Below are 126119 nucleotides of genomic sequence, written 5' to 3' on the forward strand. Positions count from 1 at the left end.
AACTTGACTGATAATCAAGTCTCACACCTTACACATACTAGGTGTATAACTCTCAAAAAATCACCGAACCTCTTTATGTTCATTACAGGTACAATTTTTAAAAACAGCTATATATATATACATGAGTAGAAGAAAAGAGGCATAGCAAATATATTTATTTTCCCAGTATATTTGCAAGTCAAGACATAAAAAAAAAAGCGAATGTTGAAATCTATTTTTACATGTAATCAGAAAAATTGGAAATTAGAAAAATTGGGAAAAAATATTATTAAATACTAATCTAAATTCCAGATAAAAGATGGTATTTTATCAGCCTAGAAGCAAGTATAGAAGTAGAGAGGGCTTAAGGGAACTAAATAAAGGAAAATGTCACTTCTCAGGAAAAAAAGGGAGAAGGTATTTACTAAGGTGATTCAGTCAGAAAGCTGATCCAAAACATCTTCTTCTAGAAAACTTAGAGAATACGTACAACATAGGGGTAACTCCCAGTTCCTGGTTGCTGATGTCCTTTTCTCCCATGTAGGGAACACTTAAGAAGTTCCCCTTAGAACTGGCATAATTACTTTCCTGAGTTCCTCAAGGAGCCATGAATCTGTGTCCAGGCTGTCCTTGGCTCCCAATCTAGTCCACCCTCTCCTATCTGGTTAATTCTGGGTCTGACTCTGCCATCTGTAATATCTATCTAAGATATAGACAAGCTCTAGCCAGAGGTTCTTAACCCAAGATCTGTGAACCTGTTTTTTAAATTTAAGATAATTGAGAAATTGATTCATGATGTACCTGAAAGATGGAAATATACCAAAGAAGTGTAAAAAACACAGTTCTCACTGATATAAAATATTATATATTATGCCAAATATATTGATAACTATATTTCTATATGATTGATGTCCTTTGTCATTCTGTGTATTTCATCTTACGCATTAAAAAAACATCATTCTGACACTAAACTTCACCAGCCTGCCACAGGAGTCCATGGAGTCCATGACACACAAAAAAGGAAGACCTCTTGTTCTAGAGGCTGCTTATCTAATTGCATGGCATAATCAGGACAATAGACTACTATTTATATGCATTTGGTTTTTCCTATATGAGTGCTTAGGAGCAGCTAGGTGGCACAGTGGCTAGAGTGCCAGACCTGAAATTATAAACACATCTTCTTGAGTTCAAATCTGGCTTAGTAGCTGTGTGACCCTGGGCAACTCACTTAGCCCTGTTTGTGTGTTTCTTCATCTGTAAAATGAGCTGGAGAAGGAAATGGCAAACCACTCCAAGATCTTTGCCAAGAAAACCCCAAATGGGATGAAAAAGGGTTAGACCTTTCTGAAATGACTGAACAACAACAACATGGATGCTTAAACCAAACATCTTTGAGTGGTTGTAGATCTGTTCTAGGACAGTCTAGAGTATTCTGGGGCTTGACACAAGCATCACAGCATAATCTACCAATAAGAAGACCTGGAGGACTTCACTATTCCCATAGAAATCCTATTCTAATTGAACTAGATTCTATTCCTATTCAAATCTACACTAGAGCTCCAGCATGATAATGGTTAAACCCTTGGACCTGAAAGGTCTCTGTTTTTTCCCTTGCCTAATAGTTACAATCTGCAGGTCATGGATCAAAGTTGTCCCTCTCTAACCCTGTCTCCATCAAGGAATCTTTTCTGATTTTGTAATGTACGTGAGTGATATCTTGTCAGAGAACAACCTAAAATAATATCCTTTTGCTTACCCAAGTCAGATGCTATGTTTTAAAAATTAATATGCCCAGTGAGATCTTAAATTTTTCTATTTTTTCAGCAAATTTTGTGATGGGAAAGTTGTGATATTGCTCAAAAAACTCTGCCTTTTCCCTATAATAACTTTATCAAGGGTGCCCTCATTGCCTCTAAGTTGTTTCTCATAAAATTTTTTAATACATGAAAAAATAAGAATAAAAGTTGGTATTTATGATGTCTTGGCCACCTATTTTTGTTATTAACAAGGTCTGTGATTTTTAAAAAATAATACATCTTTGGTATATTCCCCTTTTGGGTACATTGTGAATCAGTTTTTCAATTACTTTACAATATGTCACCCCTAATTCATATCTCTTCTAGTTATACTTTGATTAATTTCACTGACTTTCCCATAATTATTCCCTTTAGTGTCATTTTTTCCTCTTCTACTATATAAGAACTTCTGTGATTGTTATATTGGAGTCCAGGCATGGTAATTCTATTGTCCTCAATGGTGAAAAAAGTTTGCTGCCAAGGTCTTTGCAGATCTTTTCCATTTTACTTCTGTTTGCTTTCCTCCTTCCATTTTCATTTCCAAATAACCATAGGATGACTTTGCTTAACTAGGACTCTCTCCAAGCTTTTTCAAAGTAGTTTTGCCATCAACTGCTTATCTCTGATTTATGAGGTAGTATTTTTCATATTCTTCTATCATCCTTAGGTCAGACACCAAACTAATCAAATTTAACCACTGGATACTTAAGTATGAAACTGGAAGGATAATAAGGAGAAGAAAGATAAAAAAACATTTGCAAAGATTTTTGTAACCTATGACCCAGGGTGTCAAATACTTGTATCCGTATGAAGGATGTCCAAACCTGGAGGCTGAGTTCAAAGAGGTATTTTCTTCCTTTTGGCAAGTGGCGACTACCAGAAAGCCAACTATATCTTAGGTGTAAATCAGGTCTAGGCCTCCCCTAACATGGCCAGTTTCCATAGAAGTACAAAAGAAAATGGATGCAAACCAACTATGGTATAGCCTTTATTTCAACCCACAAAAATTTCAGAAGACAATAATGCCTCCCCAGAGATCATAAAGAGACAGAGAAAACACATGCAGCTTTCAAATACCTTAGAAGGATAAAATATTTGGACCTACTGAACAAAGAAATATAACTGGACCTGTAGTGTTTGAGTTACTTGCTATAAATACAGAGTGACAACGTCCACGTCTCTCACTTTTCCAAAGTCTCTTTCCCAGCTCCCCATGCTGCCCAGGAAATCTTATGCTTTGGGACTATCTGGCTGTCTATCTACACGTGTGTGTGTGTGTGTGTGTGTGTGTGTGTGTGTGTCTTCAGGAGCTCTGCTCTCAAGCCACATAGATGAGCACATGCCATATCCCTCTACAAGTCTCCACAGCAATTCTTGTTTCCTGGGCTGCCACAGTCTCTTAGGCTGGGAAAGTCTGTTTCTCAGAACTTTCCCTCTGGGCTACATGCAGAGCTGACCAACTGGAGTCTTCATAGGCTTCTTCAAGTATCCTGTCATTGCTCTAACTACTGCTGCCAGTTCTTTGTTTTGCTTCTTTTATATAATTAATTTTTTCAATGAACAGAAATCTATTTTCTAAAATCTCTTCTCTGTCTCCTACCCCTCCCCTCCAAAACTGGAAGAAAAAAGTGGGGGAGGGAGAAAGAAACCCTTCTAACAAATATATAGGGTCAAACAAAACAAATGCCATATTGACCATATGACCCCAAAATCTATGTCTAATTCTGCACTCTGAATCTATCATCCCTCTGTCAGGACGCAGGTAGCATGTAGTTCATTATTGGCTCTCTTGAATCATTGCTGGTCATTGCACTGATCAAAGTTCTTGGTCTTCAAAACTGTTTGTCTTTCCCATGGAATTGTTATTGTATAAATTGTTCTTCTGGTTCTTCTTAGTTCATACAACACTTCCCAGGTTTCACTAAAACTATCCCCCTTCCCCATTTCTTACAGTGCAATAGTATTTCATCCCATTTGTATGCCATCATCTGTTTAGCCATTCCCCAGTGATGGGAACCTTCATAGATTCCTGTTCTTTGCCTCCAAAAAAGAAATGCTATAAATATTTTTGTTGAAATGGATCCTTTTCTTATTTATATAATGTCTTTGGGATATAGGCCTAGTAAAAGCATCACTGGGTCAAAGAATATACACAGTTGAGGAAATTTGGAGGTCTGAAATCTGAAGGCAGATTGAAGCATACTGTTTTAGCTTTCTCTGTGTTGTTCATGGTTCTTTTGCCCCTTTTCTTCTATTTTGTCTTTTACAGCATGACTAATATGGAAATACATTTTACGTGACTGCACATATATAACTATATCAAATTACTTACTGTCTTAGAGAAGGGGGATGGGAGAGAGGAAGGGAGAAAAATTTGGAACTCAACACATTATAAAATTAAAACTGTCTTTACATGTAATTGGAAAAAAAATATTTACAATAAAACAAAACACATGCTTAACACAGGTGAGCCCCAGACTAGATCTCAAGTCTCTGTCTCTTCTGCTTTACATAAATGTGCTCTTCTGACCTGAGTCTAGGTCACTGAACCTGGATCTTGAGGGATGCTTCCAGTTCTGATAGCAACCCCTTGAGTTTGAAAGGAAGACAGGACCTAACTTGATGCCTCAGACATATCACTTCGGCCATGGGCAAGTCACAATCTCTTTGTTTCAATAACTTATAGACTACTTGTCCATTTACATCAAGGGGAAGGAGTGTTTTCATGCCAAAAGTTTCCCATCAATGAAATAATGGATCAGTTTTCCAGCAAGAAAGGAACTCAGAGGTTAACCAGTCTAATACCCACATTTTATACATAAAGAAACTGAGGTCCAGGGAGGTTAAGTGGCTTGCACAGGGTGATACAGGTAGTCAGCATAAGGGGTTGGATTTAAATTCAGGTAATAATTATAATAACAGCATTTCTGTAGTGTTTTCAGGTTTGTAAAACACTTCACATATATTAATTATGTCATTTGACCCCCACAATGGCCCTGGGAGGTAGGTGTTATCATTGTCCCTGTTTTTACAGATGGGGAAAACTGAGGCAGAGAGAAGTTAAGTGACTTGCCCACAATCAGATAGCTATTAAGTATCTAAGGCCAGATGTGAACTGAAGACTTTATGACTTCAAGTCTGGTGCTCTCTCTAACTTACCACCTACCTGTCACTAGGAGTTCCTACAACTCCAGAGCCAATGCATCCTCTTCCTACTGCATGAATGGGAACTGTGTGAATCCAAAGAGAAGAAAAAGGAAACTAGACCTCCATTCTCTGCCAAATGAACCTAGGATCTGGGGTGACTTTGTCTATGTTCTTTGCCAGTAGACTACAGGCTTTGATAACTCCTACCAAGATAAAAAGACATTGAACATGATACTGCAATGAGCTGTATGCCTTATTCAACCTACCTAATTCAAAGGATTGGAATCCTCACTAGAGAACTGATAACCAGGTAATAAATGTTTTTGGTTCTAGTTAGGTCCCAATTATTATGAATGTGTGTTGGGAAGTGGTCCCTGTATCTAAATCCATGCTATTTGAAATTATAATTATGAAAATATGGTAACTGGGCAGGTAGGCAGTGGATGGAGTATGGGGTCTGGAGTCAAGAAGATTCCTTTTCTTGAGTTCAAATCTGATTTCAGATACTTAATAGCTGTGTGATCCTGGGCAAGTCACTTAACTCTGTTTGCCTCAGTTTCCTCATCTGTAAAATGAGCTAAAGAAGGAAATGGCAAACCACTCAAGTACCTTTGCCAAGAAAACTCCAAATGGGGTCACAAAGAGTTGGACACAACTGAAAAAGGACAGAAAAACATTAACAAAATGGTTGTTGGTTCCAGCCCCAAAGAAATGTTTATATAATATGCTTATATAATACTGTAATAGTAATTTAAATGGAAAGATCTTTCTCATTAACTAATAAGCCCATATGATCTGCTTAAATCGCCTGGAAGGCTGCATCACCTGTGGTGGGAGGAGCTTGCTGAGGAGGCAGAACTGGAAGGGTAGAGTGGAACCAGCAGGAAGTGAATGAGTGGGGTCAGGTCAGAGGGGATAGAGCTGACACAGTCCACCTGACACAGCCTGACAGTTGATAGTGAGAAGGCCCTGGCTGGGGGAGGGGAGGTTTGAGAGTGGCTTTGACCTCTGCTGTGATCCTGTTTTTTAACTTCTTGGTCACCATGACCGATTTGGCTTTCTGGTGTTTACATAAATGACTTTCTTCTGCCTTCTATATGGAGAGTCTTCTATGCTTTGTGATGGAGAACTATGCTGGCATATACATAGTCACCACCAGTGCTGTGAATATTGCTTTGGTGATACAAATACTATAACTTGAATAAAGCTACTACTTTGAAGGATTCATTATTGAAATATTAAAAATGAATAGCCCAGTACACAGGTAGATTTTCCATTTCAATTACTACTTCTTAGAGACCTGATTTCCACAGTATCCATCCCATTAAACTGAGAATTCTTCAAGGTCTGGGATTGTGATTTTGTCTTTCTTTGTGTTAGAAGAGAGCCCATCTAACAAGCCCCCAACAGTGAGAAACATGCTCACCTTCAACAAAGAACAATACCTCTTGTGAAATCAGGAAAGCCTTTATTAATCTTTACATTCATTCCCCCTGAATGGACGGGTAACCTCCCCAGTGAGGTTACAGGAAGACTAGAACACGTGCAGAAAGATGGGGTTTCTTATGTAGTTTTTCTAACTTGGGATCTCCTGCAATATCATCCCCTGGCCATGTGACTCCATGTTCCCCTCAATGATAGTCCCTTTCCCACACAGCTCCTTGGGCCTGCACATCAGTTTCTGACCTGTAACCTGTTCATGCTAGGTCACAACCCTTATCACCTATGAATGTGGACAACAGAACTTTCTTACTTCCCACAAAATTCCCCCTTTTTTCTTTATTAAAATTTCTGTTTCCACAGCTGAATCCAATAAATACCTCTACACAATCTTTGCCCTAGGAATTTTTCCCTTCATCTGTCTCTCCTTTATATGAATTTGTGAACAGAGCAAGGTTGACCAACGCATTGATAAATTACAAGGGAGCAGTCCTCTTTCATAAGTACAGATACAGAGATTCAAAATACAAAGGTAAATCAATGAATTGTGCACTCAGAGCGTCCATTTCATATAGCAGTCTGGGGAGGAATATCATCTGACGCAGTTTTCTGGTCTGCATGGTCATTCAAGCTGTCTTCAGCACAGCATCTCAGCATCTTCTTCCCTTTATCTTCTTGTAGAAATCCAGTAGTCCACTCTCCTACAAAACTGACCTTAACGCCATTTTAGATGACCATTCCTATGCTTTATACACTTTTCACTCTTACAAGACCAAAATTGGAACTTTGGCCACTTGTCGTATTTAAGAAATTCACATTGGAACCCAGTTTTTGCTTTTTACATTAATTAACTATTCATTTCCCCCATCAGGAGGATGAGATTTCACTAAGGAGTCAACAACAGGGTCCAGTATTTACATAAATACAATACATAATCATTTTTAAGATAGTACATATCACATCATAAAACAATTCTACCTTCTGGTCATGTGAGGCTTCTTTTAAAGCATTTACAATACAGACCACAGACCATTCTTGTTTTAACATTAACCAATTGAGACAAAATAATAACTATGTATGCTAACCTCACAAGCCCTTGACATGATTGTCTCTAAACTAATACTAAGAATTAAAGGACCCTAACTTATTGTTGCTAAGTCTGAAATACTAAACCTAATAACTTAATTTTTGACTTAACCTCAGATGTTCCCCTACCAACAATGTATTATTTAATAGATCTGCTATTATGCTTAGAAAACTTTTGATTATAGAAAATTGCCACTAAGAGTAGGGACATTGCTGGGAAACAACACCTCCCTAACTTCATGTCAGTTCCAGAAAGGAGTTGATTGTCAACTGGCGTTCAGCCAGGCTTAAAATCTACCAGGTGTCAATGGGGAAATTGAGTCAGGAGAATCCTACCTCAGCCCAGGCTGAACCGCTGCTCTCCCAAACTTTGCATGAGATCACCTTTTTTGCAGTTCATACTAGCATCTCATAGGCTCACTGGCATCATGGATCAATGGCTCAGACTGCCTTTCTTGCTATCCATACCTGGAGTTCGACTCAGAAGAACAGTCAGTTAATAGTCCTATAAAATCTTAAAATAGCAAGCTCCAGTAATCAACTTTCAGATATGACTATAATTTCACACTGACTAAGGAAAATCTTTTCAAGCAAGTCTTAAGTAGCTTACATGCCTATCTATACTTTTTCTGGTTCCCCATTAAATAACAATCATAAAATCAAATTTACCATTAAAACCATATGTCATTGCTGTAATAGATTTACATCTGTTTCCCAAACTATCCTATCCCTTTCTAACCATACTCAACCTAAAAGAATGAGCTACACATATGATAAGTTCAAACACTAACTACAATTTATGTTCGTGAAATGAATTTATATCACAACAGAAACCTTTAACTTTTCCATCAATGGCAAATATTACCAGGGGTTACCTACCTTAAGAATATTAGACTGAAATTCTTTTCCCCAAACTAAAAGTTCTTCAATGTAGTCTCAGTAATGAATTCAGTCAATTGTTTTTACCTAGTTGGTCTTTGTAACATGGAAAGGTTTTATTCCAAGTTGAGATTTTTGTCCATTACCCCAAAAGAGTTTTAGTCCCATTTGTCTAAAAGGCTCCTGGAAAACCTCACCTTGTCTCACATGAACTGGCTCTCTAGAGGCCCAGAGAGGCATATCACTATTCTGTATTCCTTCAGGACAGATTTTGACTTGAGTCATATCAAATCTGGATATATAATCGCTAATAAGAAATATTTTAGCTCTTTTTTTTAAAAAATCAAATACTTTTGCTGTTTAAAAGAAAACTTTATTTACAGCTTCCCATAATCTCTCTTTACTCTACTTCCTGAAAGAGTTGAAGAGCTGAAACACAATCTTCCAGCTCCCCTTCCCCCTCCAAGGTCCAGGAGACTATGAGATTTCCCAGTCTCATTCCAACATTTAAATCATATTGGGGGGGTGGGTAACCTTGCCCTTGTCCACATGGTCTGAGCACATGGACACAGTTAATGCTTCTAAAAGAAGTCACTGAAATTCTAAAGTGAATTCTCAATTTTAAAAAAATTGTCTTCTTGTATCAGATATATTTACTTAATTTAAACATAAAGTACAGATTTTAGCATTGAGACCTCATTAAATCAAAACTCAGCTTTTCACTGCAGACTGCCAGGCTTTTACTCTGCTAATTTCCATTACAAAAGAGATCCATTGTTTTAGCTGTGTTCCTGAGTTCATAAGAATTCCAAGCAGTCCCAGAGAAGTTAGCAGTCAGAAGAGGGGAAACATGTCTGTGGGTATTTGGGGCACTGAAAAAAATTAATGGGTGTGCTCCCATCCCCCACAAGCAAGATTCCGTCCTAACCTTTCTGATGCTCAAGATCCCAAGACAAGCCCCCAGGAGCTGTTAGAAGTGAGCCTGTCTAACAAGCCCCCAACAGGGAGAAACATGCTCACCTTAAACAAAGAACAATGCCTGTGGTGAAATCAGGAAAGCCTTTATTAATCTTTACGTCCATTCCCCCATAATGGACAGGTAGCCTCCCCAGTAAGGTTACAGGATGACTACAATATATGCAGAAAGATGGGGTTTCTTATACTGTTTTCCAAACTTTGGATCTTCTGTGATACCATCCCCTGGCCATGTGACTCCATGTTGTCCTCTCTGATAGGCCCTTCCTCACACAGCTCCTTGGGCCTGTGCATTAGTTTCTGACCTCTAACCTTTCCATGCCAGGTCACAACCCTTGTCACCTAGGAATGTGGACAATGGAACTTTCTTACTTCCCACATTTATATTTCCTGGGGCTTACTCAGCACAGTGCCTCCCACAGAGTAGGTGCTTAATAAATGCTTGTCGATGGCTTGATTTTATTGAGGCCATGTCAAAGATCTGATAATTAAGTTCCCACCATTCCCCCATATTGGTAACAAAATCATAATCTTTCATTCATAAAGATGATGCTACTATCCTTATGATAAGTAGGACTCATCCTGGATATTGTTCTTGTAAGAGGGATGTTTCTATTGTCCAGTTAACATCCTATCCCCCCATCCTCCTTTTGACAAATAACAGTTGGTCAATAGTTACTTCAAAGAATGACCAGATTAGATTAGAGGTATGGCCTCTGGGTATATGAATAGAGAGGAATCATAACCAGTGCAGGGTGAGCAGAGCTTTGTCTGGTAGAGATAGGCCTCTTTCCTGGGCCATCACTATAGCTACACTCTCACTGAGTCCACCTCTGTTATTTCCCTCTTCCTCACGGCCCCACTGACACCTTTCCCCTCTCTACTCCTACCTTGAGGTTAGGGAGTCAAAAACTGTCAGACACACTACAAGGGTATGGCCTGAACTCTAGACAATCAGTCAATTTCTTCTCCATGAGACTGTCACCCCCTCTCCCTCCTACATGGACCCCCTCTTCTCTTGGGATCTGGGGTAGCTGGAAAGAAAAACATTAACACAATCGAAGTTGCTGGCACTGGGGAAAGGGGATGGCCCTCAGATCCCAGGAGCAAGAGCTTGAGCTTGCTTACTGTTCATGTTAGAGTCTAGTTTCTCCTACATAATTTGATTTATTCACAAATTAATTTAGTCCTGGCACAAGAATCTTTAGTTATGACTCTAACTGACCCATTCATCTTTTCCTTGGATGTTTATTGTTTCCTTAATATTTATTAACAAAGATACCCAGACCAGTCTTAGAGAGCTGAGGGAGTCCATCACCATGCAGAAGCTGGCACCAACCTCTCCCCCTTTGGCTATGTGCCAGGGCCTCTGAAACATCCCTCAGGAGATATATCTGTATTCCATCAAACCGTTCCCATAGGGAGATGAACAGAGTGAATGATTATGTCTGGCAAGGAAGTGAGTGTGGTAGTTCACTCTGACAAAGTCCCTGGGGTAGATGAGCTTGAGCAACCTGGAGAGGTGTTTTAAAGAACCTGCCTATCAGCACCAAGAGACAGGTGGCTGCCAGCTCACAGGGCCCAATCTGCTCCTGGAGGTGGGGAGAGAAGAAACCCAAACTTTATTTCTTTATGGGACACATGGACACAGACAGACCCTGCCTTACATGGTGACATAGAGGAACTAACCAGAAAGTACTTGCCTTACACTACAGTCTGAGCCAGGTTTGGTGTACCAAGATGGCAGTCTCAGACCAGCAAGGACAACCCAACTACAATTGGACAGTCTCTACCCCCAACTGGAAACTAATAAAAGGCCATTAAGGAAACAAACACATTCAGACTATAAGCCCAGAACTACTGTGTTCCTTGGGAATCTTGGGCCTGAGGAGCTTGGCCTTGGAGGCCTTGGTGGCCTCTGCTGGAGCCTTGATGACTTTGGGGTTGTTGGACTGCATCTTCTGCAGCCCCTTCTTGTTGTGTTTCTTGGCATAACGCATGTTTTTCAGATACTTGGGGTCAACCCCTTTCAGAGAGTTGTATCCCTGTGTGGTAGGATTCTTGATGCCGTTTCTGTGTCATTTTCGTGATTGGTTGTGGGTGCTATGGTTCTTAGACAACCATCTTGACACCACAGCCTGCGCCAACAGGCGCACCCCCGACTCCCTGAGGCCGAAGCGCTGACAGGGGGACTGACGCATTCACCCACAGATTAGACCACGCTCGGGGAGGGGAGCCAGCTCGGTGCCCCGCCCTCTTCCTTACCCACCCCAAGGCGCTAGAAATTTGCTCTGCATTCTGAACCGTTCGGCCCAACGATCCTCAGTGATCCGGTAGGGCTGGGACGGTGGAGGAGAGAGCAGGTGCTAGGATTGCTAGAAGGGGACGAAACACAAATGCTGCAAAGACTCACAAACTTTGTTAATTAGCAGGACACGCTGGCACAGCTTAGGGTACTGGAGGCGGACCAGCGCCGGGCTAGCCCCGGGAGAGCGGAGAGCCCAGGGTTTGGAGGAGTGGACGTGGGAGCTGCAGCCCAGCCCTGGAGGAGGCGGCTCCTGAAAGCCGGGGAGGTTCCAGAGTGAAAGGGCACGGAGTGGGTCCGCGCGGCAGCTGAGAGGGAGGCGGACACCGGTGTCGCGCTGCAGCTTTTAGGGACCTGGACAGTGGTCTCGCGCGGCACTTGATAGGAACGCGGACAGCGGTCTCTTGGGGAGGAAGGTGAAGCAGGGGCGGTCGGTTTCCCCGTCGCCTTTCTCTGCCTACCCAGTTCCGTGCCCTTGGCCTCCAACGCGTCGTTGGTTGTCAGGCAGCGGCCGAGTGGGAGGCAACCAGAGCTGGAGGGAGTGACGGACGCTTGTGGGGTGCGGGCTTGAGTCCTCCGAGCCTTGGCCAGCATGTTCAAGGACCAACAGGTCACCGTGAGTCCGAGCGCCCAGTCTCGTTTAATAATCGTCCCCTTTCCCTTCCATATCTGTAACCCCCAACTCCTCAACCCATCCCTGGAGACAGGCCCTCACCCACACACCTCCTCACAATTTCTTCAACTCCCCTTCCCCCCGCTCCCCCCAGAACACAGCCCACACACATTCACATTCGGTCCTCCTAGAACTCTCAAACTCTTCCGCCAGAGCAAAGCCCCTTCACTCTTTACTTATCCCAACTCAGCTCACCAGTGCCTAAGAGACCTCCTTACGCTGTCATCTATCAAATTCGTGAACCTACTCTAGCTAAAATATACACCTATCTCCACACTCTCCCTCAGCTTCCCCAAATTCCCTGTCCAGAAGCCCTCCAACAATTTGCCCCTATCCACTTCCATACAAACACACACTACTGTATGCACATTACAGTGATAGGTCTCTCTCTCATAGGGGAAACAAAAGGATGGGGTGATGGGGCTGCCAGTCTCTCTGGTTTCTGTGAAGTTTATTGTTTTGGCTCAATCTTTCTGCCCTAAGGTGGGTCCGACTTCATCATAGGCATGGATTCTTTAAGGCAGGCGAGGTGTGGGGGTATAGAGGGTGACTCAAGGGAATCTAATTGTTCCACCCGCCTTCGATAAGAGAACAGGGTTCCTTTGGGTGGCAGAACAAAACTCACAATCATACAATGCCTTAAGGTTTGACCAGTCCTTATCTGCAACCCACTTTGTGAGTGCAAGGATTATTAACTCTGTTTTACAAATGAGGAAACCAAAACTCAGAGAAGTTAAATGATTGGTTCTGGGTCACATAGCTAGTGATGACAGAACTGAGATCGGAACCCAGACTGTCTGACTCCAAATCCGATGCTCTTTCCACTACCCTATTTTGCCTCCTCTCATTGACTGGATCCTTAATTGGCTCTATTGATGTCATCATATAGAAGCAGCAAGGTGGCACAATGTTGAGTCTAGAGCTAGGAAGACTTGAGTTTGAATCTTGCCTTGGGCAAATCACTTAACCTCTGTCTGCCTCAGTTTCCTCATCTGTAAAAAGGAGATAATAATAGCATGTATCTTCTAGGATGATGGTGATTGAGGCAACATGTAAAGGTAAAGCTATATAAATGCTAGCTATTATTGATATGATAACCATTATTATAAAGGAGACCCGGGGATTTTCATTGCTGCTAACCTCATGGGTATTTTAAGCCCATCCCAGATTTGTACCTTTGCACTGGTCTGACTCCATGGACCTAGAAAGTCTAGCCAATGACAAAATGGCATAACCTTTGGGGGAAGTGAGACAGAGGGAGAAGTGATGACTTCCCCATCTCCATCTCTCTCTCTCCTCTTTCTATCACCCTCTCCTCACTCTTTCTCTCTATTACTCTCTCTCCCCCACTTTTCCTCCCACTCCTCTCCCTCTCTTTCTTCTCACTCCCTTTCTCTCTTCTCTCTCCCCTTCCCTCTCTGTGTCCTTCTCTCTCTCTCTCTCTCTCTCTCTCTCTCTCTCTCTCTCTCTCTCTCTCTCTCTCTCTCTCTCTCTCTCTCTCTCTCTCTCCTCTTTACATATTCTCTGTTCCAATAAAGCTGACCTGCAAGCTGTTTCTCCTATATGACATCCTATCCCTTACCCCTTGTTCTTTGCACAAGTGATCCCAAATGCCTGGAATGTGCTCCTTTCTCACCTCTACCTTTTAGAATCTATAGATTCATTCAAAGCACGGCATGGGTACCACTTCCATCACAAAACCTTTGAGGTTCCTCCCCTGTTTTTTTAGCATTATCTCTCTTGAAATCACTTGGTATCGCTTTCCATTCTACTCACTTGCATGCATATTATATCCTGCCAGTCGAATGTGTAAGTTCCTTGAAATCAAGGACTGCTTTGTCTCTCAAGCGCCTAGTTCAGGTACTCAATCAATGTATGTTAACTTACATTGAATCAGACAACTGTATGCTGTTGGATAGAGAGCTGAAAGAAGGGTGGGGGGAGAACGAGGGGAGTGCCCAGGACAAGCAGGGCCAACCTAACCCTCCCTCTCAGGCCATGAGCTAATAAATGATCCTCTCTAAGCCTTTGGGTTCTTTTGGATGTGGGACTCATTATCCCTCAACCCTAGCTTCATTGAACCTAATAGGAAATCTTTCTTTATGTGGCACCAAGGATGCGACCCATTAACGCCACAGAGGTGGAAGAAGGAACCACACTGATTGCCCATAAAGTGAATGAACAAGTAAGTAAAGACCCAGTCCAGAAGGGGTCAGGGAGGTGGGCTGATCCTGAGAACTGGATACACATGATGTTTGGGCTGACCAGGAAAATACAGTCACCCAAGGCTTAATAACACCACCACTACCACCACCATTTGCAACAACAATAATAAATCATATTTAGTGTTATTGTCTAGCTGTTTTTCAGTCATGTCTACCTCTTCCTGACCCCACTGGGATTTTCTTGACAAGGATCCTGAAGCGGTTTATCATTTCCTTCTCCAACTCGTTTTATAGGTGAGGAAACTGAAATAAACAGGAAACTGAAATAAATAAGTTAATTGCCCAGGGTAACCCAGCTATTAAGTGTCTGAAACCAGATTTTAACTCAGGAAGATGAGTTTTCCTGATTCCAGGGCTGGAACTCTATCCACTGCGCCAAGTAGCTGCCCACATTATAATTTTAGAGAGCTTTAAATTTCAGGAAGCATTTTGATCACAACAACTCGGTGAGGTAGACAGTATATTTCACCCATCTTACAGATGAGGAAACTGAAGTTCAGGGTAGTAAGAAGCAGACATGGAACTCAGTCCTTTGACTTTAGATTCAGTGACTCCATTGCTTCCCAAAGCTTTCTGTTGCTCCAAATGACTATATCTTCCTAGTTACCAGCAGGGCAGCTAGATGATACAGTGGATAGAGTGCTGGGCTTGGAATGAGGAAGATGAGTCTTCCTGACTTCAAATCTGACCATAGATACTGGCTAACTATGTGACCCTGGGCAAGTTACTTAATCATGTGTGCCTCAGTTTCCTCATTTGTAAAATGATCTGGAAAAGGAAGTGGCACATCACTCCAGTGTCTTTCCTAAGCAACCCCTAATGAGATCCCAGAAGAGCTAGACTTGACTGAAATGGCTGGACATCAATCACTTAGGTGGCAGGAGGCAGTGGATAGAGCGTTAGCCTTGGAGTCCGAAAGACCTGAGTTCTAAATCTGGCCTTAAACACTAGCTATGTGACCCTAAGCAAGTCATTTAATCACTGTTTGTCTCAGTTTCCTCAACTGTAAATAGAAAATAATAGCACCTTCCTCCCAGGCTTGTTGTAAGGATTGAATGTGTAAAGAGCTTAGCTCAATGACTGGCATATGGTAAGCTTTTAATAAACCCTTGTTTTGTTCCTAGGTTAACAACAATGGTAATGATGATAATAGTGATGGTAATGATGGTAATAGTGATGATAATGATGATAAATGAAATTTCCATAGTGCCTTAAAGTCTGCAAAGTGATTTCTTTACACAGGTCATCTCCACTGGCCCCCACAAGCAGCCTGGGAGGTAAGTGCTGCCTCCAAATATTATCTCCATTTCACAGATGAGAAAACCGATTATGATTGAGAGAAGTTAGTGACTTGTCTGTAGTCACAGAGCTGGGGCCTGAGATAGTATTGAGATCCATCTTCCTCACTCTAGGCTCTATGCTACCAACACTTCTCATTTTTCATTCTTTCCTCTTCCTCGTTCATCCATTCAAACAGCTGCAAGGTCTTGTCAATTCTGCCTTCACAATATTTCCTACATCCATCCCCTTCTCCTCAAGTATATAGCCACCACTTGCTTCAGTCCTCATCACCTCTCACTTGAAGTAGCTTCCTATTTGGCCTTCCTACTTTCAGCCTTACCCCTCCTTAATTCGTCCTCCACCCAGCTGTCAACATAGTCACCCTAAGGAACAGACCTATATTCATTCCCTTGCTCACAAATCTTGAGTAAAGCCTAGGTGGCTTTGTTTATATAAGGATAAAGTACATACTCCTTAGTTTGGCATCTAAATGTCTCTATCATGGCTCCTACCTAACTTTCTAGTATTATTTTTGTATTACATCCCTTCCCCTTCTCTCCCTCCCAGCCCAGCATTCCATCCTTTGCCTCCATGCCTTTGCCAGGTAGTCCCCCAAGGCAAGATGCGCTCCCTCCTCATTTCCCCCTCTCAGAATCCTTTCCTTGTTGTTGTTCAGTCATTTCAGTCATGATCCCATTTGGGGTTTTCTTGCTAGAGATGCTGGAATGACTTGCCATTTCCTTTTCCAGTTGTACCACCTAGCTACCCCTTCAGAATCTTTATCTTCCTTCAACACTCAATTCAGGTAGCATCTCTTATGCAAGACCTTCTCTGATCCCCCAAGTTGTTAATGCTTTGTCCTTTCTCAGATTGCCTTGAGTGTTATTTATCTGTTTACATGGTGTGTCATTCCCCCCCAGCTCAGATGTGTTAGTTTCATGAGCCTTGTTAACAACCATTACATATGGCACACAATAAACAGATGCTAATTAAATACAATTGTATCACCTATTGGACTCTCAATTGGAACCATTCATCATTTAATTGGTCAATCAACAAGCATTCCCCATGCTTGGCACTGTCCTAGGTGCTAAGGATACAAATACAAAAAGAAATAGTACCAACCCTCAAGGAGACAACGTGTACTAAGTATGTATAACAGAAATCCAAGGTAAATGTTGAAGGTAAAGGCACAAGCAGGTGGGATGCTCAGGAAATATTTCATGTAGAAGGACTCCTTGAGCTTAGTTCTAAAGAGAATAAGGGATGCTAAGAGGCAGAAGTGAGCTTGGAGTGCATTACAATCAAGGGGCCCAGTCAATGCTACAAAGAGACGGGAGATGGAGTGTAACTTGTGAAGAAGAGTGTGAATAGCAGTTTAGTTGGACTGTAGGGTACAGGAAGGGGAGTAATGTACAAGGAAGTTGGAAAGGTAGGTTAGGACCAGATTATGAAGAGCTTTAAACAGAGGAGGTTATATTTGATCCTAGATACAATAGGGACTCACTGGAATTAACTGAGTAGGAGACTAAAATAGGCAGACTTGTACTGGGGAAAAGCAATTTGAAAGCTGTGTTCAGGTGAATTAAGGAGAAGAGAGACCTGAAACAAAGAATCCCATTAGGACAGTGTTCCAGATGAGAAATGATGATAGTTTAAGCCACAGTAATAGAAAGTAGAGTAGAAAGGAGTGTGAGAAATATGGTGGAGGAAGAAACAATGAGATCTGGCAGCTGATATGGAAACATAACATCAGGGAGAGAGAGGAGTCAAGGATAGCACTAAAGTTGTATCAGGAAACCTCAGAAGATGGTAGCACCCTGAACAGAAAAAGGGAAATTCATAAGTGAGGAGGGGGAAAGGGTTTTCTGAGGAAAGAGAATGCATGAGAAAGAAAATGAGGTTGAAGGATGTCATGATAATGAGACCCCCTGGGAATCTACCATCTCCCCACCTTTTGCCATCTTGGTGCTGCCTAGAAGTCCCTCCTCTGAGTGGTGGGGTCCCATCAAAACAGGGTAGTAACTTATCCCAGGGCTTCTTTTATCTGAATCCACAAAAAAAGAGGAGAATATTGATGATGACAACAATGACTAGAAGGTGGTTCCCTCCCACCCACCATAAAGATGATGATAATGATGGTGATAACACCACCACCAACTCAAACTAGCCTGCAAGAATGATGTTTTCTAGGCAGCTTGCTTTCTTAAAACTGGGAATGAGAGAAAAGCTGAGGACAGAAAATCCCTAGTAACTGATTTGGAGCACTAGGTGGAACCTAATGAGGAGGAAGGGAGGGGAAAGCAAGCTGACGTTGGTGTAAGAGAATTGGGAGCTAGGTGGGGAAGGGGATAGAGCAGGGATGGGGAATTGATTTCCAGGTTGCAGGCTCCCCACCCCTGGTCTAGACTGAAGAAAGTGATGGGAAAATATGAAAAATGCAGATTAAATTTAAATGTGTCTTTTCCTTTTGAGAGCCAGTTGTTAAACATTCACACCCCTGGATTCCCCCCACCTATTCCCCCCACCCCTTACAATAAGCTTTCTTCAGGGCCTACCTTTCCCAAGACCCTGTGGAGGAGGCTGCCCTCTTCTCCCACAGCTCTCCCCTCCCTGATCATCTAAGATGCTTCTCTCCCATCATCCAAGCAACTCTAGAAATTTTACTTCCTCCAGGAAGCTTCTACTCCCACCCTGTCCAACATGACCCTCTAACAATTCCCTGTCCTCCTCTGTGCTCTTTCTGGCATTGTCTACAATGCCAACACTTTACTCCTCAGGCATGGTCTAGATTCCCTCTGTGTTTACCTACATCAGGTGGTCTGCCCTAAGGCTTTAAGTGTCTTAACAACCTTTGGGCCTAGGTCTAAGTAGCTTCCTGTATGTGTCAGTGGAGAAAAGTTTAAGCTTTCTGATAAATGACCATGATGGTGAGTGAAGTGAAACATATTATTAATCATCCTTTATGCCAGTTAGGTCCAAACTGGAGCCTCCTTCCAGGAGAGTGGCTTTTTTTTTTTTTTTTTTGTCGAGGCCATGGACAGCCATTGCTCTCACTCTCCCCATTCACTTGTCCCTCCCCCTGTTCATCTCCTCACCTGGGATGCCCTCTCTGAGCCAGCCAGGTTGATCATGAAGAGGCGGCCTACCCGCACTTCTTGCATGGCATCCTTGATCCAGCTCTTTTGGTGCACAGCCACTTGGAGTATGGCATGGGACTGGGAAGATGTCTGGTTGGCAGCTGTAGGCTCCTGGGTCCTCTGCTTGTTTCCTTTCATAAACAGCTGCATGATCTGGGGATGAAGGGAGATGGGGGATTGGGAGAGAGAAAACCCTCTGGCAAACCCTCCAAGGCAGGGAAAGCTGCCCTAACTCAACCTCACCTCCCATCTCTTAGGCCAGGGTTGGGGAACCTGAACCCTTGAGACTATATGTGGCCCTCTAGGTCCTCAAGTACTGCAATGTTCTTCACCCATGTCTTAGGCCCTTGATGTATAGAAGACACTGTGCTGGGACATTGAAGCTGATACAAGATTAGGGATCAATCTCTGTCCCTATCGACCTTGTTAAGGATTCATAGACTAGCAGCAGGGACAGAGGACATGTATGGTGTTAGTGGAAAATGTGCTGAATTTGTGGTCAGAGATGCTGGGTTCAAATCCAAGCTCTGCCACTTGTTAACTATGTGACTTCTAGCAAGTTAGCCTCTCTGAGTCACTCACTCTCTGACACTCTGAAAAAAAGCTGTTGGACTATATGGCCTCTAGAATTCATCTCAGCAACACTAGAACTACTACTACTTCTACTACTACTACTAGTACTACTACTACTTCTACTACTGCTACTACTACTACTACTGCTATTTCTGCTACTACTACCACTACTACTACTATTACTACTATTATTATTACTACTACCACTACTTCTACTACTACTACTACTGTTACTACTGCTAGTAGTGCTAGCACTACTACTACTATTGTTACTACTACTACTACTACCAGTACTATTACTACTACCACCAGTACTACTGTTACTACTACTTTTACTATCACTACTATTACCACTACTACTATTATTACTACTACTACTACCACTGTTACAACTACTACTACTAATGATGATTACGATGATTATCATGATGACGACGATGATGTTGATAATAAGGTTAATATAGCAACTATATAGTGCTTTAAGTTTGCAAAGTATGATGCAATTCTATTTTCTATGTTTATCTCTGTTAGCTCATTTGATCCTTACAACAACCCTGTGAAGTAGATGCTATCTTATAGATGAGGAAACTGAGGCTTCAAGAGGTATTATAACAATAACAATAAGCTGTAAGGTTTGCAAAGTGTTTATAAATTTTATCTCATTTTTCACAACAACCCTAGGAGGTTGGTGCTACAATTATCTCCATTTTACAAAAGAGGAAATTGAGCCAGAGGAGGTTAAGTGACTTGCCCAGGGCCACACAGCTAGGAAGCATATGAGGCAGACCTATGAATTCATGATTTATGATCTCATGAGCCCAAAGGAGACATTCACCCCAAAGCTTAGTGGAGAGCCAGCATGGGAGCAAATGCTTATATATGTGAAATGCTCTCAAGGGTCCCTCTTCCTGTACTGAATCTTAGGATCCTATGAAGACCCCACAGGCGTGCAGAACTCCAAAGGGAACCTCCAGGATGGAGAGAGAACCAATAAGAATAGAGAAGAAGAGATAAAGCAACTGGTATTTCTCAGGCCAAAGAAGAGAAGCTGACAAATATATACAAGGACTGAAATAATGTAAATGGAAAGAACGATAAATAGACTGAATGCTATGGGATTATAATGTCAAAGCTTAGCCCAGAAAAGAGTTGAGAACATGCCCCTTTCTCCCTTTACTGCAAGGATGGTGGACTCCTGCATGTATTGTCAGTCAAGGGCAGCTGATGTGTTGCTTGGCTTTGGTCGACTGTCTTTCTTCTCTCTTTTAAACCTTTTTGTTACAAGGGCTGGCTCCCTGGGAAGGGGACAAAGTGCTGTGATAGCTTTGGACATCAAGGTTCCAAGAGCTAAAGGCTGATTGAGCTAGAGCTAGTCTAACCCCCTCACTTTACAGATGGGGAAACTGAGTCCAGAGAGATGAAATGACTATCTGAAAATCACACAGGAAGCAAGAGTCAGGATTGGAATTTACATCCTTTGAATTCAAATCCAGCATCCTATTCATAGCACCATGATGTCTCTTAGCAAAAAGTACTAATTTGTCAGGGGCTATGAAAAGAAAGAAATTTAAGGGGACACTCAAACAGTCTGGAAGGAGGTGAAATGGGAAAGGTCCCTGGCCTGAGAAAGAGGAAGCTTTATTACAGTTCTGAATTTTTACTGATAATCTGTATAATTTTAGGCCATCAACAGCCCAAAGGCTTATTTTATTTTTGGGGGAGGAGGCAGTTGGGGTTAAGTGACTTGCTCAGGGTCACACAGCTAGTAAGTGAGGCTGGAATTGAGCTCAGGCCCTGGTGACTACCAGGGACAGTACTCTATCCACTGTGCCACCTTGCTGTTCCAGCTTTGTTTTTTTTCTTAAGAACATCTATTTCTAACTTGGGAAAACTATTTGCTGTTTTGCCTTCTTTCTGGGGATCCCTTGGAGGCTTGAATCAGACAAGAGATGTAGATACCCCAAACCTGGTTAAGTTTCCTCATGGCTGCTTCAAGCATCAGAGACCAGATCATCCTACCAGGCAGCAACTTTGCAGGACCCCTGGACCTGAGAGAGCCTTCCTTTTCTCTCTGCCAAAAACTTACCTCTTTGGCATTGGTGGTGGAAACCTCAGTGATCCCTGCCACCTGGATCACCCCCTTGGAGTCCTCTCTTAACTCTAGATACCCCATAGAAGGGTTCAGTAGATCCCTAATCATTTTGTTGTAGATCTGATAGGAATAAGGAGAGAATATTGGAAGACTTTAGGTATACTACAAAGGTAGGCGCTCATTACCCATTAGACCAGAGAGAAAATCACCTGAGTTGGAATCACTAAATCAATAAGCACTTATTAAGCACCTATTATATTCATTGTGCTAGGTGATGGAGATGCAAGTACCAAGAATGGAAGGAACAGATTTCCAAAGGAGCTTTATGGATCCTTGGTATTCCAAGGAAGTCAAGAAGGAGATAAGGGAATCAGTAGGTTGAGAATAGGGTACAGATGGTAATGTGGGGATGCCCTTCCCAGAGCTGGCTGGGCACATCCCCAGGAGACTGGATCACTGGGCAAGATATAGACACTGGTCTATACTGGTGTAGACACTAGTCTAGGCCATAGCTACCCTCTTCTTTCTGGGAAAATATGAACGGCATCTGTTTCTACCCAGATCCCTGGGTATCTGTTCAATGGGGAGAAGTCCTCTGTCACCTCTAGCAAAAGTGATCTAATGAGAAAAGACCCTGCCAAGGAATTAGGGCACCCAAGGGCAGATCTAGCAGCCCACTGCTACGTTGCTGGGTTATTCTTTGCCTCCCCCTCCTGCTGCTCTCATTCTCTCATTCTGTGAGCATACACTGTACTAGCCAGTGTACAAAGGGGACAGCTCTAGCTCGCTGTCCTTCCATCCTGCCCTGCCTCTTATATAATAATAATAGCTTACAGTCACATAGTGTTGACAATGTGCCTGGCACTGTGCTAGGCACTTTATAACGATTTTCTCATTAGATCCTCACAACAATCCTGGGGAGATGGTGCTATCATCATCCCTGTTTACAGATGAGGAAACTGAGGCAGACAGAGGTTAAGTGACTTGACCATGGTCACACAGCTAATGGTCTTCCTCACTCCAAGCCCAGCACTAGATGCCTCATATAAATCACCTAATAAAGAAAGAACCAGGACTATATTAGAGGTGCTGGGAAACCAGGTAAGTAGAGCTGTCACTAGCAATTTTTGCACCTGGTGCCAGGAAAACAAAACATGCCCAGGACAAATGACATGAAACATGTCCTCAAATCAACTATTTAAGAGCAAGTCAGTTGTCAGGAGTGACAGAGCTCCCAAGATGAGGACAAGCTGAGAGGAGCTCACTTGGGGTGCTATTGCCAAGTGGAAGAAGATTCCATCTGATTGCTTCCTATTTTAATAATTCTTACTAACTAGGTACTAAGCTCAGTTTGTTTCTAAGCTGATGTCAGTGTCCTCTAAATTTTGGAAACCTGTGTCAAAGCCCCCACTGCCATTCCTTAGTTACAACTGTCCTTAGTTACAGTTCTAGAGAGTAGTCACAACTCACCTGTTCTCAGCAATGACTTCTCATATTCCTCTTTGGACACATCACCCCACTCTATTAATCCTATCACCATATGCCCACACTAGGGGAAGCTGCTGCCCGGTATGCCAGGCATATGGACACACACCCACACGTGTATGCTATTGCTATACATAGACATTCTTGGGCAAATGGCCCACATTTAACTAGACACCCAAAGTAAGTCATAACTAGTTTCTGGTGAGAAACATGATATGTTCATTAAAAGACAAGGAGTGCTTCCAATTCAGTAGATATATTAGATATCAGAGTAACCTGGTAATTTCCATGATTATTTAAAAAGCCACCATATTTGCAGAAGTTTACATTCATTCTAGGTGAATGTAAAGGGGGAAATGGAAGGGGGAAAGGAATGGATAACAGGGAAATTGGGAACTACTGATGTTCAGCTCAGCATCGTCCAGGGCAATGGGGCATGTCCCTAGGGGCTATATACTTCATACTTGCCATGTTTCTATCCTTTCAAAGGGAGAGCTTGTCAAAATGAACAGAGAAGTAGGAACAGTTGTTGTCTGTACCCCTGGACACTCTGCACTGGGACTTAGGCTGAACTGCTTTCAAGGGATTTTCCTATCCTTCTTATGAAACAGTCAGTGCTTTACTCTTATAATTCCAAGTATAGCCCAACCAGGATGACCTACCTCTAGGTAAGACATGGATACTTCATATTCCATATCATTACTGGTGTCCTCAATGGCACAGAATAGGTCATTGAGGATCTGAACATAGATGCTGGGATCATTATCAGTACCCAGCATGGTGTAAGTTTTTCCACAGCCTAGGGGCAGGAAAGAACAGTAGGCAAGCAGGGGGGGTTATAGGACATGTGTCATTGCTGGAGAGGGCTGCACCTGGAAGACTTCTTCCTTTCTCTGAAGGCTCTATGTGGGGGGCAAGCACCCTGTCTGTTCTTGAGGAGGGGTCTTGAGAGGCTAGTGAAAGGCAAGGCTCTTAGATCCATTTGAGTATAAGAAGGAGGGGGTCTTCTGGGATAGGGTGAAGATGGGGGTGGGACATGGAACTCATGATGACTAAGGCTTACATTTGGCCAAGTCATTCCTGGGATAATGAAGTGGGGTTGTCCTATAAACCTCCTGCATGTGGAAGTTGGCCATCTTCCATGTTGGGGGGTCAGATAAGCAGAGAAGGGAGACTCTTTGGGTTCTGGACAGGACCAGGGAGGTAGGTGCTGAGCCAGCCAGCTCACCAGTGGGGTCATAGGCAAAGACAGTGGCATTGTAACCAGAGATGACACCTGCAATGAGGTTCTTCATGGTGACTTCATAAACCATCTCCTGCTAAGACATTGAATTTGGGGGTGTGTAGAACATGCCCCACTGTAGAAAGCAGTTTCTTCTTCTGAGTTCTGCCTAGTCTGAGAACATTTAAACCCTGTAGAGGCAACACCGAGGAGGTAAGGAAAGCATCTCTTTACCTTCAGTGCATTAGGGATGCCAGCTTGGAACAGAAGTCAGGATACCAGCTGGCTCCTCCAGCTTTTTCCTGGCCCCCTGCCCAGCTGCTGCTTTATGACAGATACCAGGGATATCCTGAAGTGATCCAGGTGGGGGTATCCTCAGGAGATCATCAACTTTCTCAGGTCCATCCTACTATCTGGTTAATCTAGTGGGGTCTTAGACTTCTCAAGCTCAGAAGAGAACCAAATATGGGGTCCACAGTGCTTACTGACATTAATGGTTGCTGAGTGGAGGTATGTGTATGTATGTACATGCATATATGCATGCATGCATCTGTGTGTGAATGAGCATGTTACATAGAAATATGTACAAACATGCACATGTTCATGAATGTAGGAAGTCACACCTTCTCTAAATAAGAACTGAAAGAGTTTCGAATCATTGTATGCAAAGATCCAAGCCTGGATGATGGTCTCTTTGGGACAAATAATAGACTCTTTGTTTATTTTGGTCCTATGTTAGTCTCTCCCATCCCTGACCCCTCACCTGAGTAGAAGTGAAGTCAAAGGCCACATCAAATAAGTAGGACTTCTCCCAGGATCTATGGGCTTGGAGAATGTCATCTGGATCTTCCATTGGATCCATCAGAACCACCACATGAAAAAGCCCCAGAAGTTGTCTGGGAGGAGCCACCGAGAAATAGTGGGGGTCCTGTGGCCAGTGTGTCAGAAATTGCACCTCCTTATTTCTGGGACAGGTTAGGGAATCACTGGGTAGCTAGGTGACACAGAGAATGGAATGTTGAGCCTAGAGTCAGAAAGACCTGAGTTCCAGTTGGGCTTTAGACACTATCTGTGTGACCTTGGGTAACCCTGATTGCCTCCAAAAAACAAAAGGAAGGCAGGAAAGAAGGAGGGAGGAAGGGAACCATACTAGGGTTAAATGTTCTCCTTTTAAAATGCTATGTTTTATATGAAATGTTCTTGACATAATTGTGATGATTGGAGTATTTTAAATTAAAAACAATTTTCCATGTGAACATCAAATGCTCTAGTGTTCTGACTGTTCTTGAATCTGGTCTATGTATTTCCACATCATGGATTAATCTTTCCTGTGGTACTGAGACAAAGGCTCTGCATTCATTGGCAAAGGTGGTATAAAAGTAGCTGTGTTTTCAGGCACTTTATTAAATGATAATAAGTTGTACTTTGTGCCCTGGGACTTTGGGGCATATATTATTATGATTGTTAATAGTAACTTGTCATTAATAATCTTGATAATGGGAATCCATGTGAACTTAGCCAACAATATGGCAACAGAAGAACGTTGAACAAATGGCTGTCATACGGATTTGTTTATGGAAACAGATGAGAGGGTGCGGTGGATAGAGAGCTCTGAGCCTAGAGTCAGGAAGACCCTAGTTCAAATGTGGTCTCAGATACTTAGTACCTGTGTGACCCTGGGCAAGTCACTTCATCATGTTTGCCTCCATTTCCTCATTTGTAAAAATGAGCTGGAGAAGGAAATGGGAAACCATTCCAGTATCTTCACCAAAAAAAAAAACAAAATGGGGTCACAAAGAGTCAGACATGACTGAAATGACTGAACACCAGCAATCCAGTCTCTCTCCTGTGTCACCAATCATCCATATAGCTAACAAATTAATTTATAGTACTAAAGCACAGATATCACTCCCCTGCCTGAGAAGCGCCAGTGACTTCCCTTTGTCCTTAGGATAAAGTGCAATATCCTTCTATAAGACATTTAAAGCCTTTGCATGGTATAGCTCCAACCCATCTTTCCAGGTAGATTTCCCATCACTCCCTGTCAGCCATTCTATACCCAAGCCAGACTGGCCTGTGTGCTGTTCCCTGGACACCCCCTCTGCCCCCATCTCACCCCTCAGACCTCTGGCGTGAATCTCCACATTTCTTGTGACCCAACTATCCTATGTACTTTTATGTATGCCCTCATACCCTGTATCTCCCTGGGGGGGCTGTTCTGGGGCAGCTGGGAGCAGGAGAAGTCTCGCCGCATCCTCAAGTGGCAGGAGGAACAACCAAAGGAATCCTATAGCAAGGATGACAATGAGAAGGATACAGACACTGTTGATGATCAACCCAATATCTTGGAGCCTCCAGAGGTGACCTCAGCCCGAGAGAGCATTGCTACCCTAGTCATGGAGCAGAAGAAACTCCGAAAGCAGAAGGTGGTCAGAGGCTTGGGGAAATGAGGGAGGAACTCTGAAGGCAGTTTCTCTGGGGCACAGCCAATACAGGGGTCAGTTCCAGGCCTTACTATGTGAGATTGGCAGAAATATCCCCCCAAGTAACCTATAGGATTGGTCCCTAGGACAGGTCGGATATTACTGGCCTAAAGGATATATGGCCTGGAGGATTCTGGTAGGGTAGTCCTTGAAAGGCTAGCCCTGCTCCTAGCCCTAAAATCCTAAGGTACCCCAAATGGAGCACAGGATGAGTACCCAAAGAGCTCGCTTATTAAGGATTGAAATAGAGGGATGGGTCCCTTCAGGACAGTTCTTTTCCTCTTTGACACCACTCTTCCCTCACTCCTGGTCCTGGGTTCCTTAGGTGTTGGGGCCTTTAACTGTTCTCCTGAATCCTTTCCTAAATGTTCACCCTATGGATTCACCCCAGGAAAGTAGACCCATCACCTTATCCCCCAACAGCAGTGAGAACTTCCCAGAGATCCCTGTGTCCCACAAAGGTGATTTAAAACCCCACTCACTTACACCCACCAATCACCAAAGATTCTTTAGGCCCCTTTTTCTCACCAAGTTCACAGCTCTTCACTCACCTCCAATCACATCAGAGCAAAGATTCTTAACCTGGGGACCATGGACCCCAAGGAGTTTGTGGATAGGGAAACTGGGAATTTGTTTTCTTAATATTTTAACAACTTGTTTTCATTATAATTAGTATCCATTGTAGATACATTCCACCTCACCCAAGGACATATGTTCAGATTCCTGGAATGGGGGCAGAGCTTTGGTAGTCTCTGGGGAAAGGATCATGAACTCCATGAGAAGTAGTCTGAACAGAATTGTTAGTAGGGAAGGGCATTCTGAGCTTTCCCCCTCTTCCCTGCATGACTACCAGGTCCTCCCTGTTCCTTTCCCTAGTATCCCAAGGTCTCTGTCTCCCCACTCCCACCACTAGGGGGTGGTATCCTAAGGTCTTTTACTCCACAGGGCCTTGTATTATGAAGTCAGTGCAATAATATAGGGAGAGCTCCCTCACTGCAGAACTACAGTGAGATCAGACAGAAAGGCATCCATCTTTGGAACTCTGCCTCATGGGAATGTCTTTGCTCTGCTAAGCAGAAGTTGGCCAATGCTGAATAAGGCGGGTTGACCAACACCTAAGAATCTTGACTTCTTCTCAATTCTTCCTCTTATGATTCATTTTTCCCCCATGCTTTCCCCTTAGATACTAAGCAGAATCTCCCATTAACCCATGTGTAACCCTCAACTTGAAAATAGGGTTCCCATGCTATCCATCTCCTGGCAGAGGAAGGATAGACTCAAAGTTCAGACTGAGACATTTCGAGGCATTGCTGAAATGGGAATATGTTCTGTTTGGTTATGCATATTTGTAACAGAGCTTTATTTTTCTTTTTTCCCTCAAAATTGAGGTAGGGAGAAGTAGGAAGAAGAGAAAATACATTTTTGTAAAATTGAAAAAAAAAATTAAAAAATAAGAAAGTGAAGTTCCCATGCATTTTTGTCCACCTACCTAATCCCACATTTCCATTCTGTCTCTCCACTCAGCTTTCCCATCCTAAGAGTCATTCTCTGCACCCCCTTCCCCTGGAGAAAACCTCAGACCACAGAATACCCATCTCTGGTAACCCAGTACCCAGTATGCGGCACCTGAGTAAGGTTGTACCTCCCCGCCCCAAAGTCAGGCTTCCTCTGAACCAGACCACAGGTCAGTGTCTCCTTTGGGAAAAGGAATAGGGTGAAGGGTCAGCAGTAGGGTCCTTGTCAAGGCAGCTTTAATGATGAGCCTTTGTCAGCCCATCAAGAGAGTGCTCTCAGGTGCCCTTAACAGGTTGAGGTCACCAGCTCTGATAAAGCACTTTGCTGTGGAGATCCTGAAAATCCTGACTGTTGTCTCTTGGGTGGGCCTCTGCAGAGATCAGTAACACTGGCTGGGGGGGAGAGACTTGGCTGAACTATTTATAGACATCCTCACTGCAGATGCTGGGGAACCATTGCCCCACACCATGCCAGCTGCTTCCAGACAAGCTACCTATGGTCCATATCAGCCCCAGGGCAAGGATGGATGTTTCCGACCCAAATGAAGACCTCTGAAGTTTGGAATCAACCTGCCCCCAAGAACAAAGAGGAGAGAGATGGGAAGACACAAAGACCCAGGATGGAGGGGAGGACAATCGGAGGTAACTTGGGCAGGAGAGCAGGACATGTCCAGATACCTGGCACCCCCTATGTCCTGGAGGTGCTGGAAGGAGAAAGGTAATTTCCCTTCTGCTTCAGTGACATCAGTGCAGTCTGGGGTAGGGTAGCGGAGGACTTCCTGGGGAAAGGAGATGATCCCAAGAAGGGATGCCCAGAATGGCCTGGAGGAAATCTAACCCCTTGTGGGCTCCCTCTACGACACTGTACAGAAGTGTGTTGCCAAAGCTCTTCACCTACCACCAGGCTTCAATGTGATCAGCAGGACCTATTGGTCTGAGCCCCTACAGAAGGGTGGTGCAAAGACAATGGGGTCCTGATGCCAAATATAGAACAGGGGTGTTAGAGCTGTCAGATTTGGGGAAAGAGGAACCCAGGAGACATCCTGGCACTGACACTAGAGTCCAGGCTATGTATTGGAGGAGGGGTCTGAGGGTGGTGGTTTGGTTTTTATCACATCACAGTAGATTTTCCCCTTGCTTTTTCAACAATAAAAATACTATTTGGAGTTGGATGTTCTTGTTTGAGACCAGAAGTGTAAGATTTGGGGCAACTATGTGGTACAATGGATAGAGTACTGGCCCTGGAGTCAGGAGGTCCTAAGTTCAAATCAGCCTCAGATACTTACTAAGTGTGTAACCCTGGGCAAGTCACTTAACCCTGATTGCCTCCCCCCACCAAAATAAAAAAGGGTAGGAACTATCATTTTATCAGGGCACAGAAGAGTGTGAGCTGAGAAAACGAAAAATGTGAGTCCCCGTCTCCGTGTCCATTTCTGCCAAACTCCTTTGTGTGGCAACCATAGAGACCCTGGAGGACAGTTTGTTCCCAAGATCATAGACCGTGAGGACTGGAAGGGCATTCTAACCTAATTCCCCTCATTTTGCAAATGGGGAAATGAAGACCCAGGGAAATGAAGTGATTGATTCAGGTAAGTAACAGAGTCAGGATTGGAACCCAGGTCTGCCCATTCTACATTACCATCTCCTATACTACACTGTCTGCTTCACTTGCCTGGGAAGGAGAAAGTGTGTCAAGGCCCTAACAAAGTCTGTTTGCCCTCCTCCAGTCATCTCCTCACCTGCCTCACTTACCTGGCCTGTCTTCCTCTATACTCTGATCTCCCCCCATCAAACGTAACCAGGAGCCAAGCAGAGCAGTTCAGCCCACTGGAGTCCCTGAACCTACATGGGGGTTGGGTATGCCACAAATATCAGGGCTGGAGCATTAAAACCTGACCTGGGACACTATTCCCACCCAAACACCACTGTGCTATTCTCTCCTGGAAGGGCACCATGAATAGAGTGAATAGAGGGTTAGACCAGGAGTCTAAAGAGACCTGGCTTCAGATCTTGCCTCCAATATTTACTAGGTCTGTGACCATTGTACCATGTCACTTAATCTCTCTGAAATTCCATTTCCTTATCTATAAAATGGGTGTAATAATAAAAAATTTCATATTTACTTTCCAGAGTTGTTGTGAGGATCAAATGAGATTATATATTTGGTAAAGCCCTTTGCAAACCTTAAAGTATTATATGATAGTAATCACAGTAGCTAACGTTTAAGTAGTGCTTACTATGTGCCAGATACTGTGCTAAGCACTTTACAACCATGATTTCATTTGATCCTTACAACAACCCTTGGATGTAGGTGCTATCATTATCCCCATTTTAATAGATGAGGAAATTAGGACAAAAGGGGTTAAATGACTTGCTCAAGGTCACACGACTAGTGTATCTGAGGTCAGATTTAAATCCAAGTCTTCCTGACTCCAGCACTAGAGGGCTTGTAGGTGGTGATGATGATGGTGGTGGTGGTGGTGATGATGGTAATGATGATGATGATGGTGATTGATGATGATTACCCTATTCTGTCCCCCCACACACACCTAGCAGTCATGGAACATGTTGGACAGTAAGCAGAGCCTCCCTCTACTCCAAGACCAAAAGAATAGACTCGGCTCTCTTGGCCATATGTCTAGCCACCATTCCAAGTTCAACTGTTCATGTCCACTGTCATTTATGATTGTGTCATCCTGGGGAGTCCTTTCCTTTTTCCTTCCCTCAATCCCTCTCTCCCTCCTTCTGCTACTAGTGGGTCTGAATGAGGCTGTGGTATATGGGCTTGATGATAAGATGCAGGTGAAGGGCATTCTCCACCAGGTACTCAGATTTTTACATCTATACTCAGAAACATTGGTCTATAATTTTCTTTCTCTGTTTTTCTCTTTCTGGTTTAAGTATCAAAACCATATTTGTATCATAAAAAGAATTTGGAAGTACTCCTTCTTCCCCAATTTTCCCAAATAGTCTATATATTATTGGAATTAAAGAATTAACATTCTTTAAATGCTGGATAGAATACACTTGTAAATCCATCTGGCCCTGGATATTTTTTCCTAGGGTATTCATTAATGACTTGTTCAATTTCTTTTTCTAAGGTGGGGCTGTTTAAGTATTCAGCTTCCTCTTCTGTTAATCTGGGCAATTTATATCTTTTAAAATACTCATTAGATTGCCAAATTTATGGGCATAAAGTTGGGCAAAGTAATTTCTAATTATTGTTTTAATTTCCTCCTTGTTGGAGGTGAGTTCACCTCTTTCATTTTTGGTATTGGTATTTTGGTTTTCTTCTTTATTTTTTTAATCAAATTGACCAAAAGTTTATCAATTTCATTAGTTTTTTCATAAAACCAACTATTAGCTTTATGTATTAGTTCAATAATTTTCTTAATTTCAATTTTATTGATCTCTCCTTTGTATTTGTAATTTGGTATCTATTTGGGGATTTTCAATTTGTTCTTTTTCTAGATTTTTCAGCTGCATGCCCAACTTATTGATCTCCTCTTTCTCTATTTTATTCATGTAGGCATTCAAAGACATAAAACTTCCCCTAAGAACTGCTTTTGCAGTATCCCATAAGATTTGGTAGGTTGTCTCATTATTGTCATTCTCTTGAGTGAAGTTGTTGATTGTTTCTATGATTTGCTGTTTAACCCACTCCTTCTTCAGAATTAGATTATTTAGTATCCAATTAATTTTTGGTTTATCTTCCCATGGCCTTTTATTACATATAATTTATATTCCATTATGATCTGAGAAGGATGCATTGACCATCTCTACCTTTCTGCACTGGATTGTGAGGTTTTTATGCCCTAGAACATGGTCAGTTTTTGGATACGTGCCATGTATCACTGAGAAAAAGGTATATTCATTTCTATACCCATTCAGTTTTCTCCAGAGATCTAGTTCTGTCCCTGCAGATAATAGGAAGCAACTGAAGTTTATTGAGTAGGGCAGGGTGACATTATCAGACTTTTACTTAAAAAAAAATAAATTTGATGTCTAAATGGATGATGAATTGGAGTAGGGAGACACTTGAAGCAGGTAGACCCAGCAAAAGGCTATTGCAATAGTCCAGGTGTGAGGGTCTGCACCAGAGTGGTGGCAGTATTAGAAGAAAGAAGAGACATTTTTGAGAGATTTTTAAAATTGTATTTATTTATTTATTTTTTGATTTCAAAATTCATTTCCACAAAATTTTGAGTTTCACTTTTTCTCCCCATCTCTTCCCTCCTCCCACCCCATAATACCTTGCATTCTGATTATCCCTTCCCTCAATGAGCCCACCCTTCTGTCACACCCCAGCCTTCCCTTATCCCCATCTTCTCTCTTTTCATGTAGGGCAAGATTGATTTCTATGCCCCATTACCTGTGTTTCTTATTTCCCAGTCATATGCAATAATTCTCAACATTAGTTTCTAATACTTTGAATTTCAACTTCTCTCCCTTCCTCCCTCTCTACCTCCTCATCCCCACTGAGAAGGCAAGCAATTCAATACAAGCCATATATATGTCGTTCTGCAAAAGACTTCCATAATAATCATGTTGTGTAATACTAATTCTATTGTCTTCTATCCTACCCTATACCTCCCCCTTTCTTATTCTCTCATTTGACCTTGTCCCTTTCCAAAACTGTTTACTTCTAGTTACTCCTTTCTCTCATTTGCCCTCCCTTCTATCATCCCCCTCACCCCACTTGTCCCCTCCTCCCCTACTTTCCTGTAATGAAAGATGGATTTTCATACCAAATTTTGTGAGCCTGTTATTCCCTCCTTAAGCCATATGTGAAAAGGGTAAGCTTCACTTTTCCCCTCTCACCTTCTTCCTTTCCTCCTCCATTGAACAAGATTTTTCTTATCTCTTTTATGAGTTATGGCCTGCTCCATTCCATTTCTCCCTTTCTCCTCCCAGCATTTTCCTCCCTCACCCCTTAATTTTTATTTTATTTTATTTTTATGGACATCATCTCTTCTGATTCAACTCAACCTGTACTCTTTGTCTACATATATGTGTGTGTGTGTATAATTCCTCAACCTACCCAAATGCTGAGAAAAGTCTCAAGAGTTACAAATATTATCTTCATATAGGAATGTAAACCTTTTCATGCTTCTCTTGATTTTTGTGTTTGAAAGTCAAATTTTCTATTCAGTTCTGGTCTTTTCATCATGAATTCCTGAAAGTCCTCTATATTATTAAATGACCATTTATTCCCTTGATGTATTATACTCAGTTTTGCTGGGTAGGTTATTCTTTGTTTTAATCTAAGTTCCTTTGACTTCTGGAATATCCTATTCCAAACCCTTCAGTCCCTTAAGGTAGAAGCTGCCAGATCCTTGTTATTCTGATTGTATTTCCACAATACTTGAATTGTTTCTTTCTAGCTGCTTGCTTTCTCCTTGACCTGGGAACTCTGAAATTTGACCACAATATTCCTAGGAGTTTCTCTTTTTGGGTCTCTTTCAGGAGGTGATCAGTGGATTCTTTCAATACTTATTTTGCCCTCTGGTTCTGGAATATCAGGACAATTTTCCTTCATAATTTCATGGGAGATAATGTCTAGGCTCTTTTTTTGATCACAGCTTTCAGGTAGTCCCATAATTTTTAAATTGTCTCTCCTGGATCTATTTTCCAGGTCAGTTGTTTTTTCCAATGAGATGTTTCACATTATTTCCTATTTTTTCAAACTTTTGGATTTTTTTCTAACTTCTTGGTTTATCACATAGTCATTAGCTTCCCTGAACTCAATTCTCTCTTTTAAAGAACTATTTTGTTTAGTGAGCTTTTGAACCTTCTTTCCCATTTGGCTAATTCTGCTTTTTAATGCCTCCTTCTCCTCATTGACTTTTTGGACCTCTTTTTTCCAGTGGAGTTAGCCTCTTTTTAAAGGTGTTATTTTCATCAGTACTTTTTTAGTTCTCCTTTAGCAGGCTACTGACATGCTTTGCAGCCTCTTCTATGACCTGAGCCCATTTCATATTCATTTTGGAGGTACTGGAGGCAGAGGCCTTGACTTTCTCTGACAGTATGCCTTGTTCTTCCTCATACAAAAAGATGGAAAAAGACACCTGTTCACCAAGAAAGTAACCTTCTATGGTTTATTTTTTTTCCTTTTTTGGGCATTTTCCCAGCCAGTTACTTGACTTCTGAAGCCTTTGTCAGAGGAGGGCCCTAATGCTCCTGCTCTCCTCAGTACCATGCTCAAGGATGAGATTCAGATCAGCTGCTAAATCCAGAGGCTTTAAGCTGAGCTGTCTGGACAATGGACCCAGGTTGCTTCCATGTAGCTGCCTGCCACCTGCTGCTGCTGCTGCCACCACCACCGCCTGGGGCCAGTGCTGTGGGAACCCCATTCTCCTCTCTCCCAGCTGGGAAAGCCCTCCCACACTGACCTTTGGAGCTTTCTTTGTCACTTGTGAGTTGAGGGATCTGGAACCCTTCCTGCTGGGAATTCTGCCCTGGATGTCTGTTCAGGTCCTGTTCCTCACAGTGCTGTGCATCCAGGGCTGGGCTCCACTCTGCTCAGCATCTCATGAGACAGACCTTTCCTGTCAGCTTTCCAGGTTACCTTTGGCTGGAAACCTCTTTCACTCTGTTGTTTTGTGGCTTCAGCTGCTCTAGAATTTGTTGAGAGTCATTTTTACAGGTATTTTTTGCACTGTGGGAGAAACAAAATTCTCAGTAGGAGAAAATGGCGGATGGGGAGAAGTAGCCATAGGAGGTATGAGGAGGGATGAAAAGGCTTAAAAGAGTCATTGTGGAAAGTAAGATAATGAGTTAATAAATGATTGCATAGTAGGATTGCCAAGCAATAGTGAGGGCTCATTTGGGGTTATATAATGTAGATTTGTAGTAGACTCAGTCAGAAAATAGTTGTGTGATTTTCTCCACCTTCATTTAGCAAAAGGTGTATATGAGTGAAGGTGACAAAATGATGGAAGTAATCCAAGGCTGAAGATTTGACAGGGCAAAACTGGTGATATGATAAGGGGTCCAGGGATTCAAGAAAGGAAAAAAATATAGAGTTGAAATGGTTCACCAAGGGGTGAATATGGGAAGAAGAGGAGAGAGTGACTAGTGCAGAAGAGATGGCTTGGGAGAGACCTGAGGAGTCAAGGGATTGGAGGTCATGGTGCAGATGAAGAACAGGCCCCTCTTAATTCCTTTGCCTTCCCTCCGTTACTTATTTCCTATTTCTCCTGTATATAGTTGACATTGTATTTATTTGTTTGCCTGTTGCTTCCCCCATCATATTATAAATTATAATTTATTATAATTTATAACTTACAATCCCCCTGAGGGCAGGAACTATCTTTTGCCTCTTTTTCTATTTCCATCACTTAGCACAGGGCCTAACACGTAGTAGCATTCAACAAATGTTTATCGATTGATTGTTGAATTGATTCCCTGTGTCAAGAGAATTTCTGACAACTTCTGCTGAAAGTGAATTTTGGGGAGAACATAACTGGTTCCATTTTGTTCTTTATCCTCCATTTTCCATGGATAAGAAACTATGTGGCACAGTGGATAGAGTGCCAGGCTTTAAATTAGAAACATGTCTTCTTGAGTTCAAATCTGGTTTACTAGTTGTGTGACCCTGAGCAACTCACTTAACCCTGTTTGTGTCAGTTTCTTCATCTGTAAAATGAGCTGGAGAAGAAAATGGCAAACCACTCCAGGATCTTTGCCAAGAAAACCCCAAATGAGATGAAAAAAAAAAAAGAGTTAGACATTTCTGAAATGACTGAACAACAACAACGCGGACTCTTAAACAAATATCTTTGAGTGGTTGTAGATCTCTTCTAGGACAATCTACAATATTCTGGGGCTTGCCACAATGGTCACAACATAATCTACCAATAAGAATATCTGAAGGACTTCACTATTCCCATAGAAATTCTATTCAAATTGAACTAGTTTCTATTCCTATTCAAATCTATACTAGAGCTCCAGCATGATAATAGTGAAACTCTTGGGCTTGAAAGGTCTCTGTTTTTTCGCTTGCATAATAGTTAAAATCTGCAGGTCATAGAAGAAGGTTGTCCTTCTCTAACCCTGTCTCCATCAAGGAATCTTTTCTGATTTTGTAATGTGCATGAGTGATGTCTTGCCAGAAAACAACTTTAAAAAAAAAAGGCCTTTTGCTTTCCCAAGTCAGGTGATATTAAAATTATTTTTTAAAAAAATAATATGCTCAGTGAGATCTTGAATTTTTCTATGTTTTTTTCACCTAATTATGTGATGGCAAAGATGTGATATTACTCAAAAAAATCTGCATTTTCCCTGTAATAACTTAATCAAGGGTTCTCTTACTGCCTCTAAGTAGTTTCTCATAAAATTTTTTTAAAAGATGAAAAAGTAAAAATATAGGTTGGTATTTATGATGTCCTGGCCACCTCTTTTTGTTATTAAAATGTCTGTGATTTTTTAAATATAATATATCTTTGGTATACTCCCCATTTGGGTACATTGTGAATCAATTTCTCAATTACCTAACAATATGTCACCCCCAATTCAAATCTCTTCTAGTTCTATTTTGATTAATTTAACTGAATTTCTCATGATTATTCCCTTTAGTTCATTTCTTCCTCTTCTACTATATAAGCACTTCTGTGATTGTTATATTGGAGTCCAGGCATGGTAATTCTATTTTCCTCAATGGTGAAAAAAGTTTGCTGCCAAGGTCTTTGTAGATCTTTTCCATTTTACTTCTGTTTGCTTTCCTCCTTCCATTTTCATCTCCAAATAGCCATAGGATGACTTTGCTTAAATAAGACCCTCACCACACTTTTTTTAAAGTAGGTTTACCATTGACTGCTTATCTGTGATTTTTAAGGTAATATTTCTCCTATTCTTCTATCATCCTTTGGTCAGTTACCCAACTAATCAAATTTAATCAATGGACACTTAAGTATGAAAACTGGAAGGATAATCAGCAAATGAAAAACATTTGTAGAGATTTTTGTAACATATGATCCAGGGTGCCAAATCCCTTTATTTGTATGAACAAAGTCCAAACCTGGAGGCTGAGTTCAAAGAGGTATTTTCTTCCTTTTGACTAGTGACCACTACCAGGAAGCCAACTATAGCTTAGGTGTAAATCAGGTCCAGGCCTCCCCCAATATGGCCAGTTTCCATAGAAGTACAAAAGAAAATGGTTGCAAACCAACTATGGTATAGCCGTTATTTCAACTCACAAAAAATTCTGAAGAGGAAAATGATTCCCAAGAGTTCATAAACAGATGGAGAAAACACATGCAGCATTCAAAAAGCCTTAGAAGGCTAAAACATTTGAGGCTACTGAACAAAGAAACACACCATGCAATTGGACCTGTAGAGTTTGAGTTACTTGCTGTAAATGCTGACTGACAAAGCCCATGTCTCTTGATTTTCCAAAGTCTCTTTCTCAGATCCCCATGCTGCCCAGGACATCTTATTCTTTGGGACTGTCTGTCTATTTACACATATGTGTGTGTGTCTTCAGGAGTTCTGCTCTCAAGTCACATAGATAAGCACATGCCAGATTCTTCTACATGCCTCCACAGTAACTATCATTTCCTGGGCTTCCATATTCTCTTAGGCTGAGAAGATCTGTTTCTCAGGACTTTTCCTCTGGGCTACATGCATGGGTGACCAGCTGGAGTCTCCATATGGTTCTTCAGGAATCCTATCATTGCTCTAACTGCTGATGCCAATTCTTTTTTTTCTTCTTTTATATAATTAATTTTTTTCAATGAACAGAAATCTATTTTCACGGGCAGAGCCAAGATGGCCAAGTAGAAAGATGCACATGCTATAGCTCTTCCCACAACAGCCCATAAAATACCTATAAAAAATGACTCTAAACAAATTCTAAAGCAACAGAAGCCACAAAACAACAGAGTGAAAGAGATTTCCAGCCCAAGGTAGCCTGGAAGGCCAACAGGAAAAGACTGTCTCATAAAGTGTGGAACAGAGTGCAGCCCACAGAGTCTAGCCCAGCCTTGGCCATGCAGCACAACAGGGACAGAACCAAACGAGGCCTCTGGGGCAGGATCCTCAGTAGCAGCAGTGGTTCTCAGATCCTTCTACCCACAAAAGTCAAAGACACTTCAAAGGTCAGTGAAAAGGCTTTTTCTGCTGGCTGAGAAGGGAGCAGAGTCCTCTCCTAGCTTTGGCCATAGGTGGTGGCGGTGGCAGCAGCAGCAGCATCCATTTTTGGAGCCCTCAACTTAAATCCCCTGGGGGAATCGAGCCTCTGATCAGGGTCTCAGTTCTGAATGGTGGTCCAGGGGTGAGGAAGAGTGCTGGTTGTGGTGATGGAGCTGGTGGAGGCTCTGGAAAGGAAATTCTACTTGCAGATCCTAGGCAGAAAAGCTTTGGTAGCTCCAAGACCAGAGTGCAGGCCAGGAGAGGAGTAAACTCCTTTCCCTTGATTGAGCCATCTTGGAGGAACTGAGAATTTACAGGTCCCCAGAATATATCCCACTCTTGACCAAGGACTCAAAAGTCAAGTAACTGGTTGAGAAAATGCCCAAGAAAGGGAACAAAATAAGACTATAGAAGGTTACTTTCTTGGTGAAGAGATATTTTCTTTCATCCTTTCAGATGAGGAAGAACAATACTTACCATAAGAGGCCTCCAAAATAAACATGCAATGGTCTCAGGCCATGGATAAGCTCAAAAAGGATTTTGAAAATCAAATAAGAGATGTGTTGGAAATTTTGGGAAGAGAAATGAGAGAGATGCAAGAAAATCATAAAAAGCAAGTCAACAGCTTGCTAAAGAAGACCCCAAAAAATGTTGAAGAAAATAACACTTTTAAAAATAGGCTAACTTAATTGGCAAAAGAGGTCCAAAAACCCAATGAAGAGAAAAATTCTTTAAAAAGCAGAATCAGCCAAATGGAAAAGGAGATCCAAAAGCTCACTGAAAAAAATACTTCTTTAAAAATTAAAATGGAGCAAATTGAAGCTAATGACTTTATGCAAAACCAAAAAATTACAAAACAAAACCAAAAGAATAAAAACATGGAAGATAATGTGAAATATCTCACTGGAAAAACAACTGAACTGGAAAATAGATCCAGAAGAGACTATTTAAAAATTATGGGACTACCTGAAAGCCATGACCAAAAAAAGACCCTACAAATAATCTTTCATGAAATTATCAAGGAAAACTTCCCTGATATTCTAGAAACAGAGGGTAAAAATAAATATTGAAAAAAATCTTTCTATCACCTCCTGAAAGAAACCTGAAAAGAGGAATTCCTAGGAATATTTTAGCCAAATTTCAGAGTTCCAGGTCAAGGAGAAAATATTGCAAGCAGCTAGAAAGAAACAATTCAAGTATTGTGGAAATAGAATCAGGATAACCCAATATCTGGCAGTTTCTACATTAAGGGATTGAATGGCATGGAATATGATATTCCAGAAGTCAGAGGAACTGGTATTAAAACCAAGAACCACCTATCCAGCAAAACTGAGTATAATATTTCAGGGGAAAAAATGGTCATTCAATGATAGATAGGACTTTAAAGCATTCTTGATGAAGAGACCAGAGCTGAATAGAAAATTTGACTTTCAAGCACAAGAATCAAGAGAAGCATGAAAAGATAAACAGGTTCAGTTCCAAAGCTGAACTGGTTACATTCCTACATGGAAAGATAATATTTGTAACTCTTGAGACTTTTCTCAGTATTTGGGTAGTTGGAGGGATTATACACACACACAAATATATATATATATACATACATATATACATATATATATATATATATATATATATATATATATATATATATATATATATATATACTCAGAGAGCACAGGTTGAGTTGAACAAGAAGAGATGATATCTAAAAAATAAAATTAAGGGGTGAGAGAGAAATATATTGGGAGGAGAAAGAGAGAAATGGAATGGGGCAAATTATCACTCATAAAAGAGGGAAGAAAAAGCTTTTTCAATGGAGGAGAAAAGGGAGGAGGTGAGAGGGAAAAAGTGAAGCTTGTTCTCTTCATTTTTGGCTTAAGGAGGAAATAACATGCTCACTCAATTTGGTATGAAAATCTATCTTACACTACAGGAAAGTAGGGGAGAAGGGGACAGGTGGGGTGAGGGGGATGATAGAAGGGAGGGCAAATGGGAGAAGAGTGTAATTAGAAGTAAACACTTTTGGGGAGGGACAAGGTGAAAAGAGAGAATAGAATAAATGGGGGTAGGATAGGATGGAGGGAAATATAGGTAGTCTTACATAACATGACTATTCTGGAAGTCTTTTGCAAAATGACACATCTATAGCCTGTATTGAATTCCTTGCCTTCTCAGTGGGGATGAGTGGGGAGAGAAGAAGCGAGAAAAGTTGGAATTTAAAGCATTAGAAAGGAATATTGAGACTTGTTTTTGCATATAACTGGGAAATAATAAATACAGGTAATGGGGTATAGAAATCTATCTTGCCCTACAGGAAAAGAGAGAAGATGGGGATAAGGGAAGGGAGATATGTGACAGAAGGGAGAGCATATTGAGGGAAGGGGTAATCAGAATGCAATGTGTTATGGGGTAGGAGGAGGGGAGAGATGGGGACAATATTTGGAACTCAAAATTTTGTGGAAATGAATGTTGAAAACTAAAAATGAATAAATAAACATTAAAAAAAAATCTATTTTCTAAAATCTATTCTTTGTCTCCTACCTGCTTCCCTCCACAACTGAATGAAAAAAGTGGGAAAGGGAAAATGAAACCCTTCTAACAAATATGTAGGGTCAAACAAAACAAATGCCATATTGACCATATGACTCCAATGACCCCTTATCATATCACCAATTATGCCCTGTCAAGCCTCAGCCTTGGATTACTTCCACCATTTTGTCACCTTCACTCCTATACACCTTTTGCTAAATGAAGATGGAGAAAATCACACAACCATTTTCTGACTGGGTCCACTACAAATTTATGTTATATAATCACAACTGAGCCCTCACTGCTGCTTGGCATTCCTACTATGCAATCCCTTATCAACTCACTATCTTACTCTCCACAATGACTCTTTTAAGCCTTTTCATCCTTCCTCATACCTCCTGTGGCTACTTCTCTCCATCCTCCATTCTCTCCACTGAAAATCTTGCATCTTAATTTACAGAAAAATATTGAGGCTGTTCACTGTGAACTCCCTCTTCTCTTCTCTTTTATCACTCAGGTGCCTTCTGCAGCTATCTCCTCCTTCACTTGCCTCACATGATGAAGTGGCCTAACTCTTTACCAAGGCTACTCCCTCTACTTCTTGAAGTGATCCCATCTTAACCTGTCTTCTCCAGTTGCCCCCTCTGTCATTCCTACGATTTCACATATTTTCAATCTTACTCTCTTTACTGGTTTATTTCCTATTGTCTACAAACCTGGCTTTCTCTACTCTATCCTGAAAAAAACCCAAACACTCATTTGATCCTTCCATCCTTGATACTATAGTCCTTTACCTCTTCTGTCTTTTGTAGCTAAAATCCTTGAAAAGGTCATTTATAATGGGTACTTCTACTTTCTGTTTTCTCACTTTCTTCTTAACCTTTCATCATATCATATCATTCCACCAAAACTGTTCTCTCTCTCCAAAGTTCCTAATGACCTTTTAGTTGCCCAATCCAGTGGTCTTTTCTCAATCCTCATTCTCCTTGACCTCTCTCTAGCCTTTGACACTGTAGATTACTCTCTCTTCCCTGATACTCTCTTTTCTTTAGATTTTCAGGATACTATTCTCTGCTAGTTCTCCTCTTATCTATGTGACTGATCTTCTTCTGCCTCCTTTACTGGATTCTCCTCCAGATAAGGCCCTCTAACCATAAGTGTCCATCAGTGTGCTCTTTCCTGGAACCTCTTCTTTCCTCCCTCCATACTACTTCACTTGGTGATCTCATCAACTCTCAGGAATTTAATCACCATCTTTATGCTAATAATTCTCAAATCTACCTACCCTGTCCCAAACTCTACTGACCTCCAATCTTGCATTTCCAAATACTCTTCATGCTTCTTGAATTGGATATTCAGTAGACATCTCAAACTCAATGTATCCAAAACTAAACTATCTTTCCTCCTAAACCCTCTCTCTCTCCTTCCTTTCCTATTACTGTAGAGGACATCACCATTCTCCCAGCCCCTCAGGCTTACAATCTAGGAATCATCTTGGACTCCTCACTATATGTCATCTCTACAGTCAAGCTATTATCAAGGCCTGTAGATTTCCCCTTTGCAAAATCTCTCAAATATGTCTCTTCTTTCCTCTAATACTGCCATCACTCTGGTGCAGACCCTCACACCTGGATTATTGCAATAGCCTGTTGCTGGGTCTACCTGCTTCAAGTTTCTCCCTACTCCAATCCATCATCCATTTAGACATAGACATCAAATTTATTTTTTTAAAGTAAAGGTCTGACTATGTCACCCTGCCCTACTCAATAAGCTTCAATTACTTCCTATTATCTCCGGGAGCAAAAACAAAATGCTCTGTTTGTAATTCAAAGTCTTTCATAACTCAAGCCCCTCCTACCTTTCCAGTCTTCTTACATGTTACTCCTCAACATGCACTTTTTGTTGCAGTGACATTGGTCTGGCTCCTGGAATGCTCTCCCCGCTTCAATGAGTTAAGGCTATGCATTGAGAATGTATAATACAAAAAGCAGTCCCTATCTTCAACAAGCTTCTAGTTGAAATTTTGAAGTATACATTTCCCAGGTTTCAAAGGCTAGCAGGAAAAATCATATCTGTTCCTCAAATGGTATGTTTAAATAAAATTTAAACCATCCTTGCAAAGATAGGTAGCATAAGAAACTTTATTAAGTTTAAAACCACTTGGTCAAGCATGTCCTTCTTGAAACTATGTTTTCTCTTTCTATGCTATTCTTTGAGGGTAGTGACTGTTTGGTTTGGAAGGGTTAATTTTTTTTGCCTTTGTTTCCCCATATCTAGCATGAAGCCTTGCATACTGTATTATTTCTAAATCTGTAGATTCTCTTTTTTCCTTGAAAATAAGCCATAGAAAATGTACTCTTATGGCTTGAAGCATGTAAAAAGTAAAAGACAAAGGGAGGTAGATGTTAGGTGATTATTAGAAAGAGACAGGAGGGGCAACTAGGTGGTGCAGTGAATGGAATGAGGAAGTCCTGAGTTCAAGTGTGGTCTCAGACACTTGACACTTACTAGCTTTGTGACTTTGGGCAAGTCACTTGACCCCAATTGCCTTGCCTTCCTTGCTACCCCCACTTCCCCCTCACAACAAAGAGAAAGATACAGAATTAGAGTTCTGCGTCTACTGATCTCTGAACCATGTAAGTCAGACCCGTTCCTGGGACCAAGAAAGGTCAGCGGCCCATATGAAGGTATCTGCCTTAGAATTCAGGGTTCAGGGGAGTTTTAGTAAAGAGTGTAAGATAATGTCCATCAACTAGAGAATGGTGACACAAAATGTGGTATTCTATTCCATCATAAGTATGATGAATTTGGAGAAGAAACTTGTGTAAGAGTTCTAAAAGGACGCAGAGTCAGGGAAACAATATTCACAATGACAACAACATTATTAATGGAAAGAATGATCAAAGAAAACTGAACCCTATGTACTTAGAATGAGGAAGCTTGCTCCCTCTCCTCCCCAGAGAGATAAGAAAATGGAACTCTCACCTTCCTTTAGAGGGGGTGAAGTATTACGGGTGGGGGTGCTACAGATGCTGTCTGACTGTACAGTGTTTGAGTTTAACTATTTTTGTTGAACACATAAATAAATGTGACGCTGGTACAGGTTATGTGTATACTTGGTGGTTATCCCAGGTGATTTGAGATTCTGTGATAATCTCCCATGAGGCTACAGAGAGACACTCAATCATAATCCAACACAGTTAAACCAGCGTCTCTAAAAAGCTGAGCACAAAAACTCCCTTGCAGATAGGGTTCTGAATTTATGAGAGGGCAGGAGTTCTTAATTATTTTTGTGTCACAGCAGTCTGGGGAAGGTTATGGGGCCTTTCTCAGAAGAGTGTTTTTAAATGCTTAAAATAAAACACATAAGATTACAAAGGAAATAAATTACAATGAAATGTAACTCTCAAAATATATATTTTTTTGATAGATCCCTGTCCCTAAATTAAGAAGAATCATTGTGCTAGAAGAGGAAAAAAATTATCACTCCAGACTATTGAGGAAAGAAACTCAATGATGCCAGTTATTTTCCTTCTTGGGAATTTCCTGCCCTCGTCCGTACACCCCATTCATAAGACTCAGACAAACAGTTTATTAATGCATTGGCCTTGGTTTATTTAACCTAATGAAAATGCAAAGAAAAAGATTCCCTGGGTCTACCTGAACCTGTCCACCTGAGCTTATCCCTGTACTTGGAGTCCAGAATCCAAGTCGCGGCCCTAGACTGGAACAGGGAAAACAAGGGAGAAAAGTGGGTGTTGTACGAGGTACTCCCCAGTAGCTCTGACTTCACCTGGGAGCAGGAGAGTGTGTCCATTTACCACATAGTGAAGAAAATGGGGAAAAAATTGAATTTTGGGGGCAATAGGAGGAAAGAGAGAGACTCAAACATGACATACCTGTAAGCAGATCTATCATTTCTCTGAGCTGTTCTCATGTGGCTGCCTGGTGGGACTGTGCTTTCTCCTGGAACTCCCAGGGTGCTCTGGGGGCAATCATAAGTCTCCCTATGATCGATAGGGTATGTCAGAAACAGCAATTATCAGGGAGATTTCACTGTCCTTCCCTCTTTTCCCAACAACCATGACCTCAGTCATGTTTGGGAGGAGGGCAAATAATAAAAGTAATGGCTAACATGTATATAGCTCTTACTTACAGTGCCAGGTACTGTACAGTGATTATCTTATTTGATCCCTCCCAATGACTCTGGGAGGTAGGAACTATTATCACTATTTTACAGAAGAATAAACTGAGGCAGAGAGAGGTTATATGACCTGCCTAGGGTCACACAGTTAGTAAGTGTCTGAGATTGGATGTGAACTCATGTAATAAGAATAATGATAATGTTTGCCAGCATCTACATGGCACTTACAATGTGCCTGGTACTGCACAGCCTTCCCTCACTCAAAACAAAGTCAACCAAGTCATGTCATCATTTCTCTGGTGGCATGATCTTCTTTGGCAATGAAGGACAAATACAACAACAATGACTGTGCTAAGTACTTTGCAGTTCTTATCTCATTTGCTCTTCATAATGACCCTGGGAGGGAGGTGCTATTATTATCCCCCTTTTATAGAGAGAAAACTGAGGGCAAAAAGAGATTAAGTGACTTGTCCAAGGTCACACAGCTACTGAGATCCACTTTGAACTCAAGTGTTCATGATTGCAGGCCCAGCACTCTATGAATTGCTCTACCTCACTGCCCAAATGACAGCCCAGAGCAGATAAAGAAGTCTAGCTTGGGCACCCTTAATATGGACCCTAGACATGGACACATAAGCCTCATGTAGTTGGAGTGGAGAGAAAGCGCTAAGAAGTTGTTGCATTAGAAAAAGCTTCCTGTGAGAGGTGGCATCAAAACTGAACCTTGAAGGAAGCTAAGAATCTCAAAAGGCAGAGGTAAGGAAGGAGGACAGGATGACAAAAAGGTACAGAGACCAGAGAGGGAATGCCAGGTTTGGGGAAATAACAAGAAGGCAAGGCTAGCTAGAACAGAGAGTGGGTGAAAGAAGTGACAGCAAAAAGTATGGAAAGAGAGTGTGGAGCTAGTCTACCAAAGGCTTTAAATGCCAAGTGGAGTTTGTGCTTCATCTTAAGGCCAGTAAGAAGCTATTGAGTGTTGTTGATCAGGGAGTGACATGATCAGATATGTGCATTATGAAGTTGTTTTGGCAAGTGCATGAAAGATGTTTTGGAGAAGGGGGAATATTGGAAAATGAGAGTTAAAAATTCTATAGAGAGGCAGTATGATGGGCATAGGGCACTGGACTTGGAGTCTAGAGGACCAGAGTTCCAAAACCAGCTCAGACATTTCTTAGTTGTATGATCCTAGGAAGGCACTTAACTTTTCTCTGTCTCAGTCTTCATCTGCAGAATGAAAGGATTAGATTCAATGGTTCCAAAAGTCGCAGCTCTATATCTGGGGTCCTATGAAAGTCAAAAGGGCAGTTAGTTGGCATCATAGTGCATAGGGTGCTAGGCCTGGAGTCAGGAAGACTCACCTTCCTGAATTAAAATCTAACCTTAGATAGTTAGTAACTCTGTGACCCTGGACAAGTCACTTAACCCTCTTTGCCTCAGTTTCCTCATCTGTCAAATGAGCTGGAGAAGGAAATGGCAGACCACTCCAGTATCTTTTCTAAGAAAACCCCAAATATGATCACAAAGAGACATGACTGAAAAAAAAAGACCAATAATAGTCAAATTAGGAAAATTTTTCAATAATAAAAGTGAGAGGTGATGAGGACCTGAACTAGGACATTACATGTTGGCAGCATGGCTGGAAAAGAGGAGACAGATGTGAAGGAAATGTGATGGTGATAGAAACGATAAGATGGAAATTGGTTGGATTGAGGGGATAGAAAGAAGGAAAAATTGGACCTGAGTGACTGGAGGGATGGTGCTATCTTCAACAAATACAGGGAAGTTTGGAGCAAGTATGTTAGGGTTCAGTCATTTTCAATTATTTGAGACTCTGTGTGATCCTGTTTGGGGTTTTCTTAGCAGAGATACTGGGGTGGTTTGACATTTCCTTCTCCAGTTCATTTGACAGATGAGGAAACTGAGGCAAACAGAGTTAAAGGACTTGCTCAGGGTCACACAGCTAGTAAGTTTCTGAGGTCAGATTTGAACTCTGGAAGAGGAGTCTTTCTGACTCCAGGCCAAGCACTCTATCCACTGTACCCCTCAGTTACCCCAATAATAATATTAAATATGACATTATACATAATAGTTGTTTTTGTTCACTTGTTTCAATCTCTTTGTGACCTCTGTTTGGGGTTTTCTTGGCAGAGATACAGGAATGGTTTGTCATTTCTTTCAGTGAAATACCTTGTCCTAGGGTCGTTTATAAGTGGTATCTGAGACCAGATTTGAACTCAGGAAGATGAGTCTTCCTGATTCCAAGTCCAGTGGTTTATCCACTGCACCACCTAGCTGCCTAAGCTACTTGACTTGATTCTTTCTTATATCAGTGGCAAACTGGAGGGGGGGTGGGGGAAGTGAGGGTGGGCAGGGGTTGTATTGAAGTATGTCATCTCTAAGGTCTCTTCCAGCTCCAAAGCTATGATACTATGAATAGGTTGGGGAAAGTGGGGCAGAAGACCCTTTTCAAATGAAATCACCATCCGTAAAATCCTACTCCCTGGATAGAGGTGGTATGAGATCCCAAGGGGCAGCCACAACATTTTTAGTCTTTAACTTTGTGGTGTTCGTGGGAGGAAGGTCCCACCTGCTGGCTGGATTAGGAATAGCTACCTGCTTCCTTCCCCTTTGCAGAGTTAGAGAAGGAATGCAGACATCTGGGAAACTGGAAACAGGAGACTACCTGTGTCAATAAAAGGAATTACTGTCCTTCCATGGGGAACAGTTAAACAAACATCCCATTACTAAGCTGATCGCAGTGCCTGGCCCCATAGCAATAACTCCTTGTTAACCATTACTGTGCCTTAAGAAATCACGAATATGAAGAATTCATTTGTGAATGGTTAAACAAATAGTAGCCCATGAATAAAAGGGGATAGTATGCTCCCATAAGGAAATTATGAACATGAAGAATTCAGAGAAGTATGGGGAGACTTAGATGACATGATGCAGAGTGAAGTTAAGCAGAACCAGGAACACTGCACACAGTGACTATAATAATGTAAATGGAAAGAACAGAAAATAGACTGAAATGTGTCATTATGAGCAGAGGGAAGAAAATATATCATGTGCCCTTCTGTGCAGGTGGAAGATTGCTGGTGCGGAGTACAGCATGCCCTGTCAGACGTGGTTGTGGCGTTGGGTGGTTTTCCTGAATAGGTGTTTTTCTCTTTCTTTTTTGTTCTGTGTTACATAGGATGACTTGCTGGGTAAGTATAAGGGGTGAGAGAAGGGAGACAAAGTCAGAGTGTTTTGGGAAATGCTTCACAACCAGCGGTCTCACTGTTCAATCCAATCTACATTATTAGATTTACTCCATCATGCCCTTAAATCTGAAATCAATAAAACAATAAATTGAGCCCTGATTTGTAGCATTTGCTGATTTCTAAGGAGTAAATGCTCTCATTGGGAATTTAACAACCTACTTTTCTATGAGGCTTTGAGCTGGCATCCCTGGATAAAAGTGATATAAACACAAAAAGGTATTGATAAAAATCAGATTTTTTTAGAAAGTAATTTGGTCTTGCTAGTTCAAAAAGAACATTTAGGGAGTTCGAGGCTAGATGACACAGTGGATAGTGTGCAAGACTTGGAATCAATAAGACCCTAGTTCAAAACCTTCAGAAAATGTGTCTCTTTCCTTTCTTTGGTGAAGGGGTTGCATATCATCGGACACTTACTAGCTATGTGGCCCTGGGAAATCTCTTGTCTCTCTGCATCCTGGTTTTGTCATCTGTAAAATGGAAATAATATCATTTACCTCCCAGGGTTATAGTGAGGATCAGATGACTTAGCATACGTAAAGTGTTTTGTGTCAGTCGTGTCCAAGTGTTTGTGACCCCTTTTGGGGTTTTCTTGACAAAGATACTGGAGTGTTTGCTATTTCCTTTTCCAGTTCATTTAACAGATGAGGAAACTGAGGCAAACAAGGTAAGTGACTTGCCTATAGTCACACAGCTAGTAAGTATCTGAGGCTAAATTTGATCTCAGAAAGATGAGTCTTTCAGATTTCAAGGCCACTGCATCACCTATACTAGCTATCATTACTCTAATTAATATAAAATGCCCGTTTTTAGCTCAGCTTGATGAGTCCAGGGAATCACAGAAAAGATAAAAGAGAGAACATATGGTTTGTTTCTAGATCTGGGAAGGATCTTAGACACCATCTAGCCTAAACCTCTCATTTCACTAATGAGAAAGATGAGGCCCAGAGTAGGAAAGTGACTTGTCCTGGTTACATAATTAATTAGTGGTTAAGCCCTGATGAGAACCCAGGTGTCCTCACGGGACAATGGCCTGGTGCACTTTCCACTGGAATACCCTGCCTCAATTACTCAGTATTTTGAGGATTACTACCTCACATAGGGTCAGGTGTACATGAGGGTCAATCACTCTGAGTTTCCGGGCTGCCTTCAGGCCACAATGGCACCAGAGGAACCCTGGACTCCTGTTACAGTAAATCGAACATTCGCTCTCTGGAGTTGGGTCTCTCCCCTTTTTTGACTCTTATCTTGGACTCACATGAGCTGCCAAATTTGAGCTTATTCAGGATTTAGCTATTTAAAACCACACAAAAGCGACTACATATTCTTTTTCCTTGTCCAATGAGGTATCTCCTTTTAATTTCATAAGAAAAAGATATTTACATTTGGTAAAGGGATTATATATTAGCACTTGATTATCTTTATGATCTACTTTTTGACTTCTGTGACAGTAGCAAGTCTATGTGAGAGTTCCTGGGCTAGTAGAGGGAAAGAATTCACCTTTACTTCCAAAGGATAAAAAAGGATGCTTATTTCTTCTCAAGGCCATCAATGCTATGGTATATGTGGGGGTTGGATCTAGGGATGTCAGAGACTCTACTGGTCTCTAATTTCACATCTCCAATTGCCTTTCAGATGTCTTGAACTGGATGTCCAGTCGACATCTTGAGCTCCTTAGGTTCAAAACTGAACTCATTAGCTTTCCTCCTAAACCTCTTCCCTCCCCTCCTATCTTCCTTTTTGCTATAGAGGGCGACACCATGTTCTGAGTCCCCTCAGGCTAGAGTCATCCTGGACTGGAGTCCAGTCATCTAGCTGGAGTCATCCTAGACTTCTCACTATCTCTCATCTCTCTTTCCAAACTGTTGTCAAAGCTTATTGAGTTCACCTTTGTAACATTTTTAGAACATGTCCCCTTCTCTCCTCTGACATTCTGACACTGTCACACCATGGTAGGCTCTCATCTCCCTCATGTCTACAGTAGCTAACTGGTGGATCTGCCTGCCTAAAGTCTCCCCCTTTCTCCAATTCATTTAGTCACTAAATTGATTTTCCTAAAATGCACATCTGATCATATCACTCCCCTACTCAATAAACTCCCAGTTGTCTCCCTCTTGCCTCTGTTTCACATTCAAAGCCCTTCATAACCAGCTCCCTCCTACATTTCCAGTCTTCTTATACCTTAGTCTGCAACATGTAATCTTTTTTTTTTTTTTTGGAGGCAAACAGAATTAAGTGACTTGCCCAGGGTCACCTGGCTAGTAAGTATCTGAGGGCACATTTGAACTCAGGTCCTCCTGACTCCAGGGTCAGAGCTCTATCCATTGAGCCACCTGGCTGCTCCCACACATACTCTTTGATCCTGACTAATTCATGAACAAGACACTCTCATGTCTCGGATCTGGGCATTTTCTCTCCCTGCCTCCCGTGGCTGGAACTTTCTCCAGCCTCTACTCCAGCTGCTGACCTCCCTGCTCCCTTCTTTATTGTTGTTCAGGCAGTTTGCTTGTTTTGCGTGATTTCACATTTGTAAGTGATGCATTGCTTGCCTTCTCAAGGAGGGGTGGGAGGGAGAGAATTTGGAACTCAATCTTTTTAAAAAAATTTTTAAATGTTTAAAATTTTTTTGATGTAATTGGGAAATATTTAGTGAAATAAATTAAAAAAACACTTTAAAAAAGATACAAAATGGACCTGGACCTCAACAGCTTTGACCAGCCTGTTTGTAAAATAAAGTAAGGAGGAGAATTGAAATGAAAAGAGAACCCCAGGTGGGGCCAGCCTAGACCTTTGCAAGCCAATCTTTTTCTGTTTTCTCACAGTGGAGTAACCCTGTTTAGGATCTAGCTAGAGTTTCTTAATGACTTTAATTGTGACTTAAATTAAATTAATTTAAATTTAATATGATAAATTAATTTAAATTTAATTTCTATTGACTTTATGGCTAATTATGACTCTAATTCATCAAGAACCCTAAGCCTATGGGGATACTTCACAAAAACTGTTTTCAGTATTCAGTCTATGGTCTCCAAAAATGATTAACCACTAGTATGGCCTCACCCCTTAACAGCCTACTCTATACACAAGAACAGCTAGGTGATACCATACTGCACAGAGCTCTTGGCTAGGAGTCAGGAAGCCTCATTTTCCTGGGTTTGAATCTGACCTCAGAGGCTTAGTGCCTGTTTGACCCTGGGCAAGTCATTTGGCTCTGTTTGGCTCAGTTTTCTGATTTGTAAAATGAGCTGGAGAAGAAAATGACAAACCACTCCAGTATCTTCGCTAAGAAAATCCCAAATGGGTCATGAAGAGTTGGATGGGACTGAAATAACTCAGTTATTTATAATAACTGAAATAACACCATACCCATGACAATTGAGCTCTTTCTGCTGGCTGTGTCCCATGCCTGGAATGCTCTCCTTCCTCATTCTCACCTCCAGTCAGTGAAAATCCCACCTTTACCAGGAGACTTTTCCTGGTTCCCCCCTACACACACACGTGGCAGTCATGCCTTCCTTCTGAGATCATCTTCCATACATATACATTATTGTGTACCTTACCTCTTGTACATATAATTTTTTTGTACATTGTCTCCTATATTAGAAAGAGGGTTCTGCAAGGTCAGGGACCATTGCATACAATGCTTAGCACATAGTAGGTGCCTTTTGACTGACTGCTTAATCAAAATGAAAATGAGGTAGACATATACATATGTCTGACTAAGTAGATGACATTCTGTATACACCCGTATCCTCCTACCTCATTATAATAACGCAGCATTCAGCTTCATTTTAGTGTTTGTTTCATTTTCATTGTTGTGGTCATCCCATATATTATGTAATGTGTGGGCATGCTGCCAAGCACGTGCACGTTTTCCACAGGGAGGATGCCAATGCCCACATGGCCCTGTCCAGATGTGGTTCAAAGGAAGCCTGAATGTGTCTCTCCAGAGTTACCTCTGCTCACCCTTCTCCCGAGGGAGCTTTGACCTCCTGCTTACAATTGCTTTTCCGGTTCTGCTGACTTCACTCTGCATTGTGCCATAACGTCTTCCCATATTTCTCTGACTTTGGTCAATCATTTTTTTTTTACCAACTACATTATTGATGGATAATATTGCTGTAGCTGCCTCAGAGCTGGTGGCAAGGGAGCGAGTTGGGTCCCTTGAGTCCCTGGGCTGGGGAGAGTCAGGCTCTAGGACATACTGGCTGCCTGCCAGATTGGGGGCAGGGATCAAACAAGATGAGGGGAACCAGGCATGAAAGTCACAGGGCTTTCCAGTGACTGGGTGGTTTGATGCCAGCACTGTCAGAGTAGAAGCCAGATTCAATACCACTCAGTCTGGGCCCCAGGGAAGGGGGCAGGTCTGGCAGAATGAGAGAGTCATGCACTGATCTGATCATTGGGCTTCTGGGTGGGAGAGAGCAGAACTACTGACCCATGCATGCCCTTTCCATGGACCTTGCCCAAGGAGGAAAGCTGGGTGGAACAGGTGCCTTCGGGTGCCAAGGGGGAGCTAACGGAGAGGAACTGTGCCTTGTGGGCATCTAGGCATTTGGGCTAGAAAAGATTCCCTGCTGAGCTGAGGTCAGGGTCCAGTCCCCAGAACTCAAGGGTCTCAGTCCCCCAGTCCTCCCTCTTCCTATCCCAAAACCTTTGCCTTGAAAAGCAACTGGACCCACTCCACTCCATTTGTCACCTCACCCCTTTACAGAGGGGAGAGGTCCACAAGTATTGCACATTGCACACATTTCAGACTTTTTCCAATTATTGGTCATCCAAGTTCTCCCAGCAGTGTGACCCTGTCCAGCTCTGCCTCAGTTTGCCCATCTGAGGAATGGGACTTTTGCAGCTGCTGGGAAAAGAAATGTGCCAGATGGCAGTTTGTAGTTTAAAGTAATGAGAAGCCTTGTTAGAGTCTTAGCCCAGCGCACTGAGCCTGCTTAGGGAAGAGGAATTAAGGAGGATGCAGTATTACATGCAAAAAAGATCAACCAGCATCAGAGGGAAAGGTTACTTACATTAACTTCAACCTTCCAGGGTTGCTTTGTATGGGTAGAGGGTAGTGGAGCTTAGTTCAAGAGTTAACAGGTTAAGTGCCTAGAGTCCTTTAGGAACTCTTAGCCATGTTTATGTGTTTCCAAAAGAAGGAAGGAACTACTGGATAGTCTGCTCAGTGGACTGGCCACAGTGGTATGTGTTCACCCTGCCCTGATGAGGACTTCCCTGAAAGTCTGTGCCTCCTGAGGGAGGCCTATCCTGGAGAAGCAGGCACTGGAGTTGGAACAGTCTGGGACCCACAAACAGGCAAACCCACCCAGCCTCCTTCCTCTTCTCTCTCCTGCCCTTCTCTGCAACCAGCTCACCATAGCTCTCTTGAGCATGTCTGCCAAAGAGCTGTCGAGTTTTCTCCATGCTGGGGCACCAGGCTGGGTCATGGGAGTAGAGGAGGCATATTTGACTAGGGACTGGCAGAGGCCTGAGAAACTCCCACCTTTTCTGGTTTGCTTGCTTTCCAGGGGGCTTGCATCATCCCTGGGAAGGCAAGAAGGGAAAAGCAGATTCTGGGAGCAGGTGGGAAAGCCTAAAGATTGCAGAGGGTCCACGTCCCACCCCCCCTCCCCCGGGCCTAGCTGGTGAGGACAGTAGTCCCAGGCTGTCATACTGAAGCTGAAGTGGTTATCTGGGCAACAGTTGAGCCCAGTTTCCACCAATGTATCGCAAAGATAGGTTAGGGAAGGGAGGCGGGGAGGAAGGAGGGGAACTTGCTCCCCTCCAAAGGCCAGCATCCTATATAAAGAATCAGAGCAGTGGGGGAATGACCTCCTCTTGGGATTGGGAGTGAGAAATCAAAGATGCCTGGGACTCATCACTCCAAACTTGGGCCCTGGGGCAACTTCTGGGCCACCATGACCTTACTGGGCCTAGTTGTGCATGCAGGTAAGGACTGGGCACAGAACCAGGAGACAAGAAGTCCTTTTCCTTTTGGGGTGGGAGGTTAGGAGGTGGGAGAGATTAGCATCTGGTGAGGGAAAGGTGATGGAGCCTGAAAAAGGTGTGGAATTCAGCCTGACATTTCCAAGGGCAATGAGAACTGTTGAAAGGGGACTTGGTTGGGGAGGGGTTCCTTGGGAGGGGCTGGCTATATTGTCTCTCTACTCTCTCATCCCAGAACTATGGAAGGATCGTTGGTGGAGTGAAGCTGATTCTGAGTTGTCCTGGATAGGGAGGTTCTCAGTGATCAACTGTCCCCCTCTCAGACCCATAGAGTGTTAAAGTTGGAAGGGACTTTAAAGATCTTTTCATTCATCCCTCCCCCCTCCATATCCTTACCAAGAGAGGAGAGAAACCTTCCCCTTCCCCTCCTTTACTTAGTCAGCTTAGGGACAGAAAAGAAGCCATTGGCATCGGGACAGGGGAAAACAGACTGAAGCTTTGCTTTCCTTCTGCTCTCCCTGTCCCCCTAAAAGTCGACTTGGGGCATCCTGGGAGCTCTGTCTGAATTGACTTGTTTTTGCTTTCATCTCCTTCCCGTGTCTTTACTTTCTCATTCCCTCTCCCTGTGCTACCCTCCCTCACTAGACTTGGAGTCATTACAATAAAAATAATGATAGTGGCTAACATTTATATAGCATTATTTTTTAAGGTTTGCAAAGCACTTAGCATATGTTACCTCTGAATATTCACAACAACCTTGGGAGGTAGATGTTATTATTATCCCCATTTTCAGATGGGAAAATGGAGTCTGAGAGAAGTTATTTGCTCAGGGTCTAATAGGTAGTAAGTGTCTGAGAATAGATTTGAAATCGGGTCGATGAAACCTCCTTTATAGGATCATAGATTTAGAGCTGGAAGGACATCTGAAGTCATCTGGTAAAATTCCCACATTTTACAAATGAGGAAACTGAGAAAGAAAAGGTGAAGTGATTTGCTAATGGTCCCAGAGGTAGTGAATGGCATTGTACCCCTTTGTGGTTGCAGATGCTTTCATATCCCATTTGAGGCTTCCAGTAGGCTAGTGAGATGAATAGGTGTTATTTACCAGGGAAGGACAGCTCAGAGAATGTATTGACAGGTTTTGTTTTGTGTTTTTGAGGAAAGAAGCACCTCAGAGGAGTTCAGTGCCTTTTTCACAAAATCATTCAGTTCCTTGTTGCAGACCTGGACCCTGAACGCAGGGCTTGTGTCCAATATTCTGATTTCTGGGTGGTGCAGTGGATAGAGTGCTGGGCCTGAAGGCAGGAAGAGATGAGTTCAAATCCAGCCTGAGACCCTAACTAGTTGTGTGACTTTGGACAAGTCACTTGGTCTCTGTCTATGTCAGTTTTCTCAGTTATAAGATAGGAATAATAAAAATAAATATCTGCCTCAGATGAGATATTTGTAAAACATTTAGGACACCTACTAGCACATAGTAGGAGCTTAATAGAGTCTCATTTACCTTCCCTTCCACTACCACTTCCCCCTTCTTGTTACACTGCTCCTCTGATACCATGCCAACATCCTGGTGCTATATCCTGCCTCATGGAGAGAGTCCTTTGTGCTTAGAAACCAATCCCAGGACACTTGCCCAGGCAGACCCTTCTGTCCAAGCAGCCTAGCCTGCCCTCTGTCGGTGCACCATCATGTCCCTAGAGATGTCTGAAGACCCATGCCCATGAGCCAACATTTGATTTAGGAAATTTAGTAAGACATGGATTCACATATTGAATCTCCTGTTTTATTTGCTGTGTGATCTTGGATACTTGATCTACACATACCTCGTAGTAGCTCCCTGAGGCTTATCAATAATAATAATAATAATAATAGCTGACATTTATATAGCGCTTACTTACTTACTGGAGACAGAAAGGCAAAAACAGTCCCTGCTTTCCAGGATTATACATTCTTTTCTTTTCTTTCTTAAAAATGTTAGCACAAATTTATTTAGCCCTTCAAATGGTCATTTATTTAGATTGCTTCCAGCTTTTTATTCTTTTAAAAATTTTTCCCCAAATTTCATATAGAGACAATTTTTAACTTTCATTTTTATAAGATTTTGAGTTCCCAAATTTCTCTCTTCCTCCCCTCTTCCTAAAATGACAGACAATTTGATGTAGGTTATGAACATGTAACCACATAAAACATATTTCCATATTAGTTACAGTTGTGAAAGAAGAAACAGATCAAAAGAAAAAAACATGAAAAAGAATAAAGTAAGTGAAAAAGTATGCTTTGATCTGCATTCAGAGTCCATTAGCCCATGCACATCTGGATGTGGATACTATTTTCCATTATGAGTCCTTTGTACTTGTCTTGGATAAATGTGTTTCTGAAAAAGGCTGAGTCATTCGTAGTAGATCATCACACAATGTTACTGATATTGTATACAATGTTTTTGTGGTTCTGCTCATTTCACTTTGCATCAGTTCATACATATCTTTCCATGTTTTTCTGAAGTCTGCCTGTTCATCATTTCTTATAGCACAATAGTATTCCATGACATTTATATAAAACTTGTTCTGTCAATCCCCAATTGATGGGCATCCTTTTAATTTCCAATATTTCTCCACCATGGAAAGGGTTGCTATAAATACTTATGCACTTGTAGGCTCTTTTCCCTTAGAGGGCACATTCTAATGGGAGAAAAGCTCCCCTCTACCCCCCATTTCATGTGTATATATATATATATATATATATATATATATATATATATATATATGAAGTTACTGCCTTTGTTCAGTTGTTAAGTCATGTTCAACTCTTCATGACCTAGTGGACCATACTGTCCCTGAGGTTTTCCTCTTAAAGATGTTGGAGTAGTTTGACCTTTTCTTCGCCAGTGGATTAACACAACCAGAAGTTAATTGACTTGCCCAGGGTCATAAAGCTAGTGAGTGTCTGAGAATGGATTTGAACTCAGATCTTCTTGACTATGGGTCCAATCTGAGACATCTAGCTGCCTATATATGGCATAGATGAAGGCGGATCTGAGAGGCAGAGGCACTAATTGTGGAGGGAATGAAACAAGACTTCTTGCAGAAGATGGGACTTCAGTTGAGTCTTGAGGAAGGCCAAGGAAACCAAGAAGTAAAGGTGAAGGGACAGAGCATCCCAGGCATGGGGAACAAGCCATTCCAAGGACATAAGAAGATGGAGTGTTGCGTGTGAAGAGCTACAGGCAGCCAGTGAAGTTGATTAATCATAGAAGAATGAGAATATTACTCATGGGAGAGTTCTCACATTGGGAGCTTCCCATGCAAATTCTTCTCATATTCCCAGATGCACTTAAAAGGATCTGCAGCTGTCAACCTCACCCTACTTAGTCCTCCATTGAACCACATAGTGAGTTTCTTAAAGCATAGGTCTGAGGAGAATTTGAAACACAAAATTTAAAAAGAAAAGAATATTAAAAATAAAAGACAAATTTTTAACAATTACAAAAAAAAAAAACTGTAAGTCTAATCATGTCACTCCTCTCCCCCTTACTCCATAAACTTCAGTGGCTTCCTGTTACCTCCAAGATCAACTACAAAGTCCTCTGCTTGTTACTGAAAGTTCTTTATAGCCTGGCTCATCTCTACCTTGCCAGTCTTCTTAGGTTTTACTCCCTTCCACCAAGTCCAAGGTTCAGCTACACTGGCCCATTTGTTTTTTCCTTGTAGGTGAGACTTCATTTCCTGAGATTTTCATGAGATTTCATTTCACTTTGCATTTTTTTTTTTTTGCACTTTCTCTTATGGCTGGAATGCTTTCCTACATCATATCTGCCTCTTCATTTGAAGTCTCAGTTTATTTTTCTTTTTTCATTTTTCCAGTGGTTGGGGGGGGCAGTGTTAAAATGTTAAATGTGGGAGAGGGCAAGGAATAGTCAGCAAAAAAAAAAAAGGAAAAAGAACATCATTGAGGCATTTTTTAAAAATGCATGGAAGCAAACAGAAGGAATTTCAGAAAGAAACAGACAAGCAGGACGGCTTTGAAAGCTACAAGTTAAATTTAGTATACTTGAAAGGAAAAGCAAGCTGTACATGGTAGAGATTTGTAGTTTCCTGTATAATCTCTTTTTTCTCTTCTAGCACATATATAGAAAGATTTGCTGGATTTTGCATTTATTTTTTGTTTATTAATTATTAAATATTTTTTCTAACAATAGGTAAAAACAATTTTAACATGTTTTTAAAAATTTTGAGTTTCAACTTATGTCCCTTTCTCACTTTCCCTCTCCTTGAGAATGCAAGTATTTTGATATACATTATACATGTGTAGCCATGCAAAACATTTCCATATGAGGGATTTGGCATTTGTTAAGTTCAGAAAGAAAATAAATAAATTTCTCAAACGTCACCTTCTTCAGGAGGCCTTTCCCAGCCCCTTAGCTACTGTAGCCTTCCCTCTGAGAAGAGAATTTTAATTTAAAATTCCAATCAATTTTGTATCTATCTTATTATTTAAAAATTGTCTTCTCCATTAGAATGTGCTCCTTGAGGGCAGAGAGTTTTTTGGGTTTTTTTGGTATCAGCAGTGCTTTGCATGATTCCTGGAACATGCTAAGCACTTAATAAATGCTCATTGATGGAAAAAATGCTTTTTTGACTTCATGGGTGAGTGGCTGCTATGGGGGGGCCGTCATTGCCCTCCTCATGTGGACCTTACAAGACCTCCAGGCCTGCTCCAGTGTTTCCCTTCGGTGTGTGTTCTTCCCTCCTCAGCCCAGAAAGCACATGGTGAAAGTGAAGCAGCAGATGCCTCTATTAATCACTCCTTGATGATGCTCCAGCGCTTGCGGGAGTTACAACAGGTGGGCAATGAGAGTGACACAGTGTTGTGGGTGCAAACAGAAGGTACAGATGAAGTTCACATCTTCCACACTCACTGGCTGCCCCTGGGCCTGCAGAGTGATGAATTCCAGGGACTGCTGTACAACCAAAGTGAGGTGACATTTCAGGAGCCCAGGGACTGTGCCATGGTCTTTGACAAATTTATCAGGTAGAGTCAAGTTAATCAGGATCCTTTAGTTGGGGTGTTTGGGATACAGGTTCCTTCAGTTGGGGCTTTGGGGAGTCAAGCTCATCAGGCTCTTTCTGTTGGTGACTTTAGGGAATCAAATTCATCAGGGTCTTTCTGCTGGGGTCTTTGAGGAGTTAGGTTCATTAAGGTTCTTCAGTTCGGGTCTTTGGGGTCAGAGACTGAGGGCGGAGGAATGAAGTTTTGCCATGAAGGATATATCCTATTCCCTTTCTAAGTTCCATAAATCTTCTCCCTGGTGATTCATAGATGCTCAGGGGGTTCCCCAAGTGATCATGTCCCAACAGGAGGACAAAATGGCATCTATTCAGCCTAGACAGATGTGGACCAGTCCTGTTTGCAAATGTGACAGTCTCCTTTCACTTTATTGTCTATTGTTAAGTGACTGAAAGGATCAAAGGTATTCTTATCCAGAGGTATAATTGGCATGGGGGTATTAGAGCTTTGCTCCAGGACCTTGACTTTGCGGGGGTGCTTCTTGTGGGGGTCTGCACCCCACAACATCACAGTGCCATGGTACTTTTCTCCAAAAGCCCATTTGCTTCCCCAGTTCCCATGTGGCACAGGTCTAACTATCTAAGTCATACCACTTTATTCATGTAAACCTATGGTTTAGTGACAGGCCTTTCCACCCCCAATGAATATGCACATACATTCCCAGTTAGTGTTGTATTCCTACTACCTAGCACAACGCAAATCTACTTTCTCCTTTTGGGTCTTTCATGGGTTGTAGACCACTTGTTCTCTGTCCATAAGACAGACAATCCAAGTTCTTCTTCTACCTTCCCATCTCTGCATAGACTGACCTGCACCTTATATCCCATTGGGGGATTGGCAGGAAACATCTGTTGAAAGAGACAGCAAGAGAGACAGAGGCAACAAAAGACAGAAGGGTGGCAATCTTGAATACCTTGTGAGAGAGAAAGAGAGAGAAAGGGAGACAGAGAAAGGAAGAGGGAGGGAGGGAGAGACAGAGAAAGAGAAGAGAAAAAGAGAGAGAGAGAGAAAAGAGAGCAAGAGAGAGAAAGAAAGAGCGTCTGCTTATAATAAAAAAAAAATACAAAAAAACGTGAAAAACCAACTTCTACATCCAGTGATTAGGAAATGGCTGATTAAATGACAGTATGCTAATACAATGCTATTGTTCCATAAAGGTAACAGACAGGAAGAATATGAGGGTGTATAGAAAGATTCATATATGGTGATGCAAGCCCAGGTCAGCAGAATAAGAGTGACATACACATTGACAACCCCCCAAAAAAGTAAATAAAAAGTAATAAAATGATTAAAAGTAATAATAATAAAAAAGAATTGTAAAAGGAATAGAGGTCATAAAAGTTTATACACACAGAAATATGATTTGGAAAGGAGACATGGGACTGATGAATTGGTATTCTTCTTGTGTGAAAAAAAGTTGACTTTTTCCAACCCAAATATAAATATTTCTACTTTAAACATTTTCATTAAAGATGAATTCCATATTTTATATTTATTCATTTGTATTTCTTGAGCATTTGTATTGTTAATAATGAGCATATAATCACCCTCCAACTAAAGATAGATACAGAGATAATAGAACGAGATAGCTGGATAGAGGTAGATAGATGAATATAAATGGAAGAAAATATGCATTTATTAAGCATCTGCTATGTGCCAGGCATTGGGCTAAGTGCTTTGCAAATACCATCTCATTTGTTCCTTACAAAAGCCCTGTGAGAAATGTACTATTATTATCTCTATTTCACAGTTGAGAAAACTGAGGCATACAAAGGTAAATCAACTTTTCCAGGGTCATATAGCTAATAAATATCCAAGACCAGATTTGAACTCAGGTCTTCCTGACTCCAGGAGCAGCACTCGATCTACTGCACCACCTACCTGCTGAAATAGAGATAGAGACAGATGTAGACAGAGAGGTGGATGAATAGAAATAGATTGATAGATAAATATATAGATAAAGTAGGGACAGATTGACATAAATAGATGACAGGTAGATAGATTGAGAGAGGAGGGAGCGTGAGACAGAGATAAGAGAGAAAAGGAGAGAAAGAGACAAAGAGTGCACAAAGAAAGAAAAGAGACAGACAGAGAGAAAGACAGGAGACACACACAGAGACAGAGAGAAAAGAGAAAAAGTCAGAAAAAGAGACAGAGAGACAGACAGAGACAGAAAGAGATACACAGAGAGACAGAGACAGAGAAGTGACAGTAGAGACATAGAAGAGAGAGAAAAGAGACAGAGACAGAAGAGAAAAAAGACACACACAGAGAGAGACAGAGAAAGACACAGACAGATACAGAGACAGACAGAGAGAGTCCTTGGAAGGCAATGAAAGGTAAAGAGAGGAAAACTGTAAGGCACAAAGATTAATGAAGCAACAAGAGAAACAAACAGGAGGAAAACAAGGAGAACAGCAAAAGAACAAGACACTGATATGAGATAGACAAGAATTCTTGACCAATAGAATGTTGGAGCTAGAAGGTATATTAGAGATCCTTTAGTCCAACCCCCTCATTTTACAGAGGCAAAAAAGTGGTCATCCAGAGAAAGGCACTGACAGAGATGAGACAGTGGAAAAGGTGGGACAAGTTTGCAGGACAGTGAAAGAGACAGTAAGGAAGATTGGTGAGGGAGGATGAGACAGGGTGGTGGTGGTGGGGAGACATTAATCAGAAGAAGATGTGGCATGCTGGAAAGGAAAGCTCTAGATTTGAAGAACAGGGTTCAGATCTGACCTTTGACAAGTTCCTTGATCTCTCTGACCCTCAACATAAAATGAGGGGGTGGACTAGGTGATCTCTAAGGCCCCAGCTCTAAGTCTGTAATGCTAATGAAGGGAGATGGTCTACTCTGAACTGGTACCTAAATCCCTGGAGAGTTCTCCACCACACTTGGCCTCGATCTTGTCCTTCCCTTGCTGGGGCATAGGAAAGCAGACAGTGAAGCTGTCTGAGTGAGGGTAGGCTCCATAGTATAGCCCCCATCATCTCTTTTTTCCTCCACTTCTAGGCATCTGTACTATGGGGAGCTGTCCCTCCTGATGTCTCAGGCCATCCCCCTGCACAGACTGGCCAACAAATATGGTGTGGCTTCCTTACAGCAGGGCATAGCTCAGTACATGAAGTCACACCTTGCAGGACAGATGGAGGGTCCTGGCTCAGCTGTGGGTTGGTACCACTATGCAGCACGGACAGGCAATGAAGACCTCAGGGAGAGCTGCCTCTAGTTCCTGGCTTGGAACCTGTCAGCAGTGGTGGGGAGCTCTGAGTGGGCAGAAGTGACCCCAGAGCTCTTGGCCCAACTGCTGGACCATTCTGACCTGGTGCTCCAGGATGAATTAGAGCTCTTCCAGGCCCTGGATGTGTGGCTGGACCAGGCCTGCCCTCCCACACCTGTGGCTGAATAGACCCTGAGGGCCATTCCCTACCCCATGATCCCTCCTGTCCAGCTGTTCCAGCTGCAGGCTCTGTCACCAGCCCTATCCCGAAATGGAGAGGCTGTGGGGGATCTCCTCCTGCAGGTCTACCAGTTTCATTCAGCCTCTCCCCTGTACTATGCCAAATTCTTTAATGTCAATGGCAGTGCCTTGTTGCCTCCCAACTACCTCTCTTCACCTTGGGGGGGCCCTGTGGGTCATCAGCAACCCCACTAGGGATGACGGAAGCACAAGTTTCCAGATGCAGTTGGGACCTAGTGGGCATGATGCAGGCAGGTGGGTGACACAGAATGTCCTCTTCTCCCCACACTGGCTGCCCATAAGTCTTCAGCCTGTCTATGCTGATACTGCTGGGGCTGCCCTGCCTGCTGCACACTCTGAGGATGGGTGGCCTTGCCTGGTGGTGGGAATGCTGCTGGCCTGAGCTTTCAGAAGACAGTACTGGTGGGGGCTCAACAGCAGGGGCAGCTTCTCATCCACCATGCTTAGAGCTTCCATCAGAGCAGTGACAAGTCTGGGGACTTCTTGGCCCACACTGAGCAGGAATGGCACAATCCTGAGTACCTGGTGGAGAATGCCCTTCACCTGCATCTTTTCATCAAACCCATATACCACAACCTCATTCGGACCCACAGTTAGCAGAAGGAGGGAGAGAGGGATTGAGGGAAGGAAAAGGTGAAGGACTCCCCAGGATGATGTAATCATGAATGATGGTGGACATAACCAGCTGAACTTCTTGGAATGGTGGCTAGACATACAGCCAAGAGAACTGGATCTATTCTTTTGGTCTGGGTGTAGAGGGAGGCTCTGCCTTACTGTCCAACATGCTCCATGGCTGCTAGGTGTGTGTAGGGGGACAGAACAGGGTCATCATTACCACCACCATCATCATCACCACCACCACCTACAACCACTCTAGTGCTGGAGTCAGGAAGACTCGGGTTTAAATCTGACCTCAGACACACCAGTGGTGTGACCTTGAGCAAGTCATTTAACCCCTTTTGTCCTAATTTCCTCATCTATTAAAATGGGGATAATGATAGCACCTACATCCAAGGGTTGTTGTAAGGATCAAATGAAATCATGGTTGTAAAGTGCTTAGCACAGTATCTGGCACATAGTAAGCACAACTTAAACGTTAGCTACTGTGATTACTATCATATAATACTTTAAGGTTTGCAAAGGGCTTTACCAAATATATAATCTCATTTGATCCTCACAACAACTCTGGAAAATTTTATTACACCCATTTTATAGATGAGGAAACAGAATTTCAGAGAGATTAAGTGACATGGTACAATGGTCACAGACCTAGTAAATGCTGGAGGCAAGATTTGAACCCAAGTCTATGTCCTGGTCTAACCCTCTATTCGCTCTACCCATGCTGCCTCTCCAGGAGAGAATAGTACAGTGGTGTTTGGGTGGGAATAGTGTCCCGGGTCAGGCTTCAAGGCTCTAGTCCTGATGTTTGTGGCATACCCAACCCCCATGTAGGTTCAGGGGCTCCAGTGGGCTGAACTGCTGTTCTTGGCTCCTGGTTATGTCTGATAGGAGGGAGAGCAGAGCATAGAGGAAGACAGGCCAGGTATGTGAGGCAGGTGAGGAGATGCCAGGAGGAGGGCAAACAGACCTTCTTAGGGCTTTGGTACACTTTATCCTTCTCAGGCAAGTGAAGCAGTGTGGTAAAGTAGAAAGAAATGTAGAGTGGGCAGACCTGGGTTCCAATCCTGACTCTGCTACTTACCTGAATCAATCACTTCATTTCCCTGGGTCTTCATTTCCCCATTTGCAAAATGAGGAGAATTAGGTTAGAATGCCCTTCCAGTCCTCAAGGTCTATGATCTTGGGAACGAATTGTCCTCCAGGGTCTCTATGGTCGCCACACAAAGGAGTTTGGCAGAAATGGTCACGGAGATGGGGACTCACATTTTTTCATTTATCAGCTCACACTCTTCTCTGCCCTGACAGAATAATAGCTCCTACCCTTTTTTATTTTGGTGGGGGGAGGCAATCAGGGTTAAGTGACTTGCCCAGGGTCACACACTTAGTGAGTATCTGGGGCTGAATTTGAACTCATGTCCTCCTGACTCCAGGGTTAGTGCTGTATCCATTGTACCACATAGTTGCCCCAAATCTTACACTTCTGGTCTCAAACAAGAACATCCAACTCCAAATAGTATTTTTATTGTTAAAAAAGCAGGGAGAAAGCCACTGTGATGTGATAAAACCAAACCATCACCCTCAACCCCCTCCTCCAATACACAGCCTGGACTCTAATATCAGTAGAAGGCTGTCTCTTGGGTTCCTCTTTCCCCAAATCTGACAGCTCTAACACCCCTGTTCTATATTTGGCACCAGGACCCCATTGTCTTTGCACCACCCTTCTGTAGGGGCTCAGACCAATAGGCCTTGATGATCACATTGAAGCCTGGTGGTAGGTGAAGAGCTTTGGCAACACAGTTCTGTGCAGTGTCATAGAGGGAGCCCACAAGGGGTTAGATTTCCCCCAGGTTATTCTGGGGATCCCTTTTTGGGATCATTTCCTTTCCCCAGGAAGTCCTCCGCTCCCCCACACCTGCCTGCACTGATGTCACTGAAGCAGAAGGGAAATTACCTTCCTCCTTCCAGTAACTCCAGGACACAAAGTGCACCAAGGCATAGGGGGAGCCAGGTATCTGGACATCTCCTGCTCTTCTGCCCAAGTCACCTCTCACTGTGCTCCCTTCCATCCTGGGTCTTTGTGTCTTCCCATCTCTCTCCTCTTTGTTCTTAGGGGCAGGTTGATTCCAGGCTTCAGAGGTCTTCATTTGGGTCGGAAACGTCCATCCTTGCCCTTGGGCTGATATGGACCATAGGTAGCTTGTCTGGAAGCAACTGGCATGGCGTGGGGCAATGGTTCCCCAGCATCTGCAGTGAGGATGTCTATAAATAGTTCAGCCAAGTCTCTCCCCCCCAGCCAGTGTTACTGATCTCTGCAGAGGCCCACCCAAGAGACAACAGTCAGGATTTTCAGGATCTCCACAGCAAAGTGCTTTATCAGAGCTGGTGACCTCAACCTGTTAAGGGCACCTGAGAGCACTCTCTTGATGGGCTGACAAAGGCTCATCATTAAAGCTGCCTTGACAAGAACCCTGCTGCTGACCCTTCACTCTGTTCCTTTTCCCAAAGGAGACACTGACCTGTGGTCTGGTTCAGAGGAAGCCTGACTTTGGCGTGGGATGGTGCAACCTTACTCCGGTGCCAGATACTGGGTACTGGGTTACCAGAGACAGGTATCCTGTGGTCTGAAGTTCTCAACAGAGGGCGGGGGTGCAGGGAATGTGTCCTAGGATGGGACAGCTGAGTGGAGAGACAGAATGGAAATATGGGATTAGGTAGGTGGACAAAAATGCATGGGAACTTCACTTTCTTATTTTTTAATCTATTTTTTCAATTTTACAAAAATGTATTTTCTCTTCCTCCTACCTCTCCCTACCTCACTTTTTGGGGAAAAAAAGAAAAATAAAGCCCTGTAACAAATATGCATAACCAAATAGAACATTTTCCCACTTCGGCCATGCCTCAAAATACGTCCCATTCTGAACCTTGAGTCTATTATTCCTCTGCCAGGAGATGGATAGCATGGGAACCCCTGTTTTCAAGTTGAGGGTTACTAGAGGGTTAATGGAAGGCTCTGTTTGGTATCTAAGGGGAAAGCATGAGGAGAAAATAAGGCACAAGAGGAAGAGTTGAGAAGAAGTCAAGATTCTTAGGTGTTGGTCAACCCGCCTTATTCAGCATTGGCCAACTTCTGCTTAGCAGAGCAAAGACATTCCCATGAGGCAGAGTTCCAAAGATGGATGCCTTTCTGTCTGATCTCACTGTAGTTCTGCAGTGGTGGGGGGTCTCCCTATATTATTGCACTGACTTCATAATACAAGGCCCTGTGGAGTAAAAGACCTTAGGATGCCTCCCCCTAGTGGTGGGAGTAGGGAGACAGAGACCTTGGGATACTAGGGAAAGGATCAGGGAGGACCTGATAGTCATGCAGGGAAGAGCGGGAAAGCTCAGAATGCCCTTCCCTACTAACAATTCTGTTCAGACTACTTCTCATGGAGTTCATGATCCTTTCCCCAGAGACTACCAAAGCTCTGCCCCCATTCCAGGAATCTGAACATATGTCCTTGGGTGAGGTGGAATCTGTCTCAAAAGAACCCTAATATCCATCACCTCCAAGTTGGGCCACCTGAAGAAGGCTGTGGAACATGTGACCAGGGAACTGGAGAGGGGGAAGCTGGGCTGTCTGCAGTTTTCTCCAGACAGGTCAGCTGTAGTGTGCCTGCCAGGGTCCCTATGATCTTACCCCTTGTCCTGTGACCTCAAAGGCACTGGATTTCCTCTTCCTATTCTTTGCTTCTAGTGATTCATCTCTTTTTTTGTCCATTCTCTTCTTCTGTCCCTGGAGCCAGAAACCTGGGGCATTGCCATGATGCTTGGCCACTCGAGATGGGGTCTCCCCAGTGCTGTGAGACAGGTTGTCTTCACTGACCGTGTGCTGAAGCATGGGTCTTAGTGGGCACTTACAGGCAGGTGAGTGTGATTTGTGGACGTCATCAGCCTCACTCAAGGAGTGCAGAGATAGGCTGCTTGACTCCATCATTGGGGCCAGCAGCTGGTGCCTCTCTGGGTCCAAATTCTGTAACTTCCGCCTGGCTGCTGTCACTGCAATGCTCTTGGTGCCTGACAGGATCTCCTTCTTCTCTATAGTGAGGGGTTGGGAGAGGAAGGAGAACCAAAAATCCATACTTCAGGCCCATGTTTTACTAACTCAGCTGAACAGGGGACTGAGAGTCAGGAGCTGTCTATTTTAAATTCCTGTTTCTATCCAAACTGCTCAAAATCAAATCAAAAACTTGTTCACTTTAATGTTCCCCTTTGTAGAATATGGACAATCATCTCCACTCTCCCACCCATGACTTTCTCCAGAGTGTTATGGACTCCTTCTCATGATGATTTTCAAAGCGTGAAATAAAATATATAGAGTTACAATGGATACTAATTATACTGGAACCCAGTTGTTAAAATATTAAGAAAACAAATTCACAGTTTCCCTTTCCACAAACTGTGGTCCATGGACCACAGGTTAAGAATCTTTGCTCTGATGTGATTAGAGGTGAGTTAAGGGCTGTGAACTTGGTGAGATAAAGGGACCTAAAGAATCCTTGGTGCTTGGTGGGGGTGGTGTGGGTGAGTGGGGTTTTAAATCACCTTTGTGGGACACAGGGATCTCTGGGAAGTTCTCACTGCTGTTGGGGGATGAGTTGATGTGACTGCTGTCCTGGGGTGGGTCCTATACGGAGAGCAGGTGGGAAAGAAGGAGTCAGGAGAGCAGTTAAAGACCCCCTGACCCTAAGGGCTCATTCTGATGCCAAGTAGCAAAATGCTTAGGGTCTCACCTCCTGGGAAACCATGCCATTGATCTGAATGGGTGGCGGTGTCAACACAGCTGAGCTCTTCCCTTGCCTGGCCAGGGCTCGGGGACTGTCCTTAAATACCTTGTTAACCTCACTGTGGCTAGAAGTGAAGAAGCAAATATTGTTATTCCTACCATATTCAGAAAAAGAGTTGGGGCTCCCTAGCCACAGTTTCTCATCCCTTATAGCTCCAAGCTCAAGGAATCATGGATTATTGTCAGGAAGGTTCACTACCCAACCATGGCTAGAATCCAGGAAGGCTTACCTCCCCATCCCATGCTTCTTCTATGCAGGACAATCCAAGGCCTCCCTCTAGCCTTAGGTGTCACCACCTAGCCTTGGCCACTCCCCTTTGCCCACTCTACAGGGCTGGGATCTCCAAACTCACCTCTCAAGGTCCCCTACCACAAGAGGTGGCAGTTTGCTCTTCCGCCGTTCCTTCTGCCCCACCAGCTGGGGCTCAGAGCCCAGAGTCTTCACACTCTCCTGATCTGAATCTTGGGCCAAGGTGATCTCTCCAGGGCCTGGGGAGATTCTGGGCAATGAAATCTCCTGGGTGGTGAGGGGAGAGACACAAAGTGAGGAGACCTGGCCCAGGGAAAGGTGTAGCAGGAGTCGACTAGCAGCTTTAAAACCATGCATGCCAGGTTTTCTTCTGAGTGGGCTTGGCCTCTTCCAAGGGTAATGGGGCATGTGCCTAGGGTCCTGTAATAATGATGATGATGATGGGACTCATATATACATAGCACTCCAGAATATTCCAATGGACCACACATATTAGCACAGTCGGTGAGGGACTTTGCAAACTGTTAAAGATTACATATATGTGCAATTGTTTTTGTTATTATAATTCTGTTGCAGGATGTTAAGGACATATTCTGCTGCTCTCCTCTCCTCCCCTGGGAAGACAGGAATAGGTCTTAATTTGTACTTTGCTAGGGTCGGGGATTGGGGACATCCCAGGAGTGATCTGAGCTCCTGGACACTCTGCCTGCTGACCTGACCCCCTGGGCCCCCATCAGGCATCTGATCTTACACCTGAATTCTTCAAACTCTCAACAGAAGACAAGTTAAAACAAGCCCCCTCACCCTTAACCCTGGGGTGATTCACCAGAGGAGGGGAGAGGCTCAGGAACTTCTAGCACTGTGCACTAATGCAAGGAGGGGAAATAGGAAACCTACTTGAAAGGATATTGGGGCCAGAGTCAGCCAGTTCATTTCTTAGGGAGCCTACAACTTGCTCCTCAAGCTGTCAGGCAGCTGGTCCCCTCCTCCCTCATCCCCTCAGAGCACCTGCTTGCATCTCCTTGGTTACCCATATGATTTCTTCTCCTCTTCAACCACCACCCCACCCCTAGTGATACTCCCACACACCTGCAGCGCCCTGGAGGCTGCTTGGTCCACAATGGCCATTCGATCCAGATGTCCCTCTTCTAACTCCCTCTGGTAGAGCTCATACAGCTGTTCCAGGTGATGAGGGACAGACAGGTTGTTATCTGCCAGGGAGGAGTTCTCTTAGCACCCCAAGCTCCAGCCTCCAAGCCTTGGTGCTCAGGGAGAGGCAGAAAACAGGAGCAGTAGAAATACTGCTTCTGTCCAGGTCCATGGATTCAAGAACTGGAGCCTTCAGAATGGTGGGAGACTTGAGGGAGTAGGGGCAAGGACTAGAAGCTCTGATGTGGGGAGGGAACCAGAGAACCAGGGGTCCAGGACGTACTCATGGCTCCAGTGGTTAGAGTTAGGGGGAAAACCATGTGTAAATAGCCTGTAAGATGGGGTAAAGATCATACCATTGATAATCTGTCTTTGGCTCTGGAAGATCTCATCACAGAGGCCCCAGTGCCGTTGCAGGCGACGCATGGCCTGACGGTAGATCAGAGCATTGGACTGCATCTCAGTCTTTTCCATTTCTAGCTCATGAACTCGACCCAGTAAACTCAGGATTTCCCGCTGCTCCTCGGAACCAATACAACGTGGCAGCATCTCCTCTAGCCTCTGGCACTGGGTTCTCAGATCCCAGCATCTCTGCTCCAGTTTCACCTATGGGACCCAGGACCAGAAGTGAGGGGAGAGTAGTGTCAAAGAGGGAAAGAATTGTCCTGAAGGGACGCATTCCTCTATTTCAATCCTTAATAAGCAACCTCTTTGGATACCTATCCTATACTCCATTTGGGTTGAAACAAAAGCCATGCCTTAGGATTTTAGGGCTAGGAGCAGGGCTAGCCTTTCAAGGACTACCCTACCAGACTCCTCCAGGTCACACACCCTTTAGGCCAGTAATATCTAGCCTCTTCCAGGGACCATCCTATAGGTTACCTCTGGGGAGATTTCTGCCCATCACACAGTAAGGCCTGGAACTGGTCCCTGTGACAGTAAGGCCTGGAACTGGTCCCTGTGTTGTCTGTGCCCCAGAGAAACTGCCCTCAGAGTTCCTCCCTCCTTTCCCCAATCCTCTGACCACCTTCTGCTTTCGGAGTTTCTTCTGCTCCTTGACCAGGGTAGCAATGCTCTCTCGGGCTGAGGTCACCTCTGGAGGCTCCAAGGTATCAGGCTGCTCCTCACCAGTGTCTGTATCCTTCTCAATGCCATCCTTACTATAGGATTCCTTCCGTTGTTCCTCCTGCCACTTGAGGGTGCGGCGACACTTCTCCTGCTCCCAGCTGCCCCAGAACAGCCCCCCCAGGGAGATACAGGGTATGAGGGCATACATAAATGTACATAGGACAACTGGGCCACAAGAGACGTGGAGATTCACGCCAGAGGTCTGAGGGGTGGAATGGGGGGGAAGGGAGAGGGGGGCGTGCTGACAGGTCTATGAGAAGTGCCAGGGGCTAGAACGTGGGGGTATGCTTACTCAGCAATAGTGAGCAGGTGGCGGGAAGTATCCATCTGGATCTCCATGGAGTGGCTCTCCAATTCCAGCAGGAGCTTGTGGGCGTCCATCTGGTCCTGAAAGGCACTGATGAGCTGCCCCCGCAGCTGGCCCATCTGCAGCTGCTCAAACTGGGACCTGTGAAGCTGGACCTCAGCTGCCCCAGACACAAGGAGGAAGGAGCCTGAGTCAGCAGAGCCCAGGGAGAGCCCCTCCCTCCCTCTCCCTACACACCTGGAGCCGCCCCTTCCCTTCTCAAGCCACTCCCCCCTGCAAGAGGGCTCCCAATTTACAAGAAGACTTTCTCCATTAACTGACAGGGTGACTCCCACCACTCCCACCCCTCCCAGCCCTCCTGTCTCCCTGCTTCTCCATCCCTAGACCATCTATAAGGACCTTTGGACAGCTCTAATTTATTATAGGTTTATGTGACTCTGGTTTGTGGCTTGGGTATTTCCAAATGTAGTGTCTCCTTTCTCTGCCCTCATCATGCCAGGCAGTGCAACATCAGAGGAAGAGCACTGAGTTGGGAGTCAGAAGATGTGGGTTTGAATCCTGGCCCTGCTACTTACAACCTGCATGGTCTTGGCAAGTTACCTCCCCTCCCTAGGTCCTAGTTTCCTCATTGGTAAAAGGGGAGGGTTGGATCTTCCTGTGAGGTAGAAGTTACAGGTTCAAATCCCACTTCTATCATTTCCCTGCCCTAGCCCCAGACTCTCACCTGTTTGTCTGGGACACCAAAGTTGCTAGCTATGGCTCTGAGGTGGACCTCAGAGGTCTAATGGTAATAATAACTAACCTTTGTGTGGTCCTTTCCATGTGCCAGGCACTGAGCTAAAACCTTTATAATTGTTATCTCATTCATCCTCACAACAACTATGGTGTGTGTGTGTGTGTGTGTGTGTGTGTGTGTGTGTGTGTGTGTGTGTGTACCATTATTATCTTCATTTTACAGGTGAGAAAATTGAAGCAGAGATTAAGTGACTTGCTCAGAGTCACACAGTTAATGTCTGAGGTTGGATTTGAACTCAGGTCTTCCTGCACCAGAACAGCAATCCCCTTATCAATAATACCAACTAGTGGTTATCCAGACTCCTTCTGAAACCCTTCCAATAACAGGGAACCCATTGATTTTGAGCTCCCTGCAAAGAGAGGTAGCCATGATGTATGGGATACAGAATTGACTTCCAAGTTAGGAAGACCTGAGTTTGAGTTGAACCTTTGAGACATACTGGCTACGAGATGTTGGGCATGCCATTGAACCTCTTAGGGCTGTAGGCAACTTGATAAGATTGTAAGTCAGAGAAGATGCTACCTGTATTGGTAGAGAGAGGTCCCTCATCTGGGAATTCCTTACATCATTGAAATCACAGCTCTAGTCTCCATCCCTCTTCTAATCATTGAGCAGAAGTCTGAACTTTTGGCAATTTCTAACCCTACTGCTCCTTGTGGTTGCCTCTGGGACCAATTATAACAAATTGCATCCTCTTCCTATTGGGCAACCCTTCAATGGCTAAAGGCAACAGGCATGTTCCTCTTGAGCCTTCTCTTTTCCAGCTTAAATATCTGGGGTTCCTTTTTTTTGAATGGCAGAAGGGAATGGAGGCTTTTGTTACATCCTCAGCACTTGGCACAGTCCCTGGCATTCTGACTGGTTGAGTCTAAAAGATACTCAAGATCTCCAGTGCCTTTCCCATTGTTTGCCCTCCTATGGACACAGTGCCCTCTGCTGGCATTCTCCAGATGTGATCTGACCAAACCATGGGAGTATCCCCACCTTGTCCTGAATCCAAGTCCTCTATAGCCCAGCATCAGGCAGGGTTTGCCATTACCCCTTGCAAAGCACTTTATACATATTGTCTGATTTGGTAATACGTTTTGCAAATTGTGAAAACATTACCAAGTTATTATTGCTGTCCTTATTCCTAATACCAGTAGAGGGTATCTAGCATATGTTCTACTTTGACCCTTTCCAACTCCCAGGTTAGAAACTTGCCCTGATTGGTACTTTCCCTGGGTAGGGCAGTAGACAGGCTTCAATTTATATTAAGCTTGGAGTCTACTTTAAAATACTCTGAGAACTTTTTTCCCACAGGAATTTCTTCATCCTGTACAAGTAGAATTGATTTTCTGAGCCCTGGATATGTCCTTCTATCAATGCTATTAAATGTCATTAGAGCTTGACTCACTTTGTAGCCTTCTGAACTCTTTCTGGATTCTGACTCCATCATCCAGCATGTTAACTGACCCTACCAGCTTTGTGGCATCAATTTGTGGCATGTTATCTTTGCCTTCATCCAAGCTGATCTCTCAAGATTGGAAGTCATTTAACTACTCAGGACACGTAACATGAAGGGGTTGGGCTAAATGATTTCTACTTTCTTCCTGTTCTACCTCTGACAATGGCTCAGCACTGCATCATGTATATACAGAGGCTTCTACTGAATCTGCAATTGTGATTCTGCTTTGGGCCGTAAGTAATCATCAAGTCACCTAGCCTCTGAGTTTAATACCATTACTACTACTGTTGAAGTTTAAGGGTGCTGAAACTCTAATTTCAAGGGCAAATGATGCATGGGTCCTGTCTCAAATGAATTTAACTCAATCCTTCTTTCTACTAAAGGTTTATTGGAACACCGGTCAGGGTGGGAGAGATTCTAAAAATCCACACTAAGTGGCCATTTTAAAAATCTGAGCATTCATTGGACAGACTTGTAAGGAAATTTGAGCATTTAATGCGGGGCAAGATGGACCTTATATATAGAAAGACTGTGGGAAGGATGTAGGAATGGTCAAGTAGTCTGGGGTGACTGGGAGGTAACAGAGAAGGACCAGATCCCCAAGGTGAATGCTCAGGACTTGGGCCATGGGGGAAAGTCCAGAGGCTTTTTCTTTTCTAGGTCCAGATCCCAAAGACATGGTCTTTTCCTTTTGAGGGAGTAGATCCCATCCCCATTACTACTACTGCTATGTCTGCTCCACCTCCTAACTAACCTTTATATAACACTCAGGGTTTGCAAAATCTTTATGCAAATATCTCATTTTTTCCTCATGAGAATTCTGGGAGGTAGGTGCTGTTATTATTCCCAATTTAAAGATGCAGATAATGAGGTAGACTGAGGTTGAACGATTGCTCAGGGTCACAAAGCTAGTAAGTGTATATGAGGAGGGATTCCAAAACAAATCTAAAGGAGTGCTTCAGCCACTGGGCTACCCAACTATGTGGTTTCACCTTCTGCATCTGTAAAATGGGTCCAATAATCTTGGTGGTACCTAACCCACAGCATAGTTGTGGGGCCAAATGAGAGAGTAATTTGATGTGTTTTGCAGATCTAGAAGCTCTTTGAAAACAATAGCTTTATTATTGTTGTCATTACTCAAGCCAAATAATGGGAATGCATGGGCAGTGGTGAAAAGGAAAAGCTTAGCTAGAAAGTAGCTGTCTTTGGGGTGGAATGTGCTCCCTCTGTCCAGGGGCTCCCCAAGAGCTATACTGAGCCAAGACTACTGATAGGTGACTGAAGAAAACCAGACAGACAGTACCACCTTCATGCCCCTAGGTACCCACCTTGGATCTGGCGAATGTCTCCCTGCTTGCCCGGGTTCCAGCCCTGGCCCCGTCCACCCTGCCCATCAATTTTGCACTTGAGGCGCTGATTCTCACTGCGCAGGTCAGAGATGATGTTGGTGCACTGAGAAATGTGGTATGAGGCATTCAGCAGGTTCTGTTTCACCTGGGGTTGATGGGAAGAGAAGTCAGAGTCAAGGGGGGGATGGGAGTGACTCTGAATCGTCTTTACCTCTTCCCTCTCCTTTGTCCTCCATAGCCCATGGGTCACCAGATCTGCTGATTCTCTCTTTCTACTGACTCTTGAATTCCTCCTGGTTTGTAATGGGAGTCAGGAGACCTGGGTTCAAATCTTGGCTCTGATCTTTATTAGCTAAATGACAAGTGAGTGAATTCACGTTTCTGAGCCTCCACTTACTCCTTTGTAAAATAATAAGAGTAGCTAGCATTTCTATAATACTTTAAATTTCCAAAGCACTTTGCATGTTAATTCTCTTTTTGGATTTCAACCTACTTGAGGGCAGGAATTGTGCCTTATATACATCTTCTACTCAGTCTCATTCACTCCACAGACACTCAAACAGTTGCCAAATCCTGTCTTTTCTACTTTCATGACATGTTTGGTATATTTCTCCTCCTCTCCTGAGGTGCACAAAATTAGAGCTGTCACCACTCCAGATGTTCACAAGGACTATTTGTGCCCAGCCTATGGGACAGCCTTCTAAGCTTGTATTAGATCAGCCACAGTCAGACACACTGTACTTTGACCCCAATGTAGTGATGTCATTTTGGTCATCTTCAAGAATGAAGGACAACAACCATCTCCTCCTTTCTACCCTGAGGGGTGCCACACTCATTTAGGTCCTCATTCCATCTCCCTCAGCTTCCTCACATGGACTATTTGTGCCTGACATGTGGTAGAACAATCCAAGCTCATAATGGTCTTATCAGTCAGAGTCAGACACATTTTACCTTGACTCTAGCATAGTGATGTCAATTTGGTCCTCTTTGAGAATGAAGGACAACAACCAACCAGCAAGAGCTTCCTATTTGGACTCCTGAGTTAAGCTTCTCTCCATACTCTAGTCTGTCCTCCACACATCTGTCAAAGTGACTTTACCTAAACTGCAGGACTGATTATGTCACCTCCCTGATCATCAAACTCCAGTGGCTCTTTATCTGGTACCAAATATAAACTCTGTTTGGAAATTAAGGCTCTTTACAATTTGATGCCAATCTATCTTTCCAGCCTCCCTCTATATCTCCTTTCCAGTCTTATACTTCACTCCTCTCCTCATACTTTGTGATAAGCCCTACCCATTATTCCACATGCTAGACACTCTTCATCCTACTTCTGTGGTTTTGCCCTTGCTTCCCCCATGCCTGGAATGTCCTTCTTCCTCACCTCTGCCTCTTGAAACCCCAAGTTTCTCTCAAGATTCAGCTCAAGTGTCAGCTTCTGCATTTCCCCTTTCTTGGGTCCCAGATGCTAATTTCTCCTTTCTAAAACTGCTTTGTACTCATTTTATATCAGTGGTATACATGTTACTCCTCCATCAGAAGGTAAGTTCCATAAGGGCAGAAACTGTTTCACTTTTATCTCTGAATCCCCAAAGATAAGTCAAGTGTCTGGTACATAACATGCCCTTAACAAATACTTGTTCATTGATTGGCTCATAGTACATAATCAACCAACCAACAAGTATTTCTTAATCATCTGTGATACTGTGCTTGGCATCAAGGATAAAAATACAAAAGTGAGACAATTCCTGCCTTCAAGGAGCTCACATCCTAACAGGGGGATATAACACATTCACAGAGAAGGACAGAGGATATATAGAAAAGAAGGACCCAGTCATTTGGCAAGAAATCAGTAATGAACAACTGGAGAATTAGGAAATGTCTCCTAAAGGAGGGAACCCTTAAGAGAGTGAAGTGTTCTAAGAGAAAGGAGTGAATGAGGAGAACATTCCAGGTATGGGGAACAGCCAGTGAGAGGCATCAGAATGTTGGGTCCAGGGAACATAGGCCAGTCTGGCCAGGGTATAGAATGGGTAACAGGGAGTGATGGGAAATCTACCTGGAAAGATGGGCTGGAGCTATACCATGCAAAGGCTTTAAATGCCTTACAGAAGGATATTACATTTTATCCTAAGGACAAATGGAAGTCATTGGAGCTTCTCAAGCTTTGTGCTTTAGGACTATGAATTAATTTGCTAGCTTTCTGGATGATTGGTTACACAGGAAAGAGACTGGATTGTTTGTGTTCAGTCATTTCAGTCTTGTCTGACTCTTTGTGACCCCATTTTGGGGTTTTTTGGCAAAGATACTGGAATAGTTTCCCATTTCCTTCTCTAAGGATTTTTACATATGAGGAAATGGAGGCAAACAGGATAAAGTGACTTGCCCAGGGCCACACAGGTACTAAGTGTCTGAGATCACATTTGAACTAGGGTCTTCCTGACTCTAGGCTCAGAGCTCTATACAGTGTACCCTCTAGTTGCCCCAAGAGACTGGATAGAAGTCAGCAAATCAAGAAACTGTTATAATGGTATAGGAGAAAGGCAATGAGTGCCTTGACTAGTGGTGGTACCAATAGAGAGAAAGGGATGAACATCAGATGTTAAAGGAGGTGAAATCAAGTAAGACTTGATAGCTATTTAAATCAGAGGTTCCCAAACTCATTTGGCCTATTGCCCCTTTAAAAAAAATTGCTCAGTAACCCTTAAAAAATCTACTTTCTTTAATCATTTAACTTGTTTTGAAATTTGTGTCATTTCAAAAAACATAAAATATTTTTAAAAAGAATGATCCGTCTTAAATTTAATAAATTTATTGCAAATTAATGTTTTTCTCCTGCATTGAAATTTTGATGATCCACTATGATGTCATGTAACCTTACAGTATCATATTTTAAACACATCAATAAACGTACATATTCCTGCCAGTGCATGTTGAACTTCCCCACAAGTTCGTCTATCAACACTTGCTTGTTAAGACCTGTTGGCAGACTCAACCACTGATCATTCATAACTTGCATTCTGTGTATTTATTTGGAAAATAATGTAATCACTATGACTTAAATAGACTGTTACACAACAGATGAAACATGTACAGGCAGTTTTTCAAAATTTTATCTTCTCTCCTTTCCTTATGCTTTCATCACCCCCTTATTTTTATTCAATGCCCCAAAATTGTACCTGAGGCTACTACCACCTCCTGGATTGTTCAAGTGCCCCCCAGGGATGGTATCACCCACTTTGGGAACCTATGAAATAATATTGTTGGGGGTTTGTGTGTGTGTGTGTAGGAGAGTAAAGAATCAAGGATGACTCTTAGGTTGTAAACCTGAATAATTTTAAGAATGGTGGTGTCATGGTTAGAAATGGAAAAGTTAGGAGAAGGGTTTGAGTTTAGATGGAAAGATGAGTTCTATTTTGTATATGCTGAGTCTGAGATGCCCATTGGACATCCAGGTGGAGATGCAGAACAGGTAGTTGGAAATGCAAGACTGAGAGCTGGAAATATAGATTTAGGAGTCATCTACAGAGGGATGATACTTGAATCCTATGTCAGCTGATGAGATCAACAAAGAGGGAGCACAGAGAGGAGACCAAAACTCTATACACTAAACATTTGTTATAGAGGGAAGAAAACAAGGAAGCAATAATGAGAAGAAGAGAAGGAAAGGGAAAGAGAGACAGTGGAAAGGGGGGGAAACATTCAGAAGGGAAAGAAGTCAGAAAGAGAAAGTTTCTCACTTTCAGTGGTGAATGAAAGCACTGATCACTAACTTCTGAGAAGTATCCAGGGAGTATGACTGAAAGAATGGGAAAGAATAAGATCAGATCCAAGGACTGGGGATGGTGCCAAAGAGTCAGTGGCTGATACCAGGGATATTCAGCAGGAAGGGGAATGGTCAGGGAGGTCAATGGGTCAGGGAACATAAGCAAGGAACATGACCTTGGGAATGGTCAAGTGACTGTATCTCACCCTAGTCTTGATATTCCTCGCCCGACCAGCATAAGTGAGGGTGTTTCTTGACTCCTCAAATGCACTGCTTGCAGGGCTGATGTGGGCAATCATCACTGTTCTACTGTTGCCCCCAAGGGAATCCTACATAGAGGGTGAAAGAGAGGACCTGGTTAGCTGGTCAACCAACATATCTTATCGAATCCTTCCAGATGTGAGCAAGCATCCACACCTGGTTTCTCCAATATGTGAGTCTCAACCCTTGCCACTCCCCACCTTCCCCTGACCCCCACTACCATATATCCTCAAGTATTTATCAAGCTGATCAGTCCTCTATTGAGAGCTTTAGAATCAGCTCCCTTGCTAGAGAAGTAGCTGCCAATCCAGCTCTTTTCTATGATCTTTGGACTCTCCTGGACTCTACTTCCTTCCTCCTTCCTCCCTCACCTTTCTTGTCCAAGTTCTTAAATGAGAATTTCTTTCTGTTTTAATTGACTGGCTATATGGCTAAGAAGTGCCCTTTGTAATTAAAAAAAAAACAACAAAAAAACCTATGATTCTTCCACTTTGGGGCTTTGATCCCCCATCTACAAAATGAGAAAGTTGGACTAGGGAATCCCTAACATACCTTTCAGCTCTGAATTCTATGATCTTGTGAATATTTCCCTGGGCCATAAGGTGTACCTTTGTCTTTAGGATTCAGGACTGGTTCTGAGATTTCTTGAGTATAAGGAGTCCCCAGTTGAAGAAACCACCTCTAGGAAGGTAGACTGGCACCTTCTTTGCAATTTTTACTATTAGTGAGTTGCCTAGAACACTGAGAGGTGAAATAATTTGCTCAGAGTCACACAGCCAGTCATGATCAGATTTGAACTTTGTGGGACTTGAACCCAGTTCTCCCTGGCTCTGAGGCTATCTCTCTGTACACTATAGCATAATGCCCCTCCGTTGTTCTCCTTGCAACTCCTAAAAGGTGCCTTAAAAACTCCCTGAGTGTTATGAATGAGCAAACAGCTAACATTGCCAGCCATGAGATTCAGTTTCCTTTGACATAACCCAGCATCTTCTGTAGACTGGGCTCCTGTCCCTCCAGGTCCCTGCCACATCATGGCTTCAGGTGGTACCTTGAGGAGCCGGGTGAGTTTGCTGTCTCTGTAGTTAATATACTTATTATTCCCCTTGTCACTGAGAGCGTTGATGCAGTTCCCCAAGGCCAGCAGGGACAGGTTGATGTGGGCACCCTCCTTCATGCGCTGTCCACGGTTCTGAGTCTAAGTGAGAAGGACACAAGAGTTGGCAGGGGGTGTGGTGGAGGGGCTGATCCCCTAGGGAGTGGCCTACAGGCCTGCTGGGGAGAGAAGGTTGTTGCTATAACCAAGCATTTGATTTCCCCACTAATGCACTAATGTCCAATCATGGACAAAAGCCTGGAACTCAGTTTCCTTACCTGCAACATAAGATAACAGTCTCTAAGATAAGATAAAAGATAAAATGAGCTAAACGGATAGAAAAAAACTTTAAAAATGTAAATGGGAAGTCTTAGAGGAACCTATATTATGATGGAGATTATAACATGTAATGTATAATGGTATTATAAAGAGGAGAACATTCTGGCCTCAGGACATCTGGGTTCAAATACTGGCTCCACCATTTTTACTACTTGAGTGACTTTGGGCAAGACACTTAAACTCTCTCATCCATAAAATGGATATATTTTTGCCCCACTTGCCACACAGGTTATAATGAGGATCTAATGAGATAATGTGTGTTAAGCATTTGCTAAATCTTAAAGTGTTATGTGGGCAGCCAGGTGGTACCATAGTGCATAGAGTGCTAGGCCTGGAGTCAGGAGGACTTATCTTCAGGAGTTCAAATCTGGCCTCTGACACTGGCTGTGTGTGTGACCCTAGGCCAAGTCACTTAACCCTCTTTGCTTCAGTTTCCTCATCTGTAAAAATGAACTGGAGAAGGAAATGGCAAACCACTCCAGTATCTCTGTTAAGAAAATTCCAGATGGGGTCATGAAGAGTTGGACACAATTAAAATGACTGAACAGTGACAACAAAATGGTCTTTTCTAGCTTTAAATCTCAGGATCCTTTGACTCTGCAGCAAAATGGCTGCTGAAGAGCCTCTCTGGCCTTTGCTGAAATGAGGCCTAGAAATCATACAGCCTTTCACTGGGCTGATACTCAAAGCTGTTTCAGCTTGGTCACTGTGTTACATTCAAGAGCTCAAGGTCACCTCCCCACCAAATGAGGCATCAGAGGAAGACTAGAAGATATCAGGAAGACTTTAGTTCAAATCTGACCTCAGACACTTACTAGCCAAGTGACCCTGGGCAAGTCACTTCACCTCTGTCTCCAGTTTCTTCATCTCTGAAATGGTAATAATAATCACACCTGTCATCCAAGGTTGCTGGGAGATTTACATGAGATAATGTCTGTAAAGTACTTTGCAAACTTTAAAGAGCTATAGAAATGCTGACTGTTAGTATTACTGTTATTTCCATCTCTTTTTTGATGGGGTTTGCGTAGAAATGACCCTGGGACAAACTGCTACCTGGCTATTATTCCTGAATGTTCAATAGCCTATGAGTTACTCTCCAGATACATATGAGAATATAAGCTCATCTTCTATTGGATGACTAAAAGCATCCCACACTCCAGTAGCAGACAGGACCACAGGCATGATATACACCTCCCCTTGTTCCTATATGGTTTTGGTCTCCTTGTCCAGATCTATACATTGTTTCCTTGTAGTTTAGCGATTATTATGAGTATTTTCGATGGTGGCATAATAGATAGAATTGATATAATGCTTTAAGATTAGAAACATGCTTTACATATATATTATCTCAACATTTCCCACAGCAACCCTGTGAGGTAGATAATATTATTATCCTCATTTTTGCAGATGAGGCAATTGAGGCAGGCAGAGGGGAAGTGATTTGCTTGGGGTCACATAGCTCGTAAATGTCTGAGGCAGTGTATGAATTCAGATAATGCTACTCCAAGTCCAACACTCTATCCATTGTGCCACCTACCAGTCTTTAAAATATTAAGTTTTTGTGAATTGGTGTTACGTCTAGGAAATTTTAGGCAACAATTCATTCTGTGATAATGGTCTAGTTCCAGTAAAGTTTATTGTTGAGCTTTCTGGGATACTTGGAGGTCTATATTTGTGGTATTAGGATTTGCTATCTGTTAGTCCACTAAAGGTCGTAGTGAGCTTCTGATAATTTTAGCCACCAGGTAAATATTCAGTGGATACTACATGTTTATAGCTAGTTTAAACAGTCTCCACTGCTCCCCTGCATGATTGACATTTATAACTAAGCCCAGGCTCCTTAAGGATGATCTATATGTAGCTTCTGGTGGCAATGACCTGGTCCTGAATCATAATCTCATCTGTTTCCATAAACAAATTTGTATGACAGCCATTTGTCCAACATTCTTCTGTTGACATATTGTTGGCTGAGTTTACATGGATGCCCATTATTAAGATTATTAATGACCAGTTACTATTAACAATCATAATAACATATGCCCCAAAGTCCCAGGGCACAAAGTACAACTTATTGTTATCATTTAATAAACTGCCTGGAAACACAGCAACATTCATACCATCTTTGCTAATGAATACAAAGCCTTTGTCTCAGTACCACAGTCAAGACTTCTCCATGGTCTGAGAACACATAGACCACATTCAAGAACAGTCAGAACACTAGAGAATTTGGTGTTCACAGGGAAAATTGTTTTTAATTTAAAACACTCCAACCACCTCAATCATGTCAAGAATAATTCATATAAAACATGACATTTTAAAATGAGAACATTTAAACCCAGTATGGTTCCTTCCTCCCTCCTGCCCTCCCTCCCTTCTTCCCTCCCTCCCTCTCTCCCTTCCTTCCTTCCTTTTATTTGGAGACAATCAGGGTTAAGTGACTTGCCCAAGGTCACACAGTGACTTGCCCAAGGTCACACAGCTGGTAAAATGTTTGAGGCTGGATTTGACTGCAGGGTTGGTGTTCAATCCACTGCACCACCTATCTCCTCCTCTACCTATTACTCTGTTATCGTTTCTTCTAAGAATTTTTAATATCAATGATTTAACAATATGATATTAACAATATAATGATTATGTTAATAATAAAATATTATTAATATTAATTAAAGAGGGAGTTGAACCTTGGAAAAACTTAGAAATAACCCTATATGAAATATTAAGAAATAATATTTTGGTAGTATCATAATTTGAACCTTTTGTTTCACCTGAATTAAAAAACAAAGCGAAACAAAACTCTTCTCTCTCTCTCTCTCTCTCTCTCTCTCTCTCTCTCTCTCTCTCTCACACACACACACACATACACACACACACACACACACTATTGGGGTTAAGCATCTTGCCCATGGTCACACAGTCAGTAAGTGTCTGAGGCAGGATTTGAATTCAGGTCCTCCTGACTAGCTGCCCCCAATTTGTTTCTTAAACAGAAAACTTAATGAAAGCCAAAGAGACAGTGTCTTAACTGTGAAGTTGCTGGTTTCACTTGAATAAAAGACCTAATCTTTTTTTCCAAAAAAATTTTAAATAGTAGATACAATCAAATTTAGGGAGAGATTCTGATTCTTTGAAACTAAGATGAGAGAGAGTTTTTCTTGTTTGTAGCAACCAAATAAGACTGGAAGTCTTTGGGTTAATCCATTGAAGAGAGTGTCTCTTTGTTTACTCATGACCAGATTGGAAGGAAGGTATTTCCAGAAAGGTGTGTAGAGACTGACATTACTACTGTTCTATTTAAGGAAATAAAAAACCTAAACTTTATAGAATTTTGCTTTTTGTTTCATGATAATTATAAAATACACAAATAATGCCTCCCACAGTTGTTGTGAGGACCAAATAAAATATTTGTCAGGTGCCTGGCAAACCTTAAAGCACTGTGGAAATACTAGCTTTTATGATTATTATTAAATACACATAGACAGTATTTGAGTCAGAGAATGCAAATCAGCAGAGGGCAGCTGCCCATTTGGATCTTTTCCCTGTGTTGATTTATTAATACTTGGTCTCTGACAGATTTGCGCTAAACTGCAGCCTGGAGATCTTCTACAGATCAAAACATCTTATTAGTCATTTGATGTACATGGACGACATTCCAGTATGTGAATCTACCAAAGGAAACATTAGACAGCACCGTCATCCTAGGAATGTTTCTCTAGTAATACCAAATTGTCTTTTAGTTGTGATAAGCATGAAATTCTTAATATACTTCAAGCAAAAATAAAGACTGAAGGCTTTATGCTTGACCAAATGCCTTGGTCTCCTCCAGGCAAGATATACCAAGTACAAAGTTATGCTGAATATGTTAAATGATTTACAGACATCTTGAAAACAAGCTAAATGGAAGAATATGTTGAAAACAATCCTAAAGTGCCAGTTTTGTTGTACACCTTGAGAGCTATAAAGTGAACAATAACAGATGTGGAAAGTGTGCCTGCAAAATATTTCTCACACACTATCAAGGAAACACAATGCCCATAGCTCTAAGGTAACTGTAAGAAGATTAAGATTTCCTTATCAAAGAAGGGGAAAGTATTGACAAGCATTCTTGTTCAGTGGTTTTTCAGCTCTGTCCCACTCTTTGTGACCCCATTTGGGGTTTTCTTGGCCAAGATACTGGAGTGGTTTGTCATATCCTTCTCCACTTCTTTTCACAGATGAGGAAACTGAGGCAAACAGGGTGAAGTGACTTACCCTAGGTCACACAGCTAGTAAGTGTCTGAGGTCAAATTTGAACTCAGGAGGATAAGTCTTCCTGTCTCCAGGTGCAGCATTCACTCTTCCCACCTAGCTGCCTCATATTATAAATGGGTCAAGAAATCTACAAAAACACTTTGGGAACAATCAGGCGTATCTTTACTCAGCAACAGCAAAGAGAGAGAGAAAATTTGATGCATAGTTCTAGCCACCAGGTCATGTATTTGCTACACATTCAGAATGTGCTAAATTTATATGGCCTGTAGTGATAACAGGTACAAGCCAGTCAGATTTGTGAATGTAACTGAAAGTGATTAATCTTTAGATGGAGCCTAGAAAACTGCTGAGGTACAAGGCTGGAATCAAAAGGCCCAAGGGTCCCATGAACTCAGTCAACAATTCAGAGGAACAGAGGGATTTAAGATGGCAATTATAGGTATACGTAGGGCCTGGAGTCAGGGAGACATGAGTTTGAATTCTGTCTCAGAAACGTGTGATCCTGGGAAAGTCATTTCACCTCTACTTGCCTCAGTTTTCTCATCTATAAAACAAGGGGATGGGACTTGATGGTTTCTAGATCTAAATGCATGACTTTTTGATTCTGTGACTAGATCATTGCCACCAGAAAATACAGAACAAGATTGATTATGCAAGGAAATAGTAGAAATTATACAATATAGAATAAAAATTTAGCATCTACTGGATACCTAACAAAACATGACCTGGTGCCTATAATAATTCACTAGAAGCTTATGCTCTTTCATCATCTAACAGACAGTAAATCCACAGACAATTTAAAAAAGGTCTCTACATAACCTGGAGAATACAACCAATAAACTATACTGGAACTGGACCATCATCGCAAATATCAAAGTGTCTGTCACTCACAATCGCTTAGACATAACATGGATCTTCTTCTTGTTGTTTTTCCCTTCTGTCCAATTCTTTGTGACTCCATTTGGGGATTTCTTGGCTAAAATACTGGAGTGGTTTGCCATTTCCTTCTCCAGCTCTTTTCACAGATGAGGAAACTGAAGCAAGCAGGGTGAAATGACTTGCCCAGGGTAACACCACTAGTAAGTTAGTTTTTAACTCAGGAAGATGAGTCTTCCTGGCTCCAGGTCTGGTGCTCTGTGTACTGTGGCACCACTTAGCTACCTTAACATTAAAAAATTGAAGAACAACTTTTTTAAGGCAATCAGAATTAAGTGGGTATCTGAGGTCAGATTTAGAACTTAGATCCTCCCAACTCCAGGGTCAATGCTCTATTCAGTGCTGCCCTAAGAACAGCTTTTAAAATAAATGTCACCATACCAAATATTTACTCTCCACGCTGCAAAGAATGAGAAAGGTTTCAAAGGACAAGAGATCTCATGGAGATGATTGGGGGAGAGAATGAAGTCACAACCTGCCCATTGTCTTGACTGCTGTTAGAGCTGTACCAAGGATACTTTCAAAGAGCCTATAGAGTAAGGGGCAAGAGGGGGCAAGTCTGAGCCTCTTTTTGTGTCCAGGACCTCTCAGAAGTTTGGTCTAACCTATGAATGTCTCCTCAAAAGAGTGCTGAGTTTTTTAATCTGTAATTCAAATAAATACCAAATTCCAGTGAGAGGTTTCCATCCAAGTTCATAGACCCATGCTGAAACTGATCTAGGTTAAGAAACTCTGCTAGAGGGTGATATTCATCTACAATAGGTAGTTATTCTACCTACCTGTGCAAGAGTTCAGAGAATACTGAAAATAAAGGAGAAAGAACAGGACAATGAATTATCCCAGGGCTATTGCTGTCTGAACCCACAAAAAAAGAGGAGAATGTTGATGATGACGACGATGACCAGAAGGTGATCCCCACCACCATAAAGATGATGATAATGATGGTGATAACACCACCACCAACTCAAACCAGCCTGCAAGAACAATGTGGGCTAGGCAGCTTGCTTTCTTAAAACTGTGAATGGGAGAAAAGCTGAGGACAGAAAATCCATAGTAACTGATTTGGAGCTCTAGGTGGAACCTAATCAGGAGGAAGGCAGGGGAAAGCAAGCTGAAGTTGGTGTAAGGGAATTGGGAGCTAGGTGGGGAAGGGGATGGAGCAGGGATGGGGAACTGGTTTCCAGGTCACAGGTTCCCCACCCCTGGTCTAGACTGAAGAAAGTGATGGGAAAATATGAAAAATGCAGATTAACTTTAAATGTCTTTTCTTTTTTTGAGAGCCAGTTGTTAAACATTCACACCCCTGGATTCCCCCCACCTATTCCCCCCACCCCTTACAATAAGCTTTCTTCAGGGCTTACCTTTCCCAAGACCCTGTGGAAGAGGCTGCCCTCTTCTCCCACAGCTCTCCCCTCCCTGATCATCTAAGATGCTTCTCTCCCATCATCCAAGCAACTCCAGAAATTCTGCTTCCTCCAGGAAGCTTCTCCTCCCACCCTGTCCAACATCACACTCTAACAATTCTCCCCTGTCCTCCTCTGTGCTCTCTCTGGCATGGTCTACAAAGTCAACACTTTATTCCTCAGGCATGGTCTAGATTCCCTCTGTGTTTACCTACATCAGGTGGTCTGCCCTAAGACTTTAAGGGTCTTAACATCCATTGGGCCTAGGTCTAAGTAGCTTCCTGTATGTGTCAGTGGAGAAAAGTTTAAGCTTCCTGATAAATGACCATGATGGTGAATGAAGTGAAACATATTATTACTCATCCTTTATGCCAGTTAGGTCCAAATTGGAGTGACTTTTTTTTGTTGTTGTTGTTGTTGAGGCCATGGACAGCCATTGCTCTCACTCTCCCCATTCACTTTTCCCTCCCCCTGTTCATCTCCTCACCTGGGATGCCCTCTCTGAGCCAGCCAGGTCGATCATGAAGAGGCAGCCTACCCGCACTTCTTGCATGGCATCCTTGATCCAGCTCTTTTGATGTACAGTCACTTGGAGTATGGCATGGGACCGGGAAGATGTCTGGTTGGCAGCTGTAGGCTCCTGGGTCCTCTGCTTGTTTCCTTTCATAAGCAGCTGCATGATCTGGGGATGAAGGATGGGGGGATTGGGAGAGAGAAAACCCTCTGGCAAACCCTTCAAGGCAGGGAAAGCTGCCCTAACTCAACCTCACTTGCCATCTCTTAGGCCAGGGTTGGGGAACCTGTAGACTTGAGACCACATGTGGCCTTCTAGGTCTTCAAGTGCTGCAGTGTTCCCCATCCCTGTCTTAGGCATTTGACGTACAGAAGACACTGTGCTGGGACATTGAAGCTGATACAATATTAGGGATCAATCTCTGTCCCTATCGACCTTGTTAAGGATTCACAGACTAGCATCAGGTACAGAGGACACGTATGGTGTTAGTGGGAAATGTGCTGAATTTGTAGTCAGAAGTGCTGGGCTCAAATCCCAGCTCTGCCATTTGTTAACTGTGTGACTTTTAGCAAGTTAGTCTCTCTGGGCCTCACTCTCTGATATTCTAAAATAAAGGTGTTGGACAATAAGGTTCTAGAATCCATCTTGGCAATACTACTACTACTACTACTACTATTATTACCAGTACTACTATTATTACTACAACTACTATTCCTACTATTATTACTACTACTTCTACTAGTGCTACTACTACTAGTACTACTACTATTACTACTACTACCACTACTACTATTACTATTGCTGTTACTACTAATGAGGATGATGATGATCATGACAATGATGACGACGATGATGTTGATAATAAGGTTAATATAGCAACTACATCGTGCTTTAAGTTTGCAAAGAATGATGCAATTTTATTTTCTATGTTTATTTATGTTTCCTCATTTGATCCTTACAACAACCCTGTGAAGTAGATGCTATCTTATAGATGAGGAAACTGAGGCTTCAAGAGGTATTATAACAATAAAAATTAGCTTTAAGGTTTTCAAAGTGTTTATAAATTTTATCTCATTTTTCACAACACTGGGAGGTTGGTGCTACAATTATCTCCATTTTACAAAAGAGGAAATTGAGCCAGAGGAGGTTAAGTGACTTGCCCAGGGTCACACAGCTAGTAAGCATATGAGGCAGACCTATGAATTCATGATTTATGATCTTATGAGCCCAAAGGAGACATTCACCCCAAAGCTTAGTGGACAGCCAGCATGGGAGCCAAATGCTTATATAATCCCTCAGGTTCCGAATCTATGAAATGAGGGGAGTGGGTGAAATGCTCTCAAGGGTCCCTCTTCCTGTACTGAATTTTAGGATCCTATGAAGACCCCACAGATGTGCAGAACTCCAAAGGGAACCTCAAGGATGGAGAGAGAACCAATAGGAATAGAGAAGAAATAAAGCAACTGGTATTTCTCAGGCCAAAGAAGAGAACCTGACAAATATACACAAGGACAGAAATAATGTAAATGGAAAGAACGATAAATAGACTGAATGCTATGGGATTATAATGTCAAAGCTTAGCCCAGAGGAGAGGTGAGAAAATGCCCCTTTCTCCCTTTACTGCAAGGATGGTGGACTCCTGCATGTATTGTCAGTCATGGGCAGCTGATGTGTTGCTTGGCTTTGCTCGACGGTTTTTCTTCTCTCTTTGAAATCTTTTTGTTACAAGGGCTGGCTCCCTGGGAAGGGGACAAAGTGCTGTGATAACTTTGGACATCAAGGTTCCGATAGCTTATAAGCTGATTGAGCTAGAACTAGTCTAACCCCCTCACTTTACAGATGAGGAAACTGAGTCCAGAGAGTTGAAATGACTATCTGAAAATCACACAGGAAGCAAGTGTGAGGATTGGAATTCACATCCTTTGAATTGAAATCCAGCATCCTATTCATAGCACCATGATGTCTCTTAGCAAAAAGTAGTAACTTGTTGGGGAGTATGCAAAGAAAGAAATTTAAGGGGATACTCAAACAGTCTGGAAGGAGGTGAAATGGGAAACATCCCTGGCCTGAGAAGGAGGAAGTTTTATCTGAGTTCTGAATCTTTTACTGATAATATATATAAGCTTAGACCATCAAAAGCCCAAAGGCTTATTTTATTTTTTGGGAGGAGGTAGTTGGGGTTAAGTGATTTGCTCAGGGTCACACAGCTAGTAAGTGAGGCTGGAGTTAAGCTCAGACCCTCATGACTCCAGGGTCAGTACTCTATCCACTATGCCACCTTGCTGTTCCAGCTTTGTTTTTTTCTTAAGAATATGTATTTATAACATAGGAAAACTATTTGTTGTTTCATCTTCTTCCTGGGGATCCCTTTGAGGCTTGAATCAGATAACAGATGTACATATTCCAACCCTAGTTAGGTTTCTGCATGGCTGCCTCAAGCATCAGACACCAGACCATCCTACCAGGCAGCAGCTTCCCAGGACCCCTTGAACTGAGCAAGCCTTTTTTTTACTTTCTGCCAAAAACTTACCTCTTTGGCATTGGTGGTGGAAACCTCAGTGATCCCTGCCACCTGGATCACCCCCTTGGAGTCCTCTCTTAATTCTAGGTACCCCATAGAAGGGTTCAGTAGATCCCTAATCATTTCGTTGTAGATCTAATAGGAGTAAGGAGAGAATATTGGAAGACTTAAGGTAGACAACAAAGGTAGGAACTCATCACCCATGAGACCAAAGAGAAAAACCACCCCAGTTGGAATAATTCAATCAATAAGCAATTATTAAGCACCTATTATATGCATTGTGCTAGGTGATGGAGATGCAAGCACCAAGAATGAACCGACAGATTTCCAAAGGAGCTTTATAGATCCTTGGTATTCCAAGGAAATCAAGATGGAGATAGGGAATCAGTAGCTTGAGGATAGGGTACAGATGGTAATGTGGGGATGCCCTTCCCGGAGCTGACTGGGAACATCCCCAGGAGGCTGGATCACTGGACAAGATATCTATGGTCTAGGCCATTGCTACCCTTTTCTCTCTAGGAAAATATGAAAGGCATTGATTTCTACCCAGATCCCTGGGTATCTGTTCAATGGGGAGAAGTCCTCTGTCACCTCTAGCAAAAATGATCGAATGAGGAAAGACCCTGTCAAGGACTAGGGGTACCCAAGGGAATATCTAGCAGCCCACTGCTACATTCCTGGGTTATTCTTTGCCTCCCCCTCCTGCTACTCTCATTCTGTGAGCATACACTGTACTGAGCAGTGTAAAAAGGTGACAGCTCTAACTGATATATTAGATATCAGAAGAACCTTGTAATTTCCATGCTTATTTAAAAGGCCACCATATTTGCTGACGTTTACATTCATTCTAGGTGGGACAGAGGGAAAGGAAAGGACAACAGGGAAATTGGGAACTCCAGATGTTTAGTTCAGCACTGCCCAGGGCAATGAGGCATGTCCCTAGGGGCTATGCACCTCACACCTGCCCTGTTTCTATCCTTTCAAAGGGAGAGTGTTTAGGTAAGCTCGGTTCTCACGTGAACAGTCTCGGGTCAGGAAGGTGAGGGCTTCTTGAGCTCTCATGAGGCCCCCAGAGAACAGCTGGGAATTGAGGAGTGAGACATGAGTTATCTCGTTTTCCACCTCTTCTCAGTGGAAACTTGCTGGGGAGAGCATCCCACCCATGAGATTGGTCCGTGGTCTGAGCACACCTGTTAATTAACTAAGGGGCTGAGAGCATGCACGGTGTCCATGAGCAAACTAGCAGGGGGAGAGCTTAAATGGGGACAAGAAAGCCTGAGAGCAGGTTGGGTTCTTCCTTGCTCCTCAGTAGGGAGAAGGAGCTCCTGCGGGGAGCACTTGCCCTGCATGCTGACATGTAGCTCGTATCCAGAATAAAGCCTACATCTCTGTTTGACTCTGGAGGTCTCTTCTCTCATATGTTTATCCGGCTGGCCACTGAAGACCTGAGATAGGTAAGAGGACCCGAATAGCCCATGGCAATTAGGCCAGACAGGAGAGCTTGTCAAAATGAACAGAGAAGTAGGAACAGTTATTGTCTATACCCCTGAACACTCTGCACTGGGACTTAGGCTGAACTGCTTTCAAGGGATTTTCCTATCCTTCTTATGAACCAGTCAGTGCTTTACTGCTACTCAAAATTCCAAGTATAGCCCAACCAGGATGACCTACCTCTAGGTAGGACATGGATACCTCATATTCCACGTCATTACTAGTCTCCTCAATGGCACGGAATAGGTCATTGAGGGTCCGAACATAGATGCCAGGATCCTTATCAGTGCCCAGCATAGTGTAGGTTTTCCCACAGCCTAGAGGCAGGAAAGAACAGTAGGTCAGCAGGGAAGTTATAAGGCATGTGTCATTGTTGGAGAGGGCTGCACCTGGAAGACTTCTTCCTTGTTCTGAAGGCTCTATGTGTGGGGTAAGCACCCTGTCTGTTCTTGAGGAGGGGTCTTGAGAGGCTAGTGAAAGGCAAGGCTCTTACATCCATGTGAGTGGAAGAAGGAGGGGGTCTTCTGGGATAGGGTGAAGATGGGGGTGGGACATGGAGCTTATGATGACTAAGGCTTATATTTGACCAACTCATTCCTGGGATAATAAAGTGGGGTTGTCCTATAAACCTCCTGCTTGTGGAAGTTGGCCAACCTCCATGTTGGGGGGATCAAATGGGCAGAGATGGGAGGCTCTTTTGGTTCTGGACAGGACCGAGGAGGTAGGTGCTGAGACAGACAGCTCACCAGTGGGGCCATAGGCAAAGACAGTGGCATTGTAGCCAGAGATGACCCCTTCAATGAGGTTCTTCGTGGTGGCTTCATAAACCATCTCCTGCAAAAAAAAGTGAATTTTGCGGTGTGAGGGGTTCAGGAGGCAGAACATGCCTCATTATAAAAAGCAGTTTCTGAGAACACCTAGACCCTGTAGGGGCAACACCAAGGAGGTGAGGAAAGCATCTCTTTACCTTCAGTGCATTAGGGATGCCAGCTTGGAACAGAAGTCAGGATACCAGCTGGCTCCTCCAGCTTTTTCCTGGCCCCCTGCCCAGCTGCTGCTCTATAACAGATACCAGGGATATCCTGAAGTGATCCAGGTGGGGGTATCCTCAGGAGAGAATCAACTTTCTCAGGTCCATCCTACCATCTGGTTAATCTAGTGGGGTCATAGACTTCTTGAGCTCAGAAGGGAACCAAATATGGGGTCCACAGTGCTTACTGACATTAATGGTTGCTGAGTGGAGGTATGTGTATGTATCCACATACATATGCATGTATGCATCTTTCTGTGAATGAGCACATTGCATAGAAATATGTGCAAAAACGCACATGTTCATGAATGTAGGAAGCCACACCTTCTCTAAATAAGAACTGAAAGAGTTTCAGATTGTTCTATGCAAAGATCCAGGCCTGGATGATGGTCTCTTGGGGACAAATAATAGACTCTTTGTTTATTTTGGTCCTATGTTAGTCTCTCCCATCCCTGACCCCTCACCTGAGTGGCAGTGAAGTCAAAGGCCACATCAAATAAGTAGGACTTTTCCCGGGATCTGTGGGCTCGGAGAATGTCATCTGGATCTTCCATTGGATCCATCAGAACCACCACCTGCAAAAAAATAAAAATAAAAATAAATAAATAAATAAATAAGATCCCAAAGCTGGTTCTCAAGGCAAAATGCCTTCCACACTCAGAGAAAGAAATACGGAAGTCACTCACATAATGTAACAGATCATGTTTGTGTGTGTGTGTGTGTTTGTGTATCATGTTCTGATTTGTTGTACGATTTCTTTCACTTATCTTAGTCTGACTACACAGCATGACTATAGTGAAAATATACTCAATAGGAAAGTATATGTAGAATCTATACAGAATTGTAGGCAGTCGTGGGGAGGGAGGGAGGTAGTGGGGGTTAGGTGCAGGGGGATAAAATCACAATTGTATGGCAGTGATTGTTAAACATTAAAAAATAATAAAAAACAAAAAAACAAAAAAAAAACAATTGTACTTGGAAAAAAAAAAAAAAAAGAACCACCACCTGCAAAAGTCCCAGAAGTTGTCTGGAAGGAGCCACTGAGAACTAGTGGGGGTCCTGTGGCCAGAGTGTCAGGAATTGGCACCTCCTTATTTCTGGGGCAGGTTAGGGAATCACTGGGCAGCTAGGTGACACAGAGGATGGAGTGTTGAGCCTAGAGTCAGAAAGACCTGAGTTCAAGTTGGGCTTTAGACACTATCTGTGTGACCTTGGGCAAGTCACTTAACCCTGATTGCTTCAGTTTCCTCATCTGTAAAATGAGATAGAGAAGGGAATGGCAAAACTGCTCCAGTATCTTTGCCAAGAATACCCCAAATGGGGTCAAGAAGAGTCAGATGTGACTGAAATGATTGAACAGCAGCAGCAGCAGGGGACTCCCTAGACTGGACAGCTGGTGGGGAAGGTGATGTAGAAGTAGGCAGGAGCTCGGGCAAAGGGGCCAGAAGCAAGATAGGACCTTTCCTCAGAGGGGAGGAAGAGAGGGAATTGGGTTTCCCTGGGTTTCTCTTGGACTATTAGGTCTCTCTGTACAACTTCACACACCTAAACAATAGCAAAAAATGTGAAGTATGAAATGTTTTTAACATATGAAACTTCTTCAAATTACTTCTGTCCCTAAAATCTCATCTTACCTTCTCAAAATTAGGATTCCTATCAACTTTTTGTTTACCTTCTGGACTACTTGCTTATCCCTAGGGCAACTGTTCTAGACATGTTCATACCCTCAGAGTAAGAAAAAAGTTGGGAAGACAAGAAAGTAGCTTGGAGTAGGGGAAAGCTCCATTCTTTTGCTCCCTGGGGCTCACCCTCACTCTCTGTCCTTTGCCCAAAGATTCTAAGGTTGCAGCTATTTTATAGGACAAACTCTGACACAATTCACATCCACTTCATGACAGATGAGACAAGACAAACACACACACACACACACACACACACACACACACACACACACACACACACATGAAAGTGATATAAGAACATAATACAAAGGCATTATAAAAAGAAGCACAGATTAGGAATGTAATCCTGGCTTCCCTGGCTCCCTGCCCAGGTAGCATTGTCATGGAGATGGGAAACTCCAACAGATGCTATCCCAGAATTCACCAGTTTCGTGACATCTCTTTGGACTTGTCTTTGAAGACTTCTGGGGAGAAGACGCTGGTAGAAAAGAACTCGGCTGCCCATAATGTGTCCTGTAGAAGACAGTGCCACTGGTGGGCTTGAACCAAGTCTGATATCTAGAGCAGGGGCAGGGAACCTGTGGCCAGGGCCATATGTGGCCCTCTAGGTGCTCAGGTGTGGCCCTCTGACTGAGTCCAAGTTTTTACAGAAGAAATCTTTTTATTAAGTTGATTTATGCTGTGAAATTTAGAATCTTTCAAAGGGCTGCACTTGAGGACCTAGAGGCCACAGGTTCTACACTGCTGGTCTAGAGAAATTCTCTTACATGCCTTTTCCCAGGGTCCTAGTAGGATGCTTCAACAGGACTGTGGCACTGGAAACTGATGGGATACTTCTAACAAGCCCCCAATCTCCTTCTCTCCCTCTCCTCCCCTCCTTTACCCCCCCACCCCCATCCCCACCCCTGCCTTCTTTGCTCCATCAGCAGAGGAAGAAGCAAAAGAAGGCTGACCTCTGGCTGCAACCAAAGTTGTTATTTATCTTCCACCACCTAGCTGCCCACCAGGCATGATACAGGGACAGAATAAATTGACAAATCAACCCTGGTTTCCAGCACTCCTCCAGAATGCTCTTTTCTCAACATTCTCTTCAATGATCAGGTTCCCATCTTGGGTCCACTGACTCAGAACAATAAGTTAGGCTCTGGTTTCAGGCCCAGCTGAGAACAAAACCACTCTCTGAGCATTTTTTGGATGGATCCCAGTGGAATGTAACCAGGCACCAGCCCACCCTGCCTCCCCTAAACACCTCAGCAACTGGATGGCAATTCTACTGACACAGGGAGGCTGAGGGACACATCATGTGGAGGACACATCTGCTCACACACCTGATCTCTCACCCTTGTCATCTTCAGATGTCCCCAAAGTCCCCCACCAGGCCAGAGCATCTTGGCTATCCCATATCCTGACTCAGGACTTTATTGGCACGGACACAATCTTCACTTAATGAGGGCTTTGTCTGAGCCCCCATCCATCTGTGCTCCAGCCTGCCTTGTTCCCAGTGTCTGGCCCCCACCACACACCCACAAGGGCTGCTCCCCATTCCTATCTGCTAAAACAGACAATGGGGCCTCTGTGAAGTCCAGCCAGGTGACTAGGAGCCAAGCCATGGAGAAGAGGGGAAGGGATAAGAATTTGCACCTGCACAAGGAGACTAGGGAGAAGTAAGAAGGCCCTCAGGAATGGCCATCTCTCTGGCCAGTGAACATGTATGGCTACTTGAGACGCCCTAGCTTTCATGTTCTCAGGGTTCTCTGAACTTCCTTTCATTGAAAGACAAGAGGGGCAGGTAGGTGGCACAGTGGCTACAGAATTGACCCTGGAGTCAGAGGGAGCTGAGTTCAAATCTGGCCTCAAATCTGTGTGACCCTGGGCAAGTCACTTAACTCTGATTGCCTCCCCCCCAAAAAAAGAAAGAAAGAGACAGATGTCCCTGGAATAACAAAAACCATAATCGCAACTTGTGCTTTATCAGTGAAAACAAAACAAAACGTTTTCACATAGAGGATGAATCAGTGCTGCAGGAGACAGTGCTAGGCCTGGAGTCAGGAAGACCTGGTATCAAATCCTGCCTCACTTACTTAGCTGTCTGACTCTGGGCAAGTCACTTAACCTCTCTGTGCCTCAGTTTCCACATCTGTAAGAAATGAGGGAGTTGGACTTGATGATTTCTAAGGCTCCTTCCAGCTCTAAATCCTATGATAGCCAGTGCTTCAAAGTTTGCAAAATGTTTTTACAAATTTTATCTCATTTTATCCCCATAATAAATCTGAAAAGTGCCATTATTATTCCCTTTTACAGATGAGGAAACTGAGGCAGAGGTGAAGCAACTTGTTCTGGGTCACACATCGAGTAAGTGTCCGAGGTCAGATTTAAATTCAGGTCTTCCTGACTCTAGCTCCAGTGCTCTATCCACTGAACCATCCAGCTAATTACTGAATTAAATTCCTACATTGAAAGAGACTTTAGCTCTAAGGTGTGCTGGTGTGTGTATCTTTTCTTACATTTTCTGACACCTTAAGAACTGTAGAACTGTTGGTACAGGTTCCTGTGTACCTGGAATCTAAGTGAAGTCACTTAAGTGATAATCTCTCAGGGGCTATTTTCTGTCTGTACCACCTTCCCCATATTAGGGGGGGGGGGTTTACATTTGCTTTTCTATACCTGGAAGGAATCCTGTGCATTCCAACCCTCTCCCTGCAGGAGACAAATTTCAGGCCCAGAGAGGTGAATATACCTGCCCAAGGTCACACAGCAAATCCTCACTCCAACCCTACTGTGACCTCTGAGGAACTCAACTGTTTACTACCTAAGCCCTATATTTGTTATCTCCATCATCATCATCACTATTGTGTTGTGGGTATTTTTTTAAATAAGAACATTTGAGACTTTGAGAAGTTAAGTAGTTTGCCCAAGGTCACACAACTATAGACATTGGCAGGACCCAATCCTTGATCTGAGTACACATCTGAACACTTTTTTGAATTTGTGTAGAGAAGTGTATTTGGAATCAGAAGATGTGAATTTGCATCTCAGCATATTTATTTACCACAATTTTGTGTCTTTGGGTCTCAGTTTCCTTATCTGTACTAAAAAAACACAACAAACAAGAAACAAACCTCCAGGGTCCTTTTTAGCTTTAAAGCAAGCCCTAAATCCTGTTTGACTTTACCCAGTTAACTCTGATAGAGCTGGGGAGAGAAACTAGAGGGTGAGCCTCCTCATGAGAGCTGGCAGCCCCCAGACCACTTTTCTCTTGAGCAAATGCTCTTTGCCCCTTGTTTTGATCTGAAAGGCACAGGAGGGTTGTATCTGTCTCTATCATCAGCAAAACCAACAGGGACGTTACCAGAGCCTGAGGAAACAGGTAGAACTCAGCAGCACAAAATAACCTTCCACTTGTTGCTACAACATGAAATGGGCACTCAGCCTGGTGTTTCTCCCCCTGGCCTGTGTGGAGTGGGCAGTAAACTGCCCCTCACCCCTTTGTCCCAAGGTCCTCCCCATTTTTCTCTTATGCTTACCAATTACTGCTTACTCCGTACCCACAGTACATTAAGTGCCTACATCTAACAAGTGTGTGTGTCTTCTTCCAGTATAATGTAAGCTGTTGGACAACAATGATTTTTCCAATTTTTTGTTTGTTTTTTTATCTCAGTCTTGCACATACTAAGTGCTTAACAAATGTTTAATGAATTGAATTAAATTATCACCCCAGAGAGTCAATGGTGCATCACCTCAGAGGGAAGGTGGAGGAGGGGAGGGAGGTCCTCAGAGTTAGAAGAGGGTGGGGGAGAACAAAAGGGTAGGAAGTCCTATAGATGTCAGTCAACAAACATTTATTAAGCACCAACTATGTGTCTACCACTGCCAAGCCCATGGAATATACATTCAAGATATACCCTTTACCCCTTCTACATCCTGGCTGGGAATGGCCAGTCATATCAGGCTGACAATCCTGTTTCTAGAGCAAGGATTCTTTAACCACGATGAGGGGACAAGGGAGATTTCAAGGGAAAAAAATTACTTTTCTATTTCAATATAATTCCTTTCCTCTGTAATCCTGTATATTTTATTTTTTGCACTTAAAACATCTTCTGACAAGGGTCCATAGGCTTTACCAGACCACCAAAGAGGTCACCAAAAACAGAAAAGGTTGAACCCCTGCCCTAGAGGGCCTCACTTCAACTCTGCCTTTCATCTAGGGCCCAGGCTCCCTTCTCAATGCAGATTTTGACCATCTTGTTGTTGTCTCAGAGCCAGGAAACCCAACACCAGGAAGGTGAACACATACACACACACACAAAATTAAGGGCCCTTACTTTAGGTTTTTCAAGATTTTTCATGTTTACATTAAAAAAGTCTATGGAAGTGTAATGCTAAAAAGATCTTCCCCACCCATTAATGGGCCTGCCCATTAAGGAAATCTTGATTAGGAAAGGTTCACACCTTTTGTTAATTTCTAATGCATTGATTTTCTAGGGTTGTGATGCCCTCTGGCTCTGAAAAATGTATAACTATTCTGAGGTTAGGTTTTACTTTGGGGCTTACTCTTTGGAAGTGTTTCTTAGGCCAGAGGAGACTCTAGGAAGCTGCTAAGAAGACCTCCAGCTTTGAAAACCCAGATGTTGGTGCTTCTCTCTCTGGTAACTATGTATGTATGGTTAGACTGTTGCATCTGTCTGTTGATCTGCGATGTATGATTTGCTTATGGTCAGATAGTTGTAAACCCTGTCTGTTGATGATTATTTCCTTGTATTTTCTCTGAAATTCAGGGTGCTGGCTCTTTTCCCCTGTACTAAGTGAATGATACATGTGCTTGATTAAAGTGATTGTTAACCCCTCAAAAGCTGCCTTCCCTTTTAGAAAAGCGGATCAAAGAATCTGTGATAGCAAGTCCTCCTGGATGGATGCTTGCTCTTACAGGAACATCTTGCTCAAGATGTTCAGTAGGCAGTTAGAGATATATGTCTAGAGATTGGTAGTAAGGACTGGATAAATAGGTCAGCAGAGAGATGCTTAATTGAATCCATGGGAACTGATGAGATTACCAAGTGAAATGGTATAGAGGGAGGAGGTAGTCCAGGACAGAACCCTGAGGGAGGCTTACTGGTGAACTGGTGGAAGACCCAGCAAAGGAGAGTGAGGAAAGCAGTCAGACAACTAGTAGGAGTCCCAGGATGGAGCATCATCACAGGAACCCAGAGGAAAGAGAGTATCAAGGAGAGGAGGTTTATCAACAGTCAGAGGCATTGCTGAGAGGTCAAGAAGAATGAGGATTGAGGAAAGACCATCTTTGCAGGATTGTTCTTTGCCTTTCTTCCTTCTTATGAGTCACTTTTAAAAAATGAGAATCCCTGTCCTCAAGGGGCTTACATTCTAATATAAGGAAGCAGGATATGTGAGAGAGCCATGGCCAGGGAGGGGTGCTTTGTTCTGAACAATCTCAAGGATGCTGAGTGGAGGAGCCCTAAAGGGGAAGACCAACAATCCTGTCTGGTAGCAGTGGTAACATTGGTTTGACTCTTGTTCTAGAGGTGGAGAGAGGGTACCAGCACAGGAGCAGGGTAGACAGAAAGAGGATATTGGTGCTGCAGCAGGGTTGATGGCAAGAGGATGGTCAGGGTGTGAAGTGAAGCATGGTTGGGGTGGGCTAGGTATAATGAACCATGTGAAATGTTTATCAATTGGGAAAAAGTAAGGGCTGTAGAGTGGGAGTTTGGGAGCTGAAGGAAGATGGTGGGGTGAGCAAGAGGAGGCTTGAAGGATATTCCAAAAGGAGAGGAAAGGCAAGAACAATGCTGCAGAGCAGGTTAAATGAGTGGTCATTGAATAAAAGACTGTTAGAGTTGGAAGAGACCACCAGAGATCACCTAGTCCAATCTTTTCTTGTACCACTTAAGGAAAGATAAACCCAGAGAGAGAGAGGAAGCCATTGACCAAAGTAAGTCTGGAAAGTGGTGAATAATCCGACAAAATCTTTTCATTTTCTAGATACCCTTGTTGACGTTTTTTAGTTCTGGTGTTTGTTTTTTTAAATAGAGTGCTATTTTGTTTTTTCAATAAGTTAATTTATTTTTTGTCTTCAACATTCACTTCCATAAGTTTTAAACTTTCTCCCCCTCCCCAAGACATCATGCAATCTGACATAGGCTCTACATACACAGTTCTACCAAACACATAGAGTGATATGTTATGAATGTTTGTTGTGGGCACCATTATTTGCAAATGAAAAATATCCTTCTGAAAGAATTCAGTTGCTCCCTTAAGAGAACCTTCTTTCCAGGTGTTGTACCTGGGAAGGGGGTCTCCAAAGCCCTCACAATCCTGATGTAAGGGGTAGGAGCAGAAAGAAGCAATCTGCTTAGGGAAGGAACACAGGGTTAGAGGATTGCTCAGCTTAGTTCCTTTTTAATCAGATACCTCTCTAGCAAGCAGAGCCTTAACTAGGAATATTTTCACTAGAAGCAAAAGTAATTAGCCATGATGACTTGCTCAAACTAGTTACATAGCCAATAAGTGGGAGATTTGTTGTTATTTTTACATTGTGTCTGACTCTTTGTGACTCCATTTGGGGTTTGTTTGGTTTTTTTAGCAGGGATATTGAAGTGGTTTGCTATTTCTTTATCCAGCTCATTTTACAGATGAGGAAACTGAGGCGAACAGAGTTAAGTGACTTACCCAGAGTCACACAGGTAGTACGAACCTGAGGCTAGATCTGAACTCATGAAAATGAATCTTCTTGATTCTAAGTCCAGTGCTCCACCTAGCTGTCCAGTAAGTGGGAAAGCTAAGACTTAAACCTACACCGTTTGATACCCCATCTCCAGTACTGTTTCTGATGGGCTACAGCTCATCACCTTATTTTATAGATACGCAAACTGAGGCTTAGAAAGGAAGTGACCTTTTCAGGGTTATAGAGCTAGTAAATGGCAAAGCCAGGAGGTACTATTTTCTGCCTCAGTTATCCACACCTTGAAATGTACCTCTTCATACTCTTAGTAATCTTTCTTCCCCATCCCCATTTATTACCCCTCATTAGACTAAGTTTCTGGAAGGCAGGGACTATGTCTTCATTTTGACTTCCCAGGTTTTCTTAACTTAGGGCCAGTGAACCTGTTATGTGTGTGTGTGTGTGTGTGTGTGTGTGTGTGTGTGTGTGTGTGTGTGTGTGTGTGTGTGTGTTTTTAGAAAAGCATGGATCTCTCTCTCTCTCTCTCTCTCTCTCTCTCTCTCTCTCTCTCTCTCTCTCTCTCTCCCTCCCTCCCTCCCTCCCTCCCTCTCCATATATATGTTATTCTCTTGAATATTTCCCAATTACATTTTTAAAAATTTTGGCATTCACTTTGTAAAATTTTGAGTTTCAAATTCTCTCCCTCTGTCTTGCCTCTCGCTATCCCTTGAGAAGGCATATTTCAATATAATGTATTTCATTGCATGCACTTAAAAACATTCTTTTGAAAATGGTCCACAGGCTGTTAATGGATTCCATGACACAAAAAATTTAAGAGAATCCCTGGCCTGGGCACATGATTAGTATTCACTAAGTATGGATGCCAATAACTGCATGGCCTTGAGTAAATTCCTCAGTGAATCTCAGTTTCCTTTTCTATAAAATGAGAGGGTTGGATTAGATGAGTTCCAAAGTCCCCTCTAGCTCTAGCATTCTATGGTGATGATAGAATGGTGCTGGGGGGATGAGGGGAGAGAATACTGTAAAGTAGGGATGCTTAATCTAGACGGTGTCTGTGAACCTCTCAAAAATTTTTTGATAACTGCATTTTAAGCTAATTGACTTACTTTGCAATCCAATGTCTTTTATTTTATGAATTTAACAACATGATTCTGAGCAGGGGCTCATAAGCTTCACCAGACTGCCAAAAGGGACCAGGGCACTAAAAAGGTGAAGATCCCCTGATGCAAAGAGTACAGGTGACACTTGACTATACCTGTCTTCACCTTTCCTAGGAGAAATTTTTCCTCTTCACCTGACAAGAACTGCCAGCCTATATCCATCTTCTGCCCTGGGTACTCTAACAGAACTTGCCAGAAGGACCAGATACTGATGAGGAAAAGGAATATAAGTCAAGGTCCATCCATTCGATCCTTTGGAGCCCAGGGATTTCAGGCTTCCCCAAAGGTCCCTCATGAGGAAACAGGCTCCTGCCTCTGTAGAAAGTCTCAGCCTGAGTCAAATCAATAAGACTACAAGTCATTCCCCAACTGATAAATGGTCAAAGGATAAGAAGAGGTAGTTTTCAGAGGAAGAAATTAAAGCTATCTACAGTCATACGAAAAAATGCTCTAAATCACTACTGAGTAGAGAAATGCAAATTAAAACAACTCTGAGGTACCATATCACACCTATCAGATTGGCTAATATGACCAAACAGGAAAATGATAAATGCTGGAGAAGATATGGGAAAATTGGAACATTAATGCATTGTTGGTGGCATTGAGAACAGATCCAACCATTCTGGAGAGCAATTTAGAACTATGCCCAAAGGGCTATAAAACTGTGCATACCCTTTGATCCAGCAGTACCACACCTAGGTCTGTATCCCATAGAGATCATTAAAAAGGGAAAAGGACCCACATGTACAAAAAAATTTATAGCAGCCCTTTTCATAGTGGCCAAGAATAGGAAATTAAGGAGATGCCCATCAACTGGGGAATGGCTGAACAAGTTGTGGTATATAAATGTAATGGGATAATATTATTCCATAAGAAATGGTGAGCAGTTGGATTAAAAAAAACCTGGAAAGACTTGCATGAACTGATGCTGAGTGAAGTGAGCAGAACCAGGAGAACCTTGTACATAGTAACAGCAACATGAGGCAATGACTAACTTTGAAAGACTTAGCTCTTCTGAGTAATATAATAATCTAAGACATTCCAAAAGACTTATGATGAAAGATGCTCTCCACATTCAGAGAAAGAACTATGGAGTATGAGTGCAGAGCAAAGCATATTATTTTCTCTTTTTTTCTTTTTTGTGTTTTTTTCCTTTTGTTCTGATTCTTCTTTCACAACATGAATAATGTGAAAACATTTAATATGATCATATATACATAGCCTATGCTGTCTTTGGGAAGGGGGAGTAGAGGGAGGGGGTATCAATTTAGAACTCAAAATCTTACAAAAGTGGATGTTGAAAACTAAAAATTAATTAATTTTTTAAAAAGAGAAAGAAAAAAAGAAATTCTCCACTTTCCTCCATTTTTGTTGTTCAGTTGTATCCAACTCTTCATGACCCCATTTGGGGTTTTCTTGGCAAAGATGTCGGAATGGTTCACCTTTTCCTTCTCTAGCCCATTTTTACAGAGGAGGAAACTGAGGCAACCAGGGTTAAGTGACTTGCTCAAGATCACTTAGCTAGTAAGTGTCTGAGGTTGGAAATGAACTCAGATCCTCCTCACTCCAGGCACAGTGTGCTATCCATTGCACTGTCCACTTGCCCTTTTCTCCGTTACTTTCAGTCTTTCTTTTGACTGTGTTTTAGGGACTGATAATGATGGTGATGATGATGGTGATAATGATCAGGGATTAAGATAAGGCCAAGACAGATCTTAGAATCTATCTTTCCCAAGACAGAGAATGTTGCAACCCATATAAAAATAAAGGTCTCAGTCTTCTCTCTAGCTTCTAGAAAGACCTCCTAAAAATATACAGAGCACATCTGAGGCAAATAGGGGTAAACTGCCTTCTCTCACTGGGCCTCAGTTTCCTGATGTGAAAAATAAGGGTAGTGATTCAGTATGTGAAACTCAAATAGAAAAAGGGACCACAAAATCTTATGTAAGGATCCCTGCAGGGCACAACTTGACTCAGTTCCAAAATGTAATATTATCTGTGTTTTATTCTACTTTTATTTATATTGTGAAATTTCTCCCAGTTACATTTTAATGTGGTTCAGGTATATTTGGGACTGTTTGAAGGCATTGTGTCTGGCACCCTGGAGTGGCTTTCAGGCTTCTTTTGTCATTAACATTTTATAATTCTAAGAGGGAATTAGGAGGGATGGGCAGCAGGAGACAATATAATCTAATGGATGGAGAGTCAGAAAGTCCAATTCCACCTCTCACCATGTATGGGCTGTGTGAGACTCTGGGGAAAATACCTAATCTCTTACAGGCTGCTAAGACTATATAAACTGTGCTGGGAGTTCTCTGTACCCATAAAATCCCAGGTTTTCCAGAACAAATGGGTGTAGGCTGATGCTGGAATTGGTTGGGGGTAGAAGTGGAAGGGCAGAACTGGCTCATATCAGCTTCTTGTTTCATGGCCCCACGTTGCACAAGATAGTGATTGGCTTCCACCACAGGAGAAGGGCTAGCAGACTGAATTCTCCTCTCCTCCTCTGATCACAGGAGAAGGACATGATATAGCATGATGGCCACACTTTACCTAAAGAGCAAGGGCATTCAAGTCCCCATTGGACCTCTGGTCCTCATTAGCTGCTACCTCCCTTCTTACTTCCCCTCTTCAACTTTTGCTCTGCTTCCATCTTTCTCTTCTTCTTTGTCTCCACCCTGGTCTTCTCCCTCCTTGTTTCCCTTCTATCCTTCTTTCCTCATCTATCCCTTCCCTAAAATTTCTGACCTCCTTCTTCTATTCTTCTCTCTCTTATCTGAAAAGGTGAGCTAGATCCTCCCTGCTTTTCCTAGTTGCCATTACCTCAGCTTGAATTAGGGGCCTCAGGAGCAGGGGTGGGGTAGGTGACAGTTGGTGGTTTTAAGCAGACAAATGCCTATTAGCAGATTGTAAATAAAGTCAGTTGGCTTAGGTCCTGCAAATAAAGAGTCTGAAAAGCTTAGGCAGGAGATGTTTTCCAGGCAGGAAGGAGGGGAGGCATCATGACTCACTAAGATGATTCTTCTCTTACTTTTGGTCCCTTATAAGCCCCAACATCCTGTCAGATTTCTTTCACCTCCTTGTAATCCACTACTCCCTCAAGAAGTCTGTTTCCAGGATCTAATCCTACTCAGATGCCTCAACAAAGGCCTCCTGGGCTGGCTTAGGTCCACCTCACAGACCCTAACACAGAGCAACAGATTTGGGGCAATCATCTGGGAACTGCCCTACAAGTCACTCACTCTCTGATGATGACAAGTACAGGAAAAGAGACTTTGGTGTTATTGACAATAGTAATGACAGCAACTTATATTTAAAGCAGTTATAATGGGTAGCAAAAGTATCACTATCCCATTATACAGATGAGAAACTGAGTGAGAGAGGCATCTGAGATATCTCTTTTATCTGAGAGAAAGAAAAGGTGACTCACCCATGATAATATAGCTAGTAAATTGCCAAAACCCAGCCTCCAAGACTAGAGCTCTTTCCTCTACATGCTTTGGGCTAAAATGTGAATGAAGGGATACCAATTAGAAGGGGCATTGCTTTCCTTAGTTTGCTGTTGTTACCATTTTTCAGTCATGTATAACTGACTCTTCCTGACATCATATGGAGTTTTCTTGGCAAAGGTACTAAAGTGGTTTGCCATTTCCTTTTCCAGCTCATTTAACAGATGAAGAAACTGAGGTAAACAAGGTGAAGTGACTTGCCCAGGGTCCCACAGCTAATAAATATTTGAGGCTAGATTTGAACTCTGGAAGATAAGTCTTTCAGGCTTGGCACTCTATCCACTGACCTACCTCACTGCCTTTAGGCTTACTTAGAGTTGGCCTGTATTTCTTAGTTCCCACTTCTCTCTATAACATCCTCTTCTCCAGTGTCAACTTAAGTTTCTAATACTGAGTGTCTTTCTTCAAAGGTGGTGGAAATATATCCACCCTTGTAAAATACTGTGGGTACAGTCTGGGTATGACTTTTATTAGGCCTTTTAAAAGATATTGGCTAGAAAAGAGCTTCTGGTCATCCCTCTGCCATTACTAGCTATACTACCTTGGGTAAATTACTTACTCTCTAATCTGTTCTGCAGAATGGGCCTCCTCAGTTGACAGACCCCTTGAAATCTAGAGGCAGCTAGGTGGTACAATGGATAGAGCACTGGACTTAAAGTCAGGAAGACCTTCTTCAGACTCTATTTCTGTCATGGTGTCCAAGGCACTTGTTCTCTCTCAGCCACAGTTTCCTCATCTGTTATATGGGGGTAATAATAGTACTGGAGGCCCGGGATGGTGTGTAAGACCTGAAATCACTTAACCCTGTTTGACTCAGTGTTCTCATCTATAAAAATGGGCTGGAGAAGGAAATGGCAAACCATTCCAGTATCTTTACCCAGAAAACTCCAAAATAGGGTCACCAAGCGTTGGGCGTGATTGAAATGATTGAACAAAAGGTGGTACAATGGATAGAGCGCTGGACTTGGATTCAGGAAGATCTGAGTTCAAATCCTTCCTCTAACTGTGTGATGGTGTATAAGCCACTTTCTTTTTCTCATCCTCAGTTTCCTCATCTGTAAAATGGGGGTAATAATGCCTACCCTGCAGAGTTGTGAGGATCAGGGGAGAAAGACATGTAAAATACTTTGCAAACCTTTAAGCACTGTATAGATAACTCCTTGGGGTCTATGTACTCAAGGACTAGATGATTTCTAAGGTCTCTCTCAGTGCTGAAGAATTTATTCTTGTGTAAGGATATAAACCCAACTCTAACTGCTTCCCAAGTCAGCCCAAACATGGTCATCTCACCCACTTGTTTCGACTCACTGGCTCAGAAACCTTTGGGGGAATCTACATTTTTCCAGTAAGCAGCAGAGGTGGACAAAGCTCCAAGAAATTATCTAGTGGTTTAATATTTATGATAATTTACTCTGTTAATATTGTGGAGGTCAAGATCACCACCCTATTCAGAAAGAGCTGTGAAGGAAAAACAAGCCCACAACAGGCCTGAGACTTTGGGGAGAGGTGACTACTCACCTCCCTTTTTTCTTATCACAGGTACTGGGCACCAATGAATTCAAACTTACTGAACCCATAACTTGACCTGTTCCAACATGTACCTTTCCCAGCATTGGCAGCTGCCTCCTTAGCTTCACAGAAATGCTGGCACATCTTGCTGCTTTGATGGGACCCCACCACTCAGAGGAGGGACTTCTAGGCAGCACCAAGATGGCAAGAGGTGGGGGGATGGTAGATTCCCAGAGGGCCTCATTACAGTGATGTCCTTCAACCTCATTCTCTTTCTCATGCATTCTCTTTCCTCAGAAAACCCTTTCCCCCTCCTCACTTATGAATTTCCCTTTTTCTGTTGAGGGTGCTACCATCTTCTGAGGTTTCCTGATACAACTTTAGTGCTATCCTTGACTCCTCTCTCTCCCTGATGTTATGTTTCCATATCAGCTGCCAGATCTCATTGTGTCTTCCTCTACCATATTTCCCACACTCCTCTTCTTTCTACTCACCAGACTATTACTCTGGATTAAACTACCATCATTTCTCACCTGGAACACTGTCCTAATGGGACTCTTTGTTTCAGGTCTCTCTCCTCCTTAATTCATCTGAACACAGCTTTCAAATTGCTTTTTGCCCAATACAAGTCTGCCTATTTGACTCTCCTACTCATTTAACTCCAGTGAGTCCCTATTGTATCTAGGATCAAATAAAACCTCCTCTGTTCAGTTTTTAAAGCTCTTCATAATCTGATCCTAACCTACCTTTCCAACCTCATTGTACATTACTCCCCTTCCTGTACCCTACAGTCCAACTAAACTGGTATTCTCAATCTTCTTCACAAGTAACACTCCTTCTCCCATCTCTTTCTTTGTAGCATTGACTGAGCTCCTAGACCGAAATGCACTTCCAGCTCACTTTTGCCTCTTAGCATCCCTTATTTTCTACAGAACTGAGTTCAAGGAGTCCTTCTACATAAAATCTTTCCTGAGTGTCCCACCTGCTACTGCCTTTATCTTCAACATTTACCTTGGATTTCTGTTATACATACTTAGTACATGTTGTCTCCTTGAGGGTTGGGACTATTTCTTTTTGTATTTATATCCTTAGCATCTAGGACAGTGCCAAGCATGGGGAATGCTTGTTGATTGACCAATTAAATGATGAATGGTTCCAATTGAGGGTCCAATACGTGATGCAACTGTATTTAATTAGCATCTGTTTACTGTGTGCCATACGTAATGGTTGTTAACAAGGCTCATGAAACTAACACATCTGAGCTGGGGGGAATGACACACCATGTAAACAGATAAATAACACTCAAGGCAATCTGAGAAAGGACAAAGCATTAATAACTTGGGGGATCAGAGAAGGTCTTGCATAAGAGATGCCACCTGAATTGAGTGTTCAAGAAAGATAAAGATTCTGAAGGGGTAGCTAGGTGGTACAACTGGAAAAGGAAATGGCAAGCCATTTCAGCATCTCTAGCAAGAATACCCCAAATGGGATCATGAAGAGTCAGACATGACTGAAATGAATGAACAACAGCAAGGAAAGGATTCTGAGAGGGGGAAATGAGGAGGGAGCGCATCTTGCCTTGGGGGACTACCTGGCAAAGGCATGGAGGCAAAGGATGGAATGCTGGGCTGGGAGGGAGAGAAGGGGAAGGGATGTTATACAGATATAGTACTAGAAAGTTAGGTAGGAGCCATGGAGACATTTAGATGCCAGACTGAGGAGTATGTACTTTATCCTTATATAAATAAAGCCACCTAGGCTTTACTCAAGATTTGTGAGCAAGGGAATGAATATAGGTCTGTTCCTTAGGGTGACTATGTTGACAGCTGGGTGGAGGACGGATTAAGGAGGGGTAAGGTTAAAAGTAGGAAGGCCAAATAGGAAGCTATTTCAAGTGAGAGGTGATGAGCACTGAAGCAAGTGCTAGCTATATACTTGAAGAGAAGGGGATGGATGTAGGAAATATTGTGAAGGCAAAATTGACAATACCTTGCAGGTGTTTGGATGGGATGAATGAGGGAGAGGAAAGAATGAAAAATGAGAAGCATTGGTAGCATAGAGCCTAGAGTGAGGAAGATGGATCTGAATATTATCTCAGGCCCCAGCTCTGTGACTACAGACATGTCACTAACTTCTCTCAATCACAATCAGTTTTCTCATCTGTAAAATGAAGATAATATTTGGAGGCAGCACTTACCTCCCAGGCTGCTTGTGGGGGCCAAATGAAAAGACCTGTGTAAAGAAAGCACCTTGCAAACTTCAAGGCACCATAGAAATTTCATTTATTTTCATTATTATCACTATTATCATCATTACCATTGTTGTTAACCTAGGAACAAAACAAGGATTTATTAAAAGCTTACCATATGCCAGGCAATGAGCTAAGCTCTTTACACATTCAATCCTTACAACAACCCTGGAGGTGGGTGCTATTATTATCCATTTATAGTTGAGGAAACTGAGACAGATAACCGTTTAAATGACTTGCCTAGGGTCACATAGTTAGTGTTTAAGGCCAGATTTGAACTCAGGTCTTTCTGACTCCAAGGCTCCTGCCACCTAAGTTATTGATGTCCAGCCATCTCAGTCAAATCGAGCTCTACTGATAACTCATTAGAGGTTGCTTAGCAAAGACACTGGAGTGGTGTGCCACTTCCTTTTCCAGATGATTTTTTTCCTCAAATGAGGAAACTGAGGCAAACATGGTTAAGTGACTTACCCAGGGTCACACAGCTAGTCAGTGTCTATGGTCACATTTGAAGTCAGGAAGACTCATCTTCCTGATTCCAAGCCCAGTACTCTATCCACTGTATCATCTAGCTGCCCTGCTGGTAACTAGGAGGATATAGTCATTTGGAGCAAGAGAAAGCTTTGGGAAGCAATGGAGTCAACTGAATCTAAAGTCAAAGGACTGAGTTCCATGTCTGCTTCCTCATCTGCTTTCCTCATCTGTAAGATGAGTGAAATATACTGTCTACCTCACCAAGTTGTTGTGATCAAAATGCTTTATAAAATTGAAAGCTCTCTAAAAATATAATGTGGGCAGCTACTTGGTGCAGTGGATAGAGTTCCAGCCCTGGAATCAGGAAAACTCATCTTCCTGAGCTAAAATCTGGCTTCAGACACTGAATAGCTGGGTGATCCTGGGCAAGTCACTTATTTATTTCAGTTTTCTCATCTATAAAATGAGTTGGAGAAGGAAATGGCAAACCACTTAAGTATCCTTATCAAGAAAATCCCAGTGGGGTCAGCAAGAGTTAGACGTGACTGAAAAACAACTAGACAGCAACAATAAATCTGATTTATTATTGTTGTTGCAAATGGTGGTGGTGGTGGTGGTGTTATTAGCCCTAGGTGGCTGTATTTCCCTGGTCAGCCCAAACATCCCATGTATCCAGTTCTCAGGATCAGCCCACCTCTCTGACCCCTTCTGGACTGGGTCTTTACTTACTTGTTCATTCACTTTATGGGCAATCAGTGTGGTTCCTTCTTCCACCTCTGTGGCGTTAATGGGTCGCATCCTGAGTGCCACCTAAAGCAAGATTTCCTGTTAGGCTCAATGAAACTAAGGTTGAGGGATAAGAAGTCCCCCATCCAAGAGAACCCACAGGCTTAGAGAGGATCATCTATTAGCTCATGGCTTGAGAGGGAGGGTTAGGTTGGCCCTGTTTGTCCTGAGCACTCCCCTCATTCTCCCCCCACCCTTCTTTCAGCTCTCTATCCAACAACATACAGTTGTCTGATTCAATGTAAGTTAACATACATTGATTGAGCACCTGAACTAGGCGCTTGAGAGACAGACAAAGCAGTCCTTGCTTTCAAGGAACTTACACAATCGACTGGCAGGATATGATATGTATGCAAGTAAGTAGATACCAAGTGATGAATGGAAAGCAATACTAAGTGATTTCAAGAGAGCTAATGCGAAAAAACGGGAGGATTCTCAAAGGTTTTGTGATGGAAGTGGTACCCATGCTGTGCTTTGAATGAATCTATAGATTCTAAAAGGTGAGAAAGGAGCATATTCCAGGCATTTGGGATCACTTGTGCAAAGAACAAGGGGTAAGGGATAGGATGTCATGTAGGAGAAACAGCTTGCAGGTTAGCTTTATTGAAACAGAGAATGTGTAAAGAGGAGTGTGTGTGTGTGTGTGTGTGTGTGTGAGAGAGAGAGAGAGAGAGAGAGAGAGAGAGAGAGAGAGAGAGAGAGAGAGAGAGAGAGAGAGAAGGACGGAGAGAGAGGGAAGGGGAGAGAGAAGAGAGAAAGGGAGTGAGGAGGGAGAGAATGATAGGGAGAAAGAGGTATAGAGAGAAGGAGAGACAGTGGTAGAGAAAAAGAGAGGAAGAGGAGACAGAAACAGAGAGAGAGGGAGGAAGGGAGGGGGAGAGAAAGAATGAGGAGAGGGTGATAGAAAGAGGAGAGAGAGAGGAAGAGAAAGAGGAGAGAGATGGAGAGAGAGTAACAGAAAGAGTGAGGGACAGGGTGATAGAGAGAAAGAGGGGAGAAAGAGGAGAGAGAGAGATGGAGATGGGGAAATCATCACTTCTCCCTGTCTCATTTGCCCCAAGGGTTATGCCATTTTGTCACTGGCTGGTCTATCTAGGTCCATGGAGTCAGACCAGTGCAAAGGTACAAATGTGGAATGGGCTTAAAATGCTCATGAGGTTGGCAGCAATGAAAATCACAGGGTCTCCTTTATAATAATGATAATCATATCAATAATAGCTAACATTTATATAGCACTTTTACCTTTACATAGCACTTTACATGTTGCCTCAATCACCATCATCCTAGAAGGTACAAGCTATTATCTCCATTTTAAAGATGAGGAAACTGAGGCAGACAGGTTTGCCCAAAACAAGATTCAAACTCAAGTCTTCCTAACTCTAGGACCAACTTTGTGCCACCTTGCTGCTCCTATATGGTGACATCAATAGTGCCAATTAAGGCACTATAAGTTCATCCCGCGAATGAGAGGAGGCAAAATAGGGTAGTGGAAAGAGCATTGGACTTGGAGTCAGACAGTCTGGGTTCCGATCTCTGTTCTGTCATTCACTAGCTATGTGACCCAGAACCAATCATTTAACTTCTCTGAGTTTTGGTTTCCTCATTTGTAAAACAGAGTTAATAATCCTTGCACTCACAAAGTGGGTTGCAGATAAGGACTGGTCAAACCTTAAGGCATTGTATGATTGTGAGTTTTGTTCTGCCACCCAAAGGAACCCTGTTCTCTTATCGAAGGCGGGTGGAACAATTAGATTCCCTTGAGTCACCCTCTATACCCCCACACCTCGCCTGCCTTAAAGAATCCATGCCTATGATGAAGTCGGACCCACCTTAGGGCAGAAAGATTGAGCCAAAGCAATAAACTTCACAGAAACCAGAGAGACTGGCAGCCCCATCACCCCATCCTTTTGTTTCCCCTATGAGAGAGAGACCTATCACTGTAATGTGCATACAGTAGTGTGTGTTTGTATGGGAGTGGATAGGGGCAAATTGTTGGAGGGCTTCTGGACAGGGAATTTGGGGAAGCTGAGGGAGAGTGTGGAGATAGGTGTATATTTTAGCTAGAGTAGGTTCACGAATTTGATAGATGACAGCGTAAGGAGGTCTCTTAGGCATTGGTGAGATGAGTTGGGATAAGTAAAGAGTGAAGGGGCTTTGCTCTGGCGGAAGAGTTTGAGAGTTCTAGGAGGACCGAATGTGAATGTGTGTGGGCTCTGTTCTGGGGGGAGCGGGGGGAAGGGGAGTTGAAGAAATTGTGAGGAGGTGTGTGGGTGAGGGCCTGTCTCCAGGGATGGATTGAGGAGTTCGGGGTTACAGATATGGAAGGGAGGGTCTGTTAGTAGTAGGTGAGTTGAGAGGAAAGAGGGGTGTGTGTGTGTGTGTGTGTGTGTGTGTGTGTGTGTGTGTGCGTGTGCGTGTGCGTGTGCGTGTGCGTGTGCGTGTGCGTGTGCGTGTGTGTGTGTGTGTGTGTGTGTGTGTTAGAAATCCACAATGGAAAGGGGACGGGGGACGATTATTAAACGAGACTGGGAGCTCGGACTCACGGTGACCTGTTGGTCCTTGAACATGCTGGCCAAGGCTCGGAGGACTCAAGCCCGCACCCCACAAGCGTCCGTCACTCCCTCCAGCTCTGGTTGCCTCCCACTCGGCCGCTGCCTGACAACCAACGACGCGTTCGAGGCCAAGGGCACGGAACTGGGTAGGCAGAGAAAGGCGACGGGGAAACCGACCGCCCCTGCTTCACCTTCCTCCCCAAGAGACCGCTGTCCGCGTTCCTATCAAGTGCCGCGCGAGACCACTGTCCAGGTCCCTAAAAGCTGCAGCGCGACGCCGGTGTCCGCCTCCCTCTCAGCTGCCGCGCGGACCCACTCCGTGCCCTTTCACTCTGGAACCTCCCCGGCTTTCAGGAGCCGCCTCCTCCAGGGCTGGGCTGCAGCTCCCACGTCCACTCCTCCAAACCCTGGGCTCTCCGCTCTCCCGGGGCTAGCCCGGCGCTGGTCCGCCTCCAGTACCCTAAGCTGTGCCAGCGTGTCCTGCTAATTAACAAAGTTTGTGAGTCTTTGCAGCATTTGTGTTTCGTCCCCTTCTCCTAGCAATCCCAATCCCAGCACCTGCTCTCTCCTCCACCGTCCCAGCCCTACCGGATCACTGAGGATCGTTGGGCCGAACGGTTCAGAACGCAGAGCAAGTTTCTAGCGCCTTGGGGTGGGTAGGGAAGAGGGCGGGGCACCGAGCTGGCTCCCCTCCCCGGGCGTGGTCTAATCTGTGGGTGAATGTGTCAGTCTCCCTGTCAGCGCTTCGGCCTCAGCGAGTCGGGGGTGCGCCTGTTGGCGCAGGCTGTGGTGTCAAGATGGTTGTCTAAGAACCATAGCACCCACAACCAATCACGAAAATGACACAGAAACGGCATCAAGAATCCTACCACACAGGGATACAACTCTCTGAAAGGGGTTGACCCCAAGTATCTGAAAAACATGCGTTATGCCAAGAAACACAACAAGAAGGGGCTGAAGAAGATGCAGTCCAACAACACCAAAGCCATCAAGGCTCAAGCAGAGGCCACCAAGGCCTCCAAGGCCAAGCTCCTCAGGTTCAAGATGCCCAAGGGCAGGGCCCAGCTTGCGGGCCCCATGATTGCCACAAAGGGTCCAGGCTGTAGGGTCAGCATCAGACATCCAGGCCCCAGGATCAGGAAGCCTGACTCTGAGGTTGCCAGAACCACTGACCCCAAAGTCACCAAGCCCACTGACCCTAAGGCTGCCAAGTCCACTGACCCCAAGACCACCAAGTCTGATTCCAAGGCTGTCAAGTCTGATCTCAAGGCAGCCAAGGCCACAAAGCCCAGTGATTCTAAGGCTGCTAAGCATACTAACCCCAACCTGCCACTCCAAACCCAAAGATGCTGGTGCTAAAACTGCTAGTCCCAAACCTTCAAAACAGATGCTTCAGTACAGAAGGACTTATTTAAACCCTAAACCACTGGTTTTTCCCAGCCAGGATATGATTACTCACTATTTTGTACAAATAAAGGAAATGGTGGATCAAAAAAAAAAAATAGCTTAAGTTTGCAAAGCACTTTACATATGTTATTTCCCTTAAACCTCACTTCAATGCAGTGGGTGTTACTATCATTCTCATTTTACACATGAGGAAAACAAGGCTGAGAGCTGAGGGTGACTTGGCCAGAATAATTCAAGCTGGTCAAGGGACTTGGGCAGGTTTTGAAACTGAGAGCTTCCTCACTCAAATTGGACATCCTATAACATTGTGCTATGTACACAGTGATTATCAGTAGTAACTGTTGCTCTTTCCCTCCCACCTTGATTTACTTACTTTTTCTTTTGCTCATTAAAGGGGCCATTCTCTGATATCTTCTTAGAGAGGCTTATTCACTGAATGGCCTTACCTTACTCTAAGTGAGCACCTGAATAGGCCAAGACCTCCTATTGCATCCTGGGCCTTCTCCAGTCATCCTGATGAATATCCTGATGGATTCAGATGGCTCAGGAGGGGAAAGTGAGGCTGGTGAATTTGCACAGCCCTTCCTCACTCAAAGAAAGTCAAGTACAAGTCTTGTCATCAGTTCTCTGATGTCATGGTCTTTTTCGAAAATGAAGGAACACAGACAGACAGCTGTATTGGCCGTGGTTCTGGGCTTAAACGTCCAAGGGAAAAATGAACAGGTCAGTTACTTAGAGTCACAACTAAAGATTCTTGTGCCTGGACTAAATTAATTTGTAAATAAATCAAATTATCTAGAAGAAACTAGACCCTAACATGAAGAATAAGTAAGCTCAAGCTCTTGCTCCTGGGACCTGAGGGCCATCCCCTTTCCCCAGTGCCAGCATCTTGGTGAATCCTGGAAGGAGACTGGCTAGAAGGTATGACTGTGTTAATATCTTTCTTTCCAGCTACCCCAGATCCCAAGAGAAGACAGGGTCCATGTAGAAGGGAGAGGGGGTAACAGTCTCATGGAGAAAAATTGACTGGTTCTCTAGAGTCCAGGCCATACCCCTTGTAGTGTGTCTGACAATTTTTGACTCCCTACCCTCAAGGTAGGAGGAGAGAGGGAAGGGCAGTGAGGAAGAGGGAAATAACAGAGGTGGACTCAGTGAGAGTGTAGCTATAGTGATGGCCCAGGAAAGAGGCCTATCTCTACCAAACAAAGCCCTGCTCACCCTACATTGGTTATGATTCCTCTCTATTAGTATGCCCAGAGGCCACACCTCTAATCCAATCTTGTCATTCTTTGAATTAACTATTGACCAACTGTTACTGGTCAAAAGGAGGATGGGGGGATAGAATGTAATTGGACAATAGAAACTTATCCCTCCTACAAGAACAATATCCAGGATGAGTCCTACTTATCGTAAGGTTGGTAGCACCGTCTTTATAAATGAAAGATTATACTTTTGTTATCAATATGGTATAATGATGGGAACTTACTTATCAGATCCTTGATGTGGCCTAAGTAAAATCAAGCTATAGACAAGCATTTCTTAAGTACCTCCTATGTGCCAGCCACTGTGATGAGTAAGCCCCAGGGATACAAATGTAGGAAGAAAGTAAGTTCTGTTGTCCACATTCCTAGGTGATAAGGGTTGTGACCTAGCATGGACAGGTTAGAGGTCAGAAGCTAATGCACAGGCCCAAGGAGCTGTGTGAGGAAGCGCCTATCAGAGAGGACAACATGGAGTCACATGGCCAGGGGATGGTATCACAGGAGATCCAAAGTTAGGAAAACAGTATAAGAAACCCTATCTTCCTGTACATGCTGTAGTCATCTTGTAGCTGGTGAGGCTCCCCGCCCATTCAGGGGTCATGGAGGTAAAGATTAATAAAGGCTTTCTTGATTTCACAAGTATTGTTCTTTGTTTAAGATGAGCATATTTCTCACTGTTGGGGCCGTGTTAGATGGGCTAGATCTTGAACATCACAAAGGTTAGTATGGAATCTTGCTTGTGGGGGATGGGAGCATGCCCACTGATTTTTTCAGTGGCCCAAACACTTACAGGCATGTTTCCCCTCTTCTGACTGCTAACTTCTCCTGCACTGTTTGGAATTGTTTTGAACTCAGGAACACAGCTAAAACAACGGATAGAAAGGCAGGGTAAGTCAGGGACCTATGCAATGGTACTAAGGCTAAGTACTGCCTTGTGTGCCTCAGGATCTTAGGCATGACCAGTCCTTTGGGGACCTTCAGAGCATAAATCCTAAAATGGGAAGTGAGAGCTCTTAAGATAATGGTACCAGGGAGGGAATGCATAATCCTCTGGGTATTCCTTCATAAGTCCGTTTGAAGGAATGCTGGTTATATTCCTTCCCTTGTCTGCTCTGGAGAGAGCAGAGAGAGAAAGAGGGAGGAGGGAGAATCTACAATCTAGGAAGAATCCTTTTGAAATTGACTTGGAATCAGTCAGAGTAAATTGACATTAATAGTTGAATTTTGACCAGTCTAGTCAAATGAAATTAGTTTATTTCCTAAAAAGAGAGGATCTGTATTGCTCTATCTGTTCTGTGTTTGTCTGTGTGTTTGGGAAGTGTTTTGTTAAATTGTAAATGCAGCCATGAAGCCAGGCAGAGGAGCAAGGGCTGCAGCTTGACTTTCCCTTGGAATTCAGCTATCTCTTAATCTTCCCCTCTCCTTCACTCCCTGATTACAGCAGCCTCAGAGGAGTGAGTGGACTGGAGAGAGAGAGAAAAAATGCTCTACTGTTTGGCTTGATAATAGTGTTAATAGAGAGAAAACTTTTTGAAAAGAAAGATTTTTGCTCTTTGCAGATTATTCAAGTTAAAAAAAATGTTTCTCTATTGATAAGGTAAATTGTTAGGCTTTTAACCTCTTAAGGTTCTTTTTAAGGAACAAAGAAGCTGGAAGAAATGGTGAGTATTTGGTTTACTTGAAATATAAAAGGAGGGGAGGATATGGGTAGAATGGTGGAGTATCCATGTGCTCCCTCCCCCAATCCCACTTATGAAAATGCTTAGCCTGAGTGGGAAATGAATAGACAATGGTATGGAAGGTTACTGGATTTAAAAATTGTTTACTGTGATTTGTAACTATTACTATTAGTTATAAAGTTTCCAAGCTTCATGCTTGGAAGTCACACTTTGTCAGTATTAAATTATTTAGGCTGTTTTGCCTAGGCAAGAAGGTCCTTCAATTAATCTGATTCAAAAGTTTGTTTTGTATCTGAGAAAGTCTTTCCCACTCTGGGAAGTAGCAGACCTCACCTAAAGGAGAATCTCTTTTGTAATGGAAATTAGCAGAGTAAAAGCCTGGCAGTCTGCAATGAAAAGTGGAGTTTTGATTTAATGAGGTCTCAATGCTAAAATCTGTACTTTATGTTTAAATTAAGTAAATATATCTGACACAAGAGGACGATGTGTTTAAAATTGCTAATTCACTTTAGAATTTCAGTGATTTCTTTTAGAAGCATTAACTGTGTCCATGTGCTCAGATCATGTGGACATGATTTAAAAGTTTCAATGAGACTGGGAAATCTCCTGGTCTGGTGGACCTTGGAAGTGGAGGGGAACTGGAAGATGTTGTTTCAGCTCTTTAAGGAAGCAGAGTAAAAAGAGAGATTATGGGAAGTTATAAGTAAAGTTTTCTTTTAAGTAGCAAAAGTATTTGATTTTTTTTTTTAAAAAAAGGTGGGTTAAAATGTTTATCATTAGTGATTATAAATCCAATTTTGATATGATTCAAGTCAAAATCTGCCCTGAAGGAATACAGAGCAGCCTCTGAGAATGCTCTTCCTCTCAGGATTAAGCATAAAAAGATATTGTTATGGGGCTTTTATGATTATAAAGTGCTTAATACAAGGATAGGTATAAGAATGAGTATATGTTAGATGCAACCTTACACAATTTTTACATTTGGAGTTTGTTATATTTAGATTGGAGTTTTATAAAGGATGTGATAGAAATTTTATTATTTGAAATTTATATTTGTTTGTAAATAAGCAGTGAAAATGCTGATGTTTGCTGTGTAATGGTAGAATCAAATTCCTTGCTTTAAGCTAGAAGGAGAATCCAGTGCAGACCGTTAAGATGAGGAAGAGCCAGATAATCTGAGTAATGGAATCCAGAGACTTGGAAAGATGAATAAGGTTTGAATAGATCTGGATGAGTCAGTTTCAGGTGGTTTCAGTAAGTAGTGAGGGTGTGAGGAAGTATTTTAAGAAGACAGAAAAATCATGTAACTTGATTTGATAATTCACAGCTCAATCAAATTTGAGAGGACTCTATCTGAAAGGATATCAGGTGATAGAGTGTGCCCACTTGGTGGTAGAGAGATGAATTACTGTGCAAGGTGATGTGGAAATGCATTCAGCTGAATGAGTAATGGCTAATTTTAAGTTTTAAGTATACTTAAATAGTTCTAAATTTTTTAATAAATCTAAGTGTTGTTATATTAGGAATTATATTGTTAAATTAATGATGAATTGATTAACAAAAGCTATTATGAATTCTGTGTAAGAGTTTCTGTGTTGTAGAACTATTGAGAAAATGAGAACCCTTAAATATATATATAATTATAATATATAATATAATAATATATATGGTTATTATATAATATAATAAGATATAGTTATAAATTTTTTTATATATTGGTGTGATTTTCAAGCATATGCCATCTAAGAATGTATTAAGTATGTTAAAAGTTTATTTCTACTCTTAAGAAGGAAGTTTTAATTCAAATTGTTTTATGCTATGAATCAAGAATTTACAAAAGTATGTTTGTAAAAGGAAGCTTATGGGCAAATGTGAAAAGACTTTCTTTTTAAATTTTTTATAATTTTGGCCAATTAGGTTCATGAGGGTTTTGTGATAAATTGTAAACTGTTCTTAAAAGAGGAAGATATTTGTTGTAGGAAGAAATGTTTTGTAAAATCTTTTGTGTGCTTTTAGAAAGGCTTACCTACCAAATTTATATTAGTAAGCTAATTTGTTATAATATTCAGGTTTTATGGGGGGTTGGAATATAAGGGACAAGATAAGGGACACCAGAAAACCTGGGAAGTGTTGTATGAACTAAGAAGAACCAGAACAATTTATACAATAACAACTACATGGGAAAGACAGCAATTTTAAAGACCAAGAACTTTGATCAATGCAATGACCAGCAATGATTCAAGAGAGCTAATAATGAGCTATATTCTACCTGCCTCCTGACAGAGGGATGATAGATTCAGGACACAGAATTAGACATAGATTTTGGGGTCATATGGTCAATATGGCATTTGTTTTATTTGACCCCTATATATTTGTTAGAAGGGTTTCTTTCTCCTTCTCCCACTTTTTTCTTTCAGTTGTGAAGGGGTGTAGGTAGGAGACAGAGAATAAATGTTAGAAAATAGATTGCTTTTTTTAACATTTATTTATTTTTATTTTTCCACATTCATTTCCACAAAATTTTGAGTTCCAAATATTGTCCCCATCTCTCCCCTCCCCACACCCCATAATGCATTGCATTCTGATTACCACTTCCCTCAGTATTCCCTCCCTTCTATCACACCTCTCCCTTCCCTTATCCCTATCCTCTCTCTTTTCTTGGAGAGCAAGATAGATTTCTATACTCCATTATCTGTATTTCTTATTTCCCAGTTGTATGCAAAAACAATTCTCAACATTCCTTTCTAATACTTTGAATTCCAACTTCTCTCACTTCCTCCCTCCCCACCCATCCCCACTGAGAAGGCAAACAATTCAATATAGGTTATATATGTGTAGTTTTGCAAAAGACTTCCATAGTAGTCATGTTGTGTAAGACTATATTTCCCTCCCTCCTATCCTGTCCCCATTTTTTTTATTCTCCCTTCTGACCTTGTCCCTCCCCAAAAGTGTTTAGTTCTAATTACTCCCTTCTCCTATTGCCCTCCCTTCTGTCATCCGCCTCACCCAACTTGTCCCCTTCTCTCCTACTTTCCTGCAGTGTAAGATAGATTTTCATACCAAACTGAGTGAGCATGTTATTCCTTCCTTAAGCATTATGAAGAGAGCAAGCTTCACTTTTTCCCTCTCACTTCCTCCCTTTTCTCCTCCATTGAAAAAGCTTTTTCTTGCCTCTTTTATGAGTGATAATTTGCCCCATTTCATTTCTCCCTTTCTCCTCCCAATATATTCCTTTCCCACCCCTTAATTTTATTTTTTAGATATCATCATTTTTTAGATATTCAACTCAGCTGTGCTCTGTCTATACATATACATACGTGTGTGTGTGTATGTGTGTGTGTAATCCCTCCACCTACCCAAATACTGAATAAAGCCTCAAGAGTTACAAATATTATCTTTGTATCTAGGAATGTAAGCAGTTCGACTTTTGAAAGTCCGTTATGATTTCTCTTTCCTGTTTACCTTTTTATGCTTCTCTTGATTCTTATGTTTCAAAGTCAAATTTTCTATTCACTTCTGGTTTTTCACCAAGAATGCTTGAAAGTACTCTATATCACTGAATGACCATTTTTCCCCCTGACGTGTTATACTCAGTTTTGATAGGTAAGTGATTCTTGGTTTTAATCCCAGTTCCTTTGACTTCTGGAATATCATATTACAAGCCCTTTGATCCCTTAATGTAGAAGCTGCCAGATCTTGGATTATCCTGATTGTATTTCCACACTACTCAAATTGTTTCTTTCTATCTGCTTGCAATATTTTCTCCTTGACCTGGGAACTGTGAAATTTGGCTACAATATTCCTAGGAATTTCTCTTCTCAGGTCTGTTTCAGGAAGTGATTGGTAGATTCTTTCAATATTTATTTTGCCCTCTGATTCTAGAATATCAGGGTAGTTTTCCTTGATAATTTCATGAAAGATTATGTCAAGGCTCTTTCTTTGGTCATGTCTTTCACGTAGTCCCATAATTTTTAAATTGTCTCTCCTGGATCTATTTTCCAGGTCAGTTGTTTTCCCAATGAGATATTTCACATTATCTTCAATTACTTCATTCTTTTGGTTTTGTTTTGCAATTTCTTGGTTTCACATAAAGTCATTAGCTTCTACCTGTTCCTTTATGATTTTTAAAGAACTATTTTCTTCAGTGAGTTTTTTAACCTCTTTTTCCACTTGGCTAATCTGCTTCTTAAAGCATTCTTCTCCTCATTGGCTTTTTGGACCTCTTTTGCCGAATGAGTTAGTCTATTTTTAAAGGTGTTATTTTCTTCAGCATTTTTTTGGGTCTTCTTTAGCAAGCTGTTGACTCACTTTTCATGATTTTCTTGCATCACTCATATTTCTCTTCCCAATTTTTCCTCCACCTCTCTTACTTGATTTTCAAAATCCTTTTTGAGCTCTTCCATGACCTGAGATCATTGCATATTTATTTTGGAAGCCTCTGACGATAACCATTGTTCTTCCTTATCCAAAAGGGTGGAAGAAAATATCTCTTCACCAAGAAAGTAACCTTTTGTAGTCTTATTTTTTTCCCCTTTTTTGGGCATTTCCCCAGCCAGTTACTTGACTTTTGAGTCCTTTGTCAGGAGGGAGGTATACTCTTGGGACATGTAAGTTCTCAGTTCCTCCAAGGTGGCTCAATCAAGGAAGAGGAGTTTACTCCTCTCCTGGCCTGCACTCTGGTCTAGGAGCTACCAAAGCTTTTCTGCCAAGGATCTGCAAGTAGAATTCCCTTTCCAGGGCCTCCACCAGCTCCATCACCCCAACCAGCACTCTTCCTCACCCCCAGACTGCCACTCAGTACTGAGAACCAGATCAGAAGCTCAATTCCCCCAGGGGCTTTAGGCTGAGGGCTAAATGGGTGTTGCTGCTGCTTCTACTGCTGCTACCACTGCCACCACCTGGGACTGGGGCTAGGGGAGGACCCTGCTCCCTTCTCAGTCAGAACAAAAAGTCTTTTCACTGACTTTTGAAGTATCTTTGGCTTTTGTGGGTAGAGGAATATGCTGCTGCTGAGGATTCCACTCCAGAGACCTGTTTTGGTCCTGTCCCTGCTGCGCTGTGTGGCCAAGGCTGGGCTGGACTTGGTGGGCTATGCTCTGCTCCACACTCTGTGTCATAGACCTTTCCTGGCGGTCTTCAAGGCTACCTTGGGCTGTAAATCTCTTTCACTCTGTCGTTTTCTGGCTTCTGCTGCTCTAGAATTTTTAGAGTCATTATTTACAGATATTTTATGGATTGTTGTGGGAAGAGCTAGAGAATGTGTGTCTTTCTACTCTGCCATCTTGGTTCCATCCCTGAAAATAGATTTCTGTTCATTGAGAAAATTTATTATGCAAAAGAAGAAAAACAAAGAATTGGTGGCAGCAGTTAGAGCAATGATAGGATTCTTGAAGAACCATATGGAGACTCCAGTTGGTCACCCATGTGTGTAGCCCAGAGGAAAAGTCCTGAGAAACAGACTTTCTTAGCCTAAGAGATTATGGAAGCCCAGGAAATGATAGTCACTGTGGATGCATGTAGAAGAATCTGGCATGTGCTTATCTATGTGACTTGAGAGCAGAGCTCCTGAAGACACACACACATATGTGTAGATAGCCAGAGAGTCCCAAAGAATAAGATTTCCTGGGCAGCATGGGGATCTGGGAAAGAGACTTTGGAAAATCAAGAGACATGGGCTTTGTCAGTCAGCATTTACAGCAAGTAACTCAAACTCTACAGGTCCAATTGCATGGTGTGTTTCTTTGTTCAGTAGCCTCAAATGTTTTAGCCTTCTAAGGCTTTTTAAATGCTGCATGTGTTTTCTCCATCTGTTTATGTGCCAGGCCTAGAGGCCTGTATTGGGCTACCCGAGTCTTTCTTACCTCACCTCCGAGGTCTTCGGTTGGCCAAAACCAGATGCACATATGAGAGAAAGGACGTTCCAGAGTCGAACAAGGGTTGAGCTTTATTTCAGGGTCTGGGTTACAAGTGCAGGGGGGTCTTCCTTAGGAGGAAGAGGGGGAGATTTCCTAAGGAGGCTAAGCTTAAGGGATTGGAAGTAAAAGTACAAGCGGGGAGAGAGGGGGAGGGGAGAGAGGAGAGGAGAGAAGCGGAGCCTACTGTCCTCTTGGCTCCACACGTGCTAAGAGAGGCTTTCAGGCTTCCTCAATCCTACTTAACTCTCCAGCAGCATAGTTTGCATCTAAATACCGTGCTGTTAGATAACAATAGTGTGCCCAGATCCGGGACGACCTCGAGGGCAGGGAGACTCCACCCATCACGTATCTCCCGGGGAGAGGCGGAAATACCCGAGCTAGCCGAGCTAGCTCAGTCTGACCTTCTCGAATCCCCGCTGTTCATGGAGGGCCTCATAAGACTCTAAGATTTAGAAGTCCCACTTTTACCCGCCCGAGACCATCCACACGGAATTGAGCTTCCAATCCCAACATTTATGAACTCTTGGGAATCATTTTTCTCTTCTGAATTTTTTGAGTTGAAATAAAGGCTATACCATAGTTGGTTTGCATCCATTTTCTTTTGTACTTCTATGGAAACTGACCATGTTGGGGGAGGCCTAGACCTGATTTACACCTAAGCTATACTTGGCTTCCTGGCAGTGACCGCTAGCCAAAAGGAAGAAAATACCCCTATGAACTCAGCCTCCAGGTTTGGTCTTTGTTCATACGAATACAAGGATTTGGCACCCTGGATCATAGGTTACAACAATCTTTACAAATGTTTTTCATCTTTCATCTGTTTATTATCCTTCCAGTTTCATACTTAAGCATCCATTGGTTAAATTTGATTAGTTGGGTGTCTGAACAAAGGATGATAGAAGTATATGAGAAATATTACCTCATAAATCAGAGATAAGCAGTTGATGGTAAAACTACTTTGAGAAAAGCTTGGAGAGGGTCCTAGTTAAGCAAAGTCATCCTATGGCTACTTGGAGATGAAAATATAAGGAGTAAACCAAATGGAAGTAAAATGGAAAAGATCTGCAACGACTTTTGCAGCAAACTTTTTTCACCATTGAGGACAATAGAATTACCATATCACAATCACAGAAGTTCTTATATGGTAGAAGAGGAAGAAATGACACTAAAGGGAATAATTATGGAAAATTCAGTTAAATAAATCAAAGTATAACTAGAAGAGATCTGTACTGGGGGTGATATATTGTAAGGTAATTGAGAAGTTGATTCACAATGTACCCAAAAGGGGAATATACCAAACGTATTATTTTTAAAAAATCACAGACCTTATATATAACATAAAGAGGTGGCCAAGACATCATAAATACCAACCTATATACTTACTTTTTATCTAGTAGAAAAATTTTATGAGAAACAACTTAGAGGCAATAAGGTAATCCTTGATTAAGTTAATTCAGGGAAAAAGCAGATTTTTTTGAGCAATATCACATCTTTCCCATCACATAATTTGCTGGGAAAAAAAACAGAAAGATTCAGGATCTCACTGGGCATATTAATTTTTTACAAATAATTTTAATAACATCTGACTGAGGAAAGTAAAAGCACTTTTTTTAGGTGGTGCTCTGACAAGATATCACTCATGCACATAACAAAATCAGAAAAGATTCCTTGATGGAGACAGGGTTACAGAGGGACAACTTTGATCCATGACCTGCAGATTGTAACTATTAGGCAAGAGAAAAAACAGAGACCTTTCAGGCCTAAGGGTTTAACCATTCTCATGCTGGAGCTTTAGTGTAGATTTGAATAGGAATAAAATTTAGTTCAATTTGAATGGAATTTCTAAGGGAATGGTGAAATCCTCCAGGTCTTCTTATTGGTAGATGAAGCAGTGATGGTTGTGTCAAGCCCCAGAATACTCTAGACTGTCCTAGAAGAGATCTACAACCACTCAAAGATGTTTGGTTTAAGCATCCATGTTGTTATTGTTCAGTCATTTCAGAAAGGTCTAACTAACTCTTTTTTTCATCTCATTTGGGGTTTTCTTGGCAAAGATCCTGGAGTGGTTTGTCATTTTCTTCTCCAGCTCATTTTATAGATGAAGAAACTGCCACAAACAGGGTTAAGTGAGGTGCCCAGGGTCACACAGATAGTAAGTCATATTTGAACTCAAGAAGATGAGTGTTCCTTATTTCAGGCCTGGCACTCTATCCACTGTGCCACCTAGCTGCTTCTAAGCACTCCCATAGGAAAAACCAAGTAGATATAAATAGTCCTCTAGTGCCCTAACTGTGACATGCAATCAGATAAGCAGCCTCTAGAACAAGAGGTCTTCCTTTTTTGTGTGTCATGGACTCCATGGACTCCTGTGGCAGGCTGGTGAAGTTTAGTGTCAGAATGATGTTTTTTTAATGCATAAATGAAGTACATGGAATGACAAAGGACATCAATCATATAGAAATATACTTATCGATGTATTTGGCATAATGTACAATATTTAATATTAATAGGTACTGTGTTTTTTACACTTCTTTGGTATATTTCCATCTTTCATGTACGTCATGAATCAATTTCTCAAGTATCTTAAATTTAAATTTAAAAAGCAGGTTCATAGATCTTGGGTTAAGAACCTCTGGCTAGAGCTTCTCTAAAAGTATAACTATCTTATGTAGATATTAGAAATCCAGAGTCAGACCTAGAATTAACCGGATAGGAGAGGACAGACTAGATTGGGAGCCAAGGAAAGCCTGGACACAGATTCATGGTTCCATGAGGAACCTAGGGACGGGATTACACCACTTCTAAGGGGAACTTATTAAATGTCCTCCACACGGGAGAAAAGGACATCAGCAACCAGAACTGGGAGTTAGCCCTATGTTGTATGTATTCTCTAAGCTTTCTAGGGGAACATGTTTTGGATCAG

The 126119-nt window shown here is 42.7% G+C and overlaps 2 protein-coding genes, 1 long non-coding RNA gene and 1 pseudogene across 7 annotated transcripts; 3 read left to right on the top strand and 1 right to left on the bottom strand.

Annotated features, from left to right (window-relative positions):
* The first annotated feature begins 11590 nt into the window (after nt 1-11590).
* On the top strand, nt 11591-25561 carry LOC140528102 (uncharacterized). The gene is made up of 3 exons (XR_011975076.1): nt 11591-12223; nt 14396-14465; nt 20424-25561. It is a non-coding gene; the product is annotated as an uncharacterized lncRNA (long non-coding RNA).
* A 914-nt stretch (nt 25562-26475) lies between these two features.
* Nucleotides 26476-63442, top strand: BTBD17 (BTB domain containing 17). Its single transcript, XM_072638131.1, is given in 6 exon segments — nt 26476-26727; nt 27107-27242; nt 59051-59274; nt 62345-62986; nt 62988-63204; nt 63207-63442. Coding segments are annotated over 6 exon segments (1707 nt in total).
* A 1523-nt stretch (nt 63443-64965) lies between these two features.
* On the bottom strand, nt 64966-113043 carry KIF19 (kinesin family member 19). 5 transcript variants are annotated; one of them, XM_072645584.1, is made up of 20 exons: nt 112931-113043; nt 110325-110405; nt 92784-92894; nt 92036-92123; nt 91470-91606; nt 89808-89933; nt 87251-87445; nt 79793-79939; nt 78690-78812; nt 74697-74862; nt 71111-71285; nt 70718-70916; nt 70047-70296; nt 69631-69752; nt 68645-68808; nt 68239-68356; nt 68051-68132; nt 67146-67543; nt 65983-66142; nt 64966-65710 (listed from the first exon to the last, which is right to left on the bottom strand). In XM_072645584.1, exons 1-20 carry the CDS (start codon nt 112946-112948, stop codon nt 65607-65609), a joined length of 2964 nt encoding a protein of 987 aa, XP_072501685.1. In that variant the 5' UTR covers nt 112949-113043; the 3' UTR covers nt 64966-65606. The 5 variants fall into 5 exon arrangements, with proteins under 5 accessions (XP_072501685.1, XP_072501687.1, XP_072501684.1 ...); XM_072645586.1 differs by having other exon boundaries at nt 110325-110394; nt 112925-113030; XM_072645583.1 differs by having other exon boundaries at nt 112925-113024.
* Nucleotides 113044-113653: 610 nt separating this feature from the next.
* LOC140528101 (large ribosomal subunit protein eL29 pseudogene) lies at nt 113654-114435 on the top strand (annotated as a pseudogene).
* Nucleotides 114436-126119: the final 11684 nt, after the last annotated feature.

The sequence above is a fragment of the Notamacropus eugenii genome, chromosome 2 (assembly GCF_028372415.1).
Source record: "Notamacropus eugenii isolate mMacEug1 chromosome 2, mMacEug1.pri_v2, whole genome shotgun sequence".
Lineage (NCBI taxonomy): Eukaryota > Metazoa > Chordata > Mammalia > Diprotodontia > Macropodidae > Notamacropus > Notamacropus eugenii.

Excerpts from the sequence above, each read along its gene's own strand:
- KIF19 (XM_072645582.1), bottom strand. The coding sequence starts at position 112,276 with ATGGGGCTGCCAGTCTCTCTGGTTTCTGTGAAGTTTATTGCTTTGGCT. Across the intron at positions 91,607-92,035 it reads CTTTGCCTATGGCCCCACTG|GCTGTGGGAAAACCTACACT; the intron begins GTGAGCTGTCTG and ends TCCTGCCTCTAG. Across the intron at positions 71,286-74,696 it reads AGACATTCGCCAGATCCAAG|CTGAGGTCCAGCTTCACAGG; the intron begins GTGGGTACCTAG and ends TGTCTGGGGCAG.